General features: G+C 46.3%; 1 protein-coding gene, 1 long non-coding RNA gene and 1 pseudogene across 2 annotated transcripts; 2 read left to right on the top strand and 1 right to left on the bottom strand.

The window, feature by feature from the left end:
* Positions 1-8,596: 8,596 nt before the first annotated feature.
* Positions 8,597-89,990, bottom strand: LOC132414098 (uncharacterized). The gene is made up of 3 exons (XR_009516894.1): positions 89,891-89,990; positions 23,770-23,914; positions 8,597-8,946 (listed from the first exon to the last, which is right to left on the bottom strand). It is a non-coding gene; the product is annotated as an uncharacterized lncRNA (long non-coding RNA).
* LOC132415586 (U4 spliceosomal RNA) lies at positions 11,724-11,825 on the top strand (annotated as a pseudogene).
* On the top strand, positions 87,249-92,691 carry SOX9 (SRY-box transcription factor 9). The gene is made up of 3 exons (XM_059996404.1): positions 87,249-88,025; positions 89,016-89,269; positions 89,823-92,691. Exons 1-3 carry the CDS (start codon positions 87,595-87,597, stop codon positions 90,665-90,667), a joined length of 1,530 nt encoding a protein of 509 aa, XP_059852387.1. The 5' UTR covers positions 87,249-87,594; the 3' UTR covers positions 90,668-92,691.
* The last annotated feature ends 51,488 nt before the right edge of the window (positions 92,692-144,179 follow it).

A 144,179-nucleotide genomic window follows, 5' to 3' on the forward strand; every position in this document is an offset into this window, starting at 1 on the left:
TGTCTGCAGAAGTTACAGGCATTATGAAATGCAAGAGAGTCTCCTTGTAACACAGGAAGCCCAGTGAAACAGGGTGAAAACACTCAAACAATTAAAGTACCAATGTACCTCATGAAGACTCCCGATTCCAGAAAGCTTCCCTTACTGTCCTCCTCCCCCTTTTACCAGAGTCTCTGAAACCATTTTGCTTGGGGGAGAAAGTAGATTTTAGAAGAGTGGGAAAAATGCCGAACATCCATGGCAACTTAGAATTTTTCCACTTTCTTTACATGTTCAGTTGAGACCTTCATAAAATTATAAATGAAAGGACACATTATGAACACTTTCTTTGAAGGGAAAAAAAAAGGGTCTTGCCTGGAAGTAAAAATTTGGAGTCTATATCCTTCTTCTCTGAACACTTGGGAGATTTCTCTGCCAGCAGCAGGGCGCCTAAAAGAGCTTGTCTTTGCCTTCAGAATTCAAAAAGGTAGAACCACCCATTGTTCCCCTGATTCCCTGATTGTGGGTGAGACCTTGAGCACCAGGAGGGGACTGGAGAATCCTGGGCTCCGTGTTGGTGTCTCAGGGGGTGGAGGTCAGCGTGTATTGGCGCCTACCCTCCACCCCCCTTTCCCCCTCTCTCCTTCCCTCCCCCCCACCAGGGATTCACTCCTGTTTACTTTGGGGAGACTGCAACTTCTGTTTCCTAACGTTTAAAAGAAGTCTAAAAGCTTATAAAAAGGCTCTTAAGATTTCTTGGACACCGAATGCCTCTTACAGAACAATATTTTGATGAGTTAAGTGTAAATGAATCAGAAACCTACATATTAAATTTCCCTTGACATACACATCAGTTTAAAAAAATTAATGGAAAAAGTGCCAGGGGCTCAAAGTGTTTGGGGTTTTCTCAAACCCAAAATGCTTGAAAGTGAAGAACGGAACTGCATTTGAATCAGCCAGGTTTGCTGATTCCCTCCCCACCACAACTCGAAGAACCCTAGCTGTAATGGAGGGAGTAGCATCTCCTGACGGTGACCAAATGCCTGGAGACACGTCATAGTCCTGGTCCTTACGCCTGGGTAGCAGCAGAAGCCGGAGGCTGGGCTGACACTGGAGAGATGTCCAGCTGCTGTTCTCTGAGGGCTGACCCTAAAAGGTGCCCTTTTTTTTTCAAGACGAAGGAAACTAAATAAACAATCAGGGAAGATCATAAATCACTGACAAAGATATTTAGACTTGAAACAGCCCTCGAAAACAGAATGTGCCACAATTTGTCCCTAAAAAGATTAACTCGGTTCTGGGTCCTATAATTGTGGATTCCATGACGTATGGTAAGAAATGGCACAGGGTGAAAACTTGAGAACCAGTCGAGTTTGGGTGTTTTGTTTTGTTTTAATGCTTATTGGGGGTCCAAGAAAACACCCACCGAAACACCAACAACCCCAAATCCTGAAACCAGACTGGATCTCTAAAATCATCCTCCTCCGATTTTTTTTAACTTAGGTTTTCGTCACTTTTTTGTTTTGTGAATAGATGACCACGCTAGGGGAGCAGCTGACTAGAAAGACTGAGCCAGGTGAACGAGATTTCGACGCTGTCCTTCTGGGATCTGATCATTTGGGGGCGCGGGGCCCAGAAAGTACAATCGGGAGCAGTGGCTAACTTTCTGGTGAAACGCGCCATCTGCCCAGTGCCCCTCAAGCATGGTCGCGCTGCCGAGGCGTCAGGGGGCCTGCCTTGGGCATCTTCCTCCCCAGCAGTAACCTCAAGAGCCAGCAGGGAGGGATCATGCCCTTGAGCTCACGCCTGACAAACCCCCAAGTTACCTCTCGTTCAGCTAAAGCATGTGAAAGCTGTCTGCGAACCTCAGTGAGCTACCGCCACACAGCTGTTTTTACTGTTATTTTCAGAATTCACACCCTCCACCTCGGTCAAGTTTTTCGGCCCCCAGGGTTTCAGAGGGGGCCTGTGACGAGCTCTAGCTCAGGAGGAGTGGAGATGCAAAGGGAGAGCTCGCTTAGGATGGTCTGTGCCTTGTTCATCCGTTCTCAAAGAAGCGCTCTCTCAGAAGCTCGGCAGGGCCTTGAGAGATGGGGAGGTGATACTTAGAGGCACATACCTCTTATTTTTCTTAATTATTTTACTACTGCTACTGTATTTTATTTTTATTTTATTTTTTGGTCGCGCCTTGCTGCATGTGGGATCTTAGTTCCCCGACCAGGGATCGAACCGGGGCCCCCTGCATTGGAAGCACAGAGTCCTAACCACTGGGCCGCCAGGGAAGTCCCAAACATACCTTTTCAAGACGGGGTTTGGCCTTATTCCACTCTAAGCATGTGCTGAATACATGTTTGTTGAATGAATAAGTGAGTGAATGAGCAAAGGATAGGTCTTTCACAGGAAACTTGCATAGAGGATGGACGGATAAAAAATGGTTAGAGGCAGGCATAATGCAGATTCCCTCCACCTCAACAGATGTCCCTTCACCAGACCCAGACCCCTCCTCCACACAAAAGAGAAGGAGCAAAGAGGAAAAGCTGTCACCGCAAAGCCCATTAACAATTCCCAGGAAATAAAAATAGAATATGGGTAATACAACAAAGTCTAACCTTTTTCTCTTTTCTTTTCTTCTGCACTTAGTCTAGCTTCACTGGCTCAAACGGTGCAGCGGGCATAGGCCTCAAACCCAGCACCTTCAGACCAGAGTTTCTAGTGCAAAGCGGCTGCACAACTTCCCACCTCAAGATGGAGGCAGCAACAGCAGGCCGTGCGCAGAGACGCTGCTCCCGGACGGGATCTGGAGCAGGCCCGCGAGAACTCCGGTCAGGCCCGCGAGAACTCCGGTCCTCCCCGCGAGAGCTCCTTGCGCTTCTCGAGAGACTTCCTCCTCCTTCCCCAGGTCAAGAACCCGACCAGGGCCTGTCCGGAGAGCTGGTGTCCTAAGGTGGGAGTTCGTCCGTTTCCATTCTTTGATCGAAGAATGAAGCTTGGCTTTGCTTCTGAACCGAACTCAGTGTCATTCTACTAGCTCCAAGGACACTGGGCAGCGGGACCTTTGTTGGGGCCTGACTCGAAAGGGTAGGTAACAAAACTGTATAGCAATGAAACACCCTCCAAGGAGCAAACTAAAAGTTCCTTTGTCTTTTCTGTACACCTTCCCGGTGGCCACCAGTTCTTAAAAGCTCCTAACCCTTATCGCAGAAAATGTAAGAAAGAGGGAAAGCAATAATAGTAACAGCTTCATGGGAACCTTGCAGACCCAGAAAAATCCAGAAAAATATGGAGGTGCTGGAAGTTCTGATAAAAAGCTTGATTTCCTCTCAGTGAGATCTGGGACTGGAAAAAATATTAGCAATAGAGACTAGGACAGACATCAGAAATTACCAAGCCCAGCACATTCTCTCACTCTCCTTTCCCAGGCAAACCTCAATGTGCAGGTATAGGCAAGTGTTCCTCACCCAAAGTGATCCCTTTTCATCCTAAGTAACTGAGAGCGAATCACTCCCCCCCGGCCGGGTTTCTCTCGTTCCACCTGAAAATTCAGACTCAAGATGCTTGCCTGCCTTAGGTTTGCTCTGGTAGGTGAAGAAGCTAGAGACAAAAGTCACTGGTGTGACCGGGTGCCCCTTGATTATATGCAGATGTGGAGGCCCCTACTTTATCCACAAAAAAACCTCTGATGCCGGCTCCTGGAATTTTCTCTCAGGCCTTTACATTCAGTGTTCAGGGAGTGAAACTCCTTTTAACGCTAGTTAAGCTAGTTAAGACCCACCTCTCCCCTAGGGGGATTCCTTGCAGGTGGAAAGCTAGCAGAATAAAACAAAATGACCTTTCAAGACCTAGAAGATAAGCCTGTGAAGAGCGGCAGCCCGTCCCCATTGCTCAGCCCTCGCCTGGACCAATTGTAGCCTGGGAGCCAGATTGTCTTCTGATTTGTGTGTTTGCTCAGAATAAGAGCCACAGAAATGAGGTCTAGAGACATAGCTGGTGTTTGACTGAAGTATCTGGGGTTTGAACCTGCCTTCCCCACCCAACCCCACCCCCCCGGTCCAGGACCTGATGTGAGGTTGCACAGACTTGATCCCTTTTCCTTTGATATGGAACCTGTACCTATGCTGCGCTCTTAGCGCTAAAGAAAACAGCCCTTTTGGAATCAGATTTGCCTCCTGCCCCGGCTGCTGTTACTCTGCAAAGCACCGCTGCCACAATATTGCTGAAATTCAGGGTCGGTGTCGTGGCGGGGAATGGCAGGGGTCCTTTCTTCTTTGGGTTTGATACATGCTTCCTTCCTCTGTTCCTTGCAATCAACCGCTAGGAGAAGGAGGGAAGCAGGCAGGAGGGAGAGCGGGAGACTTCCGGAAATCTCTTTCCTCCCTTGCCTTTGCAGGTTGCCCGATAATGACCCTGGAGACTTCCACCTGCCCCCAGCGAAGGAATTGGTTACTCTCCTGGAGCCCTCCCAGGCATCGCCCCCTTGCTCACTTCCTCCTCTTCCTGTCCCCAACCTCCACCCCTCCAGCCTCCTGTGGCTTCACAGCCAAGCTCCCCATCTCAGGAAGCAGCAGATGGAACTTTGTAACAGTGAGCTTTCCACCCTTCACTCTAGGCATCACCCTCACCCCCAAACGCCCAGACTCAAGCAGTTGGTTTCCTGGAATCATTTGTGAATCTAGAAGCGTGAGGGTGGTTTTAGAGAGAGCAGGTAGCTTATTCTCTTTTCTGTTGATGAATAATATCCAGGTGTGCTAGGGGGAAAGGGCTTCTTAATGTGTATTTTAAAACTGATTTAGTATTGGTTTGTTTTTTTGTTTGTTTTTATTGGAGTATAACTGCTTTACAATGTTGTGTTAGTTTCTGCTGTACAACCAAGTGAATCAGCTATATGTAAGCATATATCCCCTCCCTCTGGGACCTCCCTCCCCCCTCCCCCCTCCCCCCTTCCCACCCATCTAGGTCATCACAGAGCACCAAGCTGAGCCCCCTGTGCTACACAGCAGGTTCTCACTAGCTATCTGTTTTACACATGATGGTGTATATATGTCAATCCCAGTCTCCCAGCTGATCCCACCCTCCCCCCACCCCAGTGTCCACACGTCTGCGTCTCTATTCCTGCCCTGCAAATAGGCTCATCTGTTTTTAATATATAGTCTATCTTGCCCTGGGGTCAAACAGTCCAAACTCCAAACTTGGGGCTTCTGCAGTTTTTTAATACAGTAGGAGGGGGGACCCCCCCACTGCCCCACTTGTCAGTTTTTCCAGCACAGGGTGATACAGCTTGTTTCCTCTTTGTCAATCTCTGCAGACTAACAGCAAAGGCTGGTGATGGCTCTGGAGTCTCAGCCGACGTGCACACCTCTACCTGCAGCCTGTGGCTGGTGGGACAGACCCCAAGCAAAAGCACTGGTATGTAGAGAAAGTTCGTTTCTTCCCTTTTGCTTATTTTATTGGAAGAATTATAATGGCCGGGAGGCAGAAACACACCTGTGATGCTTGGGGACTTCTATTAGAGTACATGCTTGCGATGTTTATGATTTTCGTGGAATCAACCCCCTGGTTGCCAATTAATTTCAGTATCACAGGTGATACCTCTAATCCTGGCCTGTTGTCTCACCAATATGTGTCATAAGGGGCCTGGGGCAAAAACTTGTAGATGGCCCAGCCTAACCACTACTTCTGCTGGAGAAAAACAACTCAAAGGGCATGTCCCACGTAGAGCAGGCCACGGGTAGAGACAGACATAATTGCAGTCACTAAATTAGCATGCACCTCTCAGCCAGAGACTAATCTAAGCCAGACCTCGTAGAATGCCAGGCCGTGAGTACATCACAATTGCAATTAAAAAGAAAAGAGAAAAATCACCCTTGCTTCCCAAACATGTATTTTTAACATGAAAGGTACTTCGTAATAATATGAGATACTAAGGCATCTGGAAGAAGCAAGAAAGGTGGTTTGGGTTAATCATCTTTGAAAGGCTAAAGGATTTGAAATGTATCTCCAGGGCCAAGCTCTGTGCATGCTCCCCTTTCTCTCTCTGACGTCAGCCACATCCGTCCCACCTCTGTTGCTACGTCTTGTTGCTGCCCAGCCACGCATGGTCCCGCTGTATCTACCGCTTCATCTGGACTCTCCTGCTGATTTCTTTACTTGGTCCACCTAGCCCTCCAATTCTGCCTGACAGGCCAGGGTCCTTGGACCCTATGAGCCTGGGCTCTTCTCTTTTTAGGTTCTCTTAATGCCTATAAGGCCCACGATTCTAGACTAGCTCCTAACGCTGACTGTTTCAAACTCACTTCCACCTGAAGGCAGACATCCAGTTAGGAATCCACAACAAATGTACTTTCTCAGTGGTAGGGTTATGAGTGACTTTGCCCCCTTACAATGAACATGCATTAAATTTGCATTCACAAATCTTGCTATTATTATTTTTTTAGTTCACTTTCAAAATCCAATATCCAAACACACCAAACTTTGCTTCTCTTGACTTTTTAAACTCTCTTCCCATCCCACAACTCTGGATTCAGTAGTGCAGTTTGTCTTCAAATGTGCCACTTGGGTTTTTTAAATCAAAGTGGATATGACAGATGCATTGTGTCTCTACAGGTCAAATCACAGTACAGTGTTGCCAAGAATCCATCTCTCTGGGTGCATGCAAGGCCTGTTTTTCAGTTTTCTTTGTGGTAGGGACGACTGCCTTGATAAAATGTAGGCCTTTTCCTGGCTAGGACCTAGTAACCCCTCCAGCCATATTACAAGGAATTTTGAAAAACTTGGCCAAACAGTGGGCTGTATCAGAATTTTACCTTTTCAAATTTCAGAATAAATAGGGTATCCATAGGACTGTGGATAACATTTGATCACACAGAGAAACACATTGTAATGGGATTTTTTTTGTGTGTTAATATAATGCTTTAATAAAGACATTTGGCACATAAATAAGACTCTCAAAGACCAAGCATCTTGAACAATGAGAGGATTAAGATCAGCCTATGTGGGATATTAGCAAAAGTGTCTTTTCTAGCTTTGGTAAAACTCTTCTATCTGTTTAGAGATAAATTCATTATTCTTAACTAAAAACCCTCCTGAAATAGACGTGGTGGAAAACATTCTGCCCCTGTTATGAGACTTTCCAAACAAGCTTAAAATTGCTCAGAAACAAAAGGCAGGAGGGAAAAGAAGGGGCCATGTCTCCAGATAATGAGGTCCCGCCTTTGTGTTTTATCTGCAAACAGCACGGTTTGAAAAGTCTGGATCCCATTTCATTGGAACTGTACGTAAATGTAGTGCCTGGAATTCTCCCAAATGAATAAATTCTTTGCCGATAATTTTTAAGTGAAGAAAGATCAACAGGATAGGGGCATAAGAGAGGGTTACAGGCTGCAGGGTGTATGTGTCTGTGCGCGTGTGCACGTGTGTGTGTACACACACATGCGCACACGTCCGGGTGGATTTGGGGTAATAAAATGTAAATGAAAGAATACAGACCCTCATCAAATGTGCCCATCGATGTGGAAATCCAGAAACATGAAGGGTGTGCATTTCTTTGCATTTAGCAGGACAGTTGGGAGAGTTGTGGACACAGTATTTTTCTTTCTCTTTTTGATGTGCCATGCTGAATTCTGTATCTCTTTCTTGGAAAACTCCAGTAGATTTATTTCCTCTGAAAGAGCTCCTGCTGACTATTTGCTCATGTTAATTCCTACTCAGTTTTCCTATCCCATCCTGAGGACAGCAGCATGACAAACCTCCCTTCCTTGCATTGGCTTCACATCTTCTCTCTCTGTTTCTATAGGCTGGGTTTTCTCCCCTGGATGGTGGCCAAAATGACACCAATTTAGGGCTGGTAAGAGAATGCACTGTGGACCATTTCCCTCTTTAATTTTCCTCCATTTTGTAAGGTCTTCGTTTTTTTAATTAATTTTTATTGGAATATTGGGTTACTTCAATAAATTTATTTATTTTATTTTTGGCTACGTTGGGTCTTGGTTGTTGCGGCGAGCGGAGGCTTCTCTTCGTTGCTGTGCGCGGGTTCTCATTGCGGTGGCTTCTCTTGTTGCAGAGCACGGGCTCTAGGCAGGCAGGCTTCAGTAGTTGTGGCTCGCAGGCTCTAGAGCACAGGCTCAGTAGTTGTGATGCACAGGCTTAGTTGCTCTGCGGCATGTGGGATCTTCCAGGACCAGGGCTCGAACCCGAGTCCCCTGCATTGGCAGGTGGATTCTTAACCACTGAGCCACCAGGGAAGCCCTGGAGTATAGTTGATTTACCATGTTATGTTAGTTTCTGCTGTACAGCAAGGTGAATTAGTTATACATATACATATATCCACTCTTTTTTACATTCTTTTCCCATACAGGTCATTACAGAGTACTGAGTAGAGTTCCCTGTGCTGTACAGTAGATTCTTATTAGTTATCTATTTTATATATAATGGTGTGTATATGTAAACCCCCATCTCCCAATGTATCCCTCCACCATCCCCCTTTTCCCCCTTGGTAACCATAAGTTTGTTTTCTACATCTGTGACTGACTCTATTTCTGTTTTGTAAATAAGTTCATTTACTTATGAACTTTTTTTAGATTCCACATATAAGCGATATCATATGATATTTGTCTTTGTCTGACTTAACTTCACTCAGTATGACAATGTCTACGTCCATCCACGTCGCTGCAAATGGCATTATTTCATTCTTTTTTACGGCTGAGGTCTTGCTGAGCACCGTCTGCAACTTCTATAGCGATGGAGAGAACAAAAAGCTATGGGAGCCCCACATTTACACTCACGATCTCAGGATCAGATCGAGGTTACCGAAGGAGGAACTGAGTAATTTGTTTATGTAAATCTCTCCACCAAGTCTTGAAAAGTTCTGAAATGAACACACCTCTTATGGGGGCTTAAGGTTCATATTTCGCTTTTTTGTTTCAAAAATACAGGGAAAGGAGAAGGCCATTGAGTCTCCTCCTCCTTTGACCACTGGAAGAAAGGTAGAGAAAAAGAAAAAAAAAGTTAAAGAGAGGACACACATCCCTCCTCTTTCCTTGCCCTCTCCCCATCCATGGGCAAAATCTAATAAAGATGATTAAATTACATGTCTTTTCCTCCCATTGAAATCCACTGCATACTATTCAAATATTAGAACTCAGGAAATAAGGCAGGACAAGATTCCTCATGAAACCTTAGAAGGCAGCATAGGGGTCTGAGCTGGAGGTCTGCCTGGCCGGGCGGCTCTAATTAAGAAATCACCCTGCTGAGCAGAACTTAATCTAAATAAAATATAAAAAGGAATTCAGTGAAAACCATTACCTCCTCCCAACACACCTCAGGTCCAGAGCTTCCACCCGCTTGGGTCCTAAGAACTTTCTCTCCCAGTACCGGGGAGTTCGGTGTTGTTTTATGTGCCCACGATACAATCAAGTATAAAGACAGCTCTTGGGCTTCCCTGGTGGCGCAGTGGTTGAGAATCTGCCTGCCAATGCAGGGGACACGGGTTCGAGCCCTGGTCTGGGAAGATCCCACATGCCGCGGAGCGACTGGGCCCGTGAGCCACAACTACTGAGCCTGCGCGTCTGGAGCCTGTGCTCCGCAACAAGAGAGGCCGTGACAGTGAGAGGCCCGCGCACCGCGATGAAGAGTGGCCCCCCCTCACCGCAACTAGAGAAAGCCCTCGCACAGAAACGAAGACCCAACACAGCCAAAAATAAATAAATAAATAAATAATTAAAAAAAAAAAAAGACAGCTCTTGAAGAGGGAGCTGAGTCTTGTGCCAGCCTCTTGCCGGTTGGCCAGACCTTCTCAGGGCCAGAGGCAGATGTAGTCGATGTTATTTTGGTTTGGAGGGGGATAGAGGATGAGATTTGATCAAGGATTGATAAAACCGCTGGACATTCTAGCCCACTCGTCCAGCTTTAACACAGTGAACTGGGAATTCGCAGTCCCTCTGTAGGTGGCTGGGTTTTGCTGGCCTATATGTCAGCAAATAGATGGATCAGCCACTTGAGAGCAACTGGATTTTGTTCAGTATCCTTGTTCCAGTTAGTTCTTTAAACTGTATTGAGTCAGCCTCAGACCTCTTCTCCATCCAGGCCCTGGGTTATCCCTCTGATAGTGGTCGACATTGTTTAGCCTCATTTCCACCTACACTGCATAGAAACCTATGTTGTGTTCTTGCTGTTGACTCCTGTAAATGTATTGTTCTCTTTACATGTCTCTGCCTTTGCATGGGCTGCCATGTCTGCCCACAATAGTGATTCTTAAACTGTTAAAAACCTGTTGAAAGAGATGGACCCTCTCCCTAGGGAGAGAAAAAGCACATAAGCATATAAACTTTCCCATTGGATGGTCAGTCTAATTATTTAGGCAATTCTCCTCCCTTTCCTTGCTTCATACTTTACACGGTCCTTATAGTATATAAGGAGAGAGGAAAAAATGGAAATAGAACTGTGAAAAGGTTGAAAAAAATGGAGAAGAGGAAAGAAAAAAGAACAGAGGAAAGAGAGGTGATCAGAAAACCCAAGCCAGAAGCAGAGAAATGATTTCAAAAGAAAATGTCTGTTTTTCCCATCTCTAGTCATAAAGATTTTGACAAGGAGCTTGGCATTTATCGAAAAGGAAAACAAGAAAAACAGCAGTCATCTTCCTAAGGGCCCAACACTGTTGGAATTCAATTACCTAATTCTGTACAAGGTTTGCAGGGAGAGATTGCCTCTCTCGTCTGAAATCTCAAGGCATCAGGACCACTGTTTTCTCAACAGCCCATGCCACACCACTATCAGAGGTCAGGCATAAAGAACAGAGGATCTGAGGGAAAGTCTGGATACTATGCTTAGAAAACTTATTTTTAAATGACTGTAGATTCTCATTCCGTATCTTACTGGTTGCTTATCTTAGCAGTTGTCAACTTTTCATTACTTTTGTAGACATTATATAATATCTTCTTCCCCTTCCCCAGTCACCAGCTGTTACCCAGTCTCATCCCAGAATGGGATGGGGGTTGGGTCAGCTCCAGCTGAATAACTTTCATGCTGACATTTGAAAGCACCAATTCCCAGCTATGGAACAAACCTAAATGTTCTACAATTATTGTAGAACCAAATCGATCTCAAGAAAGAAATCTGTGTCTCATTCTCAGTGGCACGTAAGCATGATTCATAGGAATGTAAGCTGATACAAACTTTCTGTAGGATAATGTGTCTCCAGTTTTTAGCATTCGTTGTAATAAATAAACAAGGCAAAGATTTCAAAGAAAAAGCAGTGACTGTTAACCACCAAAATGATCTCATTCACGTTTGTTATAGAAATATTTTAATAATTATTAATACCTAATATTTAATACTAAATGTGCCTTCAAACAGCATCAGAACTCAGTAAGTGGTGTTTAGATCTCAATATAAGACTGTGCTTGGCTGCAAAAAAGATGGATAAAATCCTGTGTTTGCCCTAAAAAAAGAAAAAGAAATCTAAAATTCAAAACAAGTTGTTAGAATTTGTTAGTTACCTTAAGCTTAGATGTTCTTATCTGTAAAATGGGGACAATAATAGGGTTATTTTGAAGGTGTAAAAGCCTCAGTCTCCTGCAAGGTTGATCAGCTTTAACACTATTGACATTTCAGGTGGGATAATTTTTTGTTGTGAGGGCCTGTCCTGTGCATCGTAGGATGTTTAGCAGTATCCTAGCTTCTACCGGCTAGATGCCAGCAGCAAACCACCTACGTGCCACCACACCTCCATTGTCACAATCAAAAATGTCTCCAGCTTTGCGCAGTGGTAGTATCGTAGCCAGTGAGGTTTATCCGAGGCGCGATTATTGCTAATTGAAAAATGTCTCCAAACATTTCCAAATGTCCCCAAGGGGCCAAAATACCCCTGGTTGAGAACCGCTATTCTAGTGCTTGGCATGTAGTGATTGTTCCATAAATATTAGATGTTATTATTTATTTATTTATTGGCTGTGCCTCGCGGCATGTGGGATCCTAGCTCCCCCACCAGGGATCAAACCCACACCCCCTGAGTGGAAGTGCAGCAACTTAACCACTGGACTTCCAGGGAAGTCCCCAGATGTTATTTTTATTATCGTTAAAATTATTACTAACAGCAGCATCACCCTGCTGTGATGACAGCTCCTTTCTCTCACTGAATTTTTTTTAAATAATACTGCATTTCTGCATCCTTTCAAGAGAAGGAGCTGAAAAAGGGCAAAAGGTCCCTAATTTGACAGCAGTCCGACAGGAAACCTACAATCCCCTGAGATGTCTCCTTTCCTGGAAGGAAAAAGGGCCGCCCTTTTGTTCAGCTCTAGAAATTAGGTACGTTTCTCAGGCTCAGAGTTCGTGAGATGCTACAGGTTCTCCCATTGGCATACACTTTCCAGCTGTAGGCACTGCTGGTGTGGTTGGCTCCTGAAGCTGCTTTTGGAGGTTTCCAAGGGCACCACCACCTGAGAAAGGAAGGAAAGAGGTGCCGAGAAGGAGGAGTCTGCGACAGGACTTCCTCCCTTTGCTGCTTTTAGTGGTTTTGTGCTTGTTTGAGTTTACAAGTGTGTTCTTTTGCCCAAATTGTTCTTGCGTCTTCTAACAGTGTTTGCTTTAGGTGTTTTGATACTGCGCTGTTTTGAAGGTACTAATGTTTTTCATGGCATGTCTTGTGTTAAGTGTACAAACTGAGAGGTAAGTGCTGGTGACTGACAGTGTTCCTCCAAGTCTTTAACAAAATAACTGCTAACAGTAGAGAAAAGTGAAAAGAGTTCTAGGGGTCTGGGAGTGGCAAGCTGAAAATACGAAATTTCTCTCCACCTGTTAGTTGTATCTTTGGAATATGTGCACATGCTACTTTCTACGCTAAAATGTTTTTTCACTGGTTTCAAAATGTGTAAGTGGACTCTCCATGTTGGGCCCTGTATATCCGGTGGCTTTTCCTACACCCCTTTTGAAAGTATGCGTGATGCACTTGCAAAGGAAAGATCACAACCTTGCAATCTGATAGACCTACACAAAAATTTGTTTTCGTAAAGAAAACTGTCAGCCTAGCAAGCACTCAGATCCTACATTTGTTGCTTTTTTATTCTTCCCCTTCCTTACCGCAAAGCCTGGCTCTTCCCATCATGATAAGTGAGGCTTTTTCTAGTTCCCATTCCCACCACCCACCACCATGCCAACTTCCTCACACCCTGTACATTCTGCACAAACCTGGACATTTCCGCTTCCTGGAGGCCTGTCTCTCTGTGACCTTGAAGTTCTTCAGACGCAGTCTTGAAATCAAACAACCTATGAGGGTTTCCCTGATGAATTATCCTCTGTGACAGCCTCTCCTCCGGTACCTACCTTGTCCACACAAAGAAATGGTTTTAAAAAAATTCACTTTAGGGACTTCCCTGGTGGTCCAGTGGTAAAGAGCCCACGCGCCCTGGAGCCCGCACACCACAACTAGACAGAGAAAACCTGCACGCCACAACTAGAGGGAAGCCTGATCACTGCAATGAAGAGCCCGCGTGTCGCTACAAAAGATCCCACATGCCTCAGCGAAGATCCCATGTGCCGCAGCTAAGACCTGAGGCAGCCACAAAAATAAACAATAAATCTTTTTTAAAAATTCACTTTAGAGCCAAGCTTTCTTCCCTCTTATTTTAAATTTTTATAATTTTAAAGTCTAAGGATGGCTAGAAACAAGTGATGTCTGTTTAAATTTGCATGGCACAAATCACATATTTCCTGAGAAATAACAGACTCCATATTTATGTTTTTCAATAAAAATATAAACAGGAGCTACTTATAATCTCTTCTAATGGCCTAATTATCATTTCCTTGCGGGTAAGAAATGTCTATTTTCCATTCTGTTTTCCTCTTAGTATTTAACTCAAAGGTTTGGACATTTCAGACCTTCAAAAAATATATGTTGAATGAACCTAAGAATGAATGAGTGATTTGCATTTGTAAAATTCATTTCCGTGAGCTTTAGGTGATCTGCATACTTGGGCAAAGTGCTCATGCTTAGGAGACCTTGTCGGTATCAGGCTTGTGCAGTCTGTTCGTTGTCTTGCAGTTATTGGCTAGTTCGAGGCATGGTCGTCGAGTCTCCCTTGTTTATACTTGACCTCATCCGTGTCCTTCAAAGCCCCAAGCATAGAGTTTTGCCTGTAGTAGTTACTTGAGAAATGTTGTGGAATGAATGTCATTTGCAGCATAATACAGAGAGTATAAGCAAAAGAATTTGGAGAAAAGATAATCGGTTAAAGTAAATAACAGCCAACTTGTCCCCCACATATGTATGTTAGATTAAATGTTCCTAGAGGGAGGGAAAACCATCTGATGAAGAATGATGGGCAAGTTTGAGGATCAGGGGACCAGGACCGAGACTGGCTCTGTAAACACTGTCCCCCTTCCTTACTTTCCACAGTGCTGGGTCGATGTCTTCTGGAGTAAGAACTGGAGTGTGATTTTTTTTTCTAGATGTTTGTGTTTTTATTAACTCCTGTCCTCCAGGCCAGGGGAAGGTCTGCCTATTATGAGGAGGCTATGGCCTTCTGGGTTGTTAAGAACTTAATTAAAAATCATAACTTGTATTAATAATGAATGTGGGCGGTGGATTTTTTCACTCATAGATGCTATCAGTACTTTCAAAATGGAGACAAGCCAGCAGCCACCACAATTAGAAGTGGCAGCGTCTACTGAGGGCAGAGTGTGCTGATTGATAGAAGAAATAAATAGTGGGAACTGGGATCATGACGCAGACCTAGTGATCAGTCGAAACTGGAATTATGACTTTGTCCAGACTCAGTCAAATACCAAGGACTCTGAGCCCTTTTGCGGCACTCACATCTAACTAGGAGGTTTGAAAGCAACCCTTAGCACTTGTACGCTGGACGTTCCAGGAGCAGGAGTTCACGTGAAATGTTGTTTCGGGAACCTTCTGAATGCACTCTTGCTAGTCTCATGCAAGTTGCTTGTGACGTCTTGAAGTCAGTGCGAATCAACTGGAGACCACGCTTAACAGTCTATCTTCAGACCAGTTAAAGACACAAGTGGTCCTCCAGTCAACAGAGCCCATCCAGGTAGGACAGAAAGACCCCAGCTTTGGAGTGGGGCATCTGTTACTCTACTCGATGAAAGAGCAGTGAGAATACATCACCTGTATCTGAACAGAGCTCAGTTACAAATATGTGAGCAATGACTCTGAAAAATCTTCCAGTGGACCTCTCGACTTCGGGTATGATCAATTTTTCCGGAAAGAGTGAAACAAAGCAGCAATTGGAGAGACAAGTACTCAAGAGAAAAGTTCTTCTATTCGTGAGATTTAACGTAAAGAAAGATACAGCACAGAAGGTAGTCCAGGCTGATCTTGTCTGGTGGCTACAGTCAAGCCGGCACTTAACCTGGCATCTGTAAAGCAGGTCCAGTAATACCTACCACATGGCGTTGCTGTAATGGTCAAATGACATAATGTACTCAGTGTGATGGGTCACGTACCTGGTGTACAGAGAGCATTTAAAATGCTTGACCCGACAAGACACCCAGCTTCAGACCTACACTCAGACGCAACCCCCACAACTGGCTCTAATGAAACAGCACTAACCAAGAGGGCCAAGCCTGCAGAAAGACAAGGGGGACGTCCTTGCAAAGCCAGTCTCCAGCCCATGGAAGGTGATGAACTAAATCTTTGCCACGTGCGCCTAAGTGACGGGGGCAGGGATGTTCCCAGCAGGACTTTTAAATAACTGTGATGTGCCCACGGCACAATTCCCGGGCCTGAAGTTGCTTCCTTTCCTTATAATAACTGTCCACTAGGTAGCTTGTGGCCAGTGGGCCAAGAAACAGAAGGCAGTTGGTGTCAGCCTCCCGAGATGCCAAGTGGAGAAGTTTTTCTCAGGTTTCTGGGTGGGTTTTTAAGCCAACACCCTTGAAAGGAAGCAGAGCCTGCATGCCACAGGCATCTGGGACACAAGGACCTACACAGTATTTTTGAAAAGTTCAGTATCGCTTGCCGACGATAAAGGGGCATTCACTGCGGGCACAGGCACTCCACAGGGTGGGTGGGGTCGGAGCTGCCAGGCGGTCCTCGGACCGAGTGTGCAGCCAGTTTTCCTTTTCCACCATCTCTAGAGTTGAGTATGTGCCAAGACGGTTGAAAGCTTTCGGAGACGCCCATAGACACAGATAGCGAGCCCCCCACTCCCCCAGCCCGTCTTTTCCGTGGAACTTAGCAGCAGCTACCAGGGGCGTCATCACAGAGCATTCATTTTTTCCCTTGCCTGGTTTCCCACATTCTGTGACCACCTTGGAGCGTGCCAGGGAAAATATTGAGAGCCTAGGTAAACGAAGGGGAACCCAACATTCACCAGTCTGGCCTTAAAATAGCCGGCGGAACGCCCCCATCCCAGCGGGTACACAGGCGGTGACTGTTAACTAGTGTGTTGAGCGCGCCCGCCCGCCTGCCCCACCAGCTTGCCCCAGTCCCCGTGAAAGCCTGCGTCAGAGAGCGGACAGAGGCGTAGGCTTTGCTGCCGCATCCTCTCGGCCCACGCCCACTCCCACCCCAAGACTTCGGTGAATATTAATGAAAACGAAGTGACCTGATCGATGCAAAGCGGCGCGCGCCCCTGGGCTGGGTGGGGACCTTAGTGAAAGGTAGCTCTGCGGTGGGGTGGAGGCTTCGACAGAGCACTGGGGCAGAGCCAAGAGCGTTCTTAGAGGAGAGTGGAAGCTTGGGGAGTTGTAGGACACTCCCCAGGGCTGGGCACCCCAGGCAGAAAGAAAAACGCCTCCATCCTGACCATTGGAGACCCTGGGCCGTAGCTCTAGAACTTGCTACCGGGTCGTAAGGCTGTGTATTCCTGATGGAGTGTGTGCAGTGCGGAGGGGGCCCACCAGGAAGAAATGTACATAGAGAGTAGAAAGACGGGGAGAAGGTAATCTGGGGTGGGGAGAAGGAAGACTGTCTAGTATATGCTGCATCAGCATAATATTTTCTAAGCGCTCTATGTGTTAAAGTTGCCAGATTTAGCAAATAAAAAATGCAAGATAGCAAGCTAACTTTGAATTTCAGATCAACAACAGTTACATTTTTTAGTACCCTTTTTTTGTTTTTTTTTTTTTTTTTTGTGGTACGCGGGCCTCTCACCACTGTGGCCTCTTCCGTTGCGGAGCACAGGCTCCGGATGCGCAGGCTCAGCGGCCGTGGCTCACGGGCCCAGCCGCTCCACGGCATGTGGGATCTTCCCGGACCGGGGCGTGAACCTGTGTCCCCCGCATCGGCAGGCGGACTCTCAACCACTGCGCCACCAGGGAAGCCCAACAGTTACATTTTTTAGGATAAGTATGTCCCCTGAAATGTTTGCATTTACTTATATTTTTTTTAATTATTTTTTTATCAGAAATTTAACTAAATTTGAGTTTTAGATAAACAGTAATTTTTGGTATAAATATGTCTCGCGCAACATTTGAGACGTAATTATACCCCAAAACTTGGTGTTTGCCTGGAACTCAAATGTAACCGTGTTCTGTGTTTTATCAGCAACCCTCTTGCCATCCAGGTCTTGCCCCCTCAACCGGAATGAAAAGCCTCAAGGGCAGAGACTGTTTCTGCCAGGTTCTCCCTACAAAACCTAATGTTGCCCATTCCACGTGCTGCTTTGCCACAGAATGCAGCGCAGAAGGCGTAATCACTGGGATAAGAGTGTGCACTTTGCAGTCTCACTACCCTGCCTTCACCTATACGAGTCACGTGATCTTGGGCAAGTAACTTAACCACTGTTTCCTGGACTTTCTCCTCCTGCTAAATGGGAAAAACTGTTAGCTGCCTGCCTCAGAGAGGCAGTATAAGGACACAGTACAGGCAAAGCATTTGCCTTTACTCTATCCTAGGCTCATGGAAAGGACGCAATAAATAAATGTTAGCTATTATTATCACTATTATTATTATTATTGGATACTTTATAAACAAGGGGGTGTGATAGAAAGAAACAAGCTCATGGCCATTAGAGACCTCCCTAAGCTGACCACTGGGCTTCTTCCACCAGCTTTGTGACCTTGAGAGAGACTTCATCTTTCTGAGTGTCTTTTCCTTGGGGTTCCAAGCTTCCTTCCAATTCTAAAATCTCACAACTTAAATAGATTGAATGGATGAGAACCAAATGGAATAAAAACCGTGTCAGTGGAAATGTGTAAGGGAGTTAAAGCAGAAGTGCAGCGGAGGATGTTTCAGTAGACGAATAAAACAGGTTGCTCCAGGGCTTCCCTGGTGGCACGGTGGTTGAGAGTCCACCTGCCGTTGCAGGGGACGCGGGTTCGTGCCCCGGTCCGGGAAGATCCCACATGCCGCGGAGCGGCTGGGCTCGTGAGCCATGGCCGCTGAGCCTGCGTGTCCAGAGCCTGTGCTCCGCAACGGGAGAGGCCACAGCAGTGACAGGCCCGCGTACCACAAAAAAAAAAAAAGGCTGCTCCAAAACGCAGGCCTCCGGTCTTCTCAATGCTCTGATCTTACGAAGCCTGGGTTTTAGAGACTAGACAAAACTGACGTGAGACCAGAGTGTTTCTACCTCAACTTGGATTTGCACCAACAGGAGCCTAAGGAAGGCTAAGTGGGAGAATCTTCCCAGTTGTCAGCCAATTTGGTTGCAGTAAATAAATTCACGGCATCCCGGGGCCGACACATCAGAGGCCACAGTCCCCGCCATCCACGAAGACCTTTGGGACCTAGAGTTAGTGTTTGGTTATTTGCAACATTTCCAGATAATTTTAAATCTCACTACTGACCTTTATAGCTGTTTCTCACCACCTCTGGGAGATTATCATTTAGCCACAAAGAAAATATTTGTCCCTCTCATGTTATTCTGAGGAAAGAGTATGGACGCCAAGAAGCCAAGGATAGGCAGACACCCTCCCAGCAATGGTTTCCTCCCACGTGGCTCTTTCCTGTACCAGCTGATGGAAACAGATGAAGGACCAGAGGGTCCATCAGTAATTCTACCAACGATATGGACTCACTTCATGTTGGATTCAGAAGCCTTTGGGGAATGATGCAGTAGAGACACAGTTCCCTACTCCAGAATATTCACATTACACCTGGAAGGCAAAGTCATTCTTCAATGAGGCAATGACTTAAGAGGCTGAGCATAACCACATACACATGCAAATAAATATGAGGCAGGTGGAGTTCATTCGTGCTGCAGTGACAGAGAAGGGGCCACATGGGCCTGACCAAGATGTGAGCTTTCAATGGCTACATGGAGAGCTGGGGAAGAAGGCAAGAATCTTGCACGAATAAATAATGTTCTATGCAAAGATAGGAAGGTTTCAAGGACATGACAGAAAATGAGCATGAAGGGGAGCCTGATTAAGGAACTAGGTGGGTGATAGATGAAGTCTCCACCAGGCAGGCTGCACTCTAGACTCATTAAATCAACCCACAAACCAGACTGCACCGAAATAATTGGATTGCTTAACGTTTTTTCCTATTGTACTATGATTTAAGAAGATTTGCAAAAACATTGAACGGTCCACCAATTTAAAAACATTTCCTCCACCAACCTGAAATTCCACGCACTGAATCATTTTGATTATACATTCCTAGGGGAGTATAAGTTTGTTCACTGTCTTTGGAAGGCAATTTTGGCAATAGCTTGAGAAATTGCAAATCACGTTCTCTTTAAGTAGTAAATTCAACTTTCAGGAGTTTATCCTGCAGGAATACTTGAACATGAGCCAGGTTATTTACGCTGGCGTTGTTTATGAGATCAAAATATTGAAGCAACCTAAATGCCCATCACAAGGGGACTAGTTAAATCTGTTATGCTATTAATATATTCATAGAATAAATGCAAATTAATAATGAATGTGGAAACTTTCAATACTGATATAGAAGAATCTCTAAAATGTATTGTTTTTAAAAAAAGGTAAGGCACAGGAAAGCCTGTAAAATATGGTGCCACGCTGTTAAAAATTAAAGGAGGTAGAGTATAACGCCCTCCCCGGTGAGTATGGGTTGAATTTAATGCCATTATTCCACCAAGTCATAGTACAGAAGGGAGAAGGAGTTGAGACTACAGGGTTGAGACTTAGCAAACACTACCTCAGCCAGGCGATCAGGTTCATACCATTGGTGGTAAGTCATGTGGATACCATGAACCTTTGATATGATGAAGAGATGAGCACTTCATCTCTTTGGTCATCCTCCCCCAAACCCATAACCCTGGCAAACCACGAGAAAAATATTAGCCCAACTCAAATTGAGGAATGTTCTACAAAATCTTTGACCAGCCCTCTTCAAAACTGTCAAGGTCATCAAAAGAAGATAAGTCTGAGAAACTATCACAGACTAGAGGAAGCTGAGGAGACACGACACTTAAAGGCAAGGTGGTACCCTGGATGAGATCCCAGAGCGGAGAAGGGCCAATAGGATGAAACTAGTAAAATCTGATTAGCTATGGTTTTAGTTATTGATAACGTACCGACATTGGTTCCTTAGCTGTGACAAATGTACCACAGGAATATAAGATGTTAACAACGGGAAACTGCGTGGTGGCATATATAGGAACTCTGTAATAGCTTTGCAACTTTAAATTTTCTAAAATAAAACGCATAAAAATTAAAAGGGGGTAGAGATTATACAATGGCTCACATGCACATAAAACATTTGTGGAAGAACCGGCCATAAGCTGATAATTTCAGCTGCCTCCAAAGAAGGATCTGAGTTATTGGAGGGGAAGGTTTCACTACATGCACTTTTATATTTTGAATTATGAATCATGCAAATTTATTACCATTTAAAAAATAATAAAATTTGCATTTTACAAAAATAAAACGGAATTTTTAATCCAAGTTATTTCTAAAAGACATGTTAGTTTTGAGATACACTTTTTTTAGTAACCCATCAAATCAAACTTCATAACCCATCAAATCATCCCCCAAATAATTAATTTGAATTAATTTATCATATTAATAAGTTGGATGGTCCCAAATTACAGGTCTTCAAGGACATTGGTATCGGGTATATGCAAGTGTTGAGGGGAAAGAAAGCCTTCGGTAAAGCCTCGGGTAATTGCCTAAGAAGATTCTGAGCACCCATGGGAAAAGATGAAGGTACCTGGTACCAAAGGGATGGTGGGAAATAGAAAAGATGGTCAGAGAGGGTGACTGGATGCCACAAAGACTAACTTTGCTGACATGAAACACACATGAGATCAGCTCTCCTTCTGCTTCCCAATAGACTAGATCTTATATCATCCCAGTTATAAAACGAGTCTTTCTCTGCTCTGACCCGTAAGCAAGAAAAATGTACTGAACTGTTGGACTTCTGAAGGGCACTCCGGACCATATGAGAGCTGACTCTGGGGGCATTCCTTCCTGCCCTGACCCATCACCCTTCTGTTTCAGCTACTACCTGGCAAAAACCAACAGGGAGGACAATGAAGTGAATTCAAACTTGACTCCAGGAAGAAAAAACGAGCCCTTTGGGCAGAGCCACAAGCCCGAGAGAAAGGAAGGACACAGGATTAACAGGTCACTGAGCCGGCCAGCCGGGGGCCAGGAGCCAGAAGGACACCCACCAAGAGAGGCAGGAAAACGGTTAATAACTCAAGGTGACAAGTTAAGCCAGCGACTCGGGGGCTCCAGTTTGCCTGATTGCGAAGTCAAAACAGAACTGTCGGAAACTGGAAGGTGCTGTCACTTTTACTGTATTTTTCCACACTTTTTTTTTTTTTTTTTTTTTAATTTGGAAATGTTCACGGGGAGCCAGAAAACGCAGGCTGGAGAACTCCCGGGGTCTGAGAGGGAGAAACTGTGTCCCTGCATGGCTCTCAGTCTAATTCAGATCAGCAGCTCCCCAAGGGCATCCACCGCCAGGGCAGCTAGGTTACCTAACCCTGCCACCGCCCCCCGCCCCGTGGAAACATCCTCACCTCCTCTCATTCTCACTGCCCTTTGATGCCAGCAGTGTGTGACCCCTGCCAAACGACACGAACAGCATCCTCCCCCCACCAGCCCCACCAGCCGTCTCGCTACTAAACAAGGAGCAGGTGGAGAGAGGTGAGTGGCACCCCCAAAGTGGGCACAAGGGAAACCCACGGCCGAGCGGCAGAGGAGAATTAAGATACTCTGTGCTTATCCCAGCTGATACGGAAGCAAGGACCCTGCCCCACAATGCTAACACGCGAACAGCCAGCCCGTGGAAATTCATGAAGAGCAAATGGTGAACGCAGGATGTTTGACATGATCTTGTGCCCCGTTTCTGGGAGAGTGTAGGAAATTAGCACACACTGTGACAGACGTCCAGGGACGTTTACTTGCCCCTTGGATCTTAGGACCCTTGGCCTCTTGTTCTGAACTTCTAGGCAGAAGTAGTTACTAAGCACTTACTTTCTAAGTATTCTCATCATGATCGAACATTTAAGTAACAGTTTCTACATCCGAGGGCATGTCTACATCAAAGATTAACCTTGTAGATTATTTTAAGTCCTCATAGAACTGAAAACTTGACATTAAGGATAAACATGCTTGTCACCCCCCCTTACACACACACACACACACGTACACACACCTCTCCTCTCCTCCAGCAAACCTTACACTTGCTTCTGAGGTCTCCCCAAAGGGCATGGGATCTGCTATCCCCAAAACAGCTGCTTTCCAAACGGCTCAGCCGGTGAAATGTTTCCCTATAATTTGGCCAAAGCCATATCGCCCAGGTCTCGGGTGCCTTCGTGATGGCTCGGGGCTAATGCCTGGTGGGTCATCCATTGCAGACCTTATGCACCCTGCCCCCTGACCTATCTCATGGAATAGTGCAGAAACACAATTCCCCTATTGTGCTCTGACTTGGGGATTGAGGAAAGGGGGTACACTCACGCACACAAAACTTCCCTCGAAAAGATTAGTGCGATTATTAGCCAACAGTGATGGCTATAAGCCAATCTGCTCACAAATCCTCCCGAGCACCAGGTCGTCTCAGAGTCCCTTAAAGCCCCAGACACAAGACTATGTGTTCTGCATTTTGCCATGACTGGGCCAGTGCTTAATGCCACCCTCACCCACAAGACTAATAAGCAGAGGAAAAAAGCAGTGAATAATGCATGTGTCTGAGCCCTGGGTCCCCATGCCCCCGTAAGTCTGTAAGAGGCAGATGTCCGGGGCCAGACCTCACTGACAACGGCTTTGCCCAATGTCGTTTGGGCAAAATGCTTATTAGAATGCTGCTGTAGATTACAGTTTGTAGTTAATGTTCAATGATGCACCTTTTTTTTTTTTTTTTTTTTTGGCCAAAGGGCATGTGGGATCTTAGTTCCCCGACCAGGAATGAACCCGAGCCCCCCCCCACACTGGAAGCGCAGAGTCTTAACCACTGGACCGCCAAGGAAGTCCCCTCCCCCTTGCATCTTATGTGAATAACGATCATTGACCCCTGTGCTACCACTCTGCTGGCTGTTCTAGCTTCCCATCAGGAGTTATGGGTATGTCTTGGAAAGGAAATTAAATTGATCCAAAACTTGGTACACACGTACTTATACTGCAGACATACTTCAAACCGTAATCTCCGAGAAAACAAGGTCTTTAATGTTAGCCTACCCAATATATTGATTATATAGGTGACGACGGGAGACCTACAAAGAAGGAAAGTTGGAGGATGGAAAGAGTGGTGGTATATTTACCTAATACCAATTAACTGATTAACTGAATTTAAGTTACTGATAAATGAAATGAGACATTGAAAGAATTCGCCAAGTGAGTCCAGACTGCTGGTCCAATAACTCTGTGAATATTCTACCCAAGAGAGTACATATGTGAGCAAATAAATATAGAGGTGACCCTTACCTGCAGTTCAGGGACGATTCAATCATTCCTTTATTCTTCAAACAGTTAGTGATTCCCGACTCCATTAGGCAGGTTACTCGTAGAGCAGCCATGTTAAAAATCCTGTTATTTCCAGAGAAATCAGTACCATTTGGAAAACACAGTCCTGGGAAAGAAAGCCTCAAGTTGAGCAAAGAAGAGGACATTTGCTACGCAATGGCAAATGGGGAAAGATTTCAAGCATCTGTGTTTCATTGTTGAGAAGACCTGCACGTATCTATGAAATACATTTATAAAGAAGTATAACCCCGTTCCTACGAATTTATACCACGTCTTTGCAGCATTCGGCCTCATTGCTCATGCAGCAGGCTATCAGAAAAGCCTCCACTGAAAGATCTAGAGCCTGCACCTGAATTACCAAGTCACAATGACTCAGTATTCTCCGGTGTGATTGTTTTATACTCATATGCACACACCTGACCAACAAGCAGTATGTCACTGTTTGTATATAACTTTTATAGTGTGTGTTCTGATACACACCCACACACACCCACACCCACACACACACACACACACGGTCTTTCCCATATGGGAAGTCTAAGGTCTTAGTTAAACTCCAGAAAGCCTTCTTTTGTAATTATTGGAATACAGCTGAGATCCCAGATGAACCAGTTTCACAAAATGGAGGTTAAAAAGAATTAAGAACACTAAACGGGTCATTTGGAAAGTACCTAAAATCCTGAGGCTAAATGGATAAACATAAAAGAGCCTAATCTTATAGAATGTATACACTGAACCACTCTTCGGTACTGTTCACTAATGACAAGACAGATGCGAAGACACAGCTGCTAAAACAGTTTTCTCCTTAGGATGCCTGGAACTGAGCACCTGATGCTATCACACTGTCCGTAAGCAAGACGGGCATTTTCGAGGCTTTGTTAAGCAAATATTTGAGACATGCCCATCATATTCAGTTGGGCCTCTGCCCACACACAAACACAGCCACAAACCCATCCAAACTTTATACTCCTCTCTGAAAAACTGATATCATTTCGTTCTGTTTTTTGTTTTGGGGTTTTTTTTTTTGCGGTACGCGGGCCTCTCACTGTTGTGACCTCTCCCGTTGTGGAGCACAGGTTCTGGACGCGCAGGCTCAGCGGCCACGGCTCACGGGCCCAGCCGCTCCGCGGCATGTGGGATCTTCCCGGACCGGGGCATGAAACCGTGTCCCCTGCATCGGCAGGCGGACTCTCAACCACTGCGCCACCAGGGAAGCCCTCGTTCTGTTTTATTACTAGATTATGTTCCCTGTGATGGTGATTGTGATCCAGGAAAAGGAGAACAAATAGCAGAGACTCCAATGAGGCACAGAGTTACTTGTCAACCCTGAGGTCTGGCCTATAGGGGCCCAGCTCACGAGCACCTGCATGTGGATGAACTTTCCAGACAAGGGCACTCCCTGGGTACCAACTCATGGGAGGAAACTGGATCCACAGCTCGTGCCCATTGCTCACTGGTGCCTGAGCTACATACCTTTGAAACCAGACAAGGCCAAGTGTTCCCGTGTTCACTTCTGGTGAATCTTGCAAATTGAAAGCAGAGGAGAATTACAGAGGAGGTGAGAGTAGGAGGTAGAGGCCCAGCCAGGACTCGGGGCAAGAAAGCTTGTTGTCAGGAGTAGGATCCTTTATAGCTCTGTCCACACACCCCTTGCTGATTATCCCCCCAAATCAAAGGACCCCACCCTGCTCATTCGTACGCATCAACGCAATTCCTTTGCAGAGTTTGGCCTGCTTCTCCTGCAGCAGGCAGCCAGACAGGACTCAGCTGGGAGACTGCAATCACCACCAGTACCTAAACCATGGCAAAAGGAGGGAAATAAAAATCACCATCAAATCATCTGTCCAAGTAGAGGGAAAATAAGTCAGATGGGACTGACAAACAGCTTTTTACTCCAGGCAGCTTACTCACCTGGATCTGGCATGAGGATTGACAAAGTCAGGTCAGAATCCAAAATCCACGTGAGCAAAATCCAAGGGGATCTACTCTGCCATGCTTTCCTCTGTCCCTCCGTCCTCAGGCGAGGGTTAGCTGACCGAGGACACGGCCCCGATAAATTCAGCCAGGTTGTAGAAGGAGAGCCAGGGGTCCCGCCTAATCCTGCCTCTCCTCAGTTTTGAGCTGAAAGCCCCGGCGCTGGTGTGCAGAATGCCTGCTCCCGACACTGAATGAGCCCACGGAATACCTCGATCTGATCTTTTATAGTGCTTTGTTTATTACCTGTGTGCCCTTATTTCATAAGGGAACAGAGAGAGAGAGAGAGAGAGAGCTCGCAGGAATGATGAAGATGACTATTCGCAGCAATCCAAAGACAGCGTTTCTTAAGCTTCATTCATAGCAGCAAATGTGGCCAAACAACCTAGCAATTGTTCTCTCAAATGTCACCTTTCTGTATGGGCCACTGTGCCGATAAAACTCGCCTCTCTCGTTTTTGTTTTGTTTTGTTTTGTTTTTTTCTTTTTGCTCCCCTGGTGTCCCCCCACCCCCGACAAAATGGCTGTGTTATCCTCCAAATATCTCCACCGAAATTGAACCGACAAGAAAAGCTTTTCTTCTTCTCCCAGCCGCCACCACCCCCCTCCCCGTCCGTTTTTTCTTTCTTCTTCACGCAGCTTGAACAATTTGGCTCTGTTCTGGGTGCATTCCTGCGGCCCATTCTCTTTCAGTCCCCTGTGCAGGACCGGGGACGGTGGACCTGGAGAACACAGGCACACATTCAGCCCCAGGACGGTGCTTGCAGGGGGTGGGCAGTGGGAGGGAGAAAAGTGAACCAAATATACCTAGGATGGTTGCACCGCCAACTTAATACCTGGGCAGAGAGACAAAGGCTCTTTAGAAAAAGCCGGGGCTGCGGGGTAACCCACTCCCCCTCCCTCCAGGAGTTCAAAAGATAACAGGAGTTGAAAATAAAGCCCTCACATAATTAAAGTTTTCCAAGTCATTTCAGGAGCTATTACAAATGATGACAGAGAACTCACTGCTGGCGCTTTTGGGTGAACAGTCTCTTCTCAATATGTGATGAGAGCTTTTCTCTCTTTGCGCGTGTGTGTGTGTGCATGTGAGTGTATACACACACATACGAGCGTCCATCCCTGAGTTACGTGACCAGAGCCCTTTCCCACCTCACGTAAGCAAAGGTGTCACCACGGCTCGGAAAGTCCCTGATTTGAAGGGAATCTACAGAATGCCGAAGCCTGTATTATTCTTAACAAAGGGTAGGTGGGCACTTTATAATTTCTATTCATGTGTTTCTGGATCCATTTCTGCTCAGGATCCAGAATTTGCACTTGCCCGTGGAAGAGGGTGGAAGTCTCAGGAATATGTTCTGAGGGTAAAGGAAGGGGGTAAGTGAAATCTAAACAAATCACAAGGAGTTTAGAGGACCCCTCCTCTAAATGGAGCCGGTCCCCTGCCCATGATAGTCAGACTTCAAAGGCCAACTTGGAGACAACGCCTCACTGTCCTTAGCTCCGCGGCCTTACCCAAAGTTCTTCATTAAGAGAATGAATTTTTAGCCAGAGGTCTGGAGAGCAAAGTGAAAAAGCCAGGCCTGGAACGTAACTGGGAAATAGTGGGACAAATATGCCCTTGAACGTCAAACACGATTTTTCTATCTCGTGATTCAAAAACATTAGTCAGCCATAAAAAAGAATGCAATAATGCCATTTGCAGCAACATGGATGGACCTAGAGGTGATCATACTAAGTGAAGTAAGTCAGACAGAGAAATACAAGTACCATATGATATCACTTACATGTGGAATCTAGAAAAGATGATACAAATGAACTTATTTACAAAACAGAAACAGACTCACAGACATAGAAAACAAACTTATGGTTCCCAGGAGTTTGGGATTGACATATACACGCTACTATATATAAAATAGATAATCAACCAGGACCTACTGTATAGCACAGGGAACTCTACTCAATATTCTATAATAACCTATATGGGAAAGGAATCTGAAAAAGAATGGATACATGTCTATGTATAACTGAACCACTATGCTGTACACCTGAAACTAACATAACATTGTAAGTCAATTATACCCCAATATAACATAAAAATTTAATTAAAAATTTGTTTAAAACACATACTTAGAAAATGGCTCTAAATCATGGCTCTATTTATTTGCTTTTTCAAGAAGACTGTAAACTCCAGGAGAACAGGGACCGTAGCACTGAATCCCCAGCATCTAGCACATACAAGCACTCAATATAACTCTTTCTGAATGCTGAAAAATTCCAGATTCACAAGGAAGAGAAAAACAAACTTGCAGTCACGTGTGGGAGCCAGCTCGTACCCACTCACGGGTGCAGACTGTTAAATCTACAAGGGTTTTGCAAGTCGGTTGTTAAACGCAGCCCCTATTAAAAGTTAAATTCTACGAACTTACAATTCAATAAATTATATCTTAATGAAAGGTAAATAAGCATATCACTTCCTTACTGTTTTGTAATGTTTCACTGTTGACCATGCCCTTGACGTTATTTCTATCTCTTGTGTCCATATAGTGGAAATACTGTCTGATGGCTGATGACTGCATATCTCTCCCCGACTCTGTGTTCAACGATGTCACTTTTTTAGCTGAGTTAGCCATAGCGGGAACTTGAACACCATGAAAATCTAAAAATGCTACGAAACAGCGTTCGGTTTACGGTTTTACAGTTGTCTAGACTTGACCGATGAAGAAAATGTTAATAATGCAGATTAAACATGAAAGTATATCACGTCTTTAGTTGTTCCCTTGTGAGTGGCCAACGGATATGCATCAAGGAAACATTCTTCCAGGATTCAAAAACCACTCTCTGATCCCGTGAAGAAATCACATCCTCAGCAAGGAAGTGAGGTTCCAACGAATGTCTTCCTTCTTTCATCTTAATTCCTTAACAAAAATGAAAATATCCACCAGTGCTCATGTTGGAATTACACTCCTTCGTCAACTGCAGATGTCAGTGAGATGTTTTTCAGGAGTCGATTAGCCATATGGAATTTACGACGAAGGGTATTGCAGATTTTATAATTATTTTCAAATCATATGCTACACTTTTATATCAGTGAGATTTATAATCAGCGTATGTGTGTATAAACATGAATACATTTTCTTCAGAGAGCTGGTGGTTAAATAGTTATCAGCACGTGGCTATCCAATAGCATAACTACATGTAAGGAAAGGGGGTAATTTTAATGACTTAAAGGATGATAATTAGAAGTATATGAATATGTGTGCATCTTTGCATATATGTCACTTAACTTTGGTTTAATGGAGGCGGATCACAAAACAGTAAAAGAAAACTCTTGCTAGAAAAATGACACAGTACGAGCTATTTCTACCTGCCCTACTCTTTCGTTGAGGCCACCAAGAACAAAGCTCTCATCAAAGGACAGGCAAAGCAGGCAAGAGCCCACTCTTAATATTTTCATGCCTCTGGGTAGTGTTTTATAGTTTCCAAAAGGACTTTTGCACAACCTATATCCTATATCCAACCTATGGGAGCCTCATAAGGGCTTTGTGAAAAAAGGCAAGACAGAGAGTATTCTCACCTAACAGATGAGTGTATCAGGGCTCCAAAGGCTTATGTAGTTCGCCTACTGTCACGTGACTGTGGGTGGCTACGGTGAGACTAAAACACAGGTCTTCTGATGCCCAGCCTTGTGTTTCTCAAGGGAGGATCAAAATACCCACTTTGGATTAGCTCTTCTGCAAAGCTACATCACTCTTGAACGTGAGTTTAAATGAGGAGGCAGTGGGAAAAGAAGGCACTTGGGAATCTGAAAAATCCTGCTGTCAACTCAGCCACACTTCCTGACTGTATTTCCTTGGGCAAGGAACCTAGATGTCAGAGTCCAGGTTTGTATCTCTAGGCCCACATACAGCCCCTGCTCCCCAGGTAGGCAGCCACCTGGCCAGAGACTCAAACTCAGCAGACAGATAGCTGCAGAGTCCAGGTCCAAACCTCCGTTCCCTGGTTTTCACGCATTCTATTTTTTAGAATCACAGAAACTTTTTTTTATTTTTTCAAGCAAAATCCTATCCGAAATAGCAAAGTATAATTCAGACCAAAAGGCACATTTCTGTGGGGATAGTGGGAGGGGGATGGCTATATTTATGGTTATAACAGCTGTCTGCTCACGGGGACCCTTAGAGCATCAAAAAAGAACCCTAGTCTCGTTGAAGAGCTTTTAAAAAAAAAAAAAATCCACATTAACAATTAATGAGGGCAGTGTTTGTTGTGTCTGTGTGTGCTTCTCTGTGTGTCTCTGTATGTGTGAGTGCTGTGTGTATGTGTATCGGCGGGGACAGAGGATTCCATACTCTTCCCTGTAGGTCTCCTGAAGCTTAGCTACATACCTTGAAATCTGCTGCCACTGGCAACAAAAGGCCAAAATGAAAAAGTGAGGGCCTCTCAGTAGAACTAGGTAGAAAAAAGCGAAAAAGTAAAACTCCAGTCACACATCATACTATAGAAGAGCACAGCAGGTGAATCTATAATCATAATGATGGCTAAGAGTGCTTGTGAAGTGGCCGGCACTGCTCTGAACACTTCAAATGTCTTATCATTTTAAATGTTTGACAGCATCCCTTCGAGACAAGTGCTCTCGTCGTCCCGGCTTTGTAGATGGAGACATTCATGCTTTGAGCAGCTAACATCCTCAAGCTTTCACTGCTTATAAGCAGTGGAGCTGAGATCGGGGCTGGCTTCCCGGGCATGCAACCTGTGCAGTCGCCCAGGGGGACTCCAAGGGCCCCTGCTTGGGGTTTAATGCTCTGCAGATGCTGTCTTAAAATCCTTAATAATTTTATCTTTGAATCTGTGTTCTGTAAGTCAAGTCGGATGGAGCATTTCCTGGCGGCTTGGGGCCTCTGCTCTCGTGTGGTCTAGCCTCCTGCTGCCTGTTGGCCGCCTGGGATGGGTTCTCGGCCACCTGCTTCCCACCTCTGATGCTCCACGATCTCCTTGTCTTCCTCTTTGCCGGCCCTGCTCCTGCCCACTGCCCACCACGTGGGGCGCGCCTGGGTCCTGCAGACAAGGAAAAGTACCCGTATGGCACAAGCGCTCAGAGGGGCAGAGGCAGGTACACAAGGAGAGCTGAGCCGTTCCCATCTAGGGGGAAGGAGGGGGTCTTCTTGGACTCCCCCGATCCAGATTCTAATCATATCCTGGAAAGGAGGTTGCGTGTCCACGGTGGGTCTGGGCTGTGGGCCTGTGACTTCCCTGCCCCCGGCCAGGGCCTTGCATTTTCATTTCGCAGTTGGCCCCATGCGCTATGCAGCTGGCCCTGCTAAGATTCAAACCCAAGAGATGGAGCTATTGATCACTGTGCAGATATCTCCCTCTTCTATCCGTGAGGGTCAGCATCTGTTTCTTATTCCCTCAGCTGTTCAGCTGGCATTAATAGCCGCCTCTTTGCCAGCGCCCTTGTATGGAAAAAGGGGAACGTGTGGGACTGGCAACCAAAGGGCCCTGCCTGGGTTTGCCCTCTGCTCATCCCATAGGATGAGGGACTTTCCATTCTCCTGCAGCAATCGATGCCCACATGTATCCTCTGAAGGTTCCATTGACCATTATTTCAAGACCACTAACAAGGATAAGGTTTCCCCCAGAGGATAAAGGGCAAGGTTCCCCGGGCTTGTGAAATAGCCTATAATGTTAAGAGTTACTCCAGTGAAAGAAAAAGCACAGGCAAGGAGTCAGCAGCAGTCCTTAGAGGTACCCCCTCCCCCCTCCACCAGCACCCCAGCTTCCTAGAATCATGAGAGATGTGCTAGTCTTCCCTTGGGATGACCAGCATTTAAATTCCCAAAGGGCAGGAGCTCTGCCTGTCTGGCTTGCCGCTGGCACAGGACAGGGCCTTGCAGATTGGAGGTGCTTCCTCAGTATCCAGGGAACCAATCCTGCTGGTGGATCTAATCCAGGTGCAGAGACCCTATGGATTAACTCTGTCGCTGGCATGTGTCTCCTCTTTAGCACTAGATTTTTGGAATTAGGACTGAGGAGGAAAATCCCCGTCCTCTCCCGGCCCATACTTGCTTCCCCTTGTATCAGTCTCCGCGGTACCCAATAGCCAGCAGGCCGGGGCCCCTTGGATCCCAAACAAGGCCAAACAGGTGTGAGAGATTAGCTCCCTGGACGAGCCTCTGTCCAACAAAACAATGTCAAATTTCCCCCCTAATAAGGTCCAGAGCTGTAAGCAATTCCCCTTGTTATTAAGCAGGAAAGAAAACACAGCCCGGCTCCTTCCCAATTAGCTCAGAGGACCCTCCGATGAGCCGAATCTAAACCAGAGACCTGCCATGATCTGGCTTCCAGTGCAGACAGGGCCTGCCTTCCCCAGCGAATGGAAACTCACTGGCCCAGGTTCCCAGCCATCTTGGCACGAGGGTGCAGACAGCCCCCCAAGCCCCCACCCCAATATCGTGGGCTGTCTCTGCCTCTGATTCAAACCATCTTTGCAGCTCCCTGCCAGATCCCTTACTTTGATTTTCCATATGGAGGTTCGGTCTCCTTTGCCAGGTTAGTGTTTATAGGGGATGGGCTTTTTGACAGTTTCGCTGTCAGTGAGAGAGGGGATGGGACCCCTCCCCTCAACATGAATCACTTTCTTGTCCTCCAAAAAAGGGGAAAAGATCAACATCCTGGAGCAGTAACAACAAAGTAGAAACCCCAGACGTATCTAGCAACGGGGATGTCTCATCTTTCCTTCTCTTCCTCCATCCCCCGCTGCAAACTAGTAGGTCGTGGAGTGGAAGACAGACAGCCTCCAAAGTGCTTCCAAAGGTGGTCCACAGCTCTGTTCCTTCGTGTTTACACGTGGGGTTAGAGAAACTCAAGCCACTGAGGTCATCCGATCCTTTCCCCAACCCCATCTGAGACAGTGGCTGGAGGGAAGCTCTTTCCATCTTGAGCATCGTAACTGAATAGGGGAGGTTTAAACAGGTTTCATAATAAGCCTTGAGTTAAGAGTATGATTGCCAGGCACTGTCCTAAGGCTTTAAAGCATTGCTTCATTTCATTCTCACAAGAACCTTACGAATGTCCCTCATTTTAAGGTAACCGAGTGTTTAAAAAGTTGTTTGTCCAAAGCACATGTCTAGCCACTGGTAGAACTAGCAAATGAACCAGAGTCCAAATCCAGAACTGCCGTCAGCTTGAGTGCTATTTGCCGAATATTCCTAATCTCTCCTCAGCTCCCCCTTCTGGGCACCAGGTGGGGTTACATTTCCTGAGCTCTGAGATCAGATGGGGCCTCATGACCAGTCCCGGCCAATGAGTTGTGAAAATAGATAATGTGGATCACTTCCAGGCTGAGCCCATGTGCATCTCCGCAGAATGCACTGTATCCTCTGCCACCCTCCCTGGCAATGTTCCAGAAGGTTCTGTCAGCCTGGGTCCCACAATAAGGGTACAAAGACAAGGGAGCGGCTTCTGGTGATAGATACGTAGTATGAATAAGAAATAAACGTTAATTGTTTTAATCCATTAAGGTTTGGGGATTATTACTATGAAAGCAAGGAAGGTGGTTAGTTTTGGAGGGGGAGAGGGAACAGGATGTGGGAAGGGATTTCTGGGGTGCCTGTCTAAGCTCCATTTCCTAACTTGAGTGCTGGTTAGAAGGATGTTTTATAATAATATGATAAATATTTGTTTCATGTGGGTCTCTGTATCAGTGTTTTTATTTTACACTACGAGGTTAAAAAATGTCTGAGGGTTGTTTGTTACCACATCCTAACAGCCCTGACTGATACAATGCAGCCAGCCCTGACTGAATCACCATCATGGTCCCCGTTATAAAGTGCTTTCTTATGTCTCAGTGGTCCCCCTTCTGCTTGATGTCAAGAAATTTCTATTTTATGAAATGAGAACTGAAACCTTTGTTGTTGTTTTTTTGTTTTTTCCGGTAAGTCAACGTTTTTCAATGAAAAGGACAAAGTTAGAAACATAAAATTAAACATGGAATGGATTAGCTGGGGCAGAAAGCCTTTAAAGTTCTCATCCATAATTTCCTTAGGGATTATGGCTGCATTCCAAGAGGCAAGACATGATCGGCTCTGAAATAGAGAACGCGAAATGTGGACATCACCCAAAGCTTCTCTCTGGCTCCACTTTTCTCTGCTCTAGCGCCCTCAACATGGCTTCTGTGGTTACTTTAATCTCTAGAGCATGATATTCTCATTAAATGTACACATACAGGGAGGCAAATGAAATAGCTTCATGGGACATTTAGGCAGGAGGGTTCACCCAACGGAGAGGAAGGTCCATTTGGTCTGTCCCTGTCGGCAAATGCCTGGGAGATATTCAGAGGACTCTTCTCACTCACCTAGAGCTACACCAGGGTACAAGGGCAGAGGGAAACGTTAATGCCTTTCCCCTGCCATGACCCTAGCTCAAGAAGTGAAGGCAGGCTCTTGCAACATCTCGGAACTTGGAAGGCAGGGAGTCACTACACATGGTGCCAAAGCAACTCCCCACACCCCAACCCATGTAGCATAGAGAAGCAGGATGCGTTCTTGTGGAAGGTCACTGTGGTGTTCTGTAATCCACCCCCTTCTATGCATTGCTCCCCACCCCTCCCTGCTGGAATTTAAAGCCATCACTGCATGGGCAAATGACAAGAACTACCAGCTTAAAAAAATAAAGACTCCTTTTTAAATTGTGTCTTTGTTTTGTTTCATTTATTTAGTCACTTATCTACTAATGTGCAAGAGCACTCTGCGGGTTCAGCTGTATTTTAGAACTCTTGCCCACTTGAAAGCCAATCCCCAAACCAAACCTCAGATTCTTCCCACCCACCTGCAGGCAGACTGCTGGGTTTTCACTCCAGATTCAACCCTTCGAGGGCCCTCTGTCAGCACTGGGAGGCTGTTGACCGACAACTGTTTCCCAAGCTCGGCTTTTGCTGATCTAACCTCATTAAGCCAATGCAAGAAGTCAATGAGATTGATTTATCCCTTACAATAAAACCAGGCTATTACTCACTGGGGCAACCTGGCACATGATCTGGTCCCTTCTGTAAGAGGTAGCAAACCAGCAACATGATAAACCGCCTGCTACGTGGGGAGAGAAGAATTGCCAGTCTGTGGTTGTCACACCGTCAATGAATTTTCATTACAGTCTGGGGCAACGCTAAACTTCAAGGTCCTGTAATTATAATCCATTGATTTTTTATTGTCACCTGCTAAAAGCAAACGCATAGAACATGATTACTTTAACACCAAGGTCCAGTTGGGTGTGAGCCCTCCCGCTGTAAATTACAGGTGGCAGCAGATAGATTCATGAGGTAAGGCAGTTATGCCCTCCCTCCCTCCCCCATACCCGGAAACGTGCCTGAGAGAAACCCGCACCAGGGATGAATCATTCACAAAGGGATCAAAACTGGCCACTTTTGCCAGGCACAGGAGTCTGAACTTTCTCTCTCATCGCACTTCTCTCTTTCTACCTATTATGTTAGGTATTTGCAAGATATTACAACATACAGGTAAAAAGTGCAGACCCAGTAGGCAAAATTGTTGTGTTTGAATGCCGACTCCCTCTTATTCTTAGTTGTATGACCTTGAGCAACTGTGCTTCAGTTTCCTGCTCTGCTAAACGGGAATGGTAGTAAGAGTTACCACCTACCTCACAGTGTTATTATGAGAACCAAGTAAGTTAATTCATGCCAAGCAATTAGAAGGATACCCTAAACAAATACCGTATGCTAACACATATATATGGAATCTAAAAAAAAAAAAAATTCTGAAGAACCTAGGGGCAGGACAGGAATAAAGACGCAGATGTAGAGAATGGACTTGAGCGCACGGGGAGGGGGAAGGGGAAGCTGGGACGAAGTGAGAGAGTGGCATGGACATATACACACTAACAAATGTAAAATAGGTAGCTAGTGGGAAGCAGCCACTTAACACAGGGAGATCAGCTCGGTGCTTTATGACCACCTAGAGGAGTGGGATAGGGAGGGTGAGAGGGAGATGCAAGAGGGAGGAGATATGGGGATATATGTATACGTATAGCTGATTCACTTTGTTATAAAGCAGAAAGTAACACACCATTGTAAAGCAATTATACGCCAATAAAGATGTTTAAAAAAAAAAAAGAAGGATACCTGCACAGAGAAAGCATTCAATGCATGTCACATATTATTATTACCACACAAATGAAAGGGTGGCTGTCATTCTTTGCCTTTTAGACTATAAGTTATTTGTTAGTAGAACCCTTGTTTTAGACATCTTTTTATATATTTAGATAGTCTGAACTGGATAAAGGCAAATCGTAGACTTTAGCCATCATTACACCCCATGGACCCAGTGATGGGTCTGGTACATAGTGTTTAATTACAATGCGTATGAAGCCTGGCACGTTATAAGTATCACAAATTCTTACTGAGCAGACAAATGAATGTTCAAAAATGACTTTTATTCACTTTTCCTTTAAGTGGTCATGTGCTCTGTTTCATAGATTGTGTTGATGAACAAGCAGAGACTTAGGGAGGAGTGTTCTCCCTGATCAGGAGGCAGGGAAGAACAAGATGTGGAATTGAGAACAGAAGAAATTTCCTGTTCACGTAAAAAGAGACTATATCCCCCCACACCCCGCTCCAGTTATGTATCTTTTGTTGCATGTTTTTGACTCTGGGGACCACAATTAAGAGGGGCCTCAGCAAACCACTGTGTTTTAAGGGAGGTGATGAGGATGTTGAAGATTCTGGAACACACGTGGTATGTGGTGCCTTAGAAGAGGAGGCTCCTGGAGAAGCAGGAGAACGATGCTCAGGGTGCTGCGGAATCGGGAACCATGTTCTCTGTCACCTTCCAGATGCAACGGTTGCTACGTTCTGTGATCCTGCTTCCAAACATTTTTTTAATTGAAGTATAAGTTGATTCACAACGTTGTGTTAGTTTCAGGTGTAGAGCAAAGCGATTCAGTTATGTATTGTATGTTATACTCTTTTTATATATATATTATAATATATATATTCTTTCTCAGATTCTTTTTCACTGTAGATTATTACAAGACATTGAATATAGTTCCCTGTGCCTCCACATATTTCTTGAATTCAACACTGCCTCGGCCCCAGCTCCCAGCTGCTCTTGGTTGTCATCCTGCTAATGCCGTACATTCCTCACTTTTACAGCTCCTCCCCTCAGCAGCCTGAGGTTCAGACCTCTCGGCACGGCACTCAGGGTCCTCAGCAGCCTGAGGTTCAGACCTCTCGGCACGGCACTCAAGGTCCACATCAGCCTCACTCCAGCCCACCTTTCCAGAGTTATCCATTCCTTCGCACCCCTGCTCTGTTTCAGGCATGCTCTGCAATGGACGATTCTGGTTTGGGGAAGGGCGATTATGTTTTCCTTCCTCCCCAGTGGATTCTTCTGCCACTTTTTCAGGTTAATGAAATCTGACCCAATCTCTCAAGGCTCATTTCTGAGGTCACATCACCCGCAAAGTCTTCTCCCACCTTCCCTGGCAGAACTAAGTACGCTTCCACCTGTGTCCCCCCAGGAACTTTGTGCATTGTACCCTGTAACCATGTCCATCGCTCCACTCTGAACCCCTTAAAGACAAATCCTGGGATTTACCCAGCTTGACATCCCATGAGCCTAGCAGCATGCCTGGCACATGATAGGTACTGAACAAGTAGGGAATAAATAAAAATTGGAGGTAATTTCCCATTTACTGAGAGAGAGATGTTTTAATTATGAGAATAAGCCCCCAAATAAGCTATGCTAGGTGGGTATAGAGACCTATGATTCCCATACAAGGATGCTATGGAAGAGATTTCCATACGAAGGAGACGGTTGAACCAGAGGGCCTTTAGGAAATTTATCAATTTAGACCTGAGAATCAAGGACACTATGGAATTTGCAACTTCAGCTCCAGACCTTTAGCCACTTCACTGGAAAGAGACATACAGAAGTCTTGGTCCTGGGACTTTGCTATCCCACAGGAGCTTCTCTAGGAAATGGACGCTTTTCACCTGTGGGAAATGAAATAAATACGAAAGGTTTAAACTCTAGAGCAAAACAGAAGGATTGTCCAGCCATGCTTATAACCTGGAGTATCTAAGACCTTTCTCCAAAGAGATCCAAAGCAATGAGTTTGCTTCTTACGTATATATTTTTTTAAATGCCTTTATACCCTGTGTTCTCATAACCGAAAGAGGTAGAAAACAGGAGGGGGGCAACACATGGCCTTCCAGATGTGTCAGAGTTGTGATAAGTCATGTTTAAACTTTACCTAAAGTGAAATAAAGTGTCAACAGAAACTGGTGCCCAAACTCTCTGATCAGATCAGGCAAACAACCAATAGAAAAAAATCAATCAAATGTGAAAGGCGGCTTAAAGGGGTGAGAACGCTTAACTCTGTGATTCCCATAGGAGCCAGGTCTGTTTCACATGTTTTCTGCCAGCTGCTGCCTCTCCTCGTAGCCATGAAATAGCCAGAAGTACACCAGAGGCTGTTGTTCTGTGAGCTGGCTTGGTCACAAGCAGTGTAAGAACTCGGCAGCACCGGCTGAGGATGCAAGAAGGATGCTGGGAACTGTGGGCTCAAGACAGTTGGAGCAAATCAGCCCCAGGGCCAAGGCTTTGGGAAGGGAGGTGACCAAAACTCCAAAGAGGAATAGAAAATGTGACCTCGATCTGGAATACAGTACAGACTCAAGGAGATTGGTTCTTGTGGGTGGGACCGAGGAACAAAAGTTTCCAAGTTGATGTGACAGAATGAGAGCAGTGTGTTTCCATGTGGTCCATCCAGTTGGAAACAGACTGCATTTCCCCAGGGGTAAGGGATCAGCAGGGACCAGACAGGGTCTCCAGGCCCCAGAGAAGTGGGCTAATGTTTAGGACAGGGTTTCCATTGCAAGGAGGAAAGTAAAGTGTTAAGCCAGGAATTGGGGGAGCAAAGGTCCAATAAATATGGTGACATAAATGGGTTTGGTGAACAGGAAGGTGTTTGGGTGACACCGCCCACAATGAACCTGATTCCAGACCCCCCAGAGCAGGTGGGACTCCTGATGTACACCCAGTCTCATGAAGATTGGCTCAGGAAGCTCTGGTGGTTTGGGTTGGATAAAGCTAGAAATGGGCAAGGATTTGACATGGCGGCCGGCTCACAAGCTTCCCCACTCAGACGACTGACACCCTCCCCCCTGCCCTCTAATATTTTAACTTTTTATTTTATATTGGAGTACAGTTGATTAACAGTGTTGTGTTCGTTTCAGGTGTACAACTAAGTGATTCAGTTGTAGACATGTATCCATTCTTTTTCAAATGCGCTAAGACTGCAACAGAGGATAGGAAGCTGCACAAACCAACCAAAATCTGATTCAAATAACAGCACTCAAGGTAGAAGAGAAATCGGTACGAACTCTCTGGAAAGTAACCTGGTGACCCATACTGAGATCTTAAAAGATGTGTATTTGCTTTAACTAAGTAGCCACAATTCTAAGGTCTTATTCTCAGGGGGAAAATGCGCTAGCGACAGCAGGAGAAAAGTAGGTGAAACGAGAGAGTTGGAAGGGACAACAGTTTGAATGTTTATCACTATTATATTAGAAACTTTACGTGGATCATCTCATTTCATCCTCACAAAATCTACAGGATTAGGGCAACAATGCTCATTGTAGCCTTGTTTATAATCGTGAAAAATTGAAAACAGCCTTCTTGTATAACTGCTGAGAGTAACATTATGCTGTGGCCACGTAATGCTTTACCACCAGACCCTTAAAACTGTTTATAAAAAATTCTGTACTGACAGGAGACAGTGCTCAGAGCATAATGTTAACAGAAGTATACAGAACTGTATATGCAATAGGATTACCAAAGCACTTCTATTTTCCTTGTTTATATGTGTGTGTGTATGATATAGTTACATATTCACGTATCCACGTGTGTATCTGAAAGGCAACAGTGTTACAAGTGGGTGATGGGATCATCAGTTGTATTTATTTGCTTCTTCACATTTCCGATGTTTCCCCCAGTTTTTACAATGAGCGTAATTACTTTAATTATAAGATAGTCAAAATATTTCACGGAAATAGCTTATTTATCATACGCTTTTCATGCAGATCTCTGAACACATATTACTCCTCTGCTAGAATACTGTCAGTAAAGGAATTCAAGTGGCCATATTTGTCTAACAAGGACAAATTACAGACAACTGGAAAACATCTAAAATACGTCCGTAACTGCTGTGCTGCTGTAAGTCTCAGAAAATACTTCACATGTTCTCACAACAAGCAAGGTGTATGACCCCAACACCAGCAAATATATAGTCAATGTATTTCTAGCCTGAAAAGAGTGTGACCTGCTAACATTCTTTACTGATGTTGAGAATACTTTGGGCTGTCTTAGAAAACGATTAGAACCATGTATGTTATTACCATGTTTTAAAAAAATCAAAATGGTAAGTTATAGTTTACCATATGTTTTATTAATCGATGACAGTCCTAACATCATAATCGTAAACTAAAGAGTGTTATAAACATCTAAGAACACACAGTAGGTAGGGGAAACTGATAGAGCAGAGCTTTTTAAAATTTTATTTATTTATTATTTATGTTTGGCTGTGTTCGGTCTTCGTTGCTGCACGTGGGCTTCCTCTAGTTGCGGCAAGCGGGGGCTACTCTTTGTTGCGGTGCGTGGGCTTCTCATTGCGGTGACTTCTCTTGTTGCGGAGCACGGGCTCTAGGCACGCAGGCTTCAGTAGTTGTGGCTCGTGGGCTCGGTAGTTGAGGCTCGCAGGCTCTAGAGCGCAGGCTCAGTAGTTGTGGCGCATGGGCTTAGTTGCTCCGCGGCATGTGGGATCTTCCCAGACCAGGAATCAAACCCGTGCCCCCGGCATTGGCAGGCGGATTCTTAACCACTATGCTACCAGGGAAGCCCTAGAGCAGAGCTTTTGAAGGGTGGTTTTCTTTCTCTAAAACAACGCCATAAAAGATGGGGGGAGGTCTGGAGAGATAAAAACGGACTTTGATTCATCACCAAGAACCCCAGTCCTAGTCTTTTTCTAGGGAATTCGGGGGTGTGGGAGAGACAGGCTCTTGAACTTCATTAGACTTTCCATTCCCTAATCGGGAAGGTGCTGCCTTCCTTCCCTCTGCTGAGGTCAAAGCCAGAAAGCAGTCCACCTCATCTATAGCCTGTAACTCTACATCAGAGAGGGCTGGAGAATGCTAAGAAGGCACCCAGGATGGCAAATCATATTTAATTCCAGGAGACTCAGCTGGTTTGTAGTTTACCAGCTCTAAACCATAGATATTCCCAGTCAGTCCAAATGAGATATTTTTCCATTACATTCAAGAGTTTAGAGTTAGGCAAATGTGGTGATGTTATCTCGCGGACTCCATCCTATTAAATATTCAGGTGTGTTTCCAAGGAAGATTATAGAATATCTTGCTCAGAATTCTAGCATCGATAAAGTCGCTATTAAGAGTAGGTAACTGCCTATACACTGCAATTTCAAGAGAGGTATAAGAGGCCCGTAATCAAAAATGTTTTCTTCCTTTGGGGATTATCACATCTAGGACTCCACCACTGGAAAGTGGGCTAAGCTGTACTTTTTCTTCAAGAACTCCATTTCCAAAGGCTAATAGAGTTGCGAGCGAGAGCAGGATGGGTGGCTGACAGTCGTGCGTGAGATAACCAATTAGATTGTGTTCTCCCGTAGATGTAGGGGTCCAAATTAGCCAGAATACTGCTCAGAGTAGAGGAAGAAGGGTCCATAAGAAAAGAAGGCATGGGGAGGGATAAATTAGGAGGCTGGGATGAACACACACACTACTTTGTATAAACTAGATAACCAACAAGGACCTACCGCAGAGCATAGGGCACTATACTCAATATTATGTAATAACCTATAAGGGAAAAGAATCTGAATAAGAATGTGTGTGTGTGTGTGTGTGTGTGTGTGTGTGTGAGTGTATAACTGACTCGCTGTGCTGTACACCTGAAACTTACACAATATTGAAAGCAACTATACTTCAATAAAAAAAAATTTTTTAAACATTAAAAAAAGCAAAGAAGTCACCAAAAATGGTGCAAATGATGGAGGGAAGTGTAGACAGACTGAACAGCAGTGTTGAAAATTGCATAAGTCATAGTCTCGCCTTGGATGGCCCCTGGGTTGGTGCTTCAAAGCAGAGGCATGGATGAAACGGTCATTAGTGGGGCCCTCATTTCCAGAGTTTCCTCATCCAGTTATCGTATCATAGCCATTGTTTCCTATCGTATCCTTGGGGAGCCTCTCAGTGGCCTCCTTCCTACCTCCCACTCGTGCATGGACAGAAGACTCACCAGAAAAGGGGAGGCAGACATATTTTGAAGCACTTTTGATCAAGGAGGAGTTTCCCTTCACTCCACAGCCAGCCAGTCTTGTCAGCCTTAAGCAAAACCGAATATGGTATAAATGATTGAATTTGAGTCTTCCCACCAGACAACAGGAAGGCTTTAGTCCATCCACCACCAGCAGCCTGCTGCTCTGGCACCTGGAATCAGTGAACCACAACTCCTCAATTATAGCACATTTGGGACCAGATAATTCTGTGTTGTGGGATGTTTAGTAGCATCCCTGGCCTCTATTCACTAGGTGCCAGTAGCACCCATCGCCCCCTTTGACAACCAAACATATCTATGAATATTGCAAATGTCCCCAGATGAAAATTGTCCCCAGATGAGAACCCCTGCACTAAATGGACAGAAATCTTCATCCTCAGTGAAAGGAGGGTAGGTAAGTACAATCCCATTCTATTCTATCTTATATGCCAAAGCCCCTCGTTGAACTTTCAGCATGACTTTAAACCCAGGGGTAACAGAAATGGATGTTCTTTCTTGGTCTGTGCAGAAGCTTCAACAATAACATGACATTTCCCAGGCTTGGGAGAGGCCTTCCCGAGAAGCCCACTGGCCATATGTTCAAAAGCCATCAGGTTCTCTGCATCTTTGATCCTAACTAGGAGATCTGAGTAGTGTCTATAATCAAGGTATCTATATCTTAGTCTGACAGCCTGATAGTGTGGGCAGTTACCTTCTTCTTAAGGGACATCCCATGGAAGAATAACCAAAAACATCTCCATGGTTTCCATAGTGTGTTGCCACTGTGATCCCTGGCTGGGTTTGAGAAGATGTAAAGGATAGTGCAAGAACTCTCCATCTTGTCCTTGTACCACTTTCCAGATGGCTCATCTGGTGTTAGAACACACCTATGTCTAATTCCGCAAACTCGATGAGGTATCTTGAAGTTAGAGACCATAAAAGTCAAATCTGGAAACAACATAAGAGACCAGCAACCCACCCCTCATTTTATAGCGAGTTGCAGACAGTCATGAGCTACTTAAAGACACGGTACAATGGGCTAGTCACAGCTTCAGATGGACTGATCAGGTTCACGGCAATAAAGAAAAAAAAAGTGTCAGAGCAAACAGAAGCCTCAAACTAATGATAGTCAATCCTGCTTGGTTAGGTTCTAGTTCCCTGAAGTATAACAACAATACTCTCAAACCTATTTTTTAAAATATTTTCATCTTAATGGGCATCATCAGAAAATCTACAAACAACAAATGCTGGAGAGGATGTGGAGAAAAGGGAACCCTCTTGCCCTGTTGGTGGGAATGTAAATTGATACAGCCACTATGGAGAACAGTATGGAGGGTCCTTAAAAAACTCAAAACAGAATTACCATACGACCCAGCAATCCCACTACTGGGCATATACCCAGAGAAAACCATAATTCAAAAAGACACATGCACCCCAATGTTCATTGCAGCACTATTTACAACAGCCAGGTCATGGAAGCAACCTAAATGCCCATTGACAGACGAATGGATAAAGAAGATGTGGTACATATACACAATGGAATATTACTCAGCCATAAAAAGGAACAAAATTGCATCATTTGTAGAGACGTGGATGGACCTAGAGACTGTCATACAGAGTGAAGTCAGAAAGAGAAAAACAAATACCGTATATTAATGCATATGTGTGGAACCTAGAAAAACGGTACAGATGAACCGGTTTGCAAGGCAGAAACAGAGACACAGATGTAGAGGACAAATGTATGGACACCAAGGGGGGAAAGCGGGGCAGAGGGGGTGGTGGTGGGTTGAATTGGGAGATTAGGATTGACGTGTATACACTGATATGTATAAAATAGATAACTAATAAGAACCTGCTGTATAAAAATAAATAAAATAAAATTCAAGTAAAAAAATTTTCACCTTAAAAAACCCATATCCCATAGGTCAGTTTTTGAAACTCCAAATATTTAGAAGGGCAAGCCTTCAGTCACTCTAAAAGCACTAGGCAGACGGATGGCACAAGGGGAGGCAACGGGTTGATTGTCTGGGAGCCAATCAGTCCTCCCTGCTTCCCTGATCCTTTCCCCCTCCCCACACCATCCCCTGCTGTCATTTATCAAGACTGGCCTGATCCTGTGGAATTCCTCTCATTCTTCGTCAGGGCTTTGACCTCGTCCAACCAAACAAGCAAGGTACATGCTGGGCGAGCGCTAACACTGGGGCACAGGGTGATGAAGAGGAAACAATCGATGCTCGAGGACTTTCCCACACTTGGGGGGATCAGTTTTATCGGCGTTTGGACACTGGGTGTCAAGCCTGGTCAGATGGAAGCCGAAGGTTCTGTGGGGGAGGGAGGCTGAGAGAAGGCCACTGCTGTGGCTTCAGTCATAGGACAGCTTCCTGGAAGTAGCTGGCTCTAGCGGCCAGCTCATTCAGAAGGGACCGCCTCTCACACTCCGCCTGCGGAGATGCTGTGGGTCCCTCATTCCCTCTAAAATGTGAAAAAGACCCCAAAGGTCCCAACAGACCCTCTCTACCTCGGAAAGCCACAAGGAAATATGGATTGGTTCCAGAAAAAGGCAAATGCCAAGGGTACTGGGTCCTGCCCTTCATAAGTAAATCAGGACTGTTCATGTATCCATCTTCTCTCAATTAACCAAGAGCTGATTAACCCAATGGTGTGTTGTCCAAATCTGCATTTCCTCTGTCTTTGGTTGCTCTCTGGGATAGTGATGATTATTCCTCTCATCAGAGGTGAGCAGAAGAGGAAACGCAAGCTGGTCAGGCTGCTCCCCGGTAGCACATTTGAGCAGAGAAGGAGGATGAAGCTGCTACCTTAACAAAGACCCTAAGCTCCTCCATCTATTCTTCCCACTTTCTTATGGGCACCAGGCTGTTCTATCCCTCTGGGCTTCGAGTCATGTTGCTTCCTCTTCCCCCAGCCCCTTGACACCCACTGAGCTCCCACCCTTCTATCAGCACTTAGTGATGTGTCTCCCTGATGTGTCCTAGTTAAGGTACCTCTCCCTCAGCTTTGTTCCCACTTTGCCAGGGAAAAAAAAGTGGCTATAATGCTCTATTGTACACACTTACTAATATCTGCGTTCCCTTGGAGACAGATTCTTCTTTACCTAATGCATCTTCATATCCCCAGACCCTAGCACGGTGAGTAGCATAGACTAGATGCCCCGTAATTATCTGATGAGCGTATGCATCTGTATATTTATATTGTTAAGAGTCTTTCAATTCCTTACAGTTCCAGAAACCTGAGCCGTAAGTGGGCGTGAGTGCTTCTCTAGACCAATATGCTGATTGTGCTACATGAAAATGATATTGGTGCGGTCCTTCAGATGTTCTGTCAGTTTCCTCTCCACCTAAGACCTGGCTGCAGCTCAGCCCAACTGCTATAGAGTCTCTAGTACCTGCGTGGCCGGACAAGAGGCACTAGCACTGCCACGCGCAGCTCTGGGTGCTGCAATCTCCTTCGTCTCACACCAACCACACTCTCTTCCCCAAGCAACAGGACTGCACAGACAAGAGAGAGGACCTAGGAAATCTGAAGTCCCAGGGACTCCCATGTCTGCAGGACCCAAAGACTTCATATTAAATCAGCCTCTTCCTGATACCAAGTATCCCTACAGGTGACTGGCGCACCCTCTGGTAATCTGAAAGAGTCCTACGTACCTGTGTGAGGTAGTCCACTACTGTTTCTCAGCTCCAAAACTCCTGTACATCACTTAGGGTGCTAAGGGGTACTCTGCAAATGTTTTTTCACTGCTGCTGGCTGCTTCTTGAGAGGTTCTGGCAATAGGGGACACTAGAGGGAGACTGAAAACAGGACAAAGAAGAATGCACCCCCATTTCCTTTTTACTTGCCGTTCTTGCCAATGCTGCCTAGCAGCAGTGTTTTCTCTGTCCCCATGGCAACAGCTGGGCGTGGCCTCCATCTCCCAGAGCCAGCCCCAAGTGCTTTCTCAGAGGTACAAGTCCCCACAAGGCAACAGTACTCCTTCCTCAGAGATCTGAATTCCAGCTCCATAGGTCGCTTCCTCCAAGCTTTGCAGATGCCATCAGCAACCAGACAGAACCTCCCCCTCAGACCTTTAGGCTCTACCTTCTCAGGGCCCTTCCTCTGATTTCTTAGGATCCATAGACTTAATCTCTTCCCATATTCCCCCAGCCTTTGGCAGGGAGCCTCTTCCATCAGGTACTGTGTTACCTCTCTGTTCCTACTTCACTTTTTCAGTCCTCCAACACCTATATAACCAGTCCCCTATATTAAATTCCCTCTGTTGAAATACCTAATATGCTTTCTGTTTTTCTGCCCATACCCTCAACTAATACAATATCCAAGGGTTCTTTCTGCTTGTCACCTAGGGAAAATCTGAGAATCCGATTCTTTGCTCAAAATGATAGCAGAGTCGAAGAGAAGAAAAAATTTTTACTATACATTTGATACTAGTTGTCTGAATAACCTTCAACAAGTCACATAATCTTCTTGAGGCTCTAGCCTTCAGACCATAAATGGGGGCAAATAATCTTAGCCTCTTGCTTTGTCCTAGGAATGCAGTGAGAACTACAGGGAGTCTATGTGAAAGAGCTTTAAGGTCTATGTTAGAAAGGCATCATTGTCTGTGCAAAACGACTTTGAATATCAACAGGCTGTAAAGACGCTTCCTAGTTTTGATCTCAGTAGGCTCTCCTAGACAGCTCCTCCCACCTACATCAACCACATAGGAAATAGTCCAGGTTTGCTGCTTTGTGAAAGACTCACCTTGACAGAAAGAGGTTGAAATCTCTTGTTCCTTTGTTGATAAGATCATAATCACCCATTTTCAAAATAAGATTTATTCTGGATGTTGCAATGACAGGTTGACCCTTTTCTGTGCTGAGAGAAGTAAATATTGGGAGATGTGGGTTTTGAGGAAAGGATAGGAAGCAGAAGGGAGGGGAGAAGTGGGATGAGGATGAGAGAATGTATTTCTTTCATGTTTGGAGTCATGCCAAGGTGTCATATTCCTGTGAAGAATGGTTAGATCTGGAAAAAACTTGAGGGATTAGTGGAAAGCGGGGGAGGGGGAAAGAGGCAGCACCATCAGTTCCCTAAAATTGGCCCAAACATGTTTCCTCATTATTCTGCCAACTGGTTTTGCAATAAATTGGAGGAAATTTGGCAAGATATTCAACCAGGGCATGGACAGTGTATTGGGACCAAAATAAACAACCATGAAGAAGTTGGCAGTTTCTCATTGGATATTTCAGAAGTGAGCTATGAGACACCAATCTGTGAGTTACTTCTTATAAGTTTACCTAATGAAAATTAAAATTAGGCCACAGATATCAAGTTTTGCCCTTAACCCTTGAGAAACAAACAGTAAATAGGAAATACATTTAGGAAACACACAAAGAATTAGATAAAAATAGAATTAGATCAAATATTTAAGATAATTCAGATACAGTCAGCACATTGAACTAAAGAGATTTAGTCCAGAAACTCCACAATATAGAAACTCTTCAGGCTTTCTTGTAACTGGGGATTTTTTTTTCTAGAAAGGGATATCCCTGAGATCCAGCTATTGCTATATTTCCTTGACTGAGTATCTATGAATGAACAGAGGTTAACAATTTGTGTACCATTAGCCCTTTTGGAAATTTGTTGATGGCTTTTTCTAAGAATTGTATGTTTAAATACGTAACTTGAAATATATATGATTATAAAAAATAAATTATATTGAAATGCAGTTATCCAAATATTTAGAAAACAAATTTGTGATATGTGGTATATACACTTCTTTATTAACAAGATAAACAGGATCTGACTCTGGGACTACTAATGATTTCTTGCTAATGTAAATCAGGTAATACCATACCCTTACTAAAAATTCTCATTGTTCTCTTTTGTCTACATTATATTCTAGGTGTTTAGCATCACATTTATGCACAACAGGAAGTAGATGACACATTTGAAAAAGGACAAGTTAAGAAGGCTTTATCTACACAGTGACCATTTACAAAGGTGTGCATATAGGAGAATCACAAGGGACAGTGCAGAAACCTAGGGTTTACCATTTCTAGACCCAAAAAGATAAGGAGAAGCAGCAGTTACCTGATCTTTCAAGGACAAGCTGAGTTGACCAGGTTTAGAGGGCCAATGACTTTCCATTGGGATAAGCATCTATCCCAAGATGGAGGATGGAGGATGCCAATGGAGCAAAAACTCTGACCTCACTCTGCTCCCTTTTCCCAATCTCCTGCCAAGGCTCTCCAAGGGGGGAATCCAACCAGAAGCCAGAGGGCAAAGGAACCCACTGATATCTTTCCAAGAGCAAGGAGGGCAAGGGTGGAAAGTGATGTTGGGGGACAAATGGAAGAAATCAGCACAGTATTGAAGACGTTTCAAGCTCTGGTCCAAACTGTTCCTCCTTCCTTCTCTACCCCTCACTCACAGATACCCTCCATGATGGACATTCCAAACTTCCCAAATATGCCAAGTTCTCTAAGTAGTCCTTATTTTAACACATTAACCTCCTTATTTTAACCATTAACCTCTTTCTCCGGTCAAATTCCTGGTTGAGTTCTTACTAAGTCTTCAGGATCAAGATGAAAGGTCACCTCCTCTTGGAAACCTCCAATATTCCAAGGCAATTTTAGCCAATGCTGCCAGAATATTGCATCACTTCAACATTTCCAAAAGTACTTCCCTGAGAACGTGAACCCTGGAAGGTGTTATTAGGTGGAATGTGAAATACCAGTTTACAGGGGATGATACTTCACTGCAGCAGTTACCAAATTCCTTTAGACTCAAGACAGAATATTCCCAGAAGGAGGGGACTAATGTATCTGAAGAATGATCCAGATAGCAGTGGAAGTGAGAAGCAAAAACAAAAATATGTTAATTACAGGTGCTATATCAACACACAAAGAACAAGTTTCTTCCTCAGGATCATAACCCTGTCCTCAGAGGATAGATGCCGAGGAATACATATATTTGAAACAAACGAAAACAAACAGTCACATGTAACTTTAATCAGAGCAGGAAATTTAGGCTGACTGGTTTCCAAGGAGTAAAAAAGTCCCAGACCGGATGGGACAGAAGCAGGAAGCCAGAGAAATGAGGACAAAACGTATTGGTCACGAGCTATTCTATGGTGATATTTTCGTTTTCTAAGAATTATTTTTGGAGACTCAACTAATTCGTGTTATTCATATATATTTTTAAAATTTTGGGGCTTCCCTAGTGGCAGAGTGGTTAAAAATCCGCCTGCCAATGCAGGGGACATGGGTTCAAGCCTTGGTTCGGGAAGATCCCACATGCTGCAGAGCAACTAAGCCCATGCACCACAACTACTGAGCCTATTCTCTAGAGCCTGCGAGCCACAACTACTGAACCCGCATGCCGCAACTACTGAAGCCCGCGCACCTAGAGCCCGTGCTCCGCAACAAGAGAAGCCACCACAATGAGAAGCCTGCGCACCACAACGAAGAGTAGCCCCCACTCGACGCAACTAGAGACAGCCTGCGCAGCAGCAAAGACCCAACGCAGCCAAAAATAAATATATAAAGAAATTAATTTAAAAGAAAATTTTTTGAAGTATAGTTGATTTACAATGCTGTGTTAATTTCTTCTGTACAGCAAAGTGACTCAGTTTTATATATATATATATATATATATATATATATGTGCGTGTGTGTGTGTGTATATATATATATATATATATCTCACTATTTTCTTTTTCATATTCTTTTCCATTATGGTTTATCATGGGATATTGAATATCCTTTCCTGTGCTATACAGTAGGACCTTGTTATTTATTATTCATATGTTTAAATTTTTTCTTCTGATAAAAATCTACTTTAAAAATAGTGATATTTTGAAAAATTTTAGACTGTCTTGGTTTTGAAGAAAGATGGAAAAAGTCTCCTCACCCTCCCCAACTCCTCCAAGGAAGAGGGCACATCATCGCCACGGGCTGTGACCACCCCAGCCGCCGCCAAGAGGAAGGCAGAGTGTAAGCAGTAGAATGTAGGAGGCTCTTAATTTTGCTGTCTCCATCACAAGCTTCTAATTTCTTGTCCCTCGTCAATTGAGAGGGGGCGTGCTTGTGACGGTCCCTAGCTCTGATTCTCTTGCTCCACAGAAATGCCCAACCCCAGGCAGCAGTGGTACCCGAACCATCTCAGTCCCTTGTTGACACTATTTTTCATACATTTCCTTGTCCTTGAGGAATCACCCAATGACAGCTGGACTAGGAATGTGCATGATAACCTGTGGAGGTTTTCTTCAGCTCCTTCGGGGGATGGTATGGGTACTGCACTTTCAGAGCTGGATTGTCAGGGGAAAGTGTTAAATCAGGGGTGATTTTCAGGAAGTGTGTCTCTGCAGCAACCTGGAAGCATGATGTACAGACCTGTCACACACAGTTAGGATCTCCATCAGTGGCTGGTCTGGTGTTGGCAAGTTCCTGAGAGGGACCCCTGTGACCCCCTTGCTAAACTACAGAAGTAAATCTCTTCCAAATGCAGTTCCTTACATTTGGCTATTAAGGCCCAAGCAGTCCAGATGGCTGGGTTAATTGAAATGAAAACCATTTTTCTTGGGACAAACTCATAGTTGCAAGTCGAGCAGACCCAGCAGACTTGACCTCTTTTCTACTCAAGCTCATAAAGAGGCAACAGATCTTCAGAGGGCTGAGCAGGCGTGCATTTCCTTGTTCATAAGAGAAGATGAGCCAGAGGTAATGGGCAGTAATGAAAATTCTCCGGAAGCATTGGGAACTTGGATCATTCCGTTCCTGGAGCAGGTCCTGACTTCTCTCCACCTGGAACTTTCTATCTGCGAAGCACACCTAGCAAACACGACTTCTGAGCTTGGGCAGTGATGTGGGTAGAGGGGGACCCCAACAAGGCTGAGCCTTGCTCTCCGCCTGGTCATTATTCACCTCAGCTGGTCCCAGTACCCCTTGCTTTCTTTCCCTGCCCATTTATGCATTCCCACCTCATCACACTCACGTACAAGGAGCTATACAACTTCTAGAACTGGGTGTTTAGGATCCTTCATCAATGTTTTATTCATGGAAATGGTGAAACAGTCTATGCCTGGAAACTTCCAATACATCAACCTCAAGTGTGGACTGTGTGTGTGTGCACACACGTGAGTGTACACATGCTTTCCAAATTGCTTTATTCTTTTTTTTTCTTTTTTTCTTTTTTTCTTTTGGCTGTGCCACTCGGTTTGTGGGATCTTAGCTCCCCGACCAGGGATCGAACCCGGGCCTGTGTCAGTGAAAGCGCTGAGTCTTATCCACTGGACTGCCAGGGAATTCCCCCAAACTGCTTTATTCTTATGTAATGGCTACTAGAGCTACAAAAAGTGCAATCAACTTCCTGTCCACTACTTTACCTTTTACTTGGGGCCCAAAAAGATATAAAGACTGAATCTCACCCATGTTTATTTTTCTTCTGAATTGGTAAGGCACAGCGTATCCGTGGAATGCTTTTGGCTGCAAACACCCCACTAAAAGTGGTTCAAATGGTAAGGACACATCAAAAGACATGGGGCAGGTTGTCTCCAGGAGGGGTCAATTCAGCGGCTCAATAAATGGTCTCTTTCAGAGTGTCTTGGCTTTCCCTAATAATTGCAACTTATAGCAGCTTCAGGCATTACTTCCTACCTGACAACAGTCAAAGCAAAAAGGAAAGACCTATTTTGATGAATCTTGTTGTGCAGTATTTTCCCAGAGCATCTAACAGATTCCTATCATCTTTCAGATGCCCACCTCTAAGCCAATCACTAGCAAAGGGAAATTTAGGAATCTCATGATTGGCTAAGATCAATCAAGTTGTCTCCCTTGAAAACCTCCTCGTCCACCCTCCCTGACACATTGCTTCCCTAAAGCTCAACCAAATCAGGGTTCTGTCGGGAAGACATAGCAGGGATTGGGGCCTGAGCTGTTGTCGTAACCAACAGATGCCCAGTTATAATATTTCTTTCATTGCTCAAATCTGTCTATTTGAACACAAACTATATAAACTTTCTTAACTCAATAACAGATGACATAGTTATCTGTAATTGGAACAGAAATCAACTATCTATATAACAGGTATGTGGAAGTCTTTTATTATAACTTAAAGTGAAGTTGCAGCAAATTTTCCAATTATTTCTAACTTTTTTGTTTATTTATCATATCTAGAGTATTAAAATCCTACCATTCTTACCAAGCTGATCTTTACCGCAAGGATCACTCTTTCTGGGGGTGTGGGGGCGTGAGACTGAATTGCCAACCAAAGATTTAAATAGGTACCATCATGTGGCTAGGGGTCCAATCACCTTTCTTCACCTCAGTTTTTACCGTTGATATCTGGCCAAGAAACCAGGCATTGCTGAGTTTGAAATGAATATAACTAAGCTCAACTTACCGTGTAGTAAAATGTTCTGTGTGTATGCATATCTGTCAACATATGGGGAGCGAGTGTATGTGAGGATGTGTCGTGTACGAGTCTTCAGCTTCCCGAGTTGACAACACAGGTTCGCAGTATGGCTTGGCGATATGGCTCTTGGTTCAAATAGAGCTGCACCATGTTAGTCCCCTGAGGACAGCCATCCGCGGTGCCCCTCAGCTCAAGAATAGTTTAGATATTTTCCCAGGGACCAGGCAATGTGTGTAGTCAACAGTGTGTAGCCTTATTCTGACGCTGGAATCAAAACCAACTTCACAGAACAGGGGAAAGCAAATATATTTAGAGAAAACACTCCATCAAAGAAGGTTTCATGCCAACTGCAAACACATTTGTGAAGTGAATGGATGTCAGCTCTCATACTCCTTAGTCCCTTATAGAACTGGCTCTTTCGGTGTCCTCCCCTTCCTAGCCCCTAGTGATTGTATGCTGACTCCCAGAGAGCCCGAGCTTCTTTTCCAAATAGGCTATTATATGCAACTGGTATCTCCACCTTCCTTCCTCCAAGCTTAACCATCCTGCGTCTTGTTCCAAGGTGACCCCGCTTGAGGGGATGTGAGTTACCCCCAAAGGTGAAATGAAACAATGATGTGTGTTCATGGCCGGTGACGGCCTTGAGAGGACACTTCTGCAGTGGGGCAGCTGACAGTTCACTCCTGAAAGGGACAACTCTCCCAGAAGTTTGGAGGCATCTCAGCTTGGGAGATAGGGAGTTCTGTCTGGGACAGAGAAGATCAGACCCAGGTGACGGCCTCTGACTCAGTTGAGGGTTTCTAGCCAGCTCTGATCATGAGGATGGAGGTTTGGTCACAGGACGGTCTTGGGGCCACATCTCTCCACTTTTAAAATAGACAAGTGATCTGGCCTCAGAACCTGAAATGCAAAGGCTCAGAGTAAATCCCAGACTCTGCAATTCACTCTTCCCCACAGGCCAAACAAGAACTAATTTTAAACAAACCACCATGACCGAGCCTGGGGGAAAGGCCAGGTTCACAAAGCAATGGAGCCGGCAAAACTGCATGCCCCACCCAGATTGTTTACTTCTCCTGAGCCTTTCAGGGACGGAACACAGGGCTGGGGTTTAGGATGCCGTCCATCCTACCCCGAAATTCCCTTTTCAGGTTCAGATTAGGAAATCCTTCCCCACACCAGTCTCCACTGAGCCAGAGGCTCCTGCCTGCATCCCTTTTGGTTGCTTTCGTTAAGAACTCAAGTCTGGATTCCTATAATAGGTAAGCCAGGAAAAGCTTCCTGCTAAACATCGTTTACATACATGTTTAAGTCATGGGTTTTTATGTCAGTCAGTGTTTCAGAGAAACAGAAGGAATAGGACATTTTATATATATATATAAAATATATATTCACCATATATTATTATATAATAATTTATTATATAATGTACAAATATTAGATTATTTTTATTATATATTATTTTTATTATATGTTATTATATGTTAATGTTTATATCTATTTCATATACATACTTTATACACACATATTTAAATGTATGTTTTATATATTATATATAAATATATAAATTTAAAGATATATAATTTTATAATTATATATACATATGTACATATTATATGTATATACAAAATACATATATATACATATATAGAAATACATACCTTTATATATATATTTCTTCATATGTATATGAAGGAATTTGTTTCAGGGATTGGCTCATGTAATTATGGGGACTAGAAAGCCCCAAATTCATAGGGCAGAGAGGCCAGCAAACTGGAAACTCAGTTGTGGACTGATTCTGCATTCTAGAAGCAGAATTTCTTCTTCTCTGGGAAACAGCTTTTGCTCCCAAGTCCTTCAACAGCCTGAATGAGGTCCACCCACATTATTGAGGTAATCTCATTTCCTTAAAGCCAACAGGTTTTGAGTGTTAACCACACCTACACAATACCTTCTCAGCAATATTTAGATGAATGTTTGATTACATAGCCAGGTGCTCTAGCTTCACCAAGTTGACACCTAGAATTAACTATCACAGCTCTGACGGCTTTGCTGGCATCTGAACGTCTATGAAGTTCTTGTATCGTAAGAAGCTTTGGGGTTATTCAAACCTCTTGGCTATGGAAAGCCAAAGATTTTGTGGACCTGGGATTCACGGCTGCAACTTTACCCCAAGCCAGGCAGTGCCACCCCTGAAATGGGGGTCTCACTGTCTCAATCAAGTCATAATGAAATTATGAAATTATTTCATAGTAAGTTACATGCTTATTATGTGTTAGGCAATTTGCTAAGTAGTTTAACAGCATCATTTGACTAAAGTTATTTCACTGAAATGAATCCTCACATTATTCCTTTGCAGATGAGGCAAATTCAGAGCTCAGAAAGGTTAAGACACTTGTCTGAGGTCACACAGTGCTTTCAGTGGAGGATCAATATTTTTTTCTTAATAGCTCTTTATTGGAGTATGATTGCTTCACAATACTGTGTTAGTTTCTGTTGTACAACAAAGTGAATCAGCCATATGTGTACATATATCCCCATATCCCCTCCCTCTCGAGCCTCCCTCCCACCCTCCCTATCCCACCCCTCTAGGTGGTCACAGAGCACCGAGCTGATCTCCCTGTGCTATGCTACTGCTTCCCACTAGCTATCTAGTTTACTTTCGGTAGTGTATTTATGTCGACACTACTCTCACTTCGCCCCAGCTTCCCCCTCCCACCCCCCTCCCCATATCCTCAAGTCCATTCTCTATGTCTGCCTCTTTATTCCTGCCCTGCCACTAAGTTCATCAGTACCATTTTTTTTTACAATGGAATATTACTCAGCCATAAAAAGAAACGAAATTGGGTTATTTGCAGTGAGGTGGGTGGACCTAGAGTTTGTCATACAGAGTGAGGTAAGTCAGAAAGAGAAAAACAAATACCGTATGCTGACACATATATATGGGGGATCAAGGTTTGAACAGGACTGTTCTAACTCCTGCATCTCACATGCCCCGGAGAGCAGGATCTCCAAGACCAGAACTGGATGGATTAGGGATTTCTTCTTTCCTCCTTCCCTTCTGCCCACCCCTCTTTCCCTGCTTTCTTCCCATCTACCTTCCTACAATTGTCTTAAATGTCTACTCTGGGCATAGCCCTTCTCGTGGAAATTTGCAGCTGTCTGGTGGGTGTTGGGGGGGGACAAAAGGGAGGGGTGGGCAGAGCTGAGATGCTGAGAGTTTTCAACCAACAGCTCATCAGAGTAAAGCAGGAAGAGACGTTTTGAGTTGCAAAACGTGTTTTTGCCAAAACTTAAAATTTGGCTCTGAACAGAGCTAAAACGTTGCCTCGGGCCAAAGATGCCCTGGGAGCATCTACCTTCATTCACAGTCCACTCACCCAGATCACAGTGTGATGTCAACTTCCTCCCGGTCCCAGGCCAGAAGAGGCCAAAATATACTGCCCAACTCAATCTCTGTCTTCTTCTAGATCTTCACGGAAGAAGAGTCCACACCCAGGCTAACCTATCTGCCTGCCCAGTAAAGTACGTATAAGACTGTCTTTGCAGCTTTTCTCCTCACCAAGCCTTAGGCAGGACTTACACATTCCGTGCATGAGCCCTACTGTCTGGTGCGACGCTCAAAATCAGAGACCTGAAAACACTGCCCCTGGGAAAGAATAATGGAAACAGAGTCCGCAGCAATCAACCAAGAACGGTTTTATTTCACACACGTCGGGCAGTTTCTGCCACAACATTTTCCTCCGACTGAATCAACACAAATGAAAACGGGCTGATGCTCTGATCCACCAGAGACTGCAGAACAAAACCACGAAAAGGAGGCTGCCTGATGCTAGCTTAATTCAGAAGAACAAAAAAAACAGGGAATCACTCAGCAGACCTCAAATCGCCAGTCAGAAGAACATGCCCACGGAGCCCATAGTTCTGTGGACCATCTACCCCATCTATTCCCTCTTGCCACAGCAAGTAGATTAAAATAACTCACAAAGCCTTGCCTTGGTGAGTGACATTTTCGTTCTTAACATTGTTGCCCCTGTTGATCTTGTGTTCTTTTTTCATATAAAGTCAAATGCACAGTAGGAAGAATTTATTTTACAAAATAACTACAGCACTTCTACCATGTGAGGCTTGCATTTTGTCTCCCTCCTTCGTGTCACTCAACTTCCTACTCAAATGCCACTTTCTCAGAGAGATCGTTCCTGGTCACCCTCTCTAAAATGACACCCTCTACCACCCAACACTCCAAACCCTCTAGTTCTGCTTTATTTCTCTTCCTGGCATCATATCATATATGTGTGTGTTTCCTCATGATCTAGCTCCCCCGCTAGAATGTAAGCTCTATGAGCACTGAGTCATTAATTAATTTAATCACAGCTGTGTTTCCAGCGTCCTGAACAGTATTCAGCACACAAGAGATACGAGGGGCTAGATCAATATTTGTTGAATGAATATGGATCATTCCCTTAAAAGACCATGCTGAGAATAAGCAGTCTTAGAGCTTGATAGTTGAAATTCTCTTGTTGGAGAGCAACCCTGAAAATTCTCACCTTTGGCAACTCATAGCTTCAAATCCCACGGGTTATGATTAGGCTAATGCTAGGGAGTATCTGACTTAGCTGCTTAGAAAGCCCGCCGTGGAAGCTTTCTGTGTGTCATGTGGACACAACTGCCCTTGAAGAAGCATCCAGTTGAAATTTAGAGATCAACAGTTGAAAATCAGATTGCCCAAGTCCAACTCCTGGATTTGGCATTTCCTAGACGAGTCACCTTGGGATGTGTATTTTTAACATCTCCATGTTCTTAGTTTCCTTGTATGTAAAACAGGAATGAAGATACTTCATAGGGTTTTATGCAAGGAGAAATAAACAAGTACATGTAAGTTACATTTCCTACACATAGGGAACACTCAATAGGTACTAGTTATTGTTCATTTTGTTATTTGAAAAATTAATAAAAACACTATGCCGGGCTTCCCTGGTGGCGCAGTGGTTGAGAGTCCGCCTGCCGATGCAGGGGACACGGGTTCGTGTCCCGGTCCGGGAAGATCCCACATGTCGTGGAGTGGCTGGGCCCGTGAGCCATGGCCGCTGAGCCTGCGCGTCCGGAGCCTGTGCTCCGCAACGGGAGAGGCCACGGCAGTGAGAGGCCCACGTACCGCAAAAAAAAAAAAAAAAAAAAAAAACTAGTGTAGAAAGAAGGTTAGATGCAGTTTGTCTCATGGTGCAGTGATGTTTACAGAACATGCATAACTCTCAGAGGAAATGTGATTCAAGAGAAGAACAGAGTCCATACAACAGTAGGACCAACATTCATGTTTTGGCAAATTTAGGGGTTCCCTGAGGTCTTTGGACAAAATCCTCATTGACAATGAGACCGCTGGTTCTCAGAACTAATCTTCAGACTTAGTTGCGTTCATGGGCTTCTACCTGGTATATCTATAGGCTAGTCCATACACATTGTACAAAGAAAGGTCTTCTAGATATACCCATAAAGACCAAATTCTACCATGACATCAAAATGCATTGGTGAATGGCAGGCCAATGACACTATACTCCAAGACTGTGGACAAGATGAGAATAGTATTGGGCGGGGGGGGACTTTGGGAGGAGCCCCAAGTCATCAGATGCCCACGTTCCCCATACACATGTAAGGAAAATGGCTAAAAGGGTTCATTTCTACCCTACGTCATGATATGCTGTAGATGCTATCATGTTGTGTGGATAAACCAACCCTGCTCTCTAACCACACCCAACTGCTCCACCGAATGGTCGAGAAGTCAAAGACAGCCACATACGGACAGGGCATGAAGAAGTCTGAATGTCTCCCCAGTTCTGCCCCATAAGGCTGTCTAAGTAGGATGGTGGCACACGAGCCCAATCAAATCCTTTCTTTCAGGAAGTACAGCTGTCAGGCAAACAAAGAGAAGACTAGTCTCTGAAGTCCAGTTCTATGTGAGGGTTGACGTACCTCACAGTTCTGGGTCTACTAAGATCCAGGCAGACACCCTGATGGAAGAGAGAGCATCTCTTTCTGCCGTGAACACACACCAACTCTTGTAATTCATCCCGCTTGCTGCAGGTAACCTGTCAGGGGTCTCGCAGAGATGGACACAGAGCCTCACGCATCATCTCCAAATGGCTTAATACACTTCAGTAACCATACAGCTCTCAAAGTGAAGGACAAAAAAGGCTGAAATACCAAGAACAAATACATCTGTCGTCATGTCCTTCCAAACAGATTACTGGTTTTTAAGAAGTTAATGTAAAGATACCTACCGTGATATTCGTCATGCCTCCTCCACCTTTTCAATCATTTCTCCATTGTGTTTGTAAGAGAACTGGAGCTCAGAGTTATAAAGTAAATTTGTTGCTGTACAAAACTGCAACTCCATAGGTTTGCTTAGTCTCATTATATTGCTCTCACCCTAAGTTAACCATGACTTTTAACACAGATGAGATTTAGGTCTTGAAATACATTGAAACTTGGAAAATAAAATGGAAGAGAAATCCGTAATTACGATCCATCTTTTAGTGACCACCTTTCAAACATACCACTGGGGCTGTGAAACCATCTGACAAAATTAAAGGCAGCACAACATATTCCACCATTTTTATTCCTTCCCCCTCTTCCTTTGGCCAGAACGTGGTGGTAGGTTGTCATGAACTGTCCCTTCAAACGTGGATGTCAAAATGTTCACATTTCAGGTCCTAGGTGTCCTGGTTAAACAGCTGGGAGTGGAATTTGACTCTCATGGAAAGAGTTTGAGACACGATTTAGTCACTGACCTCCAGTGTTTGCTCTGACTTCTTACATGCCAGTTCGAAGTGGAGCTGTGAAGTTTCCCAAGCTCCGTTCAGGTGACGAAGGTCCACCCTGCAAACAGCAGTCCTTTACCTTCTGAGACCTGACCCCTGTGAAGCAGCAAGGAGGGAATTTTCTGGCTCTGCTTCCTGGCACAGTCATGAGCCAGGATCCTTTATCCTGATTAGTGGACCTTCACAACTGAGCCTCAAGAAATTTGTAGTGAGTGATCTGAGTGAATTGGACAATTGGATCAGAAAAAGCATGCAGCATACCTCTCTTTCTGCCTCTACACTGACCTGCAGTCTCTGGAGTGGACCAAGCAAAGAGGAGCTGGTGAGACTGACTTCAGGGAAGACCAAAGTCAAGAAGAGAGGTCAGCAGACTTGACCCACTTCAAGTCTAATGCACCCAATTTATTAAATGCTCATAAATCTGTCACTTAACTGTATATTCTGCCGTGGTGGTGATGGAGAACCCGTTTAGAGATGTAAGTGCCAGTAGGAGATGAAGAAACATTTCTAGTTTGTTGTTAAGTACTGACGTGCCATGGTTCTGTTCAGCCTTCTCCTTCCTGATGTGCAGGAGTTGTAACTGTGGTGAAATATCGCTCAGGGTCTCACATCAGTATCTGCACCCAAATGGCTTCAGCTGTACATTCTCCAAAACACAGCATCAAGGCTAACAGTCAATGGGCTGAAAGTCCTAAAACTCAGCACCTGTCTTTTTAGTGTCCCATAAATGAAAAAAAGGGGGAAGCACAGGCCTGGACTGAGAGTCTGGAAGGGAGCATGTGTTCTCATGGGGTTAGGGCAGGGCTGCCCCATCCGCTGTGGTAGCTGAACTCCTAAAAGAGGAAGATGGTATCACCCTTAGGACTAATCCCTGGAGTATTGAACCACATCGTGAAAAAAAATTCCATTGTTCTCACTATCTGAGTGAGGGCTGGGGAGGGAAGGGAATCTAGGTCTGCAGCATGGGACGTGCTTGATACATCAAGCATCCTCGTTCTAAAATGTAAATCGGATCATATAGGTCTCCAGCTGCGTAGCCTTCATTTGTTTTGGATAAATTCCAAAGTCCTTAACACTGCATCTAAGACCTTTTCTGATCTGACATCAGCCTATTTTTCCAGATTTATCTCTCACTGCAGCCCTCACCCCCAATAACTCTCTACATTTGATCCACCCTGGTTCCCAGAATCTGCCAGCTTTTCTCTTGATATCTGGGTCTTGCCCATGCTTTTCCCTCTGTCTGGAACTTATTTGCCCCACCTTCTCTTTCTCTGGCTAACATCTACTGGACTAGAAAACACAGGGCAGAAACACATAGTACCAGCTCTCAGCTGAGTTTTTACGTTATATTCATACTTCGTTTCTCTGAAAGCTCCCAGAACTAAAGAATGTGCAAAGCCACAAATCAAGCAAGGCCATATAGGAAATACTTTTTAAGCAATAAATGTTAACTACAGTTTACAAGTACCTGTACAAGCTCGTTAAAAACATGAACATCAATTACTCAAATTTTAAGGTGCATTTGTCAAAACTGATCCATATGGAATTGGTAGGTCATCCTTTTTGAAGTCAGATATACGTGGCTTTGCGGTTCAGCTCTGTCACTTATTAGCAGTATGACCTCGGAAAATTATCTACCCCCTTTAGGCTCCGTCTTCTCATCTGCAAAGTGGGGATGACTTTAGCACCTGCCTGATAGAGTTGTGGAGGCTCAAGTGACATAATAAGGATAAAGTGCTTAGTGCTGTTTCCCAGGTGCAGTGAACTGAATGTTCGTATCTCCCCAAATTCGTATGTTGAAATCCTAACTCCCAATGTGGTGGTATTTGGAAGTGGGGCCTTGGGGAGGTGATTAGGTCATCAGGGCAGAGCCCTCACGAATGGGATTAATGCCTTGATAAAGGAGACCCTAGAGAGACCCCTCACCCTTCCCATCATGGGAGGACACAGACGAAAGCTATGAGGAAACCAGCCCTCACCACTGAATCTACCAGTCCCTTGATCTTGGATTTCCAGCTTCCAGAACTGTGAGAAATAAATTTCCGAGAAATAAATAACCTCATAAGCCACCCAGTCTACGGTATTTTTGTTTTCGTAGCCTGAGCAGACTAAGACACCAGGCATGCAGTAGCATTCAACCAACTTAATGACAACAGTCACCATCATCAACGTCACCACCCTCATCCCCATCAGAATGTTAAAATAGCCCTGCCGCATCTCTCTGTGGCAGCTCCTCGTGCTGTAAAACTCGAGTTGGTACCATTTTGCAGCTACCGAAACCATGTGGGGCGTAAACCTAGCCTAGATCGCTCCAAAGACCTCCACCCACCACCTTCACATTTGGAAGAAGGAAACTGCAGGAGTCTTCCCCCGTGGTTATCCCCAGGAGGGGGGAAATCCCTAGGACATTCTGGAGGGTCTAGCCAACCACCGAATTAAAGAGGGAAGCAGCCCCCTTTTGCAATCCCTAAAAAGCACGTTGCCCTTTCCTAAGGCTATCCTCATTCCTTCGTCCAACCTGACGGAGGCAGGGCAGATATCACTCTTATAATTTTAAATGAGGAAACTGAGTCCCTTAAGGCAAGCTGCCCAAGCTCACAGGAGTAAACTCTCCCCCATCCCCATCCCCACTGCCCACACGCCCAGGGCAGCAGCCCCTAAACTCAATATCCTCTGCCCTTCTCAGAGGCGCCACCGTGCTCCTTTCCACAGTTTAACTTTCCTGCCCCTGACAATGGCCGTCTGTGAGCGGCCCTCAGCGCCTGGAATTCGAAATTGTTTTTCTTCCCTCCCTTCCTAAGGACCAGATTGTTCCTAAGCTGCGGGCTGCCTGGCCAGTGCAGGCCTGACAGGCTGGCACTAGAGTTGCATGGAGGACACGGATTTGTTTTTTCAGGATTGCTCATGAGCGATGGAGTGCTGGCCTTGGCTTCCTCGTGAGAGGTGCAAGGCAGCTAGGCATGTATTTGCAGGGAAGTAAACTTCAAGAATAAACAGAAAACACACACACTCCACATCCTGCCAGCCAAGCCCCGGCCTCCTAGTCCTGACAGGTGATCCATTCTGACTTCCTTAGAGACACACACCCAGCCGACTGCACGCCTTGAAGCATGGCGGGCGGGAAGGAGGACAAACTTGGATTCTCCACTTTCCAGCAGGGTGGGCTTGAAAAAGTTACTCACTCTCTACACCAGAGGCTCCACATTTGAAAGCTAGTCAGCATTCTGTTGTTTCCTCCAACATACCAGAGTCTTCCCCACCCCAGGGCCTTTGAATGTACTCTTGTCTCTGCCTGCGATGCTCTCCCCACGTCCCCCGACTCTCATGAGTGGCATCCCTAATCCTTCAGGCTTCAGCTTAAACACCATCTTCTCAAAGAGCCTTTCCCCAGCCACCCTGCCTGAAGGAGGCCATCCTCCACCCAACCCACACCAATTATCGCCTATCTTGGGCATTCATTGGTTTTCTTCAAGTATTTGTCACAATATCGAATACCCTTTATTTGCTTTGTCTTCCTGTTCAAACGTGAAGCTCCTTGGGAGCTGCTTTCTGCTGTGCCAGCACAGTACCTGGAATGTGATGAGGACTCAATCAATATCTGTTTAAATCATAATAAATGTCCTTGCTTTGTCCAGGCTTAATTAGTTCAAGGGAAAGATCAATAACAGCCGCCAGAACCCAGCATCCTTGATCCTGTGGGCAACTTTATCTTCAGCTGAACTCGTGTGAATGATAAATAACAGTGGCAGAAAGATGTGTAGCCCAAAAGGCCAAGGAGACTAATGATCTTGTTGCCAGAAAAGACATCACAAACTCTTTTGTTGTGTGTTCTGTAATTTGGATACTACACCAATTGTATAACATGTTTCCCACATCTGCTTGGGAATCCTCTCTACCTGCTTAAGTATGGAAGTGTGTTTATAAAAATATCTATCAATAAATCATCGAGGAATTTAACAGAAGGCTGGATGAAAAAATATTATCAGTGACAAGCTAATACATGGGAATTTACAATTAAGTTCTATTTATATGATACAGATTTGTCAAGTGCCTGAGGTTATAAATAAATGAATGATGCAGTTCTACACTCAATAGCTAATAAACTTGCTATATATATATATATATATATATATATATATATATACACTTATATATATATAAGTGTATAAGTATACTTATAAGTATATAAGTATATATACTTATATAAGTATATATATGTGTAAGTATATATATAAGTATATATACTTATATATATATAAGTATATATATAAGTATACTTATATAAGTATACTTATATATATATAAGTATATATATAAGTATACTTATATAAGTATACTTATATATATATAAGTATATATATAAGTATACTTATATAAGTATACAAATGAATGATGCAGTTCTACACTCAATAGCTAATAAACTTGCTATATAGGTATATATACTTATATATATATAAGTATATAAGTATACTTATAAGTATACTTGTATATATATGTAAGTATATAAGTATACTTATATATATGTAAGTATATATATATATACACTTATGAAACTATTCTAGGAGCCTATTTAAAAAGCATAAAATAGTATAATGAAACTATTTAGTTAAATGCTTTGAGTTAGAATTAGGAAAAAATGAAAAGAAAAGAGTTTTGGCTAAAGTCTTGAAAAGAGTGATTGAATAGGGATTGGCACAGGAAAAGTATAAAGTTTTAGAACCGGAAGAAGGATTTGTTTTATTAGTAAATAGAATCCCCTTATTACAAGTGGGTTTTTTTAAATTTTTTTATTGGAGTATAGGTGCTTTACAATATTGTGTTAGTTTATACTGTACAGCAAAGTGAATCAGCTATACGTATACATATGTCCCCTCTTTTCTGGATGTCCTTCTCATTTAGGTCACCACAGACTTCCCTGTGCTATACAGTAGGTTCTCATTAGTACAAGTGTTTTTTAAGTGAAATATATTTGACGTATAACATTGTGTAAATTTAAGAGGTACAACACGTTGATTTGATATATTTATATATTGTAATATGACTGCTATTTTAGCAGTAGCACCTCGATCAGGTCACATGATTATCATTTCTTTTTTTATGTTGGGAATAATTAAGACCTAGTCTCTTAAGCAAGTCTGATGCTTATAATACAATACTGTCATCTATACTCATTATACTGTGCGTTACAACTCCAGGACTTATTTATCTACTGGTTGCAAGTTGGTAACCTTAAAAAAAACATCTCTCCTATCCCCCCACCTCCCAGCCCTTGGTAACCACCGCTTTCCTCTGTTTTTACAAATCTGGCTTCTTTAGATTAAACATATAAGTGATATCAAACAGGGTTTGTCCTCTGTCTGACTTATCTCACTTAGCATAATGTCTTCAAGTTCTAACCGTGTTGCAACAAATGGCAGGGTTTCCTTATTTCTTATGGCTGAATAATATTCCACTGTTCAGCCACACACACACACACACACACACACACACACACACACACACACACACGTATGTGTACATACATCTCACATCTCCTTTATCTGTTCATTCATTGAATTGATGGGTGAGGGCACTGAGATTGTTTCCCTCTCTTGGCTATTATGAATAATGCTGCAGATGTCCTTTCAATGTCCTGTTTTCATCTCCTTTGGGAGAACCCCTTATTTACAAGTGTAGAAAATGGGGCTCGGTGGGATTTTCCCCCTACCTGGTTCCTGTAGCAGAGAAGGATCAGGAAGCACGGAGCCCAGGTGCCCAGTCTTTCCACTACATCATTCTGGCCACTTTAGGAGGAGGTGGGGCAAAACCTCGGCTCAGGCACCAAACTGAGCGAGCAGGATATGGCCGTGGCCATAGCAACAGGGCTAGGCTAGGAATGGAGAGACGTGACAGGAAAGGTTTGGAGGTGAACTGGGGGATGGCCAGTGGCTGCTTTCCTCATAGAACATCCTTATTCTGGGCATGTTGACTTGCTAAGTGGCTCCTGAGTCATCCTTCTTGAGGCTAGGAACCAACTCAAACAGAGGAGCTCATACATCACGCCTTTCACCTTGAGCATCGTGGGTACCCACCAAATATTTGTTGATTTGCTTTGACCATGATGCTAGACCTATAAGCGTGCCACGGGAGTGTCTGCATGTGCCATGACCATAGAGTGTCCTATTTATCTTGGGAAGGTTCAGAGCAGGAGAAAATAAGTCACCTCGTTACTGATAGCAGGCATTGATCCTATTGAATCAAAATGCTCTCGTTGACTTGAAACGAGAAACAGGTGAGCTGGAAGAGTGTGGCAGAGAATGGAAATGTAGCAGGAAGGTACCACGTTCACCCTCCCTCTGCTGATTACAACTACACCCAAGCAGGGCCCCATGGGTGTGGTCCCCTTTCTCTAGCTGAAGAAAGAAACTCCCCAGAGAACCGTGGATTCCAGCTCCACTTTTTAATACCTGTAAAATTTGGGGCATGACGTTCGCCCCTTTGAGCCACAGTCCCCTCATTTGCTAACACAGGTAAAGCACTCAGCATGATGCATGGCAAAGAGCAGGTGTCCAGGAAATATAAGTTCTCCTTTCCCTCCGGGGGGAGAGGGCGGGCTGCACAGAGAAAGAGAACAAACTTGCGTGGTCTGGTGGCAGAAGGATGGGAGCTTGGGGAAGAGAGAATACTGAGGAATTCTCAAATCGTGAGGCAAGCCTTGAACCTTCCAGAGAAAAGGAAGGAATAGAGACATGGTATGAAACAAAGAGAAAGGTTCCGAATACGTGGATTCAAAGTCCACTTTAAGGCAAGAGCATCTTGGGCAAGTCTGATTCACTCTTTGGAACTCAGCTTCTCAAGTAAAAATAAGGAAGCTTTAATATTAATCTCTGAGGGTCCTTAGAGCTCTATGGTTCAAAGGTTTTAAACACTAAGATGGCAAAAAGCAAGGGCCTGGGCAAGAGAAATCTCCTCCCTGGTTGTCCTCTCCATCACAGAGCAGAAGCTAAGTAGACAAAGAAACACATCAGGACTGTCTCAGGATAGAAACCAAAAGATGAAGGTGAGATACACTCGCTGTTTTCAGCCCAGAGGGTCTCCACTTCCCCTGAGTTCCAGTTACTTTTGGGGGCAGTTGCATGGGAGGATTGCTAAAGGGAACACTCTAATCTATTTCAAAGGGCTGTAAGATTGGTCAAGTAGGTAAGAAAAATCCATGAAAACCGTCTGCGGCTTTAAGCATCCTTGACTGTAGAGTGAGCCCCAGTCCTGAGTGTTTATCTCTTGGCTGCCCTTCCAGGGTGAAGGGAGTAATGATAAGAGGATGAAGGAGAGATTCAAAGTGGAAATCCATCCTCCCATACTGCCGTCTCAGCTGCATCCTGACCCCTGTTAGTAATGTGGCCTGAGGCTCGCTTCAAGTTGATTCAGTCCCCTGAAACGCAAACACCCTCAAGGTAGGCCAGAGCCGTCAGTCATCACCGACTGAGAACCTCCCACTTCCCAGGTTGGAAAATCAAAGGACGTATGTGTTCTTTGGTCTGGGGAGGCTGACATTGCTACTCCCGTCCGAAGTATTTGGATCTGTAGAAGCTGGGTGTATCAGTTTCCTTCGGCTGCTGTAATGAAGTACCACAAACTGGGTGGATTAAAACAACAGAAATGTATTGTCTCGCAGTTCAGGAGGCTAGAAGTCCAAAGTCATTGTCTGAGCAGGGCCATGGTCCCTCCGAATGCACTAGGAAAGGGTATGCTCCATGTCATTCTCCCAGCCTCTGTAGCCTCTGGTGTTCCGTGGCTGACAGATGCATCAATCCAATCCTCTGCTTTCCCTCCCTGTATCTTCCTTTTGTATATATATGTCTGTGTCCGAATTTTCCCTTTTTAAAAGGACACCAGTCCTATAGGATCTCAGGCCCACCCTACTCCAGTGTGATGTCATCTTAACTAATTACATCTGCAATGACCCTATTTCCAAATAAGGCCAGATTCTGAGGTACCAGGGCTTAGGGCTTCAACATCTTTTAGGAGGACCCAATTCAACCCATAACACTAGACTTCTCTAACTTACGAACAAGAGGCCAAGATTTGAAAGTAACATTCCCCAAAGATTAAAGACCATGAGCATCTATTCTTTGCGCCCAATTCTCTATCTTACGATCAAGAGGCCAAGATTTGAAAGTAACATTCCCCAAAGATTAAAGACCGTGAGCATCTATTCTTTGCGCCCAATACTCCTTCATGAGAAATGATATATTAAAATGGACACCAATGCAGGCATCTCCAATGGGTAACTGGCCCGTAATCTCTCTCCTTTCACCCAACCCACATCTTAAACCTCCATGAGCTTCCAGACACTCATAATGCACTTCAGTTACAGAGTAATACACCCCTCAAATGATCCCGTGCCAAAGCTGTTTATGTGACACTAAGGAGCCTTGACGTAGCTGCATGCAAGTAGAAATTAACATTTTATTCTCTTCAGCAAAGGAAGGCTTCCTGGGGGAAGCGGTCACAGAAGGCTGAGCACAGAAACAGGCATCTAGGAAAAGACACGTATGTGAATGAGGCCCAACGCTGAAAAAGTTTCATATCAAATCGTTACCCGTTTCCCCCAATCCCCACAAAGAAACATTCAAGCTAGAATAGTTTCAGGGGGATAAAAAGCACGCAAAACAACAATTTCATTCACTTCTGCCTGGCTTCAGGTACAGAAAGTTTCAGGGGAGGGTCATAACAAAAAGGCTCCCTTTCTCGGTGTCTTCTAACATATTATTTCTACATGAGTACTATCAGGCTAGTTACCCAAAGACCGATGCAGAACAAGAAGCCGATCACATTTCCCAATCTTATTTGCAAACAAGCGTTCATTTCCTGCTTATCAAGGCATCGTGCGGGCACTTTGTCTGTTCAAATCATTGTCTTAAGCCAGTGATGCAAACCACTGGGCAAGGCTGGCCCCAGCCAGAGCCCGGACGCTCAATGTCATTGAGCTCAAGGAGCAGATAATTAGTATTGAAAGGTGTGATTGCAGCCCACTCAGCCAGGTAATCAGCCCCTGATTTCTCTTCAAGATTCTAGACCAATTGGAAATCTTAGCCCAAGAGGAGGCTGGAGGGAATTATCCTGGAAGTGTAGTATCCCTTTTCAAATATAAACACTGGACAATTATCCCAGCCAGTTAGCCCTTCCTTGCTCGGCACACGGCATCCCAGGCGGTGAGCGGAGGGGACCATGCTCTTCCCAAGCAGGTCTGCCTCCTGGCCCCAGCTCCCATAGCCCCTCCCAAGACTGTCACAACCTTGGGGTTGTCTCTGGAGACTGAGTCTCTTCATCCTGCTGCTTGTTTTGCAAACATTCGGCTGCTTCATGGGGACCTGCCCCGACCTGAGGCCCGAACTCCCTCTTGGCTGGGATGGGGAAGGCTTCTTGAGAAGGGCTGATCTCTTTTCCCGCTCAGATCCAATGGCTTGGAAGTGAGAGACTGGACTGCGTGGTTCTGCTGTTCCTTCAAGGGCGGAATCCCACTTCTCCGTTCTCCGACGCCAGCAGCCAACTTTGACAGAAAACTTGGTTACATATTTCAGTGGGCGTCGGCATGAAAACAAAACATCTAAGCAATGAGTTAAAGCCTCAAAAGAGAGCTCTAGTCTCCTTTCTGACATAGGTGGGCCCTCCCCCGTGGACAGGGACGCCATCTGACAAGGAAGATACATACGGAAACGCAGTTGCCTCTCTATCAAAGGATGCTTTCTCCATCCCTTTACAGGGCTTTGCTTTAACCAAACTCACAATGGCCAACATAGTTAGCAAAATAAACATGACCGTCCATAAAATACCGACTCTTCCCGGCTCTGATGGAGGCGGTGCAGCCAGCTACCTGCCCCCAGACTCAGAGGGAGGGCCCAGCATATAAACAAAGTTTGCATGCAAGACTCCATGTATTGTCAACATATCATGTTCAGGTTCCTGCCAACCTCACAGCAGGCACATAACTCAACATTATGTAATGCGGAGAACAGCAAGGTTCTGGGAAAAGAGGCTTTTTGTTCCTTAGAACCTATCTACCCACTCGGGCAGATGTCTTCTGAATCAGGCCAAGCAAGTCTCAGGAGCTGAGCCCCCAGAAAAGGTGCTCAGAGCCCCAGGTCACTGCTGTTCTTTCTTGCCTCTAGCAAATGCTGAGATCACAGTTTGTATTGCCTTCTGCCCAAAGCTCATCTTGCTTCCAGTGCACCCTATTTCCCCCTACATTCTATTATGAAAATCTCAACTATCCAGGAAATTGGAGAGAATCACCCGGTAACGACCCATGAGGCATATTTGTAAGTTATTGCCCTTCTCCTGCATGGCTCTTGTATTCCTACCCTCTTCTCCAAGCCACCTTTTTCAAGAGACTTGTCATGGGAAACCTACAACACGGGAAATCAGTACTCCATGGTTCTTCAAGGTGATCTCCAGGGCATCCTCTTTCAGAAGGGAGAAGAGCCCGGGTTACCGTTATACACAGGTCTGGTTTTTGATCTCAACCCTTCCACTTACCAGCTACGTGAACCTGGATGTGTTAGTGTACTGCTCTGAGCCTCAGTTTGCCTTCAATTTATGATGAGCAGAGAGCTCACCCAATGAACCCATGCTGAGCGTTTATTAGACTCCAGGAAGCCTTCCACGTGACATCCGCTAGCTCAAACGCTCAAGTGGCCTCGTGAGAGGGGCCCTAGTCTTGCCTCCCGTTGTAGAGAATCAGGCTGGACATCCAGGTCCTCTACCTTGTGGCGCCCTTGTAAAAGGAGCCATCGTGAGCATGGCATATCTAGTACAAAGTTCTTACTCACTGTGGCTTTTCAATGAATAATTCAAGGATTAGTATTAGCAGCAGTAGTCTTTTTAGAAAGGGTCCCCAATCAGCACCCAGTTATAGATGAGAACATAGCCAACAATAAGTGCTTCTCATTGCCCTGGATTCCTATACTCCATTCTTTTAACAATCGAGGCCATTACTATTGCTGGAGCACGAGGGATGCTACCCGCCAAACCCAGGGTCCCCTGGAGAGCTGTTTTCTGTCTAGCGGGCAAAGACCTTTCTGCAAAGAACTGCTTTGAGTGCTCAGATTTTAAATTCAGAAAACCGGACAGTACGGTCGTGATAGGAACCAGAGAATGTTAAAACGGCATAGTTGGGTAAGGCCATGCTGTATCAGACAAATAGAATTCAGACACCAGCACTTGTTAAGATATATCTTTTATTGGCTGGATCACCTTTTTTTCTTTTTTTAAGTGATGGAAATTTATCAACTCTAAACTCTGTCCATATGCCCTACTGTAAACATGGCTATTTACATTGTGGAAATATTTCCAGACAGACTCATCCCTCATCTGTTCAGCCCAGAGATATTTTCCGTGGTGGCTGCCATACAACTATGAAACCCTGAGAGTTCTGGGGCTCATGCCCCACAGATGATTAGCTCTTCTCTGATTCTTAAGCAAATGGATTGCCATCTTTCAGGCCAAAAAGCTCTTGACAGTTTCCAACTTCCCTCCTTCTAAGCTCCTTCACACACAACTCTAACCAGATTCCTCCGTAAGGGAGCACGTTAGAGATTGCCACGGTCAGTCTTCTGGCCTTGGGAAAGGCAAAAGAAGAGTGAGTGCGTGCTAACTTTTGATGAAGAACTGCCTTTGAGTGAGAGATGCACCCGAAGCCCAGAGATGCGGTATAGCTTTTCTAAAGTCACAGGGCCAGTCAATCAAACAAAAAACAAAAAAAAAAAAAGAGAGAGAATTTATGAGTTCTAAATCCAGGGTACTGCTGTGCATTAGAAAAGGAATAACGCCCGTTTGCATAAGTCCAGAGACTCGAGAACTGAAACAAATCCTTGGAGAACAAGCGTTTTGGAAACAATTGAAAGCACGCTAATGACATTTGTCTTTCTCAAAGAGTGCAGTTTCAGATGCACCAGGATAGGACACTGTTGATGAATCTGATACATTTTGCATCAGATGAAAAAGAAGGGGCATCTTCTGAGTCTTTGCCATTAGTAGTTGAAGAAGAAAAGTTAGAGTTTGGCTAAGAGATGCCCAGCCCAGGAGAGAGACAAAGGTCCACAGAACAGATGGACATGTTCAGAAGGAAAGGGACCACCAACCGATCAAACCGTGAAACTCTCCCCAAAGAAGAGTCACAAGCAACTCCAGAGCTGTGTCTACAACCATACAAATGTTCTTGCTAAAATCTAAAGAGAAGGAGAAGGAGTGAGGCGGGGAGGAGGGATGAAATGATGTAGCAGCGGCCATCAGGAGCCTACACGCATTTATGAGAATTATATTTAAGAACTTGCTTCGGGAAGGACTCTCCTGACAAGTCCTGTGGGCACATCAATCCTTCCTTGGGCCGTGGAAGTTCACCGCCAGCAGCTGACCTGGCCTCGTAGAGAAACGATCAAGGATGGGCAAGAGAAAGTGATGTTTTAGGTGGGCTGGCAGAACAACTCTGTGGACTGCTGTGTTTTTTAACATACTCACAGAACTACGTGAAGCCAAATGTTCTTCAGGCCAGGCCAGACGTTCTTACCCCACCTTGGGGGTCTGCCAGTTTTTGCTGGCTCTCTCTCCACTGTCAAGCCTTCTTGTGAAATGACTGGTACTTCCTGCTTCCCGTCGCACCCCAGACCCAGACACGCTACCTCTCCTGGGTAGCCGCCCTATGGTTTTAGGAAAGGGAGCCAAGGGGCTCTTGAGGACATAGGAGCCCTGTTCAGATGAGAACAAAAAAGAACAAGGTCATTTCCCCTGTTGCTTCCGAGTTTTCTTCTACCTTTTTCTGCTTTGCCTCATCTCTGACCATGGTCGCTTCTCCCTGGCTCCAATTCAGCGTCACATTCCTGCTTCTTTGTGTCCCAGCCTCCCGGCTACAAGGCCACGAGATGTTCAGAGAGCTCTGGCTCCAAGAAATTCTCATCTCCATAGACCTGTCTACCCACCTCCCACCTGCCTCAGAGAAACAGCCAACATTCCTTCAGTCACACAGAGAAAGGGTGTGACTTGGATTACTCAATGAAGCCTCCAGCCAGCGTCTTATGCCCCCAAAACAACAGCGTTGTATTTTTCTTGGACTTCCTTCGTTTTATTTGGTTTCTCCTTTGATTAGCAGGAAGAACTCCTCTCCCTTCCCCTCCTTTTTTTTTTTTTTTTTAATCCACCAGCCTAGTTCTTCCGTTCTTCCAGTAGGATCCCAACCCCCAACCTCAATAAGGTGAAACCCTGGATCATGAACTTGAGTGATGTCAGTGAGCTTGAGAAACGCCATCCGTTTCTCCCAGGCTGTCTCGCACACGGGAATCATCTCTTGGGAGCCTACAGGCCATCTCCCATCTGTTTGTTTTGCATGCTAATCCCAGGACGCTGGGTGAGGTGTTAGTCAGACTGACCTTTCCCATTTTCTGAGTCAGTGATCTTAGATCACTAAGTCAGGCTCTAAGTGTTGAAAATGAAAATCAATGTGTGGGCCCCGCCAGAGGGAGCCGGGAAGGTGGCAACAAAGGGGTGAGAGGGGAAGGTGACATGTTGGTTTTGGTTGAGACAAACAGACACAACCCTCTATCTGCGATCAAATCCATCCTCATCAAAAAGGATTCTGAGCGTTTGGGATGAGGCTCATATTACAAAGAGTCTTACAAGGACTTGACCCCCTCTAGACACGCATTGCCTCTGAAAGGGCTAGTATCCGTCGGAAGTCTCGAGAGAGCTTCCATCCATCCCCAAACGACCCAGTCTCCTGGTATTCACGGAATTTTCTGTTTAGTTGTCTTCTGAGTTGGGAGGTTGGTTGGGCTGCAAGAGATATTTAGGGAGTATCTTCCCTCTCACCAGGCGAGGGCATTTAGGGCACCCACCAATTCCACCCCAAGCTTCTCTGTCAAACAAACAGATCTAATGGAATAACAATGCGCATCGTGCCAGGTGCTTGTTTGAATCGGCTTTTTAAATCCAGCTCTTATCTCAGGGGTCAAAGTCCCTAGTAAGCCTGAGGCAATGCTGCTTAAATATCTATGGAAACTCAGACAAGGCAGCTTCTCATTTCTAAGAGGAGAAAACAGGCTCCTTGAGAAGCAAAGTGTTTCTCAAAAGGCAACACAACATATTTACAGGAACACAGAGGTCACGTTTTTGGTCTGAGCGACCCTGGATTTTGGATTATTAACGGAAAGGTATATAGAGGTTGCACTGTGTTGGCAGAAGTTAGTTTTTAGGTTTAACCAAACGTGCCGACCATCCTCTCAAGCTCTGTTGCATTAGAACCTTCAGAACTCTCCTATCTCCCAAATCGTCAGTGAAAGATTTTTTCTCCTACCTAACCAATTCCAGCACACACTCTGGACTTCCTTTCACTTAAACATATCAAGCATGGCAGGTGCAATTCCCTTCAACAGATATTTGTTGAGCACCAATTACCTTCAAGGCATTTGCTCAAATCAGATAAAAAATGCTAAACCCGCTTGTGAAGCAAACCATCCCTTATCACACTCTCTCTCTGTTTCCAAAATTCAGCACCTCACTCCTTTCTTTTTTTTTTTTTTCTACCATCCTGTTCTCAAGAAGTGACACCTTGATTATAAAAAGAAAGAAATTATCCCTATTTTCTTTTCTCGGAGAACGCGCGTACACAGACACATAGCCACGCACGCACATCTGTATAAAATAATTATTTGTCAGTAAGATCTCCCCAGACGTCATGGATGAAAATACACTAGGCCCGGCTAAGCTGCGAGTATGCTTTTTTTTTTTTAAGGCTCCAGGAAAAGAAAAAGAGAAAAGGCAAAACCCAACAGGACCCTAAAGGAGTCAGATCCCTTTCTATATTGTCAGGTAATTGTTAGCAGAGATCGGCTGTAATAACAAGCCATTTTAAAGGAATGCCAGTTCAACTCACTCCTGCTCAAAGAAGATGCAGAGTCTGCCTTTGTTCCTAACCTGGGCAGTTTTGAGAAAATAACAATACCTTCTTTTAGAAACTGTGGGGAATCTGAAAGGTAGGGCTTCTGCTCTCCCAGATAAGGGCTGGCAAGAGCGGTGAGTGCTACCAAGGGGAGGCTGGTGTCAGCTCTTGCTGGGGGGTGTCAGCTCTTGCTGGGGTGTCAGCTCTTGCTGGGGGGCAGCCAGGAGCCCCTGGAGGAGAGGGCCATCCTCCTGGAAGGCAGAGAGGTTTGGGGCGGGGCTCGAGGGGTGGGGGGCGGCGGGGTGAGGGTTGTGGCAGGAAGAGAGCGTCTTGCTTTCAGAAACTTAAAAAAGGATCTCAACTCCTCGGTGTGGACCGGCCAGCCGAGGCCTCCACAGTGGCAGAAACACCAGTCTCTTCGGAAACGGCTCCCTGCTGACGGTATGTTTGCAGTCTGGGACAGTTTTACACCACTGGTTCCTTCCAAGAGTCTGAGGTTTAGGGTTTGGGTGAGCTTGAGGGTTAGCCTTTTTTTTTTCCTTCCCCCTCTACCTTTTTATTCACAGTTTCCAATACACAAAGCACTTTATACCATCCATGGAAACCCCTGTGACCACAGACTAGAAAAAGACTATGACGAGCGTCCAACACACGCGGGGAAGGCAGAGGGCAGTGTCCAGTTATGTGGCATGGATGTGTTGCTTTTTTAAAATAAATCAGGTCCCCAAAGTGGCATTTCTTTGCGAAAGGCTGGACGGGCAAGGGCTTCAGCTAAGAGAGCAGCACAGCCTGACGTGATGGATCAAGAAATGAAGCTGCCCTGAGTTGGTCCATTTGGGTAGTTGTGTAGCGCAAGCCAGGCCTGTCTTAGACATTCGTGAAATGTTTGTGGAGTGAATGTGCGATGCTTTTTTTAAAGGGCTCTGTGTCATTGTTAGAATGTACTGGATGCTTCCCAGACGCAGGAGTCCTAACGTTTGAATTTGTCATTGTTCTCATCCCCACTAGACTCCCTGGCTCCCCTGAGAAGTATCTGAGGTCAGGAAACATCAATAAAATGTGCTACTAGGGACTTCTCTGGTGGTCCAGCGGTTAAGGGGGTCGGGGTTCGATCCCTGGTCAGGGAACTAGATCCCACCTGCTGCAACTAAGACCCGGCACAGCCATATGAATAAATAAATAGATAAATAAATACATAAACTGTGCTACTAAAATAACTGATCTTTGTTCTTCTCTGGAGGTCTTCTGTCCCTTTCTGTATACTCTCTGGAGATAGTCCTGTGCAATCACCTTTACCCACCTTTCCTTTTTTCCAACCAATTATACCGGAATGATTGCCAGAAATGAAGACTGAGCCCAGTTGAATTCTAATCTGTCTCCTCCATAGAGAAACCACTAGAGAATGGTGGAAAGGACATCATCGGGGAAGCTGAGCTCAAGTCTCCGCAGCCTCTGCCCACCCCCCTCTTTGGACCATCCGCTTCCTCTTTCCTTAAACCAGCATCACAACCCTCTCCCCACATGCTGTACACCAACAAGTCTCAAACATCAATCTGTACAAATGAAATGTCTTCTCCTACAGACCAAGTTTGAACCAGAGGATTCTGATCTTGATTCCTGCCCCAAAGAATGCGCTCTTCTCTTACACTGTGTTTCTCCAGGGTCTGGGCAGGAGGGGAGAATGGCTATAAGGCAAACAGCGAGTACCGATGGGAAGTGAGATCACCAGGTTACTGAATCAGCCGTGACTTACGGAAAACGCAAGACAGCCATTTGAGAGTCAGAAATCCCAGCAGCCCCTCTCCCCTTCCAAGCCTTTCCCTTCCACTGACAGCCTTGTTTGGGAACTTTTGTCCCCAAATCTGGGTTGTTGCTTCATAAAACACAGAGTCCAAAGGATATAAGGCAAGGCCAAGAAAGAAACAAGGCTATGGGTAAAATTTCCCCCACTGGAGAAGAGAGATGACAATGCCTAGCCCATCTGGTCTTCTGAGTTTTTACACAATAATCACCCGAGCACTGGTGGCTATTGTTTTCCTGTTTCACTGTTGCTGTTAGTGTGGGTTTTTAGCCCTTTACCCTGAGAGCTGTAAAAGTTTGGACAAGTGACTTAACCATTCTAAACCTTATCTTTCTCATCTGTTAAATGGGGGAAAGGAAGAAGTACCATCAAAGGTTTTCTTGGGGGGATACAGGTGACATATCCAGGTAAAGCCCTTAGCAGATTGCCAAGCACATGGTAAGGGCTCTGCCAACACTTCCTCTTATTAATAAATGACCCCATGGAGCAAAAAGGGACAGGGTGATGACACAGGGTCCTGCCTTCCAGAATGCTGAGGACTTCTCCAGGATTCGGGGGACAGTGACCTCCCATTTCTGCTATGTTGAGTAAAATGATTTTGAAAACCTGAACAAGCCTCGATCAAGATGTAAGAAAGCTGCCACCCAAACCCAGAGAAGAAAGAAATCCCAGCACACGTCACAGTGCAATGATGGCTGTGCAACGACGTCAGCCGAGGCGCCACTTCTGCAAACCCAGAGAGGTTCTCCTGAGAAGGAAATGAAGAGGAGGAAAGACACGTCAGATGTGCATGGTTCAAGTCACACTTTGTTCTCTGCTCCTCTGAGACAAAGGTGGCCAAACCCTGATTAGGGGAGAAGGGAGGAGATAAGATCAGAGACACATTTCACAAAAGGGTAGAGCACCCCCCCCCCGCCCCCCGTCTCTCGGCGTGACCCAGAAAAGAGCCAGAGCCCAAGGAGATCTCCGGGGAAACAGTGAGAACGTGGGGGAGTGACGGCAGCGTGTGGCCTTCTGCGTGTGTGGGACGCGCCAGGGGAGGCGGATGCGACCCTGGCAACACGGGATCCAGGGACCTGCCTCTCCCCTTAACTGCGTGACCTTGAGCAAGCCACACGCTCTTTTCAGGGCTTCTGTTTCTGAACACGAAAGAGCAGGGAGCATAATTTCTTCCCCTCACAGCGTCCTAAACATGTCCAGGGAATAAAGCTGATGAGTGGATGTAAGGGCACTTCAAAAGCAGAAGCAGGAAGCAGCCGGAAGGAGTATTCTCATCAGCGGTGAAGTTATTTTTCAGTAATAGATGAGAAGGCACAAGGGCCGATTCTTTAGAGTGATGCGCGTGTGCGCGTGTGTGCGCGTGTGTGCGCGTGTACACGTGCGCGTGGGAGAAAAAGAGAGAGGGCATAGAGTGTGAACCCCCAGGATTCCTGCCCCGGAGCGAGTGATTCCGCAGCGTGTGAATGGGCGTTCGGAGGGAACCGTGTAGAGCTACGATGGGTGACCCGGGTAGCTGCTGGTTTTGTGGGGCGGAGTGATGGAAATGGACACAGTGCACTGAGTAGGGAGAATACAGGCTCTAAACAGACTGGAGGCTTCTCTTCCCCAAGCCGGGAGCCCCACATTTCCTACCCGGGGTGGCCGCCCACTGGCTGGAAGAGAATGCCCATCCTCGACCCCGCACTGCATCACCCCACCCGTATGGTACCAAGTTTCACCCAGGAAGAGCAAAGAGCCGTGACACTTTGACACTTAATAGCTAAATAAATACATGTTGAAATTAACTCCTCCCACCCCGCCCCACCCCACCCTCAAGCCAGTACAATAGTTCGCAAAGCTCCGGTTTCTCTCTGCAATGAGGGGCAGGGGTGGAGATGGGTGATTTTGTTTTTCAAGTGCCTTTGGTCGGAGAGGATGTAGGGTGCTAGGTCCAGACATTCCTGCAAGAGTCCCCCAAGTCCCTGGACATCGTACATCCACGTTACACACACTTTCATTCTCTCTTTCCCTTTAAATCCCCCCCGCCCCCAAAGAGGAGTAGGGGAGGGATTTGTGCTTCTGGGGCTCCTGGGACTGATTAGCCTGCAGATTTCAGGTAGCTCCAGCCACATGTGCAGCCCACATGACACCCCTAATTCCATACCCACAGCCCTCCTTCTCCAAACAAACAGCAGCGCCCTTGGCAGAGGAAAGAAAATGCCTTTCTTAGGGGAGCTGCAGAGGAAAGCCAGGTCATAACTGTCTACTCTGCTCCGGACCACCCCCCTTCCCCACTCTCCCCGCCCACCATTCATTCGACAGGCAGCCACACCGGGCACCGCGGCTCATCCATGAAAGGACTGTACCTCACGCTTAGAAAAGCAAAGCAAGAAAACCAGGAAGAAAAAAATATTTATTATCCTTGTATATTTGGGTAGCAAGGTCTGGGGGTTTTAGAGGTTCTGATATGTTAATAATGATTTCAGTTTGTGGTTTGTTTTCTCAGAACCTGTAAATCCAGGCCAGAAATGTACAAAGATTGTAATCTAAAAGCTTTACATCCATCACTCCAAAAATTCTCCAAAGGCATGTCTCCAACACTCTTTCCTATAGGAGGAAGTCAGAGGGTAGGAAACTTAAAAGAGGATTCCAGAACAAGGACATACTTCCTTGTGAGTGGCATAGGCAGCCGTCTACGGGACACATTTTGGAGGGGAGCCATAAAGATATCTCATCCGACCAGCCAAGGTGTCTCACCACGTGACTAGCAGAAATCTACCATTAGATATTCATTGCTGTGGCTAAATTTTGGTCATTCATTCTCTAAATGAATCTTTATTCGGCAGAGTCTTTGTGGCATATAGACTGGGGATACAAAGAGAATAACACTCTGTACTTGTCCTCAAGGAGATCACAGTTTAACGGTGAGCATATCCGCACAAAGGACAAATGACAACACAAAGAGGCATGAACAAAATGTTATAAAAACAGAGAGATAGGAGCAAGTATCCATTCCTGGGGAGACCTCAAGTCTTCACAGAGGGGTTAGATCTGTGAAGACCTTGGATCTCTATCTCCTGTAAACGTCTGGCTACCTCTGAGACTGAGAATATACTAAGTATATAGTCATTTACTCCATAGTCTGAATAAGACTCACATCTTTCCCAAGAGAACAGTAGATGAGGGCAGCTTTTATCCGAGAGAGACACCCTTCCCTGCAAAGGGAGAGGTGTGCTGCCAGCAAGGGTTGTAAGGAAGGCTCCCCAGCCCATGAGAAAGGAAACTCTCGAAGATGAGGTCTAAACCAGTACATAAATCCAGGAAGGCTGGGCCGCTTCAATACGTGAGTCATTGAGAAACAACCAAAGAAACATGGGAAACACCTGAGGAATTAGGACTACTCTCAGGAATGAGGAAATGAAGGCAAATCAATAATTCTTTCTAAGGAAATTCCAAGGAAGCTTTGCTTGGGATTTCTTAGAATCAAAAGAGAACCTGGTCTTTCCTCTGAACCCATTCTTAAGTCTCAAAAGCAGCCTCACCGTCACTTCCTGGTTTGTTTGACTGAAAATCAAAGTGCCCTTGGCAAACGTGGGCTGGCGAAGCCTGGGGACAAAGGAAGGGGTCGGTGACCGTTCTTGCCATCCTCTGCCTAACCTGTCCGGTCCTCTTGACTGATACTAACCCAAGACTTGGCCAAAGCAGGTCTCAGGCCTTGCTGAGCTGAGGAAGGGAGCTTGGAGGCAAACACCTCCACCAATATCACTCTGAAACCCTGCTTTCCTCAGATCTAAGCTCCTGGAGGAGACTCAGAATCAAGAGAGCCTCCTCCGTGCCAGGAAAATAAAAAGCAATTAGTGAGTTTTGCTTTAGGCAGAATCGAAAGGGGAAAAAGAAATCTTGGAGCCTCCCAAAACCCCACCTTCCTGGGCCTCTCCGGAACCACAACATTCAGCCCACTCAGCGTTTGGCCAATGCCACCCTCTCCTCCCTCAGAAGATTTCTTTGCTCCTGGAAAATCATCTGGAAACTGTCATCACCACTGTGCTGGTTGGCAGATGTCCTCCAAAGAGAGAGTGAAGCGTATATCCCACACTACAAGGCGTTTCTGGGCTTGGACCAAGAAAGGGGGGGGCGGGGAAAATGACGGCTGCGGCACAGGGCAGAACGGCATCAGTGGGGACAGAAGGAGAGAGGTGAGCTCTGGGGGCAAGAGGGAGGAGATGGAAAGGGGTCGGACACTGAGCCAGGAGCTCAGGACCACTTCTCCCTCAGCACTTTGATGGAGCCGCGAGGATGGGAAGTAGCTCTCTGCGACCCACGCATTCTTTCAGGGCAGGAAGAGGGGAAATCATGGCAGAGGCAGGGAGAGCAGATCTCAGAACATCGTGAGCCCAGAGGACAAAGCAGGGGATGGGTGGAATTCAGAGGCTGAATTCTGATGGAAAGCAGAACGGGAGACGACAGCAGTCTTGTCCCCTTTGGATGTTCAGGCACATAGCCCGCCCACCAAGCAATGTCCACTGAACTGATTTATGTGGGAGCTGAGGATGACTAAGGTTGGGCTCTCTGGGACAGAGATGACAAGGGAAAGAATGACAGGAAAGGGTATGGGAATGGAGAGAGCAAGATGTCCCCACTACGCTGTACTTCCTCCACCCAGAACTGTACTCCACTATCTGGGGTCCTGGAGACAACACTCAGACCTATGGGGCCCGTTCCCGCACAGCCGTCCGGGGTGACCCACACCTTGGAAATCTGCAAGCACCAGAGGCACCTGGTTTGCTGCCCATGATACCTCATGCGTTTAGGACAGTTGAGGTTCAAACAACAGCTGGATTCGGGGCTCCTTCACGGGCCAGGCCTCTGGTGGAGGAGCAGACCCTGGAGGCAGGGGGTGAAAGCCAGGATAGGGCATGTGAGCCAAGACTACCCACCCTACCTTCCTTTCCTACTGGAGATAGAACCCTCCTTCCATCAGACACCACTTTTCCGAGGACAGCCTCCCAACCTGTGAGACGTCGCCACTGCTCCCAGAAAGGGAGTATTGAAGGAAAAGATGCCTCCGTTTAGGCTGTCTTAGACTACCTGTCCCTTTTGAAGAATAATAAATGCCCTGAGGTCCGAATCTCTAGTGACCCTACCCTTAAATTATACGGAGAACTGCTATTTGTCTCTGCGTGGCGCGTGGCTATGACGGCAGGTGAGAAGCCGGCAGTTTTGTGAGCTTTAGGGGCACCGGGGAGGGAAGTCGTTTCTGCCACCACTCCTGCCTCGTCCAGGCTGTTGGGCCTTCTCTCATGTTTCCTCCCACCAGGAAACTGGGGGAGCAGCAGGTTCCAGCCCAAGAACTCAGTGAGACATAAGCAATCTGCTCTTTCCCATTGGAAGTACACCCGTGTTGTCCCAAAGATGGAGACACGGACACTGTGAGAGTTTTCTGGGTCTTAACGATGTAAAGGCGAGGATACAAAAAACAACCACGACAGCAACAACACAACAAAAACCCTGTTCTCATCTATGCCAGGCCAAATCTCACGCTCGTCAAAAAGGGCGGGCGGCGGGGGTGGGGGGGGCATTTAAGAGTTTACTTACTCCTTTTACATCAGTGAAAGGGCCTTGGGAGAAAAATGTCACGGAGAGAAGAAAAAAAAAGAAAAAGGAAAAGAAAAGAAAACCTGCTTTCTCAAAATGCCTCATCTGCCTATTGGAAGCTGGGAGAGAACCAGAGACACCCCTTGCTTCTCCCTTGAAGCAACCCCGGGAGGGAATCAGGTCATCATGCTGCCTGTCCTTCCTGCAGGATTGCGGAAAGCGACGCGGACTAAGAAATTAATTTGAAATAAACAATGACAAGGCAGGAAGCCCAGCGGGTCCCCCGGGTTCCCTGTGGCCCCCACCTGGAGAACCCCCAAGGCTGTATAACCAGGCTCTCGGTCCGCCTACCCGCTACAGTTTTTGCGACGTCACAGCTCTGAGAACCCTCCGCCTTAAGACTTCACTCCGGGGAAACTCGAAAGTTGGGGGCTGACCTCATGGCCTTGGCCTTCCCGGGGCCCTCGGGGCAGAACGCGCTACCGCTGCCGCCTGAGCTCCGACCGGAGGGCAGGCGACCCAGCTGCGCTCTCTGCCCTTGAGCCTCGCCCACGCCGCTCCGAAGCGGGGCCCAAGTCTCGGCAGGGAGGATGCCCGGCTCGGCCCTGAGAACGTAGAGGTGCCAGAAACCCGGGAGATGCGTTCTGCCCCAGGGATAGAAAAGGACTGCGAGAAAGACACAAGATAATTTGTCTTTCATTCTGACAGTTATCTGCGTGATTGTTCAATAATAGCATTTCTTCCTTTTGTAGTTGGATGGAAACATTTCGCAGATTCATAAAGATCCGAAATAATCGCCCACCCCTGAGGACATCTTAGAGGAAGCAGCTGTTAGAGTCCCCTCAGGCTGAGATTAAGTCCTCGCTCTAGAACCCGCCGTCCCTTTGGGGAATCGGCACAAAAGTCCTGAGAATCTCAGCTCTTTTCTGTCGGTTCCTTCCCTGGGACCGAACACACCCTGAACCGAAAGGGGTCCCGAGGGGAGGCAGGTGGGAATCTGATCTACAGAGGAAACTCCTGGGGGCTGAAGTGAGCGCCCTGACCCTGTGGAGCCGTCGGCAACCGAGGCACCGCTGCGTCGAGCGCTTATTTTATTTGTATTTTTAAAACATCAAGGCAAAAGCACCTTCAGCTGAAAATGCCTGAGAGATTTTTAAAAGAGGAAAATTGTGGAGGGACAAGAAAAAAAACACTTGGCCCAGGAAATTTCCTGCAGGCCGTTCTAGGGATGCATGCGTGGAAGCAATCCGAATGATGCGTGGCTCCCTTGTACCTTGACTAAAAACAGATATTTTCGAAAAAGTAAGGTTTAAAAAAAAAAGCGCACACTCCCTTTGGAAGCCAAGTCCCTTTGGGACTGGGACTGAGACTTCCCCACTCCGACCCCTCCATTCCCCCTCGGATACCCGGCCAGCCCTGGACTAGCTCATCCAGTCTCTTGCTTTGGCTAGGGTCCGCGCCCCCGGCCCGGCCGGGTCACAGGGGCGCACACTGACGGTTCGTGCCTCCTTCACCCGACACCTCCTCCCGTCCACCTCACCCCCTTTTCTCTTCGAAAACAGAGAGGGGAAGAAAACTGAAATGCCCCTCTCGGCCTGCAGTTTTAGGGGCGCTGAAATTATATAGTCTTGGGTGACACTGGTCGGTTAATCTCCCAGAGTAGGGCGCCCGTTTGGGGAGAAATTTACATGGAGAAACATACAGTCACATGCGTTTATGGAACGTGTTGCTGGGAGGTCTGGAGGCCTGCGATGTCCAAAGATCACATTTATTTGGCCGGTCAACAGATATTTATTGCGTACCTAACGAAGCGACCTGGGACTTTCCTCTGCTGTCTTGCTGTTGCCGTCCGGCCCAACGCTTGTCCTGGGACAAGCTTACCTGCCGCTCCTTTTCAAAGAGAACTGGTGTCCGGCGCAAAGAGCGACAGGCAAACAGGCTCCACGCCCAGTGAAAAGTGCTAATTACCGAGGAGCGGCTGGCAGCGGAGGGAGGGCCAGGGACCTAAGTGTTCCGCCAGGGACTGGGGTCTTTGACCTCAAGGGAACCAGGCCAGGGGAACTGGCACAGAGAAGGGGCATCCCTCGTCCTGAGCACTTATGTAGAAAACGTTGCCCGGGGCTGAGATCTTTGGGAGATGCTGCCGCTCTCACCCCGACCAATTTCTTCCAGGACTTGCCTCCCTGCAGAAAACGGATTTAGACACAGTGCCCACTTTTGCTAAGGAATTTTGTAGAGGGAGGTCGTGGTCCTTAATTCCCCAGGCAAAGGGAACCCCATCCGCTCACACCGTCCACCCCCATCCGAGACGGAACCCCCCCAAGACCCCCGGCGTTTGCGCCAGCCCCCCCCCCCCCACCCCCCGAGCCAGGGAAACTTGCTCAGCGCCAGCACCCCTGGGCTCCTGCCTGGGCTCCCGCGTAGGCGCGGAGGGAGATTGGCCGCCCGGGCTGGGGAAATTGAGCCCGGCGCCGGCCCCCGACGCCGAGAAGTAGAGAAGCGGTGGTGGTGGTGGTGGTGGTGGTGGTGGGGGGGGGGGGTATCCCAGACCTCGGTTTCCCGAGGTTTCCCTTAGGATCCGCTCGCACCTCCAAGGCTCCGCTCCCGGCGGCAGACCTCGCGGCGCTGGCTGCGGAGCGGGACCCAAGCGCGCGACTCGGGATCCGTGGAGTGCGGTCCATCGCCTGCCCCTTTTCTTGATCTGCGTCCTTTTCCTCCCTCAGCCCCACTAGACTGTTTAGCTCCCAGGCAGAGCGCTCTGGCTGAAACTGGGCCGACAGCCTCAGTTTCCCGATCTGTAAGCGGAACATTGTGGCACGGGTTTCTTTCCCTCGGGTTCTCTCTGACTCAGGTGCTCCGGTCGGGGACTGCGAGCGTTCTTCCCTGGGCAGGTTAGGGAGGTCAAGGGCGACGCAGAAGAGCCCCGGCAGAGAGGTGGAGGAGTGTTGGCACCCGACCGCTTGCAGAAAGGCAGGATCGCCCCCACTGGCTAATGGACGGTGCTCACGGGTCAGAATTGGCCTGGTCCCGGCACGCCGAGCAGAGGGCGACGCTTGGCACCTGGGAGCCCAGGGTCATTGTGGTCTCGGTGTCCCCGTTCTGTGCAGAACAGAAACGTCAGGCATCCCGAACGCTTTTTTTTTTTTTTTTTTTTTTTGCCCCGTGCCCTAGACACACACCTCCCAGTTCCCCTAACTGGGATGCCCAGAGGTGGATCCGCACGGGAGGGGATATCGAGTAGGAATTTCTGCCGAGATAAATCTCAGCAGCAACACGCAGTCCTGACTGAATGGAACACACCACCCCCTCTCCACCACCGTCTAAGTTTTCCGCAGTTTCTGTGTCAGACAGTTTCTGGGCTTTTGGCGCCCCCTCTGGATACAGCTAAAAACTGCAGTCCGTTTTTAAAGTCAACTGATTGTTTACCACAGGTTTTCAAAAAGATACAAAAATGCTGGCATCAAACGAACAGAAAAGGGATACACCGCGGTAACTTATGATTTAAAATGCGATATATTACGTATCTCCTATTACGTAATTGTACTAAGAATATATTATGTGTACGTATTTATCTTGACAAATATTTAGTGAAATCCTCCAAAATATCTTAAAGTCACAGTCGTCTTCACTGCCTTTATGCCAGTAAACATGGGAATTACAATAAAATGCGACTAAATACAGATGGCCTGGTTAAAACTTCTGCCCGAAGTTCTGGCCTCTGAGTCCCCTCCTGGGTCAGGTGTCTGCGAAGGCACAGTTATACGAACAACTGTCCCTCCCTAGGATACAGAAATCAGTCCATACTAACCGGGATTTTTTTCTCCTAAGAAAGGACGAAGCTGTTCTTATACTTTCCGAGCGTATTCACGGAGCCATGAATACAAGGCTATTGTATGATGTCTCTCAAACGGGTAAACAAGCTACAGGGTACTAAAGACATCCACTTGTGAGTTACATTCGTTTAAAAAGTAAATATTGTTTAACAGGTTTGTAGCTGACTACCTTCTGAAGAGTTCCATTTCCTGTAACAAATGTTGACTTCTTCAGAAAGACTTTTTTAAAACGAGATTTTAAAAAATTCTTCAAGGAAAACATTCTTTGAAATCTTGCAAGAGTGTCCGCAATTTGCAAATTAGAAATAAGAAGTCTTTGATATGATGCGGGCCGATGGACACTAACAATAATTTAATTCGGAGGCGAACATTGGCGAGAGCCAGAAAGGGGTGGGGGGAACATTTAAAACTGCATTTTCCACAGTTGTGCGTTTATTTGTGATTCTGGAGACATGTAACCCGCAGGCGACTAAGATTTTTCTTCTCTCCCAGAACAGAGAGCCAACCAAGCTCTAAGCAGTTCGTGTAAACACGAAGGTTGTGCTCAAATCACACGTGAAATACATCAGAGACACCCCCAGCCCCCTCCCCAGAACTCCGGAACGTCTGCAAGTCCTAAAGGACCCGACTAAAGTCAGGACGACAGGCGCTTCACCGCTCCAGGTGTTTTGTAAAAAAAAAAAAAAAAAAAAAAGGGCGAAAGCGGCACGACTCCACCAAAGTGAAGTGTTTTGTCTGCAGTGGTGCCCATTGGTTTGGCCTTTTCAAACCAAGGGACTGGCCTCAGCCTCGCGGCCCAGGACAGCCACATTCGCAAAGTTCGACTTCTCAAAGCCAGAGCAGTATGCAAACTCTTTCCAGGGGCAACTCTGCTGACGTTCTGATTCGACCAGAAGTGAAAAGCAGAACCTCCGAGCAGTCGCCCTGTCACGGAGGAGGGTCGGCGGGGTGGGGGGCTGGGGAGGGGACGGCTGGAGAAGGACTTGTCAGAGTTCAAGGTCGGTGAGGCGCGCGGGACGGCTCCCGCGAGCGCGGGGCTGCGGCGTCGCTGCGGCCGCCAGCCTGAGCGGGGACCTCGCTGTGGTTTTCATTGATTCCCTTTGCAGGAGCGCAGCCGAATCCCGACCAGCCGCACCAGCCCCGGCGAACCAGAGCATGTTAAATCTATTTATATGGATTATTACCGAGGAACGGCGGGCGTTGAGTCACTAAAACTTTTGCTTCGCAATACAATTTCTAAGCGCTTTCGGCGGAGGCCGGCTCCAGGCGCGGAAACTGGGCTATGATTTAAGTCAGGAGCGACAGCTTTTCGAATATGGCAAACTCCGACTAAGTCCCCGGGACCGCGGAGAAAACAACGAACAGAAATGCTTGGGGGTGGGGAGAGATCCTAGTCTACACACACACACACACACACACACACACACACACACACACACACACGGGCGCGCAAAGATTCGCGCGGAGACGGCACCGAATTCTGACATTACCAGAGCACGGCAAACTTACACACTTGGACGTCCCGGGTCCCCCGCTTTCCCCGCAGCACCCCACCCCCCCAACCCCCCACCGGCGGACCAGCGGCTGCGCTCCCCTCCCCGCTCCGCCCCTCCCCTCTCAACACCCTGCCCAGCGCCACAATCCTCCTCCCCCCCGAAGTGGATCCAATCAGCTGCCTGCCAAGCCCTGAAACCTGAAATGCCGTGCTGTGATTGGCTGACGTCTCTAAGGTGAGGGGGTGTATTTATTAAAGAGCCGCTGGGCTGGGAGTTGGAGAGCGGAGTGCGGAGCTTGAAACTGACTGGGAACTTGAGTGGCGCCGCGACTTGCCAGTTTCACTCCAGGAACTTTTCTTTGCAGGAGGAGGAGAGAAGGGGTGCAGTCGCCCCCCGCTTTTTGCTTTCTTCCCCCCCTCCTCTCCAATTCGCCTTCCCCCACTTGGAGCGGGCAGCTGCGGGCTGGCCCCCGCGCGCCTTCCTAAAAGCTCGCCGCTGCGGCCGAGTGACGCGCCAGGCTCCCCGGGAGCCGCTCGCCCCGCGTCCGGGCAGCCGAGGGGAGAGTAGCCCGCGCCTCGAGCCCCCGAGCCGCCGCGGCTTCTCGCCTTTCCCGGCCACCCGCCCCCTGTCCCGGGCCTGCGTATGAATCTCCTGGACCCCTTCATGAAGATGACCGACGAGCAGGAGAAGGGCCTGTCCGGTGCCCCCAGCCCCTCCATGTCCGAGGACTCGGCGGGCTCGCCCTGCCCTTCGGGCTCCGGCTCCGACACCGAGAACACGCGGCCCCAGGAGAACACGTTCCCCAAGGGCGAGCCGGACCTGAAGAAGGAGAGCGAAGAAGACAAGTTCCCCGTGTGCATCCGCGAGGCCGTCAGCCAGGTGCTCAAGGGCTACGACTGGACGCTGGTACCCATGCCGGTGCGCGTCAACGGCTCGAGCAAGAACAAGCCGCACGTCAAGCGGCCCATGAACGCCTTCATGGTGTGGGCGCAGGCGGCGCGCAGGAAGCTCGCCGACCAGTACCCACACCTGCACAACGCCGAGCTCAGCAAGACGCTGGGCAAACTCTGGAGGTAGGGCGGGCGCGGCAGGGTGGGTTCCGCGGCGGCGACGGGGGGCGCTGGCCGGGACCGTCTCTCCGCGCCCCGCCTCCCAGCAGGAGGGAGTTGCCGGTCCCGGAGCAGGCGGGGTGGGGCGGGGGGGAGGCGAGGGGGAGGAATGGGGACGAGGTGTAACTTGGCTCAGAGTTTGACAAAGTTCTTGGATTGCTCTTGGGGGAAAGGGGGAGGGGGTAGGTGGAGCGGGGAGGGGCGGCGGGGCGCGGGGGGCGGAAGATGGCCAGAGGAGGGGAGAACACCAGCAGGAGACTCGGTGGGAGAGGGCTGCCGGCCGGATCTCCCGCCGCAGTGAAGTTCAATCCCAAGGAATTGAAATCCGCCTCCCCCTCCCTCGAACTGCGCTCCCCCGTGAAGCCCTTCGCCCACGGAGATGGGATGCAGGGTGGGGGGAGAAGCCGAGGCTAGAGGGCCCCGTGGCAGGAAGGAGGGGCGAGAAGGGAGGCTGCTGGAAATAGGTGGGTGCAGTGTGTGTGAGTGCGGTGGCGGGGGTGGGGGTGGGCAGGAGGAGCTCCTTGCAGATTAAGTGGTTTTTCAGAAAGTTTTTAAAGGGTGTTGCGGACGGAAGGGGGGGCGGGTATAACTCCAGTAGCAAAGGCCCGGAGAGCGGGAGCCGCGGGAAGCTATTTTCATCTCCAGGGTTTCCAAACTAGGAGAGAAGGGGAGAGGGCGGGGCGGGGAGGGTCCCCTCAGGTCGGTCTAGAAGAACGGAGATTTTTGTTTATTTCTTTTCTTTTACTTTTTTTTTTAAAGAAAAGTTTCGAGTTGCGGTAGTGGTTGGAGAGCAGGGAGGAGGAAGGAAGGGGGGCTGTGTTCGAAGAAGCCGAGGGGTGGGGGTCACCTCCTCCTCCCGCCGACCTGACAGCTCAGCCGGTTTCACGGAGCCCCCCTCCCTCTCTCTCTTTCTCTCTCTCTTTTTGTCTGCTACCCCCCCCACCCCGCCCCCAGACTGCTGAATGAGAGCGAGAAGCGGCCCTTCGTGGAGGAGGCGGAGCGGCTGCGCGTGCAGCACAAGAAGGACCACCCGGATTACAAGTACCAGCCGCGGCGGAGGAAGTCGGTGAAGAACGGCCAGGCGGAGGCCGAGGAGGCCACAGAGCAGACGCACATCTCCCCCAACGCCATCTTCAAGGCGCTGCAGGCCGACTCGCCGCACTCCTCCTCCGGCATGAGCGAGGTCCACTCCCCCGGCGAGCACTCCGGTGAGTCTCCTCCCGGCCCCCACCCCGGCCTGGCCACCGCGCCCCTTCTGGCACACCCCCGGGCCCCCAGCCACCTAGTGGGCTCTGCTTAGGGACCTGGCGCTCCCTGGGGAGGGAAACACACTAACCCCTGCGCCAAGTCCCTGAAAACACACACACACACACACACACACACACACACACACACCCCAACCTAATCCCTGCACCCTAACAGTAATTTCTATTGCGGGGTAAAATGCCTTTACAGCCTTACAGGGCTTCTCCCTTTTTCTCTTTGCTCCCCCAGCCTAAAAGCACACACAGGGCTCTTGTACAAGTAGCAATTTGGTCTTCCGGACCCTCCGGGCCTCAGACCCTCCCCTGATAAAAGGAGACTGCCGAGTGTGTACCGGCGAGTTAATCATTCAGCGATTTCTGTCGGGCGCAGCGCGCCTCCCCCGCGGATACGGGACCCTTTAGCGGGGGGGGGGGGTGTCCCAGGAGGGTTCCTGAGACTAAAGCCTCCGTACAGCCCTGGTTGATTGCCCTGTGTTTCTTCCTCTATCGTCCTCAGGGCAATCGCAGGGTCCACCGACGCCACCCACCACCCCCAAAACCGACGTGCAGCCGGGCAAGGCTGACCTGAAGCGAGAGGGGCGCCCACTGCCAGAGGGGGGCAGACAGCCCCCCATCGACTTCCGCGACGTGGACATCGGCGAGCTGAGCAGCGACGTCATCTCCAACATCGAGACCTTCGACGTGAATGAGTTCGACCAGTACCTGCCGCCCAATGGCCACCCGGGGGTGCCGGCCACGCACGGCCAGGTCACCTACACGGGCAGCTACGGCATCAGCAGCACAGCTGCCACCCCGGCGGGCGCTAGCCACGTGTGGATGTCCAAGCAGCAGGCGCCGCCGCCGCCCCCGCAGGCGCCCCCGCCGGCCCCGCCGGCGGCCCCGCAGCCGCCCGCGCAGGCGCCCCCCCAGCCGTCCGCGCAGGCGCCCCCGCAGCCGCCCGCGCAGGCGCACACGCTGACCACGCTGAGCAGCGAGCCGGGCCAGGCCCAGCGAACGCACATCAAGACGGAGCAGCTGAGTCCCAGCCACTACAGCGAGCAGCAGCAGCACTCGCCTCAGCAGATCGCCTACAGCCCCTTCAGCCTCCCGCACTACAGCCCGTCCTACCCGCCCATCACCCGCTCGCAGTACGACTACACTGACCACCAGAACTCCGGCTCCTACTACAGCCATGCGGCGGGCCAGGGCTCCGGCCTCTACTCCACCTTCACCTACATGAACCCGGCGCAGCGGCCCATGTACACCCCCATCGCCGACACCTCCGGGGTCCCTTCCATCCCGCAGACCCACAGCCCCCAGCACTGGGAACAGCCCGTCTACACACAGCTCACCAGACCTTGAGGAACGCTTAGAGAGCGACGATGGCCGCCATGATCGTAAAAAGAACCCAAGAAATAACGCAACCAACCAGAATTTCCTTTGGACATTTTTTTTTTTTCTTACCTTTAAAGACATGTACGCTGAAGGCAAGTCGAACTCAGATTACAAGACAGAAACATTGACTATCCAAACGCATTACCACCTTGTTGTGAATCAGTGGCCAGGCCACTCTTGGCTAGACGGACCAGCAGAACCGACGGGAAACTGGACTGGAAACCTTCAAAGCAAGCGTGGAGGGTGATGGAGATTCGTGTGACCAGTTGGCTCAGTCTCTCTGCCTGTTTGGACTTTGTAATTATTTTTTAGCAGTAATTAAAGAAAAAAGTCCTCTGTGAGGAATATTCTCTATTTTAAATATTTTTAGTATGTACTGTGTATGATTCATTACCATTTTGAGGGGATTTATACATATTTTTAGATAAAAAAAATTAAATGCTCTTATTTTTCCAACAGCTAAACTACTTAGTCGAACAGCGTGCCCTAGCTTTTCTTGCAACCAGAGTATTTTTGTACAGATTTGCTTTCTCTTACAGACAAACAGACAAAAAAAAAAAGTGTGTGTGTTGTATTAACCTACAGAAGCCACAGATTTGTGTTACGTGATCAGTTTGGGGGGTTAGCTTTGCTTAATTCCTCAGGCTTTCTGATTCAAGGAGGAGTTGCCTTAGAAAAATCAAGGCCTTACTTTGCAAATACGGAAGTAAACAATAGTCTAGAGACGATTTGGTAAGCATTTGGTAAGCTTTATCATATATATGTTTTCTAAACGAGAAAAACACCTTAAAGCCTTAAAACCACGCTGCTGGAAAATCCTTGTGCCCTCTTCTAGTGCATTTACCCTCCTGTGTTTGCTCGCTCACCGCAACCTTAAGAAAGAAGCAAAAAGCAAGCAAAGGAGACGAAATCTGTTTGGGGAATGTTTCAGCAGCCAATACTGTGCCCCAGCACACTGCCCCCTGGTTGCCTGCCCGGGCCCCATGTGGAACACAGATGCTAGAATCCTCTCACTTACACTGTCACCTGTGCCTCTCTGAAAACCAGCAGTTAACTTCAAGACATTCCATGTGCTAAGATTATTTATTTTGTAAGGAGAGGTTTTAATTAAAAACAACAAAAAAATCTTCCTCTTTTTTTTTTTAATTTTTTAAATTTACCTTCTTTAAAATAGGTTGTTGGAGCCGCGTCCTCAAAGGGTATGGTCATCTGTTGTTAAATTATGTCCTTAACTGTAACCAGTTTTTTTTATTTATCTCTTTAATCTTTTTTTTTATTAAAAACAAGTTTCTTTGGATTCCTTGTCCTAGATTTGTATAAATGCCTTTTTGTCTGTCCTTTTTTTTTTTCCTCTTTGTTGTTTTGTTGAAAACAAACTGGAAACTTGTTTCTCTTTTTGTACAAATGAGAGTTTGCAGATGTAGTGTATCACTGAGTCATTTGCAGTGTTTTCTGCCACAGATCTTTGGGCTGCCTAAACTGTGTGTGTGCGCGTGTGCGTGTGTGCGTGTTGTGACTCAATGTGTCAAAAGCGTGTGTCATCGATGTTCCCCTTCGTTTTCTCTTGGAGAGGGGGAGGAGCGGGGAGGGGGGTCAGCCCACTGACAGACCTTAATTCTTAATTCTGTGGCTGGGGAGTGAGGATTGCTTTTTAAAAAAGACAGCAAACTTTTTTTTTTATTTAAAAAAAGATATATTAACAGTTTTAGAAGTCAGTAGAGTAAAATCTTAAAGCACTCTTATAATATGGCATCTTTCCATTTCTGTATAAAAGCAGATCTTTTTTTAAAAAAAATATTCCTGTAACTTAAGAAACCTGGCATTTAAATCATATTTTGTCTTTAGGTAAGGTTTGGTTTGTGTTTGTGTTTTGTTTGTTTTGCTTGTTTTCCCCCCCAAACCTTTTGTTTTCTCTGTGAAACTTACCTTTCCTTTTTCTCATCCTTTCTTTTTTTTGTATATTATTGTTTACAATAAATATACATTGCATTAAAAAGACAATGGCCTGTGGACTTACTCATCTGGTTCTCCTGTTAAAAGGATGGTTTGAAGAATTGGGGCACCAAAGGGACCATGACATCCCAATCATTGTGATGTTCTTTATTTTGTATGCGCACTTTTGACAATCCTAAAACCTGCTCTGAAGAAAAGACTGTGTCCCCAAAACTCAAAGCAGAAAAATCTTGAAAAGTGCCACCCCCTTAGGTCACATAGAGAATTACATGGCCGTAGCTGCCATTCTGGCAAAGATGTTTGTTGTGGTTTTAACACCCTCATGCTTCAGGGCAAAAGCTGCTCGCTTGAAGAAGTCAGAGGGGGAATATTAGCCCTGAAATCAGTAGCTTGTCAGAAGACAGAATGCCAAAGGGGGTTAGAGCAAACCTTCTGTGATTATGAACACATAGTAAAGAAACGGGGTGTCCATTGAAAAGGCAAAGGAAGCCAAAGTAAAACTGTCTGAAGGAGACCAGGGGGAAATCTGTCCCATTAAGTCTCCTTTATCTGCAGACACAACGACATGAGATTCCCTTCTTTTTCTGTTCCCTCCAGTTTAACTCATTCTGAGAAGATGCAAAGCCATCGTAGAAGTAGTAAGACCTAATCCTATTTTCCTTGGCCTCAGTTACATGGGAGTTTCCAGGATCAGAGAATCGTTCAGGTCATTTTTCATTAAACAGATGAAATCACTCCTTCCCTCCCACCCCCAACACTGAGACACCCCACCTCCCCCTGACACACACACACCCCAAGCTGATTGGGGAAGTGATTTTAAGGGGGTGAGTCTGCATTCTCATCTCAGGCTGGTTTCACTACTGGGCCCACGTCTCTGACAGTCTTAACCAGCGTCCAAACTTGGTTATTACGTCACATTGTCTGTTTTTGCTTATGGGATTCCTGGCTTGTGTCCCACGCGAGGATCATGGCAACCAGGAACATGGTAGTTATCGAATCGAGGCAACATTATACTCTCCTCCTTTGCAAATTCCTTCAACAAACACTGATTGAGGGCCTGTGACCTGCGGGGTGCTGTGCAAATCCCTCCCTGCCCACCCCCCCTCACCCAGACGGCAGACTGTTCCTTGTTTGTGCCGTAGTATCCCTTCACTCAGGCCCAGAGTCTATCCTCCATGGGTACAAAATCTCTATTTTTCCCCCTTGCCAAAACTCACAGCGTCCTTTTTAAAAGTCTCCGTACTGTTCATTAGTTCTCGTACACCCTTATGTGCCCTAAGCCTGTTGTCAATTAAAATCAACATATTCCATCCCATCACGACCACCCCTTTCCCCAAACCTCTACCGTTTGTCAGATTGCTCTCTCTTCTCCTAGAAATGTGCTCTTTTCCTCAGTGTGTGAACTTTGGCAGACTTTCTTAGAGCCAGAATGTTCTGCTGAGACATAAACTTGCTAGGTGACCTAGGGCAAGTCTCTTACTTTCCTGTTCCTCGGTTTCCCTTTTTGTTAAGAACGTTTATAATCCCTCCCTCATGAAACAGGGTTGTTTTTAGAGCAGTTTTTAGCAGGGAGCGGCCTGGGAATTGACTGCATCAGAATTGACGGGTCTCTACAGGATTCCTCCTACGTTAGAACAAGAAGGAAAGGGCAGAAAGGTTTTCACAAGCTCCCCAGGTGGGTCTGATACACAGGAAAACACAACAGACACTGGAGTGCAGAGCATGCCTCTGAATCTGCTCACCCCCATCCGCCGGATCTGGTCAAAGCCCAAGATCACCAGATTATAAAATACGTTAGAGGAATTTTTATTCTAAATCCAGAAATGCAGAGCTTATCACCTTGACAACAAGATCTTGATTGGAAACAGCAGAGTCCTCCAGACCAGAAAAAGCTTGTATGCAGATCCAGGGTTATTTGTTTATTTGTACTCAAAATAAAAGCTCTCTCTCTCTTAACTATTTTTACAAAAAGCGAATTTTTTAGCAAAATGGGATAAACAAAAGGGAACTGAAAAAACTCATTTACAATCAGTCTTTTGCACTATTATTAAAATGGAACTTATGGATTAGTTTGAGCTGTGTGTTTGACTTTCTCACCTCAACGCCATCCCATCCCTCCCCTTCCCCTGATTTCCCAAATGAACATTTCTGAGGCACCACGGTGGCACTTTTTAAATTAAATGAATGGATGAACTATTGCTATACCAGAGATGGATTTCCTATGATGCTAAAGAAGTTTAAGCTTGCACAGGCTCCTTTGAAGGCCCTGTACTTAAACTTATATTTTTAAAATTTATATTCTTTTCTTAAAGAGCTCACCCCTCAAAAAAAAAAAAAAGCTTCAGGCCCCACAAAACCTAGGTCTGCCCCTGACTACAGCTGTTGGGCAGCAAACCATGACATCAGAGGCTGCAGACAAGATGCTTTTCTTTCTGTTCTCAGCAGTGCCCAATACACAGTAGGTGATTAATAAATACCAACCTTTTATCATATCCACGGACCTGATGGCAATGCCACAGAACAGGTTATTGGGAACCTATACCATAGCATTCTACCTCTTGACCTTACACGATTTTCTTATCCCTCTGAGACTCAAATGATTCTCATTTCTCGAATGATACTGTCTCGTGGGCATAATAGAGATTAAATGAAATAAAGCCCACAAGAAATGTTAATTACCTGTCCTCGCTCATTCTTTCACTTCCCTCTTCCTACTCATTTCTCTTTTTTCCTTTCTTACACCACCTTTCCCCTGTGTTTTCTTAGGATCTCCCATTGCTTCTTGCAGCTGAAAAAAAAGTTTGCTGGGCCCTGACTGGGCTACTCTTTTTCCATCACTCACAGACTAGGCCTGACTCTGGATATCTGAAGAAGAATCATTTTTAGACCAATACAACATGGGACAGGCAATGTCATATGTGCATTTATTTAAAACAACCAGGCAAAATGTGAGGCAATATGAACATTCCCTTGTAGTTTACTGCTAGATACGTTTCTTGAAATTTCAGGACTTTATGCTGAACTTAATCCAGTTACCGTAATTTCATGCTGCCGTATTCCACTTTAGGAAGATGTATACTCCTCATTCTTCTCCTAAACATTTTTGGAACATCTCCTGTGGGTCAGGATTCAGCAGTGAACAAGATAGAGATAACCCATGCCCTCATGGGGTTTCCATTTTGGAGTGAAGAAGACAGGCGAAAACAAATAGTACTCCTTGATATTTTCTTGTTCACGTGCTATGAAAAAAAATGCAACTCATTAGGGCCATTTGGGAGGTTACTGTAGCCATCCAGGTGAAAGATGATGGTGGCCTGGTCTAGAATGGCGGAGGGTCAAGGTAGATGATGGATTTAGGAATAACTTTGGTGGGACCTTCATGAACTCGCTTTTTCTCTCCTGATCTCCATCCATTTTTCACTGACATGAAATTTACTCTGACCCAATTTACATAGAGGGGACCCACTCTATCTTAGCCATTCCCTCCTGCCCACCAAGAATAATCTTGTACTAGTCTCTCTACTTCTTGATAAAATACAGATTCATGTATCTCACAATCTTCTTTTTCACCAGAGACATCAAGAGAAGGATCCAGTCCCTGGAATCCAAGAGGGTCTCCTGATCTCCAGAGACTTGGTTACGGCACCCCACAGGTTTATGGAATCAGAAATTTGGAAGGTGTGATGAGACGTCTTTTAGTTTGGTTGGACTCTCATTGCAAAATTCCTTTATCAGCATCTCAGTTGTTGAATGACTCCTCAGTGTTTCCTAGAAGGCTTGCATTGATTGACAGTTCACTTGTCCTATCAGGGAGATTTTTGATGCTGGAAAATCTGATCTCTGCAGTTTCCATCCCATTGTCCAAGGTGACCCACCTCTACACCAACATGATATGAGTCTTGTCTTTCTTCCAAATGACACACCTTCAACTATTTGTACAGTTTTCAAGTTTTCTTTTAGTTTTTTTTTTTTTGACCGTGTTAGAATTTCCAATACATTTTACATTATGATATGGTTCCCAAGCCCTTTCATATCTTGCCATTTTTCTTTGCGTGTACTTCACTTACCCAAATTTCTCTCAATTTAGCATGCCCAGAATTACTTCCAGGACTCCAGATATGGTTTGACTAATATGGAATACAAACAGATTCACCCCTTTTGTCATCGGAAATTGTGCTTCTATTAATTTAAATTGTATTTGTTGTTGTAGTAGCCAAATCACCAGGAAGTCCTCACCAATCCTGTCATTGTGCAACTGAGTTTTTGAACTCAGTTACCAAGATTTACATTTACCTCTCTCTTGACGGGAGAGTGACATACACAGATTCAACCGAAGGAAAAAGAGGAAAAGGGACTGACATCATGGACCCCTACTTTGCCAGGCACTGTGACATGTTTTATATACATGATCTCTTTTAATCCATTTAATAACCCTTAGAGACAGGTGTTATTATTACAGTTATATTAAGTAGGAAACTGAGGTTCAGAGAGATTAAGCAATGAACCTAAGGTCACGTAACTAGTGAACATTATAGACAGTTAGCATGGACTCCCCCACCCCACAGCCTGTCTCCCCTGCCCCCCAACCTAGTCCTGTTTTCAAAAGAGAATTTGAAATAGAGTTTTTAATGGAGAAAGGAGAATAAATTCTTTTGTTGTAGATTATGTCACAGGGAATATCTTTAAAGCAAAATCTGACCTACGACACACATCCCCACAGCCATAGTTCAAAACCTTCCAATGGCTACCTATTCGCTTGGAATAAAATCCAAATCCCTTATCATAGGCTATCATGTCCTACTCCAGGGGTTTGCAAATTATAGCCCACAGACCAAATTCGGCCCACCACCTACCGTCGCAAATAATGGTTTATCAGAACATAGTCACACCCATTAACTTACATACTATGAACGCGACTTTCATGCTATAATAGCAGAATAAGTAGTTGCAACAGAGGTCTTGGCCGGCATGGCTTAAAATATTCACTAGATGATCTTTACAGAAAAGCTTCGCTGACCCTTTTTCTACAGAGTCCAGCCCTTGCCTATTTCTGTGACCTCGTCTCTTACCATCATCCTCCTTATTCCCTATGTTGCCACCCTTCTGCTTTCTTTCTCGTTCTCGAATCTGCCAAGTTCTTTGCCACTTAAGGGCCTGTGCACTTGCTACTTCCTCAGCCTAAAAGCACCCTTTCATCAGAATTTTTGGTTGTTTCCTTCCCATTTTTCAGATCTCACCTCAAACATCACCTCTGCCAAGAGACCTTACCTGACCGTCCCAGATCAAAGAGCCCACACAGCTATCGCCCCAGTCGCTCACTCATTTTTCTGTATATTTTTGTAACACCATCACTTCCTGGAATGATCTTCGCCGTTTACGTTCCTCTCCTCTGACTAAGGCTTTGAACTTTGCTTTGTAACCAACTTACCTCTAGTACCTAGAAAAGTGTCTGATGCATAACAGGGGCTCAGAAATTGTTTACTGATGAATTCATTAAGATTTCAAGTCGTTTTTATTGCCCAAGATTCTGAGGTAGGAATTGAGAATTAGGGGTTCAAAGGCCAAAAGTCATCGATTACTCTGTAATTAAATCATAAATTTAGTGAACATTGGATGAGCATTCGCTACGTGCCAGATAGGATTTGGGGACTCCACAAGGAATAAGAGAAGGAACTCACAGGAAAAGGATGGAGGTAAAGTAATTAAACCAACAGTAGTGTTGAGTGTTAAGTTAGAGGTGTGCCCAGAATCCTATACAAACACAGAAGCTGGAAGCAGAGGGAGCCTTCTGGAGGAGGAGGTCGATTAGCTGAGGGGAGACATTTCAGACACAGAGAGGGGACTTTCTGAAGCAAGAAAATGGAGATTGGAAACAGATTTGCACTTGGGGACAGCTACAAGTTGGTTTGGTGTGACTAGGACTGGATGTGGGTAGGTAAATGGCAGAGAAGTAGTTGAGAGATAAGCAAGGGTAGAGTCATAGGGAACTTTAGGAGGCTTTTAACCAGGGTGGGCACAAGAGCAGTTGTGTGCTTTAAAAAGTTGGGGTGGCATCATTCCAGCCCAGACTTTTTTTTTTTTTTTTTTTTTTTGCGCGGTACGCGGGCCTCTCACTGTTGTGGCCTCTCCCGTTGCGGAGCACAGGCTCCGGACGCGCGGGCTCAGTGACTGTGGCTCACGGGCCCAGCCGCTCCACGGCACGTGGGATCTTCCCGGACTGGGGCACGAACCCGTGTCCCCTGCATCGGCAGGCGGACTCTCAACCACTGCGCCACCAGGGAAGCCCCCAGCCCAGACTTTTGACTTTGCTGTCAAAATCCAAGAACAGGGAGACCACTTAGGAGTCTCTTGTTCAGTCTACTGGGGAAGAGTGAAAGCCTGAGCTGAGATCAAGGCAGTGGCACTAAAAATAGAGAGAGGATGACGGCTCTGAAGAGACTCAAGGGGTTGAGGTGGAAGGGTGTGAAAACTGGTGGGATATAGACACAGAGGATGAAGTGCTCTGTGCTCTGTGCTCTGTGCTCTGTCTTCAGCGTCAAGGTGAGAGGTGGTACCATTTAACCAACATTGGAATATAGGAACATGCTCTGAGATGCTCAGTGGGTACTTGGACAGACATGCCAGCTATAATATTGAGCAAACACAGCACGTGTATTGTGATCAACACGCAGCTGTATTTTTGCCTTTACTGCCTCTTTAGACTTTATTCCAGAGCTGGGATCTTCCCTTGGCCCTGAGTGATCCTTGAGGGTGGCACTGGGAATGGGGGCCATAAGAACGGGACTTTTCCCAACATTCTCAGAAAATCAAAAGTCCTCTGGTTATTTAGTGAAACAATAAATAGTCTTGCTTCAGTCCGTGAAATGTCCCATCCCGGGGAATACCTCAACGGCTTAATATTAAATCTTCTCCCTCCTCAACTCATGACTGTTTCAGGATGGAAAGCTGGAGTGGGGAAGAGGGATGGCCCTACCCTTCTCTGTACATCCCGTCTGCTGTGTTCTGTCTGCCCAACAGATTCGAAGGGGATTGGACAGGTAGGGGAGACGAGGAAAGGGAAGGGAAGGGGACTTGTATCTGGATGGCATCACACTCTTGGGTCCTCGTAGATGGTTAAAGCTGGTATCCCTGGTGGGCCAGGCTCTTGATCAGAGCCGGTTCTTTTTCTCCTGGGGCACTTTTAGGATTCCTTATTCATGCAGTTGTCTTAACTCAGAAAGATACACTGCTATTCAAACTGGTAGTTTTCAACCCTTACCCCACTTCTGAGAATACCTCCGGCCTCGTCCAGCAGTGAGGTCTCCTTGCCCCTGCAGGAGACTCTGCTACGCCGGACCTAAGGTGCCCCCGTGCTTTGCTCTCTCTCCCAGAGAAGCACGTTAGGTAAGTGGAAACACACCACTCAGCCAGGAGAAGTCAGCACCTCTCACATCTCACCCAAGTTACCTAGACTCTTGAGTCAGGCGCCATTTCTCTGTGTTCCCCACCTATAAAAAGTCATTCCAAAGCTTTACGAGCAACCTCTTTAAAGGTCCCTTTGCTAAACTTAGGGTTAGTGAATACCACCACCCCACCTCTCCATCGAAGACAAGATGAATATCCATTGCATGGCGTCCACTCTCCAAAAACCAGCCTTCACAGATTTTCTTCTCCCTTTCTGATCCACACCTCCCTTATTTTCTAGAGGCAATTTTTTTTAAATGACATACTATGAAATGCATAGCTCTTAAGCGTATAACTCAATAATTTTTGATAAACGAATACCTCTGAACAGCAACCACCCGATCCAATTATAGGACATAACCATCACCCCAGCAAGTTCTCTCATTCCCTCTTAATCCCCATCTCCCATAGACAACCACTGGTCTGATTTCTAACACCACACATTAGATTTACCTGTTCTTGAACTTCATACAAATGGAATCATATAATATGTACCCATTTATATCTGGCTTCTTTTGCTCAACAGAATTTCTATGAAATTCGTCAATGCTTTTGCGTGCATTCAGTTCATTCTTTTCTCTTGCTGAGTAGTATTCCATTGTATGAATAAACAACTGTGTGTTTATCCATTTTCCTCGTGATGGACATTTGGATTTCTTTTTTTTTTTTAGTTTGAACTCTTGTGAATAAAACTAATATAAATGTCTCTTGGGAAAACACCTAGAAATGTTATTGCTGGGTCATAGAATAGATAAATGCTCAGCTTTGTAAGAAACTTCAAAACCATTTTCCAAAGTGCGTAAATCATTTTACACTCCCACAAGCAACTCAAGAGTAGTCCAGTTCCTCTATATCAATACCAACATTTGTTGTCAGATTTTAAAATGTTGACACCTGTTTCTGCAAGTGTGAAATGGCATCTCATGCTTTTAATGTGCATTTCCAATGACCTCTCTTCCTCCAAGACCTGTGTAACTCCCTTGCACGTTGTTTTGCATTACAGAATTCATATGACATCAGATCTGACGACCTCCTACTCTTTTGGAACCCAGATGTTTATTTCCTTTCACTGGATGGGAAGGGTTTGAATATCCATTTTTCTTATGGCTTTTCATTTTTGCAGCTGCCTCGGCACTGTATGAATCCGGCTAGAGCCATACAGGGCATGCCAAGCACTGTGAGGGAGCCGACTGTGCTGGCTTTCCAGGTCCATCTGGAGATTAATAGGGCTGGGAATCCAGGAGCATCTAATGGGGGGCTCTTAGCTCCTTTACAGGCAGCTTGGGAGGGTGGAGGAGGTCAGGATAAGGGAGGGAAATGTGAAAACCCAAATAAACGTCTGAACTTCTAGGTGGTGCTTATTCAAGTTACGCCCAATTCTCCGACCTGTGGGGAGCTAACCCACATCTATGCAGATAAGGGACCTTACAGAAAGACGGTGTTTGTGGGGCTTTCATACTTTATAGCTTAAAGCCCCTAGAAAGGGTGAGATTTGCTCCTATTCTGAGTGTCCCATGTCTCCGTAAATTCAGCAAACAAGAGTCACTTCTTTTCTAGGGTCCCCCAAAACAGAGATAGGGCAAGGAGTCTGGAGCCTCATTTTCCCTTAAGCCCGAGACCCCTGAATCCCAGAACGGTCATGTCTTAGTCCCCATCTGCCCAGTCAACAGATCTGCTTCTCTCCAGAACCAATTTTGAAAGTCCCTGAAATTTCTGAAGCCGTCACTGAACATGAACACACATCTGACCTCTGAGTTGATTTCATCACCCAGCTGGCCCCTGTCTGAACCCCTGCCTCCATGGAGAATTCTTGAAATCCATCCTATTCTCCACCTGCAGCTGTTTTCTGGGATTTGAAAAAAAAAAATGATACAGCATTTTTAAGTCTCCCCAGTGTCCCTGCTCCTTGATTTCCTATTCCCACCAAGACTCTTTCCACTCCAATTTTCAACTGTGTCATCTGGTCATTTTGATTCAATCATAGTGCGAGTGGTTAAATCTTTTTTTTTTTTTAATTTATTATTACTTTTTGGCTGCGTTGGGTCTTCATTGCTGCGCGCGGGCTCTCTCTAGTTGCGGCGAGCGGGGGCTACTCATTGCGGTGCCTTCTCTTGTTGTGGAGCATGGACTCTCAGCACACGGGCTTCAGTAGTTGTGACATGCGGGCTCCGTAGCTGTAGCTCGCGGCCTCTAGAGCACAGGCTCAGTAGTCGTGGCACACGGACTTAGTTGCTCCGTGGCATGTGGGATCTTCCTGGACCAGGGCTTGAACCCAGGTTCCCTGCATTGGCAGGCAGATTCTTAACCACTGCGTCACCAGGGAAGTCCCAGTTAACTCTTGAAACCAAGCCTGCACCTCATGCCAGACAGCAAAATTAAGATGGCAGGAAAGTAACTTGAGCCAACAGAGTATCCGAAATCAGCCATGAGCAGTAGCAGATCCATGAACATGAGGCCAAATGAAATTCAGCTGTCCAGCTAGGGGCCGGCACCCGTAGCTATTAATCAAACCAGTCCTCATGGGCACAAAGTATAGAAAGAACTGTCTTGCTCTGGTCTACCCAGCCACATTGCTCAAGAGGTCATAATCATCAAGACAGCAAATGTTTCTCATTTACCACCTGACAGGCTCAATGCTAGAAGCCAGTGGTACAGAGGGACCTCACACCTAGTAGGGAGAGATCCCCGTTCAACAAGGATATTTAATAAATTATGGAGAGTTCTGTTCCTGGATTAAATTTAGTCCAGGGAGTTCAGTGAAAAAAAAAAATAGAGCTTAGAGTCAGGAGTTCCCTAGTTTCTAAATGTCTTCGTCTGAATGCATATTGCTTTTAAATACCAAATGAAAAATGCAAGATTCTTTCATCCATAAATAACTTGATTACCAGAAAAATAAAATCAATATCCTGGTTTGTAGAGCCATCTTCCATTTGATGGGCGTTTAGATTATCCTATGGGGCCACGTGGTCACACGTACCCTCCGTGTTATACTTTATTACAACTTTAGCGATTTAACGGAAACTCTAATTCCCGTTCATGACTGAAGGTGGAGTGGCAAATTCCTCGCCTTCCCAGAAGCTCCGTCTGGTCTCGTATGAGAGCTACATCCTTCCCCCACGTTGCCACATTTTCCCCTCTTGATTTCTGCCCAGCCCAAAAGACCCTCTGGAGATGCAGCCCAATAGCTTTTGACAGGGAGCCAGTGATTATGACTAAATGTCGTTTCTGCTTATTCAGTGTACCATCCTGGTCAATCGTGGACAAAAATGACATGGTGTGCCAACTTGCTGTCAACTTGATGTGCCAAGACACTGACAAAATACAGGTTTCAACAAAGTTGGGGGATTTATATGATGTGGAAGAAGGAAGAGCCACCCTGCACAGTTAACTACCAGCCTCAGTGAGGGGGCTTCTTTGCACATCTTCTCCTGATACATTAAAAGGTAATTCCATCTGTCTTGCAGTCTGGCTTGGAGAGTAAGGAGGGGAGGAAGGGCATAGGGTCGACGTGATGACCTGCGGGGTGGGCAACAGCTAAGCTGAGGACATTATTTTGGGTGATACCCGCCCCGCCTGGGAGCAGAATCTTGACAGACTGCAAGCCCCTCAGGCGAGGACCCACCCCACAAGCTGCTGTGGTCCTGCCACAGCTGTTTCCGTTTTTTATGACGATTTTCTCCGCGTTTCATTTTTCCAGGCCAAAAAGAAGCTCAGGGGGGCCCATCTGTTTCTCTCTTGTGCTTTTCCCTGTTCCCAGAAGCAAAGCAGACGCAGGCACGTGTGCACACACACTCCACACCAGGCACCACAAACTCCTCTCAGGACAACAAAGAACGGAACCACCAGTGAACACTCTCCACCCTGATGACATTCCAGGCACCTGTGAGGAGAGGCGTCCCTGGGAGAGGAGGTGGTGTCCTCAGAAAACTTTAAAGGAAGGGTGTCTGCTGACAGCAGCCTCAGATGCAGGAGCAAACCTTCCCCTGAAAACAACCGCTTTTCTTCCTAGGAGAACTTGCAGGTTTTTGTCTTGATTTTACTTTAACTTTTCTACTAAAAACAAAAACAGAAAAACGAACAAAAACGGGCCTAATGGTTTCAGCCCGCAGTGAAAATTCACTCAAATTCCAGAAAGCCTAAGAGAAATTATGCCATCAGGTTTAGGAAAAGTTAGAAACGAGTTGAAAGACCAACTTGCCCCTCAAGAGAGAAAGGATTAGTGTCATCCCTGAAAAGGGCCCTGAAAGAGCTGGGCGATGTCTCTAAGGCCCCAGGGACAAAGCTAGGGCTTTGAGGTTGCCGTCACACTGAAATACCCAAACCGGACTTTTTATGATTATTTTTCCTTCACTCTGTGGCAGGAGGATATCTCCATGTTCTCCACCTAGAAGAGCTGTTGCCTCTCATGCCGAAGTTGGTAGAATTCCCTCCTTGCTTCTGCTGTCATCGGAGTTTTCTGGAACACGAACTTTCTTATGTTTCTGGATCGTTCAAGAACCTCCAGCACTGGATCCTCAGAACAATGTCAGCCACGTAAACCTTTCGATTCTTTTAAGCCCTGCCCCTCCTCCTTCCCCAACGGATCCGCCTCCAGTCATGTCTCTCGATAATCTGTCCTCCACCCCCATCACAGTGCTGGGTCATTCATCCTTGTACATCGGGGTTTCTCAGCCTCAGCACTATGGACGTTTTGGGGGTGTGGGGGAATGTCCCGTGTATTATAGCGTGTTTAGCAGCATCCCTGGCCTCTACCCACTCAGTTGCAGTAACATCACTCCCCAGCTGTGACAACACTTAATAGTCACTAGGTATTGCCAAATGTCCCCTGGGGCAGGGGAACAGTTGCCTTGGTCTACAGCCATTGCTGCCGGTCGATGTTCTTGTGATTCTTGGTCTAGAGCATACTCCTACTACCTCCCCTCCTTATTTAAATCTTTGAAGACTTGAGTCATGTCCTCTGAAGACCTTGAGTGAGTCACTGCTGAGCTGGTGTATCCTATGCCTTTTCCATGCTACCTCGATAACACACAGGTATTTACCTGCATTTTACATTTGCTTTGTCATTGCTTCCCAACTGTTTTATGTGGGTTTGTTTATTTTTTACAGCAATGGTTTTCAAGCTTATAGATGACTAGAGTTGTGCCTTACATTTTTTCTTTTTGGAATCCCCTGTAGCACTTAGCAATTAATACAGTGTTGCATTGATCACAGAGTACATGGCACATATTAAGCCCTCGATAAATATCGGTGAAAGGAAAGAAGGAAGGAAGGGATAAAGGAAAGAAAGAAGGAGGGAGGGAGGAAGGAGGGAGGGAAGGAAGGAAGGAAGGAAGGGGAGAGGTGAGGGAGAAAAAATATTTAGTATCTTCTTGTAGAAGGAGAGAATGAATGGTATTTCTATTTTTTTTTTTTTTTTTTTTTTTTTTTTTTTTGCGGTACGCGGGCCTCTCACTGCTGTGGCCTCTCCCGTTGCGGAGCACAGGCTCCGGACGCGCAGCCTCAGCGGCCATGGCTCATGGGCCCAGCCGCTCCGTGGCATGTGGGATCTTCCAGGACCGGGACACGAACCCACGTCCCCTGCCTCGGCAGGCGGACTCTCAACCACTGCGCCACTAGGGAAGCCCTGAATGGTATTTCTTATCTTACCTTTGCCAAGGTCTTCCTTTGTCCCCTTACTAGTAACTGCTCTTACCAAATCGCTGAAATCATCCTCAGAAAGCTGAGGTCTGGGTAGCCCTGACTTCGGGCTTGGATGCAAACAGGACCCTGCTTTCCGACAACTTCTGATTTGAAACTTCCCCAAATGCAACCATCATAAACCAAGAGTGACAGCACGTGTAGTTCTGTTTTGTTTCTCCATCGCTGAGTGTACTTAGGAGCTCCTGCTGCAAGTATGGTCCAGACCTTGGGTCTCCTCAGCACAAACTCAGAAGAACCTCCAGATGGTCTATGAAGGCGGATCAGCGGTGAAGATAAGGAAGGCATGAAAACACCTGAAACCGAGCAACCGAAATGGACAACCACTGACCACACTCTTACAAGACCCGTGCATGTGGATTCGAGTTAGGGCGAGGTCTATCCAAGCTTGAAGTGGGACTGAAAGGAGAAACTGAGCTGGAGAGTAGAAGACAGAGTCACCTCATTGATGACTCCTAAGTTGCCACCCTGGAGGTTGCAGATAGGAAAACGGAAGCAAACAAGCACAAACCCAAGAAGTGTTAGCCTGGGTCTTCTGAGAAGCAGATGCTGAGATGGGATGATGTGCAAGGACGTTATTAGAGGACATGCCTCTCTGAAGGAACATGGGTGGGGGGGTGGGGAGCTGGATGAGCTGGGAGAGCTCTCAGACCACCAGGCAAGTCTGACTCCACAGGAAGCAGAGGTGAAAGCATCCTTGGCGGCTGGGCGAGGCCGTATGGGAATTATCCAGCCAGAGTCGGCCTTCACAGGAACGCTGGGTTTCCCAGGAGCAGGTCTCCCTCAGCATGGCATCCTTGCTGGGCTCAGCCCTTGGCCAGAAGCAGCCTGAGCGAGGCATGGCTTCGGCAGCAACATGGGGCTGGGTTTCAGAGAGCAGCTGCTGAAGCCTTTGTACAACTGCACTCCCTGTAGGCGGAGGTGCATTCTCACGGGAGACAGGCAAGGGGGACATTCAGCTGAATTAAAGGAGATTGTGTGCATCGTTGGTGAAGAAAGGGATGGTACTGACTCAGCCCACAAGCTCAGGAATGCTTAAAAACTATGGTCAGAGTCATTGCCTTTTCTCACCTGCTCTCTGAGTGCAAGTAACCACTCCTCACACGGTGAGCTACTCTGCTGTATGCAGAGTAAAGATCCTTCATTTTCTTTACTGCTGTGACATTAAAATTTTTCTTTTTAACTATAAAAATGCCCTGCTTGTTGTGAATAATTAACAAATTGCAGATGTGTAGAAATAAGGCGTGGAAGGGCCCACACTCTCCAGCTTCCAGTGGAAACCTCTGTTAACCACTGCGCGTGCCCTTCCATTGCACGTGTGTCCGGTAAGTGCAAGAATGAAAGCAGGGCAGCGTGATTTACTGGACTTCCATCTCTCTAGCACTTTGTGCTGAACACCTGTCGTTTTTGATCCTCCTGATGACCCCAGGAGGTAGGAGGGCTCATTAGCCCCACATCCCAGGTATTTGGATGAGAAGGCAGCAGTCAGAGGAACCAATGAAACACTGAGAAGCGGGTAGGCTGAGAGTTAAACTAGGGCCAGAAAACAAGGAGCTGACAGCAGAGAACCACTGACCAGATTCCTGTTATGACTCTGAGCTTCTGGGCAGAGAACCTGCAGCTCATACCAATGCGGATCCTGTTCCTGTCTCCCAAAGATTATGCTAGAATTTCTCTCTCAACAAGATATCTTATATGAACTCTGTGAAAGGTTTCCCCACTCTCCCTGGGAGACAGATTGGGTGTCTTCCTTCCATGAGTGTCAAGACTGCATTTTGACCCAAGATTCAAGGGGGAAAAAAATGATCTGTCCATCCATCTACTCATAATAACTTGCCTGTCCTACCTTTCAGTTGTTAGAATAAAATACCGTATCAGGGAAAAAAGTTGATTCCTGAAAATGCTGCAGAGTTCTCAACCCGGTAGCATACAAACAGACTATTCTATAACCTCCAAATCTTACACTACCCTCAACTGGTTGTACATGCTTTTGAACAAGCAGGCGCTACCCCAGAAGGAAAGAAAATAATACCACCAGGGATGCTAAACTTGCACCATGTTTACATTTGATCATCTCTATTTACAGTGAGATCTGCCCACTGGGCTTTGTTTTCTACCTAAGGGATGATTACCCTGAGTTGCCGGGGCTGTGAGTTCCTCATCGCCCCCAGTGGTCTCAAGTCATAAATTCCAAGTCGCTATTAACGTGGCCAGACAGACTTTTAAGACTCCTATAGACAGCAGACAATTAACCATCTCCCATCAGCTGGAAAATCAGCTCAACGGTTATTCAAGTTCATGTCCAAACTATTTTACATTAAGGAAGGCTTAGTAAGGTTCCTCCAGTTTCAGAACTAGAATCCCTCTGAAGCTATGGAGACAGGAAGAAGTCCAAAATGGGAGCCAGCCATGAGGAGGAAGAGGGTTATGCAAAGTCCTATGTGCACGTGGGTTGTAAGTCAATTACCATAGTCACTAGTTGCTTTCTTTTTTACCCAAATCACTTTATTGGAGTAGTTGTGCTAATAAGTCCTACAAGATAGCAGCATATACATGTTTTTTCTAGTTTGCTCTGTCACTGGAAATTTATGTGCAAGTGTGTACTTACTTGGGGCAATTTGTAAAATGGCCAAATGGAGGTGCTTGACAGTGGCTGGGGCACCAGCATGGATCACAGATCATTCCTGCAGTGAGGCAGAAGGAAACATTGGCGCACAGAGCAAGTCTCCCACCTTCAGTATTGGGGCGCTGGCCACCAACTCAGAAGGGAGGTGCCATAATCAAGCATCACCAGGAGGGATGCTGAGAGCAGATTCCTGTGTTGTCCCAGGGAACGTCGCGGGCAGGACTGATTACTGCTTGGACGACCTCATGAGTGAAGATGGCAGGGAACTAACACAAATAAGACAAACAAGTAAGCCTTCCGTCATGTGGACCCAATTTCCATTGTTGACTTGATTTCTCACGAGTCTCCTTTTCAACCGTTCTATGCTCCATGAATGACCGAGTCCCCTCCCCAATGCCTTTCCCCATTGCTGTATATGCAAATTCTATCTGGAGTTCAAGAACCATCTCTAATGTTACCTCCTTCACAAAGCCTTCTGTTAGCCCTCCTTTATCCCATTTTATGGCAATTACGGCTTGAGGGGGTACTCTTGCCTAAGGAGCGGTCATTTTAAAACAATTCTGACTATACCAATCTCCTATGTTAAAATATCTCAAAGGCTCTCCTTGTTTACAGAATAAAGTCTGATCTCTTTTATCAAACCTGGAAAGCTCTTTGTGACCTGGCCTCTCTCTATTCTGAGCAGCTTTATCTCTGCCTCTCCTGGCTTTGTTTGCTTTGCCCTTTAAGCGAAAGAAATACCATACTACTTGTCACTCCTTGCCATGTCTCATAACTGTGGCTGGACCTGAACGGGTTCTCTTAGCTGATCTCTTGACCCCTTCACTTGGGTAACTCCTACTCATCCTCTAAGCCCTAACTGTGAGCCACCTCCTTCAGGGAGCTTCCCCTCCCCTGAGCTGGGTCAGTTTGTCCTCTGTACTCTCAGAGCATCTTAACACCCCCTCTTTTCTAGCATTTACCACACATTGTATTGCAATGATCTGTTGCCATACATGTTCTTCCCATGGGATTGAAACTTCTGTGAAGATGATGTCAATGTTTTATCTGCAATCCAATACCTACAGAGCATTTTTTTTTTTTTTTTTTTGTCTGTCACTGCTGTGAATGTAATTGGGGCAACATAAAACTTTGGTGGAATGTTTTATGTCCTAATCACTCTGATTCCCATTCCTTTGACAGAGTCACAAGGAAAACAAAGCTCCAAGAGGCGTCAGGGTTCTTGCCCACCTGGTACCTATCCTTTTATCTGGTTCCCCCTGGCATTATTGGGGTTGTTGATAGAAACTGTCTTAGTCAGTTTGGGCTGCTGTAATAGAATATCATAGACTGGGTGACTTATAAACAACAGAAATTTATTTCTCATAGTACTTGAGGCTGGAAAGTCCAAGATCATGGTAGAGGACCATCTTCTTGTCTTCTTGCTGTGACCTCATAAGGCAGGAAGGGGCTAGAGAGCTCTTGGGGGGGGTGGTTGGAGGAGGAGGGGGCTCCTTTATAAGGGCACTAATCCCCTTCAGGAGGGCTCCACCCTCATGATCTAATTACCTCCCAAAAGCCCCCACCTCCTGATACCATCACATGGAGGTTAGGATTTTAACATATGAATTTTGCAGGGAAACAAACGTCAGTCTATTCAGAAATATATCTCAACTTCCATGTACCCAGGCCAAGGAAATCTTATTATGAGATGACTTCATTAGTGACACATCATTACTTTAACCATATTCAAAACTTAGGTGTGTCAAAAATTAGAAAGTTTTTAAAAAAAAACCTAAAATAATAATTTAAAAAAATCCACACTGAAATTTCCTCTCATTAAGAAGGAATTTCAACACTCTAAAAACTAGAAAGTAACGTGAGGTTGCAATGATTTCCATTCCCAAGCCTGGAAATAACAACGTTAACAGTGATATCTAACAATTCAAAGATCTATGAAGGAAAAATAAAATATTACTAAGTCTTGAAATTCTAGTAGAGTGCAGTCTGGGCCTTGAACTTGTACCTTTTATGGGAAATCTATTTGAATGCAGATTATAACTTCCTACCTGGGGTTACTGATCTGTTTTGCAGCTAAATCAAATAAGAAAGTCTTTTCCAAAGTGGAGCCTGGGCAGGGTTTGAATTTGTCATCCATCTCTTGTGCCTCATTCTCTAGGTCTTTCTTGGTGGTGGCTGCTCTAATGGCCATCTCTCCTCCTGCCCGCAGCCCAGCCTTTCAGGAACAAAAGAAGTGGGGCATGTTGCATGACAAGAGTGTGAGGAAATGAAGAGCAGCATCTGGGGAGGATGAAGAAAAGCAAAACAAGTGTAAAGTCTGGAAACAGTTAGACCAGAGCTGTCTTCCTGTCTGCAAACGGGAATCAGTTATTATTTATGCTGTTGTTCAGCTAGATTTTATCTGAATCTGTATCACCGCCTGGTGAATTGATAACAATGTTTCTAGGGGAAAAATACATTCTGAATTCCAAACAAGGTTGTAAATGAAAGTTTGGAAAATAGTCTGTTCTTACACTGAAAATTACATTATTTTTAGTCACAAACCTTAAGATTGGAGTCAATATTTTTAGGTGCTTTCTCAAAACTCTTAATTCTTCCTGAGCTTGTCATTAACCCAAAGGTCTCTGTTTATGCCCACAAAAAGCGATCCCAATTGATGGTTAAAACTAACCTTTCCAGGACTTTACTTTCGACCTCGTTGAATTTCATGTGGCTTATTTGGACCCATTCCTGCTAACTCTCAGATCATTCTGAGTTTTGATTGGTGAAGCTATCAACATTAGTTATGCCTTTCAATTATCGATCACAAACATGTCGCAAGCATTTCTTTTAAGGCTTCATCTAATTTTTCTTGATTAAAATGTGGAACGGGACTGAGGCAAAGTAGAATCCAAGTGATCCTCCTCTGGAAATTTTCTGTCATGTTAACTCCCATTCAGTGTTGGACAACTGAAATACGTTTACGAGAAATGGCCATCTTGAGCACAAGAACAAATTGGTTTTATATCTGTTTCAAGTCCATTTTTTTATATTATTTTATTTTTTAATTGAAGTATAGTTGAGTTACAATTTTGTGTTAGTTTCTGATATACAGCAAAGTGATTCAGATATATATATCTAAATTTATATAGCTATTAAAAATTATAGGGCTTCCCTGGTGGCGCAGTGGTTGAGAGTCCGCCTGCCAATGCAGGGGACACGGGTTCGTGCCCCGGTCCGGGAAGATCCCACGTGCCGTGGAGCGGCTGGGCCCGTGAGCCATGGCCGCTGAGCCTGCGCGTCCGGAGCCTGTGCTCCGCAACGGGAGAGGCCACAACAATGAGAGGCCCACGTACCGCAAAAAAAAAAAAATATATATATATATATATATATATATAATTTTTATATATTTATATGTTTTATATAAATTATAGATATATAGATAGATAGAGATATGTATATATAAGATTCAAGTCCATTTGTTAATGTCATCCTGTCTTGGGTACCACTCAGTTATGATGCTAGAGCTTCATGAGTCAAGACCAGAGAGTTGATTGGTCCTTCCATCACACCCTCTAATAAAGAGCTCACAAAAAGTATATTTTAAATTACCACCTCTTTGCTTTACATCTAGTGAAAATATCTATTTTGAAATATTAAATTACAGTATAAGAAATCAAATATTGATATTTCTCGAAACTGAGCCTCAGTTTTTTTAAAAGTGTGAGAAATGCTGCTAAAGTACCCAGGACTCATCCTCCAAGCCAGTGGATAAGCCATGCGCTCATTACTGAGACGCCCTATTTCTTCTCTGCAGGGACACTGTGGGGCAAAGCTAAGCCACTCAAAATTACTTTTAGATGCAGTCCTTTCAACTCTGGCAATCAAATCTTGTTCTGGGGAGGAAAGAACACTTTATACCTTGAGACACATTGTAGATAAGCCTTCTAGAACTTGCAGCAATTGCAGTAAAATGAGTTAGTTGGGCTCCTCAGCTACCCTACTAGATACAATGTGACCAAACAGGGACAGTCCCTTCCCAAGGGCACTATGTGCTCCTGGGCTGTGCAGTCCCACGGTGGTGGTAGTGGTGGGGGACAGCAGGGGAGGGGTGAGGATGGGACTGTCAACATAATCAGACATCTACCAGCCTAAGGGGCCACCTGGGTTATTTTCTAAAGGGACATGGAGGCCACTGAGTGGGAGAACTAAGTAGAGGAGAGAGGAAGGATGCTGATACCTGACACTTATGGTCCTTACAGTGTGCCAGTGGTGTTCCAAGCATCTTCCCTAATGGGAAGAGACATTAGGGTACCAATTATACCTATAAGGATACTGGGGCCGCCAAGACTTAAGTCACAGTGCCAAAGTCAGACGGCTGGTAAAAAGCAGAGATGGGATTTGAGCCCAGGTGTTCTGGCTCCAAACCCTCCCCTTGAATCCTACAGCCTCCTAGCGTGCAAGTGAGGGAAGCAAGACTGAACAGCTGCACGGGGCTACATTTTAAGCCCTTCTTCAGGGTAGCACTGATGAGAAAGCGACAACAGAACAGCTTGCTCTGAAATAGACGTCCAGGTGCTTAAATCAAGTCCAAGCGCCTTTTGTCTCCATCCTTTCCCCTGGACCCCGCTCCCACCCCAAACCTTGGTATCTTCTGCCCCACCTGCTCCCACGGCAGCTTCTCCCCAATATCACCAATCCCCAGGAGGTTGGCAGTCTTGAGGACCTATTTGTTTTTTAATTAAACTACGCACACTCACACTTCCTTCTTGATCATATTGTGAGAGGTGGGAGGGAGAACAGGGTCTGGGGAGGTGTTGAAAAACATTTCTTCCACCTCAGAGGACGCTTTCTATCCCACTAGGAGTGCTGGCCCCCAGGGGATATTCTACTGGGTGAGGGATGGATGGGGGCTTCCCACTGTGAGAAGGAGGAGAGGGGGAGGAGAAAAGGGGGGAGGGGAAGGAGGAATTGGAGGGGGAGAAGGAGGGGCAGGAGGGAGAAGAGGAGGGAGAGGGGGAGGGGGAGGGGGAAGAGGAGGGGAGGGGGAGGGGGAGGGGAGGGGGAGCGGGGGAGAGGCTGCCTCCTCAAAGGAAGACCCTTTTCCCATGGAAATGCACTGGGGCTGGTGCCATTAGCATCCCTATGCATAATAAGGGTTGGCCTATTGTCATGCAAATTAATTCAGATGACAACACTCTCTCCTGGACAACACGAGCCCCAGCACGAGGAAGTTTCTCACACTGCTCGGCCAATGCTAACCGGTGGCCTCTACACCATCTTTCATTAATTATTTTCCCCCCCTTCGCTCCTGCAAGGTTTGTTTTCAGCTACAACCCCCTTTACCTCCCAGCTGCGGCTGCCTGCTTCTCATTCTGGAGCCAGCGAAACATCCCCACAAACAAAATAACATGTAAGAACAATAAATAAAAACGAGAGGAAGATCCACATTTCAGATCAATCCTGGAGAAGAAGGGTTTGACTAAACAGAGAGGTGGAGGTCTTGCCAGGTATCCGCAGAGCACAGGTTCCTCTTATTTTTTTCCCCCCTCTTCCATTGTGGTGAGCTTATCTAAGCAGTATCTCTTTTCCCCAGTGAGCCCTGTTCTGCTGTTGGTCATTCAGGGCCTGATAAGATGGATTCTTTGGGTTTCACTATAGAGGGGCTGACTCATCCTTGCCATTGTTTGGCCTGCCAACCTCTTTCTCCAGGCCACTGACCAAGTATTTCCCACTTGTCCACATCAGCAGACTTCAGCTTGGGCACTGCCACAGACTGAGACCAGTTCTTGCCCTGAAAGGAGTTCACTGTCAAAACAAAGAGTAAACACCCGTGGCTTCTTCAGATGATGCCAGGAGAGAACAGAGTGAAAGCAGGGCTACGGTGTATTCACGCTGCCCGCCTGGGCTCTGCAGCCTCCTTCTACCTCCTGATCCCCCACACAGTTCCAGACTTGTTGTCCCCAACCCTCTGCTGGCCGGAGGATCTATCCCTGCAGCCTTGAGTTCAGAGCTGGTCTTCTCTCTCACCTCTGGGACTCTGCCTTCTTGTTCTGTACACAGCATAAGAGACTAGTTCCATCCCAAGTCCTGTCTCTTTTCAAGCTGCATGATCTCAGGCAGTTACTTATCTTCTGTGGGCCTCAGTTTAACTCCCTAAAAGATGGGGATAACAGCTGTACTCACCTCGTAGGGCTGATATGGTGATTAAACACATAATCCACGCAGAGCACTGAAAACAATGCCAAGCACATGGGAAGCACTCTGTATAAGGGTCAGCTACTGTCATTAATTACTTTTCCCAGACTTTACTTTTTGTTGGCTTATCTGGCTACCTCTCCCCTTTCTAATTCAGCTGAGTTCGCTCTTCTACCTTTTGCTTGCAGCTCTCCAGGCAACTCTGTCCTGGTTTCTTCTGCTGTCCAAGATGTTTTGTGACAATAAAATTCATAGTGACATGCAGCATTGCTGACACAGAAAGTGTGTGACCCAAGGACTACCCTTGTCCCCTGAAAGTCCAGACATTTCCACCCTATACCTGAGTAGACAGGGTGAGGAAGGACAGGGGAGAGTGGGACATTCTGGAAATCAACTTTAGCTTAAACATTATCTGAACAATAGACAGGCTTTGTAGCTAGATGCAAATTATATGCAAATGATATGCAAATCTGCATGTAAATACTTGGGGCCTGGGGAGAAAATCCTTGCAGAGACAGTCCCATTCTCTTCTCCTCTACTTCCCAAGCTGCGTTTTGTTTCCTGATTGGTTAGTCTGGAATTCATTATGAAGATTCAAAGGTGCATATGGTTCTCCAAAGCAGTTTTTTTACCTGCTGGTCGGGGGTCCGAGGCTGAAGAGACCTTGGGAAGCAGCTAGTACTGAAGGGAGATCTCTGTCCACTCCAACACGAGCCATGAGAAAGAGGAAACATCCACGTTATGGACCACAAGCCGAGGCAACTGCCAACCTCTCAGGGGCCTCCAGCAGGTCTGGGGAGGGTTACTTTCCCAGGGCCACCGGGCTGCCCCTTCCTGAAATATGGTCACCAAAACCACTCTCACCTGGGCTTCCCTGGTGGCGCAGTGGTTGAGAGTCCGCCTGCCGATGCAGGGGACACGGGTTCGTGCCCCGGTCCGGGAAGATCCCACATGCCATGGAGCGGCTGGGCCCGTGAGCCATGGCCGCTGAGCCTGCGCGTCCAGAGCCTGTGCTCCGCAACGGGAGAGGCCGCAACAGTGAGAGGCCTGTGTACCGCAAAAAAAAAAAAAAAAACGCTCTCACCTGATGCTCACTCTACTGGCGGCTGGTTCCCACTATTCATTTCTTTAACCGGATTTGACAGGAAGCACAAACCAGTTTAGTTGGGGGTGGGGACAGACAGTGGGACGGGAAAGAAAGAAACCAGGACTACGTTATTCATTCATTCAACAAATTTTATTAGGTGCCTCCCCAGCCATTACACAGAGGATGTCACCTAAGTTCTCAGAAGTAGACATTCCGCCCATGGGAAAACTCGGGCTTACAGAGCATCCCTGGCTCCAAGTTTCTCATCAGTACAGTTTCTGGGAGAAAACCATATAACTAGACTGTGGTCACTGTAAATTCATGATTCCCTAACCTCAACTGGGCCCTCAAAATGGCCAGAAATTATGTATGTTTCTTTAGTCAGCTCACTTTCCAAGTCTAGGGAATGGCTGTGTCTGATCTCCACCTTCCTCAAGGCTCCGGTTTCCCTTCTGGGCCATCATTCCAGAGCAATAATCATGCCTCATACTTCAGAGAAAGCAGAAGTCATTCCACTGAGTTTACAGATAAACCCACACCTGACCTGTCCTCTCCTCCCCTAGGGCTCAGAGGAGGACACAGCCCTTCTCCTCCAAAGACCAGTTGCTCCGGATTCTCCCCAAGGACCCTGCTCTCTCAGTAAGACCTCTCTCTGGGACACCTTCAAATTCCCCTTCACTTCGTTTGCTGGCTCTTCAGCCTTCAAACAAGTCAATAAATCCATTAAATGGATGACTTCCATCACGTGCTCGGAATAGTGCCTGTTACGTAGCAAGCATGTCTAAGAATTTGCCCTAATTATTCTACAAAAAGCAGGTCCAGCTCACTAGTATCAGAGACGTGCATCTAAAACAATGAGATCCTTTTTGTTTTTTGTCCAAGAGTAGCACGGTCTACTAGAACTTTCTGTGATGATGGAAATGCTCTCTATCTGTGCTGCGTAATATGGCAGCCGCCAGAGCCGCGTGTGGCTGCTAAACATTTGAAGTGTAGATGGTGCAACTGAGGAGCTGAACTTTTTATCTTACTTCATCTTAATTAACTGGAAACAGCCACACGTGGCTAGCAGCTACTGTATTTGATAGCATGGGTCGCAATATCTGGCAAAAATGTAAAGAGGTGACATTATCCGGAGTGTGTGGGAGATGGGCACCCCCATACATGGTCACTGGGCCGTGTCAATAATGACAGCCTTCACAGGGCAACATGGCAGGGTCTGGCATTCGAAATGTGCCTGCTTCAAGTTCTCAGGATCTAGACTAAAACGAGCGCGTGTGCCCAACATAAGGGTGGGGAATTGACAGTTTGCAAAGGTGTGTGCTGGTCTCTAGATTTCCAGAAGCGCAAATCATGCTGTCCTATACATCCTTGCTCCTCTGTAAGCTGAAGATAATCATCATACCCAGGGGTGTTGAGAGGCTAGGAGCTAATTTACCTAGGAGCCTAACAGGGGTTCTAGTACAAAGTAGATGCTTAATAAATGGTGACTATTATTAGTTAATAGAAATAATAACTGATTACAGAAGTGACATCGATAGGGTCAGTATTGGGATTATAGCCTTGTGACCCCATTTCGAAAGCCTCCCAGTTGCAGGGGTGAGCAAAATTCAGGGGGTCCCGCCAGCTGGGTGGAAGCAGCCCCCTGGGAAGAAGACGTGTTGGAGGAGCATCAACTGTGGACGGGCACGCAGCTCAAACTCGACAGTCAGCACAGTATTGGGGCCAAGGGGGCAGAGCGGTGGGTCTCACCCTGAGCCCCTGTTTGCCTTCAGGGGACATCTGGAAATGTCCGGAAACATTTTTGATTATCACGACTGGGAGAGGGTGTGTGTTGCTGGCATCTAGTAAGTAGAGGCCAGGGAGTCTGGCTTCCCACCTTCTTTCCATCCCGCCTAGAATCTCTGGTGGAAATAGACAGAGTTTGGAAGACCACCAGACTTGGTCTACAGGCTTGCCTCCTTTGGTGGGCATAAACAACCTGGACTGTCTTGGTGGGGGTCTCCCAGCTTTGAGAATTCCTCTGGCTTCAATGGGTCCGAGAATGGACTTCAACTCGGTTGTCCTTCCCTCTCCCCCATGGACGCAATCGCCACAGTGGGAACTTAGATTCTGGCATTCTTTCCAAAAGCCATTCCCTTACCAAATGTCACTTTTCCCAAGGCCAACCTTCCACTGTCTCCCTCTTCCTTCTCCTTCCCCTCCGCCCGCCACCATTTCACAGGTGCGGGGGGATGCATGAGATGCCTGCATCTCTTGCCTCCTTCTAGCTCTGCCAGGAGGATGTAGAGTCCCATGAAGACCTAACACAAAGGGGAAGAAAGCAACCATGGAATCTAGACCACTTCTTCCCCATCTCAGATTTCCAATGGTCGCTTTGCCGGCTTTCTCGGACTACCCGAGCCTGTTGAACAGCGCCCATTTTCAGCGATGCTCCTTTGCACCATCAACAAAGACAAATGGTTGGATCCACTGGCCGCCTTCCATGTGACTTCATTTGCAAAGTCCAAGGGAAAGGACTGGGCATCACATCCCATCCCCTTAACAATGTGGGGATGGGCAGGGAAGGCTCACCGGGCAGAGCAAGGGAAGACAGCCCTGACGGCAGCTCTCCCATCAGATGCCTCCTGCTTTGGATTGGGCAGCTCCCACAATACCTCTCACCACGCCTGCCAATCGCCCCGGCAGGGGAGTCGGGGGTAGTTGGTGGGGGAGAGAAAAGCAAAGGCACGGTTCAAGCTGCCTGCCCCGGGCCCGTCATTCCCTGTCTGTGCGCGGACTGTGCTTCTCTGCTCTCATAATTCACTTCCCCGAGGCGTCACGGTGTGAAGGGCTGAGGCATCTTCCTCATGGTTCCCCTAATCTTCCCGTGTCAAGTAACATATGCATCACTCCCTCACCCTCAACACACTTTTGGCAGATTCTCCAGCAACATCTGTTGCCCGAGGTCTGCCCCATGCAAGCTTCCCCCTCATCAAATGACAGGGCCAGTGGGCAAAGCTTGTCTCTTCCTTCCCCTTCCGCCAGCTCGCAGCTTGGGGTCCCAGGGTCCAGCACGGTAGCCGTCAAACAAGCCTGGAACTGGCCAGGAGGCGGAGGCGGTCCCAGGAGTGTACCACCAGAGACATCTTCCTTCCCATCCCCCAGTAGAATGCCGCCTGGTGACCTCCCCAACTACATCGGTAATTTGTCTTGGAGAACCGCCATACCTACAGCAAACACAGGAAGGATTAGGACACAGCATATGCCGTACGGCAACAGAAACGAGCGAAGGTCCTTCCTGAGTTTGAAGGATTACTGAGGGGGAGGAAAGGGAGAGACACAGAGTGAGAAAGATGCATGTGGAATCAGCGAAACCCCGTGTCTTTATCCAGGATTGAAAGGAAATGGATGCCTCCAAACTGGGCGTGTTGAGGTCAAATCCGATATGGGCTCTGAGTTGCAGCCGCTTTAAAGCCCGTTGGTGACAGATGTGGACTTTCGCCAAGTCAACCACAAAATAGGATCAAAGGAAGTTGAGAAACAACAACAACTGGGACTCCCCAGCTAAAGTTTTTTGCTGCCCTTGGAATGTTAGCCCCGTGGACCTGGTCAGGAAGCGGAAGAGAGCCTGCGGACTACATTCAAATGAGTTGGGAAAATACAAAGATCCAGAAACCAGGCTGGTGCCTCGAAGGATGTGGGGTGTTCTCCATTGCAGCAAAGAAGCAGGGAACACCACCCAGGGTGAGGAGGGACACCTAGAGCCAGCACTGCTACTTGGAGAGGAAATCTCACCTGCATTCAAGAAAAACAACTGTTGGGTCATAATGAATGCATTTTAAAGGTGAAAGGGACAGGAAAGTGAACTGGGCTTCAGCTTACCGGCTTTGAGGTCGTACTCTAGTTCAAATCCAGGTTTCGCCACTTCATAGCTGTGTGACCCTGGGAAAGTCACTTACCTCCCCTCGTTTCATTTTCTCATCTATAAATAGGGTTGATGGTAGTACCATCAACGATCAAAAGCACTGTGCCTGCGTTTGCAATCCTAGACTCAAAGGGTATCACGTGACAGTAATTTGAAAATGAAAATTGGGTTGTACAAGCACGTGTGAATTTCGAAGAACTCATTCTTCACATCTAAAGCCAGGCTCAGCCACCCATCCAGTGAAGGTTGAAGGCAACTAAAATAACAAAAATAATTGCCTTGAGAAGAAAACCATACCTCAGAAAGGGTTAACACATTTGCAAGGACTTCCTCGTTGTGGCTCTGTTCTAACTTGTTCTTTAGCCAACCAGGATAGTTAGAAACATCAACCACTGTTTAATTATCTGGCTGCCCTTACCGCCAGTGGAATATCACGCCTTGTGTCCCCCTGTCTTCCAAAGGGCCTCCTCCCTATTCTCACATAATCTAAAGATCTGAAATTCTCAGGTCCTTTCAGCCCAGCTCCATGGGATCAATTCCCCAGGTGTCAGGCTTAGTTATGCTGGAACCCTGTGGGAAAGGGGATACGCTTTCATTGCTAACTCTGGGGCAAAGTCTCTTTAGGCAAGACATCCATCCTATTCACCAACAAATGTTCCCAGCTGTGGGAAAAAGAGTAGGGACTTTCCACATCACCCACCGGCTATTCCTCTCTGCAGAGAAGCTGGTACCTCGCCTAAGAGCACCTCCAGGCAGGGCCAGCTGAATGCACCCCAGGCTAATAATTGCAGATTTGGGGGGCACATCCCATACAGACTCTGACTCTACAACTTAACAGAGGCCTTTTGGTGGGGAAACGGGGGAGACTATGTTTGAATGGAAATTTATCATCTTAGAAAAAATTAGAATTTAATTGAATGAATAGTGTTCTGGTTTTTAGATCTATTCAAAGAAAGCAATGGAAGACGTCTGTGACAGGCGTGGCAAATAAGTTTCATCACATCTCGGCAACCAACCCTGATGGTTTGGTAATAGACTCTGGAAGTGCTCTATTAAGATGGATTGTGAAACCATAAGCCAGCATTAAGTTGGCTCTGATTGATTAGCAATGTCTGCCGTGTGTGTGGGAGGAAGTGGCCAGTGACCAGTTAGCAATGTCTGTCCTGAGGGGTGGCCTCGGATATGCACCTCAGATAATACAAAATAAAATTCCTAGTTTTTAAATATGACCATTCCAAGGAATATTTGAAAAGTTTCTTAAAATTCCTGGGCCTTCATTTCCATTTTTGTAGACTCTAAAAAGGAGAGGAGAAGAATTAATTTTTTCTTTTCATGTTTGAGTGAACTGGTGTCTAAGGTCAATTTTTATCTATACATGTGAAAGCAGATATGAAAACCCTCCTATCCAAATACCAGGTCCAGTCCTAGACAGGTTTGTAAAAGTTGATTTCTACATCTGTAACAGTTTTCATTTTTTGCCTCCCTATAATAATTTTTTTTTAAAACCCACATTTGTTTATTTATTTATTTTTGGCTGTGTTGGGTCTTCATCTCTGTGCGAGGGCTTTCTCTAGTTGCAGTGAGCGGGGATCACTCTTCATCGCGGTGCGCGGGCCTCTCACTATCGCAGCCTCTTTCGTTGCTGGAGCACAGGCTCCAGATGCACAGGCTCAGTAGTTGTGGCTCACGGGCCTAGCTGCTCCGCGGCATGTGGGATCTTCCCAGAGCAGGGCTCGAAACCGTGTCCCCTGCATTAGCAGGCAGATTCTCAACCACTGCGCCACCAGGGAAGCCCTCCCTATAATAATTTATCGATAAGCTTGACTATTCAGCCACCTACCCCATTGTGGGCATTCTTGCATCGCCACGTGAGAATCTGAAATATTATCAATGACTGAGGTGCAGGACCTCACTGGGAAAGCAGGTATATTCACAGCAGGCGATGTTAAAGATATGGCTGGGGAATTAAAAAAACAAAATAAACAAATAAAAAATATTAGTTTACGCTGGCTGAAATAGATCAAAATACCTCTCTCTATGTCCCGGATAATCCCTCTCTCTGTCTCTGTCTCTGTCTCTGTCTCTGTCTGTCTGTCAATCTGTCTCTCTCTCTTCTCTCCCGCTCTGTCTTTCCATCTCTCTCTGTCTCTCTCTCATCTTTGGAAGTCTCCTTTTCAATCTATAAGAGACGTACCAGAGGAAAGGAGGAAAACATAACCCTAACCTATAGTCTAGGGTTCCCTCTACAAGGAAGTAAGGAAGAAGAGAAGGATTCCAGAAACATAAAGGAGCCCAGAATTTGGAACTAAATGTGGATCACATTGGCTTTAGCTGAAAATAATTGTTCGTCCTGATCTATATCTTAAGATTGGCTTTTGTCGTCCTGATAAAAGGGACAGATATCTCTAGTGCTATTAATTTCTTCCTTCTTCTTGCCTTGAATGCAGATGTAATGCCTGGAGCTGCAGAAGCTGTTTTGTGACCATGTGACAATGTCAATGAGGGTGAAAGGCCAAGCTAGGGAAGTGTAGAAGGAAGTGTAGAAGGAAGCATGGATTTGGGGGTCATTACTGAGTGCTGAACCAGCCCTGTGCTACCATCCTCCAGACTTCCTTGTGAGATAAGTAGATGCCTTTACTGTTGAAACCGTCCTTATTAAAGTTTTATTATGGCAGCTTGAAGTATTTCTATACAACTATTTACCTCAGTACTATAATTTGGTATTTTTTTAGGCATTGGACCAATACTGATTTCTACAACTGCCTTACATTGGACCTCAAAAAAAAAAAAAAAAGAATGCTAAAGATATAAATCTAAATTGTCAAGGGGTCACAGAGAAAAAATGAGTCATGCCAGCTAGCATAAATGGGGGTGTGGGAATTAGGGGATGGGGGTCTATAAGGAGAGGAAGGACAGAATTTCAATCTGATTGAGTTTTCTAACATATTCTAAATGATGAGAACACAGTCTAGGCCATCTGCCAATGCTTCCTAAATAGAGCATTTCCCAAAGCTGTGCCCTAGGTGTCAACACCTTTGAGACGTGAGTCAGAGAGAGAGCCATCTGTACACACAACCTCCACCCACCTTCAGCTTATCCGTAAGCAGAGCATGGTTGAGTCAGCTCCCAGCACCTGTGTTAATAACTTGGCGGGCACACAGCCTGCCTTTCTCTCTGTACAACTCACAAGAACAACCCAGCAAACGTCTATGGCTTTAGAAGTCAGTGTGCAGAGCTCATGGGCAGTACCATTCTGTGCCCTCTTCCTTTCTAACAGAGCCTGGAAACAGTCACTGAAGCAGTCAGAAAGGGCTCAACATGAGCTAACAGTCTCTTTCCAAACAGCTAGATATTACTCACTTGCCTTGAGAAGATCAGCAAAGAATGCAAATGGCATCTCCTCATCTCCTGATTTAGCCAATTAAAACCAGATGTGGACCATCCCGCATCCTCTTTTCCTGTGGGCTCTCAGAAACAACTAACAGGCGGGAGGGGTAGGATTGAAAAGTGAAGGGAACATTTCTTGAGCCTCTGCTCTGTGCCTGGCACTGTGCTGGTGGGTACCTTCCTATGCATTATCTTATTTAATCCTCATAAGAATTCCAGAAGCTAGGGGATACTGTCCGCATTTTATGGATAAGGAAGTAAGGCTTGGAGAGAACTGGTGATTTGTCTGAGGCCCACAGCTATGGGTGTACAGCAGAGATCATGAGCCTTCACCAACATTTCTACATTTCCCAATCTTCTTGGCAGTTGTGTTGATCATGTTACTGAGTTCTGGACAGAAGCAAGGCACACCCCCTCTCAGCTGGATGACTGAACCATCTTGCACATTCTTGCACCTATGAGTGGAAGCAAAAGATTCCAAGATGGCCGATCCACTAGATAAAAGGAAGCAGGATCTTTGAGTCACCACTTGGAGGAGAGACGGCCATCATTCTGGATCCTGCAAACAGATATTCTTAAGTTAGTTACTAAACCACGATCTATCCTACTTTGTCTTGTACGAAGGTCCCATTTCAAAGAGGGTCTGATACAATACTCTATGGAGACGTGGAGGAATCTTTGAAGAAATGGACACAAACATTAAACAGGTCTGTGGTGTCCAGTACAACAACCGAGCAAGTGAAATGACCCCAAAATGAGTCAGAAGGATTGCATGTGGACAGATGTATTATGTTCTCTCTAGAATATATGTGTGTCTGCTTTCCCCCTCATCTTACATGCACACAGACATAATTAAATCCAGAAAATACATGTTGAAGCTAATCCCTTGCCTCAAGTCGGGATTGAACGTGGTGTAATAGCCCTCGGTAAATTCCTTTCAAGGTTCATGTCTCAGTTTCTTCCTTTCTTCAATGGAATAAAGCCCATGGGTCTCCTTCTGGAGTGTTCTTAAGGTATACAAAAACCGCAAAGCAGACACTTGGTAAAAAGGAAAGAAGGAATCCAGGACGTTATCAGTAGAAATGACTTAAAGAACCACATGCATGTACAATTTCTTACTCAGGTACATAGTCCAGGCAGGGTTAAACTCTGAGAAACCAAACTAGTGATTATCCCAAGGAGATCAACTTTTTTTAAGAAGCTGTCAAAGAAAAGTAGGTGGAGAGATGGATTAGTGGACTGGAAAGGCGCTAGAAGCTGCTGGTGAAAAGCAACAAAGATTTCAAGGAGAGGATTTTGAATCCTTAGACCTCCTTCTCATTATATAGCATCTTCCATGGTATGTGACTGTTGATAAATATTCATTGAAGGGGGAATGGACCTAATGTAATGCAAATCACATGCAAAGCAACATGTAAATTGGAACCATTATATGAAGTCAATAGGTGAGGTACTATGCATATTAAAAGTACAGGACAAGAGCTCCGAAAGCCCCTGAAGAGGCCCGTAATACTAGCAGGGGACCTTCCACCCCCAAAGGAATCTGATGGTCAAAGAGGGAGCCTTGCTATCAAAGAATGTCACCAAGCATGAAGTAGGGACGGTGAGGCCAGGAAAGAGGGAAACAGGGATGGGGACAGCCTCCTGCCCTGCTCTCCCCATCCCTTTCAAAGCTGTATTGAAAACAAGTTCCCCTTCATCGCCTTCCCATACCGATCAGACCTGATACTGACTGATTGGTTAAATCCACTTAGTGACAGGGAGGCCTTCTGATCTGCTCGTCCATTCGCCACGCTATTCAGGATGGCTCCGGCAAGCCTTCCAACAAAGGAGCCGGGGACCCTGAGACAGCCCGTGAGGCTGGTCACTTTGAACCCGCTGGCACCACAGGCAAGACTTTTACAAGCTTTTACATCCCCCCGAAAACCCTCTTCCTGTGAGCGGCGTGCGCTCGCGCATGCGCATCTGGCACAGATTTGCTCGCCTCTGCAGAAAGGCCTCAGGTACAAAGACGGGCCCAGAGGCTCTCAGATACAGGCTTTTCCACCTAAGTCCTTAGGGAGTTGCAGGAGTTTGACCATCGTGAATGATCTGAGCCAGGGAAGGTCACAGGCTGTTTCTGATTGGAGCCCTCCGCCGTGTTTGCTTTCTGTGCCCCCGTGGACCTCCTGACAGGACTGGGGGACATGGAAATAAGTCAGGGGTGACCCTTCTGCTGACCCATAGCCTCGCCAGCCAACTCCTGATTGCAACCTTCTGGCTTCAGTAACAGCCTTTAATGCGGGCATCTGGCTCCACTGAGGCCAGAGCTGCTGCAGAGCTGGTGGCAGTAACCACGGCCAGGCTCGGAAGCCCTGCGCCTTCTCTCCACATGTGAGACAAGCCAAGGTCGGTGGGATGGGGGGCACCATACATCGGGAGGAGCAAAGGCAAAGGAAGACGGGAGAAACTTCTGAATTCAGCAGATACTCTCCCATTGGCTACTGTGCACTCTTCAGTCTTCATCATGATGCTGGTACCCAAGCTCGGCCTGCTGGTGTTCAAGTCAATGGATGCAAACCTCATAAGACCGCCTGAACAATTGCCGTACAAGTCCCGCCTTCGAATCCCTGCCTCTCTGACATTAGGTCGCAGAAGCCCTTCTCACGATTCCCTGATGATATAATAAAACACAAATGCAGATGCTGACGCCGCTTTACACACCCACAGCGCACACGCCGTTTATAAGGGCCCCCCCCGACCCTGCGCTCACACACACACCTCTGCGTGTGGCACAGTCAGGGCAGCCCTGTACACCAGGCACACGTGGCTTTTTCAACAAGGATCTTATGTTGAACAATCGACATGAAAGGGTCAAAGCAACCTCCCCGTTATTTGCAACCTTACGTGTGGGACTTTCTCCCGACACAGACAGGACATCTAATAGCCTCTGAAATTGATAACTCCTCCCATCCCATTGTCTCCTTTTACAGATGATAGATCTGTAAGAAAGAAGAAGTGACCTGATCAGAGTTAGTCACACTGATGAGTCATGAGGACAGCAGGGCTGGAATCCCAGGGACTGGACTCCCGGCCCAGTGCCCTTCACCACCACACGCATTCCCAGATGGCTGGCCAGTGTCTAGTACCTCCAGCCACTGCTTCCACAAGCCTTCCCCATCAGAGTCCCCTCTCTCCTACACAGGACTCTTGCAAGAGTATTTACAGCAGCTAGATCCTAAATAAATAGCAGTGATGACCCAAAGAGAGGTCCAAGTAGGAAGCAGGGGTGAAAGGCAGTAATCCAGGCTGGACCTCCACTGGCCAAGAGCCCAGGTCTGTCTGAGAGCCAGGTGCCACCCCCTCCCCCAGCTTCACAAATCCAAATCCAAACATATCCTATCTTTTGGAAAACTTGCTTTTCAACTCCAAGGTCTTTTGAGGCTCAAGGAGTTCAAAGACATAGAGCATAAAAAGATGGAAGTTGCTGGAAGGAAGTCAGCGCTGATAAGCAGTTCTTTACAGGGTGTAAACCCAGCTCTTCCCTCTCTCTGGGGAACCAGCAGGATTGCCTTTCCAGTCCATTCTGTGGCTCAGCCCCTCCCAGCCCAGCACAGAATATCAGGCTCCCCACGGAAGAAAACTGGCTGCTTGAGGCCCCCGCTGCTTATACACATGGTAAACCCACTCGGTCAAAGTGACACGGGCTTAACACGTCACCTGCTTTCATTTTTCTTTCCTTTTGTAGTAGTGGTGGTGAGTATTTTTTTGTTTAATTTACTTCTTTTGAAAATTTCAAAATGAAGCCCGTATCACATTATTTAAAAAGTAACTGGCTAATCAATCTCAGGGTTCCCTTTCAATGATGGGCATCGTGTTAAGCCTAAATGCTCTTTTTTTTTTTTTTTTTTTTTAGTTTTTTAAATTAAAGTATAGTTGATTTACAATGATTCAAGTGTACAATTCAGTTTCATATATATATATATTCTTTTTCAGATCCTTTTCCATTCTAGGTTATTACAAGGTATTGAATATAGTTCCCCGTGCTATACAGCAGGTCCTTGTTGTTTATCTATTTTATATATAGTAGTGGGTATCTGTTAATCCCAAATTCCCAATTTATCCCTCCCCTCCCTCTCCCTGGTAACCATAAGTTGGTTTTCTATGTCTGTGAGTCTGTTTCTGTTTTGTAAACATATTCATTTGTATTTTTTTTTTTTTTTTTTTTAGATTCTACATGTAAACCATGTCCTATGATATTTGCCTTTCTCCATTTGACTTACTTCACTTAGTATGGTCATCTCTAGGTCCACTAAATGTTCTTTCAAATGCATGCTTTGCTTTTAAAAAGTGGGCCCTTTTCTGTACGTTTGTGTGGAAGCATTATTTAATAAAAGCCTGAGACTCACATTCAGGAGGGCCTTCAGAGGAACTCCTTTCCCAGAGTTCATGACCTTCAGTTACCAAGTCTCCACAGGATTAAGGGTTTCTAAGGCATCATCTCCTTTTTGAAAGGAACTTTTAACCTTTTCAGTCCTGGGTAGTTTATTAGAAAAGGACCCCTCCTTGAACCCCAAATTGGAAGACTGAGTGGCTGAACACGAGGCTAGGGTAGTTTTCCAACTGCAAGCTCCCCAAGTCATCCATCCATCCATCCATCCATCCAGTCAATCAACAAACATGGTGGGCAGATAAACATAACCCCTGTCTTCAGAGAGCTACAACATAGGGAAACACAATAACCAAGGACCAAAATTGATGGAGCTTAGTTGCCAAAGAAGGGAAGGGTACAAGTTGAAGCTGAGAGTCAGGCAAAGGCTCATTCATCAAGGCCAGGAGGCCCCAGAGCCCATCATAAGGATTTTGGTGCTCAGCCTAGAACAGTGGGAGGCCCCGTGTCCTGCTTCCTCCTTTCTCCTGCCCTCATGCTCTCTTACAGAGAAGACACACCCTTCTGCTTTGCATTAAAATTTTACTTCCATCCACACTAAAAGTCTCTCCCCCAAACCAAAGAGCATTTTTCATGTGATGCCACCCACAAGAGCCCCAGACACCACAGGCCCTGCATGAAGATGACAGAGAGCGGGGTCAGAGTCAGAAGATCAGTGTTGAGAAGGCTCAGAAGAGTGGAGGTTCCCAGACTTGACCAGAATTTCAACCCAGATGGAGAGCAAGTGTAAAGGTGATCCAATTGTAAGTTGGCCAGACTCTCCTGTTCTCTTTGGAAACGTGTCAAGATGGCGCAATAGTAGTGTTTAGAAGCCGCGATGGGTCACTGACCATCCCATCGTGGGTCTAGCGCATGCTCACTCGGGCACCGCCAACCATTCCCTGCAAGTTCTGACACAGGCAGCAGGCTGCTGCCCTATGGAAAAGTGGTTTTGCTAAGGGTCACCCTTCCCAGTTCCACAGTTGGACAGGAGGCAAAAAAAGCTGCAGTGTAATTAGCAAAATGATGGGAAAATATGTAAGCAATTCAAGTACCATTACCTTCCCTCTAAGTGAACACATGGAGAGCATTCAGTGCATGGGTGAAGGGGAAAGGCAACTATCTGACCCCATTGGACAATTTTGCAAAGATCTTTCGGAAATCTTTAGATTGTGGCAACAGTTCAGTTTAAAATCTTCTTTAAGAATCCAGTTCAGAAAACTGGTTGTCACCTATTCCTAAATAGGATGAAACTGTCATCAATTTTATCTTTTCCTGCTGGTCTTCAGAATGCAGGAGCTGCTTAGAATGGTTTTAAAGTCAGGCTGGTGGCCGGACTCTGAGTCTCCAAACCTTTCCTCTGCGAGTAGCAGAGACCCTGCGCCTAGAAATAGATGTTCTTATTTTTACACATTGTCTGAATTATAGTCTTCTAAGGTATAGGAAGACTTGACTTTGTCTAGTAAGTGGTTTCATTGGCTGGGAATCAAAAAGAAAAGGGGACTGGACTTACTTACAAAACAGAAACAGACTCACAGACATAGAAAACAAACTTACGGTTACCAACGAGGAAACGGGGGCGGGGCAGGGATAAATTAGGAGTTTGGGATTAACAGATACAAACTACTATATATAAAATAGATAAACAACAAGGACTGACTGTATAGCACAGTGAACTATATTCAATATCTTGTAATAACCTATAAAGGAAAAGAATCTGAAAAAGAATATACATATATATGTATACACACACATATATATAACTGAATCACTTTGTTATGCACCAGAAACTAACACAACACACAACACTGTAAATCAACTATACTTCAGTTTTTTTAAAAAGAGGGAGGAGAAAAATAGGAAACAAGTCAAGTCAACTCTCGATCAGTCCCTGACGTTTGGGGTTGAGATCGTCCATCGTTTTCTTAGAGGAGAAAGGATATTATATAAAACTTTCCCAAGGTCTGGAGTGACTTCTCAGTAGGAACAACGGCCAGGAAACGGAAGAGAGTCCAAGATGCGCCACCAGCCAATGAAAGACAGCATCGTCATTTTTTGCACTATTTTTCTCTAAAGAAATACTTTTTTCCCTTCACTCTATGTCCTAGTTAGTGATGCTGCCGGTCATCGAGATGATCAAGCCAGAAAACCAGGCGCCATCTTACATCTTTTTCTTTATTTCACTTCCCAAAGCTAAAAGTCCTGTCAATTTCACATCCTAAAATTTCCTGTCATCTCTCCCCATACCATCACCACCTAATTTGGGCCGTCCTTATTCTCATCAAGATATTTGTATAGTTTGCCCCAAATGTTGCCATGGCTGGATCCCTCACTTCATCCAGCTCTCTGCCCCAATGCCATCTGCTCGGAAAGCACTTCTCTGGCCACTCGGTCTCAACGGTGACTCCCCATCACTTTTTATCCTTACTTCAGTTTTCTTAACAGACCCTACTCCCACCTTTCATCGTATGACACATACATACGTATATACATATGTTTCACATAGTTACATATCACATATTTATATATCATATATTTAGTTGTATATGTGTCATATATTTCTTGTTGGCTTTTCCTTCCAAGAAATAATCTTGTTTCATTCAGTGCTGTATCCCAGGACCTGGAATGATGCCTGGTGCACCAAAGGAGCTCTATCAGTATTTGCTTAAGGAATGAAGAACCAGGCTCCCTGCTTCCACTCTCATGTATCCTCCATATCGGTGAGACTTCCTTTCTGAAACACAGATGTGACCACATTATTTGACGGCTGCAAATGCTTCCATGCCATCCTGTTGCCAGCATGTCACCATGGCAACCACAGTAGCTGTGGCCTGGAGCCACCCCTTCTACAGCCTCATTTCCCATGCCCACCTCCAACTCCCCAGGCCTTGCCCACCCAACATACCAGCCATGTGCAATGACTACGGGGTCCCCAAACATGCCATGCTCTTTCTGCCCTCAACACCTTCATGGGGGACTGGCCTTTGACTCCCTTTGACTGCTGGGCAAACTCTGAAAAGCCATCCCTCATCCCCTGCTGTATCCTGCACAATACTCCTATCACAGGTCACAGAACCTTGCAGGGAGTAGAGTGTGCACGTGTGTCTTTGTCTGTACCCTTCCTTGGTCTAGGAGCAGAGGCCATATCATAATCATGTTTTGGTAGACCACTTTTCTAGCATTGGAAAACTTCTTTCATGTTGGTGTCTCTTGTGGAATAGGACCAAGCTTTTGAAAGAGAAGAAGAAAAACTCTTTCAGTCTCTCAACTCTGCTTTTTTACATGCTTCCCCCGAGATTTCTTTTATATTCAGAAAAAAAAATAGAGAGAGAAATCACAAAGAAGAAAAGAAAGGAAAAATAAAGAGAGTAGTGAGAGGTGAAATTTTCAGCCAAGTGAGAGTAAAAAAGTAACGGGCTTTTGCATTGCATTGATTACATAACTGAAGCCTGAACTCAGATGACAGAGAACTTGGCAAAATGACCGTCCCCACCATGAAGAGCTGCTGACCAGGTCCAGTGAGTGAAGATGGCGAGAAGCCAAAATGGACTGGACATCGCTTTGGGCTTTGACTTTTCTTTCTCTGGAGTGACGGGAAGACTGAGCTGGGAGATGAGGGTGCCTCAGATCCAGCCCAGGCAATACTGCCCCTGCTACCAAACCTGTGCAGGCAAACCCGTCACAAACCCGACCCGGCCTGCTTCCTCCGGCTCCGCTCCTCTCCTCCCCACTTCCCAGCCTTCCTGTTAAAGGATTCTGTCCATCCCAAGACCAGTTTCCTCTTCTTTGCTCTGTTTCCTTTCATGAGCTCACACTGAGTGCAGGGGGGCAGCTGGGAATACTGACCATCAGTGAACGTGTAGGCACGTGGGCACTTGAGTCACCCTTGTTACCTCTGCTTCCACCACCCAAAGGAGTGAAAACGATATACATAAAATAAAACATAAAAATACACTTCACTTCAGTGAAAGGGAAAGTGCACTAAAGCTTTAAAGGAGAAAAGAGCCTGGATTGGAACCCAGTGGCCGTGGGCTGTTCCCTTGAAGGAGGATAAACTTGAGGGCCGTCTTCAGCTCCAGTCTCTGGTAAAGCAAGAGGAGTTGGGTGGGAGGGGTTCTTGGGGTTGAGGCTCCCCCCCCCAAGAAGAGGGACCCTGGGGGTGATTGTGCCAATTTGACTCGAGCATATTCCCTGTTCCGTGCATTTGAGCGGGTAACTCTATCTTCGAAACTTGAATGTAAAGATCTCTGGTTTGACCCCTGTTGCCAGGTCTCCTAGAAAAGTCTGGAAATGGGGCAGGTGGTATCCCTAAGCCTCCAGAAAATATTTTGGCAGGACAGCCTCACCCAGGAGGGACATCCATTCTTTCATCCACAAAATATAGTCACTGTTGTAAGCTCTGATATATGGTGAAACACACCCTCCTACACACAATTCTTGCCCTCTAGGAACTTATTTTCATTTGTGGGGAAAAGAGAATAACAAAATTTTTTTTTTTTTTTTTTTTTTTTTTTGCGGTACGCGGGCCTCTCACTGTTGTGGCCTCTTCTGTTGCGGAGCACAGGCTCCGGATGCGCAGGCTCAGCGGCCATGGCTCACGGGCCCAGCCGCTCCACGGCACGTGGGATCTTCCCGGACCGGGGCACAAACCCGTGTCCCCTGCATCGGCAGGCGGACTCCCAACCACTGCGCCACCAGGGAAGCCCAACAAAATTTTTTAAAAAAAGAAATAGTTCAACTACGTGGCATGCCAGGTAGTGAGGGCTAAGGAGGAAAAGTAAATAGAGGGAGGGTGTGTGAAGTGCTGGGAGATCGATTGACTTGGGTGCAAGAGGGCTGCCCCAGGGAGTTGCCACGTGAGGGACCACATGAGGGACGGTGCAAACCTGTAAAGCGAAGGTTTGGGGGATAATTAAGCTTCCTGGGTGTCTCACATTCTGTCCCACCCTGAGGCATGAGGAGCAAATAAAAATAAGAAGGGAGGAGGAGAACCGGAAACCACATCACCCACTGTACTTGTTGCCATCTGGTGGACCCTGGAAATCATCAGTGCATTTGGTTACTGTGTTTACACAGCCGGCAGGACACACACTGCTTGCTCAGGGCTCCCCAGAGCGGCCGGAATGGTCCCCGCTTCCCCGGATTCCTGAGGCCCCCGCATCCGGGCGCCGGGGCTCCACCACTCACAGGGTTTTAAAATCCCCTTGGGTTGTCCAAAGACAGGGGCCTCCAGGAACTCCCCAGACCAGGTTCAGATCTTTATCTGGACCAAGTCCTGCGCCTGGGGGTCAAGTTGGGGAGGAGGGCTTTGGAAGTCGTTTGCTCAACCAAGAAGGGAGACAAGGCTGGGCTGAGCAGGCCGCTGGGCTGAGGATAGGAAATGAATGAACCATGTGACATCTCCCTGCCGCGCCTGACCCATGGGAAAGCACCCTGGATGTTGGCTCTCGTTAATAACAATCACGGTCACAGCTCTGTCTCAGGTATGTGAAGTATGCACCTACACCCTGAGGAAGTTACATGCAAGGTTTTTTTTTCCCATGACCTTCTATTTTTGACCGATTTTAGACCAAAGACACTGAGGTTTAGAATGTTCCATACCACTCAAAAGCTGGCACAGATAATAAGTGGTGGCCAGAATTTGAACTCAACATCTCCAGTCTTAAAACGGGCTCCCAGTCTCTATGCCTTAGGCTCTACCTACATTTAAGGGATGAAATCGAGGCAATACCTCCTGGTCTCACGACAAGCCTGACTCTTCTCTTCCTACTTCAGAATGGGGAAGAGGGGCTTCCCTGGTGGCGCAGTGGTTGAGAGTCCGCCCGCCGATGCAGGGGACGCGGGTTCGTGCCCCGGTCCGGGAGGATCCCACATGCCGCGGAGCGGCTGGGCCCGTGAGCCATGGCCGCTGAGCCTGCGCGTCCGGAGCCTGTGCTCCGCAACGGGAGAGGCCACAACAGTGAGAGGCTCGCGTACCGCAAAAAAAAAAAAAAAAAAAGAATTGGGAAGAGGACAGTTTATACACTGAAAAATCAAGGAAGGGCGATACCCATGTACCTCAATAACTTCTAGTACTTCTTTTCCAAGAGGCTCTATTTCTTTCAACTGCCAGGAATGGTACTTAGGATGCTGTGAAGAACAAGCAGGTGGTTTAGAGTTGAAACAAGTATAAGGTCCATCAGAGGAAGTGCCCAGTCAGGCCTGAATCTTGTGCACACGGTGGCCTCTGTGAGCCTTGACGGTCACGGCCTGATCTGCCCAATGTCTCGGATGAAATATTGGTAGCAATTCTGGGACTTGCTTATCATTTCAGTGGCACCGAAAAGCCACCGTAAGAAAGGCTCCAACAATCTGTGGCTTCTGTATAAAAGTAGGCAGACAAGAAGCCAGGGAAGTGAGAGGCCCTGTTTGAAGTCACTCACCAAGTTCACAAAGAGCCTGAAGCCGGGGAGGACCTGGCTAACTCCGGGCATCACAGGCCATCGGGCTGGACACGCAGGAACCGGACCGTCTTTTAACCCTTGGGTTAAATCATCAGGCCAGCAAAGGAGAGCTGCATTTAGAAGAAGAAATATGTTCCAGCGCACCCTAACCCTTTCCCACCACCTGTCACCCCAAACCCCCAGACTCAGCGCTGCTGCATCCAAGACACATCCAAAGAGACCTTTGAGGCCAGGCTGGGCCCGTTCACCCACACGAAAAGGAAAAGGTAAACACGTTCCTCCCAAGGGCTGCCGAGGCGGCAGGTGGACCAGCCTGGGCCAAGCCGGGCAGGAGCAGGGCATCGTTGGCATTATTGACAAACTGGGTGTGTTCCTAGACCCGAGAGTGACGGATAGATGCTCCCGAGAGAGTGCAGGAGAGAAAAGAACTTCTAGAATCTCTCCTCCAGCCTCAGCTCCCCAGGTAGGACCCCAGGCTGTTTCACTTCCCTCCCTCCCCGCTTTCCTGCCGTTGCTCAGAGAGCTGGGCCTTCCTTCAGGCTGGCTGTTGAACGGGGCCAGTAGAGAATTTTCAGCCGGGGACTCATGTGTTCTAATCCTATTAAATATGCACCGGCTTCCAAACTCAGCTTTTAAAAGCTTGCTCTCCCCCCCTCCCTCTCCCCCCCTTCGCCTTACTTAGTCCGACTTTGCTCCCTTCCAGCCTGAAAAGCCATTGCTCAGTTGTTGGCAGGGGTCCCACCGGCATTTTTGCAAGGATTTGGGCTGTGATTCAGCTACCTGCAGCTGTTCCCCGGTTACCACCCACGTAAAAGAATTTCTGATATTAAAACTGGTGACAAACTTCCTCCCCCCTCTTCCCCAAACACATTAGTTTGACTGGCATCCTCAGTCTAAGTGGCCAAGTTCACTCTCGCTTGGTTCCCCATGTTCTCTTGATGATACATTTAATTCCACCCAGCCACCGCCCCACCCCTGCCATGCCTTATACACACGTCCCCTCACCCTGAAGGATGCCCGCTAATAAAGACCATTGAGATACCATTGCCGGGGGGATATTTTAAAAGCAATCTACTAAATCTCTCGAGAACTAAATTTTGTTCTCTCTTTAGTTATCAAATGAAATCCTCTTCCTGCCATTGCAAGAAATCTTCCTAACTTCTCCCCCAATGTGGAATGTCATCCAGTGGGAGTGGGGAGAGGTAGGGCAAAGAGAGAGTTGAAGATTCAAGTTCAGAGAGTTCCATGGAGCCTCTCAGAGCTAATGCTGGGGACCTCCTGCTTCTCTCCGACAGCACAGAGATGCCGGGGGTTCCTTTGGACCAGATGGCGTTGTCTCCACCAGGGCACACTGAGAGGGTATCACCAAAGCTGGGCACAGGTCTGAGCTTCCTAGCTCTGGCTACTTCCCTTTGCGCATGTGCTGGGGTTGGGAGAGACGGGGGTCGAGGGACATGCAAACAGTGCAGATGGCCCCATCCTCCTCTGGCAGAAGTCCCATCTCACCCCGGGCTCGTCAAAGGAGGAAGAGATTGGAGACCGGCACAGCACTTACAAAAACACCAGCATTTAGCATTCTAGGTACCTACCTTGAGAGCAGACACTCCAAGGCGGGCTTTTGAGCCCTGATTACACTGGAGCCCCTGGATGGATGCCGAGAACCTGGGTTTTCTCTGAGTTTCTCCATTCTGCTTGGCAGACACTCTGCGGGGAACAACAGAAGGGTCCCACCCATCTCATCACCCCGAGGCCGTGTCCCCTTGCTTCTGGGCAGTAGCCAGTAATGTGATCCTTCAAGGCCGTGCCAAACCCCCCTGTTGGGAATTCAGCCAATCTTGGGGCTCTTCAGGGAAGAAAAATTCCTTTCCCTGACCTCTGCAGGTGATCAGATTGAGGTCCCTGCAGCTTGAAATTTGATTTGATCTTTGATCTCTGCTTGCACAGCTGCGATGGTTATTATGCATCATAAAGGGTCCCAGCGCCCTTTCTCACTCACCTGCCCTCGGTAGCGAGTGCTTGGGGCCAGGTATCTGTGCGCTGGGGTCGAATATTACTTCTCTGCTTTTCTCATACTGCACTGCCCCCAGTTCAGTCCTACTTTCTCATTCCCCTCATTCCCAGGACTTAACCCCAAATTCCAAGACCCTGGACATTTTCAAGTCCTTCTAAATGAGAGCATGTGGTTTCAGGAAAAAAAAAACCACTGTGTGTTACGAGCCAAATATTTAAACAGGGTCATAGTCCTAGAAGAACACGACATGTGTCTCAACAAGTTCTTAGAGGACAGTGGTCCTCCAAATGAGTTTCCCTGGATTTAGTCTCTACTCTGTCACGGTGAGGTCATCCCCTTCAAAGTGACATATTTAAGGTTGCAAGTTTGATGGAGCTCATCAGACCTATATTCTTTTTTTATTAGTGGTAAGAGACATAGTAAGAGTGATATTCATTGAAAGCTGACTGTGTTTTAGACATTATGCTAATGACTTTACCTTCATGGACACTTCTAAGCCTCAGAAACTCTATGAAGAATATAATTTATTCTCTCAGTTCACAGATGAGGAAACCAAAGCTTGGAGGGGGTTAAGCAGCTGGTTTAAAATTATACAGGCAGTGAGTAGAGTTGGGATGCCCTCATGGGCCTGCGTGATCCTGAACTCAAGTTCTGAACCAAATTCATAGACTGTCCACCTTTGGAAATAAGGTGATCAAGAGAACCTTGATATCTTGTCTACGCTGTTCCCCCAAGAAAACCAATTCAATATTTATTTTGTGGCTACCTTGATTTTAATCTAAAAGCAAGATCAGAATAACATATTTCACCCTTTATCTTTTGAAATTAATTAGGAGTTTGGGATTAACATATACGCACTACTATCCATAAACTAGATAACCAATAAGGGCCTACTGTAGAGCACAGGGAACTCTACTCAATATTTTGTAATAACCTATAAAGGAAAATAATCTGAAAAAGAACATATATATATGTATATATAATTGAATCACTTTGCTGTATACCTGAAACTAACACATCATAAATCAACTATACTTCAATTTAAAAAAATAAAAATTAAATTAAATTAAAATTGTATTCAACAGCTTACAAGAATAATAAGAGGATTAAGTCCATCTTTTAAAAGAAACATCCAAATGGGTATAATTTACCTTCATCCTAATATTTAATTCCTGGGTCCCCATGTGGATCTTACCTTTGAGCCTAGACTTGATAAGAATATTTCTCTAGCTAGCTTTTTTTTTTTTTTTTTTAGTCCCTATTAAGTGCCCGGCATCAAAGCGTTGCAGTTGCTTTAAAGCTACGACTATCTTCCATGACTTCAAGGAACGGGCTCGTTCCTGTGCGTGCTCACCACTCCCTCTGTGGTGGTTTTGTTTTCCCCCCGTTCAGCTGCTTTTTTTTCCACGAGGAAGAAGCATAGAGAAATCTGCTGTGTTTTGTCCCTTTGCCTACTGCACGAGCCCTGAAAGACCGTCTTCCCATTTACAAGTTGTCTCCCAGCATCTAGCTCTAGCCATCTTCTTTCCTTTTATTGTTTATTGGGTGGATGTCTGTGCTAAGTTTTCCCCACCTCTGATGGAGAACTTCAATAGACCTTCACTTACTAAAATATGATTGTATTCATTACTCTTGGCATCTGGCAACCCTTACAACTGAATTGTGACAAAGAACTGAGTTACAAAATTTCAACTTATGCAAGTAACTACATCCTTAAAAGGGAGGTGACCGTGACCTTTCCACTCAAAAGCATTTTCTCAAATTTTCATATAAACTTACAGGAAGTTAGAAATAGTATAGATAACATCTATATAGTTGGTCCCTAGACTCAATAATCGTTCATAAGTTTGCCGTATTTGTTTTGTCTCTGTGTGTGTAAATTTTGATTTTTGGTTTTTGTTTTGTTTCTGGACCACTTGAGGATAAGTAGCAGACTTCAGGGCACGTCACCTCTCAAAAGCCTAGAATGTTGGCATCCTCCTAGGTAACCATGTAGCACTGATGCACCTCAGAAAAACTCACAGTTGTTACCCATCATTATCTGCTACCCAGACCATGTTAAAATTCCCCAGCTGTCTTACAAATGTGTTTTAGAGCTGTTTGAGCTTTTGTTTCTGCTTTTCACTCTGAATTAGAAGTAAGATGACAACTCTCTTGGTTTGGCTTTATGTGTCCCATCCTCGGGAAAGTCTGGGAAATGTCCCTCCTGATTCCATCCTAGGTGAGCTGGAGACGGTCAGTCCCCCTCACCAGGAGCCAATCAAATGTCCTGCATTGCACTGGATTATTATACCTACTTCGCATTTAATCTCTTTTAATCACATGTGTCACCAGACTGAACCCAGAAAGTTCAAGTTTTTCAGTTCAGTATCTAAAGAAGGCTTCTTATACCCAGGGCGAGTCTGGTTTGGGGTGATGGTGGTCTGTCCACAGAGAACTGGCACAGACAACCAACAGATCTAGTCTTACCAGTGAAAACCCTCGCAAATGAAAACTGTTGACTGTCACCCCCAAAATGGTGTTTTTCTTTTGTTGTGCTTTGTTGTCTAGGGTCTGATTTGTTATTACGTTTCAGAAGCATTTACAGGTGAGTTGATGGATGGAATCATTGGCAGAGGCAACATCAACAGGTGAATGACCTGTTCAGATGCTGGACCTGGTCATTGGCCGCTAATGCTGAGATATCTGAGTGGTCCTGAAACTCTTGCTCGTGAGACTGCATCGAGGAGGAATCAAAGGGTGGCTATCAGAGAGCCTGCTCCTCTCGTACACCATACACTTTGACAGCACGTTCAAGAGGTTCCTGTCTACAAAGCCCTCCATGAAGAAATGCAGGAACCAAGGTGACACCCAGTCTCAAGGTCCAACTCTGCATACAGTTGAACAGTACCACCTTGATCAGAGCATCTCTCTTCTCCGAGGCTCTGTTTCCTTATCTGCAAAGCGGTGAGCTGCTCTAGCCACCTTCTTCTTGGCTGGCCTCACTTCAGGCTCTCCCAGGAAGGAACGCCTGGGGCTCTGAGCACTTCCTCAGAATATAGTTAGAATTTCCTCAATCATCTCCAGGAAGTCACCTGTCTCACGCACACCTGATAAATCAGTGGAAGGTCAGGAGACTGGCTGTGAGCAGGCTTCGAGGGTCTGCTATGCCCTCTTCCTGCCCCAGAAGAGTAGTACAAATGATACACCTGCCCTCAACCCTCAAGAACAGCCCTACCTCATCCACTCTTTTAGCCCCTTCTGTGCTTCCCATGGATTGGGAAGACCTCACTTCACTTCATCCAATATCTTTATGAAACGGTGGGAAGTTCAAGTAAGAGTTAAGATATCGGCCCTAAATTAGCTGAGTGCTCTGAGCTCTAAACCTGTCCATTGGCTGCCTCCCTCGCATCCCCAGCTCGATGTCCAAGAAGCATCTCATTCTCAACTTTCATTATGTCTTCAGCACAACTCTTAATGCCCTTTAAACCACTCCTCCCCTAATTTTCCCCAAAGCATAAAACCCATGAAGGTTTTACCCAGTTGCTCAAGACAGAAACTTAGGAGTCATTCTTGATGCTTACACCCCAAATCCAATCCATGCACCAATCAGGTGAGCTTGACCTTCAAAATACAGCTGAGATGTTCCTTCCCATCAGCCCCACTGTTGTCCCTCTAATTAAAACTGCCACTGCCTCTTGCCTGAGCTACTGCAAGCATCGTCTGGATTTCCAGCTTCACTTTGCCCTCCTACTGTCTAATCACTGCTCAACAACCAACGAATAATCTTTTCAAAACCATCAATCAGACCAGATCTCTCCCTTATTTGAAATCTACAAAGAGCTTCCCACCACATTTATGATAAGTTCTCAACACCTCGCCTTGGCCCTTCCCCTTTCTCTGTTCACCTGGGCCATCTCACCTCACTCCACTTTCTCCCTTCCCGGCTGCAGCCAGTTACAAAAGGCATCTCGCGGTCCCTAAACACATCAGCTCCATTAGACCATTTACCCCTGCTGTGCTTGTTCACCGGGGCTGCACTTCTTTTAAATGCCACCTTTGCCACCTACAGGCCACCTACCTGCCACCCCACGCCCACTATCCCTGCCCCACTTCTCTCTGCCCTCCTGCCCCACATCATATTATGTGTCCTATGCACTTGCTATATGTCTGCACACTGCGCCCTGTGACAACAGGTGCTTGGCTTGCTTTGTTCAACACCGAATCCCCGGTGCCGAGAACACTTCCTGTCTCGAGTAGGCACTCAATAAATCTTTATTGAATTCATGAATGAATGGAACATCATTATTCCGATTAAGACAAACGAGGATGCAGGGCATAAGCAAAAATACCTTCTGTACTTTGCCATTTTGTGTCACTGCCTTTCATTCACTTAAAAATAAGATTTAACCGTTATGGAGTCTTACCAAACCGGTCCCCAGCGCATTTCTGTCACGGTAGAACGTCACTGTTCATTGTCTTCCTGGCCCTTCTTACAACTTGTAATTATTTTATTCGTCACTACCCCCTTTTCGTCTGTCTCATCCATTTTAGGATGTAATATCATGAGGGCAGGAACCTTTCCATACTTGTTCCAGGCCGTATCCCCAGCACCGAGCTGTTGGCCCGGCACACAGGAGGTGCTCAATACACGTGTGTTGAACAGATAATTAAATAAGAAAGTAATCAGAGCTGGAAACCTCATTAAAAGAGATCGTGAGCTATTCAAGAAAAATAAGCAGGTTTTTTCTTCTTTACTCCCCACTAAGAGCCTAACACAGTGCTTTGCACTTAGTAGGAGTTCAGTAAACATATTTATTGAGTGGAATTTCACTGAACACGCCAAGTTTCAGAGGCTCCAAGCCCTAATTAGAAAAACTCTTCTGGAGAGGGTAAAGGCTTGGAGGAGGAGGTGTCAGGAGACCCAGGTTCCCAGCTTGGCAGGATACAGACAAAGGGTTCAATGGACTCATTTGCATTTGTTTTGCATAAATATGCAAAAGCTGAGTGGCTGAGATGGTGTCTCTAAGTATGTCAAATGGCAACTGACTGTGGTCTCAAATAGGATATTCAGGATCTTACAAACCGGCAGGAGGTTCCCACCCCCAAAAGAAGGCGCTCCGTCCGTGCTGGTTATGGGGAGACACCCCGAATCTGGCTGAGCAAATGTCACCTGACTGGGTCCTCCCCATGCCCTGGCCACTGCCAGCCACTTCCCCATGCTCAGCCCCGGCCGAGACCTTGGCGAGCCTGTCTAAGGTGTGGTAACTTCCAACAGGGCGCCGTTGACGGAGCTTAAAACAAACCTCCCTGTTCACACAACACTCCGGTAGATGGAAAGAGCCAAGTTGGGCTGTGGACTCGGTACTGGCTAAGGCTCCCAGTGCAGGAGAGAAGTTTCTAACAGAAAACAGTACCTGAAAAAAAAATCATCTTTTCTGGAGCCAACACAGAGTGCTGGGAAGGCTCAGAGAGACCATGGGATTTTTTTTCTTCCCAGTTAATCCAGTTGCCCTGATTTGCATGGGATTTGCATAAACAGCACATTGTGTTCAAGCAGCCCTCACTTCAAGGGCCAAGATTAAGGCGAGGATTTGTCCCACCCACAGTAGTTTTGTTCGACTTCCACAGTTGAGAAGCTCAGGGATACCTAAAATAGCTCTTTATCTACTGACAGAGGTGAAAAGGATACAAATGGTGATGGAGAATCGGAGGGGCCTGGACCCAGGGGATGGAGCGCTCTGTCTTCTCTCCCAGGAGGGGAGGTTGAACGATATGAATTTTAAAGTTGCTTCTAGTTCTGGAATTCTGTCAGTCTCTGCAGGGCGCCAGGCACCAAAGGGCTGGCCTCACCAAAGCCTGGGATGACCCTGGGAGCGAGATGTACTGCGGCCAGAACCAGGTTGAGCTAATATTTGTGGAAGGCTTTTCTGTGACAGCCACTGTCATGTGGGAGAAGGGAGGAGATGTAACGGGAGTGGACAAGGGGAGGGATGGGCAAGACGGAATGTGGAATTCTTCCCCCGCCCCAGCACCGTCGCCCTGCAGGCCGTGAAACTGGGAGAAGCCCTCTAAAAGGCTCTCATTTACAAACCTCTCTCAACTCCCGGCCATCAAGCTGTACCTGGTCCTTGAATAAGAAACAAGAACTCAGAAGCCCTTGTTGAGTTACATCTCCCAATGTCAGCTTGACTCGGGGTACTTCCATGTGGCCCTTCCCACCCACAGTTGGCTCTCCCAGTGCCAATGGGGTCTTTGGAATTCCCTGTGTTTTCGGCTTGGAGGAAGTTGCTTTGGCCCGAGCTCTCTCAAGCCCACACCCAGATGGCCCAAACTTAGCTTCTGCATTGTGTTAAGAAAGATTCTGGAGCGCACTAGGCTACCCCAGGTAAAATGAACAGAAGTAATAACCTTCCAAGAGCAGATCGGGCAAACCTGCAGGACACTCACGAAGAGGGATGGGGGAACAATGTCCAAGGTCCCTGTTTCTTTCTCCCCCAACTTCCGCCATATGTGCAGAGTACTAGTTGCTGAGTACTACTTGTGCAACTGAGCACCTGCTACACGCAGCTTCTAGGAAAGCCCTGCCCTGAAAAGGGGAGAGAGGAGGGCAGTGAAAGGGTAAGGATTGGGGCCCTAAGATCTTCCTGACTTGGCTTCATTAAGCACCACTCACTTTATCTTCATAAAATCATGTAGGTCATCTCTCTTCTCCGGAGCATCACGGCCAAGGGGAAGGAAAACTCGACAGGAGTAAAATGAACAAGCAAAACCAGAACACTGGTGTCTAGTCTTAACCCGAAGGCTCGAAAGTTATGGAACTTCCTCAAGGCATTTTAATTCTCTAGGGGTTTTGTTTATCCATCTTCTTTATAAAATGGAGATTTTAAAAGTCTGCCATACTTATCCTCCCGAGGCAGTTGAGAATCACAAAAGGAATCACACAGGTACTGATGGGGACAGACAGGTGTCAAGTACTGTTAGTCCCGGGCTACCCTAACCCATGCCCAGAAAAACAGACATCCCTAAAGTTTTTTCCAACTTGTCCACAGATACAGAGTTATTCTGATCATCCTGAATTTGATTTTTCTCCTAAACATTTTATGATCAATTTCATTTGATTTCCTTTTTTTCTTTCCTGGAGGATATTGGAAGAAGGGAACTAGCGATTCCTGAAGTTTTTCTATCCACATGCAGCTTCTTTGACCGCCATTAGGATATACACGCCTAGCCCATGTGAACAATGATTCATTATGACCTTATGGCTTAAGAAAACCCTTTGTGATTCGGTGACTCTAAAATAAAGAGGATTTTCCCAAAAGGAGGAGGGTGTTTGGTTTTCTACGGTCTTAGGGTGCCCAGGAACCAAACTTACCATTTAAAGACGTGGCACAGAAAGGCCAGTTCCCATTTTTGATGCTGACCTCCTATCAACCTTAGATGCCGGTGGATTACCTAGCCCAACTTTAAACAGTTTCTAATAACATTAATTATCCTGCTTCACTTCTCTGGCTCTCTTTTTTAAGGTAGCCAGGAGGCTCCAAAGATTAAACTTGAGGAAAATTTCCCAATGCCTTTAGGCTGGTTTCCCATTTAAAACCCCACTTTCCTCTGAAGTCCTTGGCTCTCCATGGCAGATGAACAATATATTTTAGGCCCCCTTCGGCTTGCACCTGAGACCAATGTGCCCCAGCTATTTATTTACAGAAGGTTGGGATGCTCTTCTTTCCACCATGAAATGTTGCCAAAGTCCAGAGACTACTGATACGGGGAGCGGAAAAAAACAAAAAACAAAAAAACCCATATTGTTGCAATCCCCTCCTCCCCCTTGGTCATTAATTGTATCCTGCTGGGAGCCCTCCTGTGCACCCTGGGTGAGCATGTGTCAAACACATTTCCCTCTTCCCAGCACTTGAGGCCAAGGGTATGTTAGCCTCTTAGTTTTGAAACCTCCACTTTGAGACAGAAGGAAAATCAGACCAGAGGAAGGAGGGAGAGGAAAAGATTACAGCGGTACAGCGGGCTGGGGTCAGGCTCTGGGCTAGAGCCTGCAGGTCCCTTTGCCTCTTTGGACAGAGGAAGGGGGCCGGTCAGCTCTTCTGCAGGGGCTGGGCAGGCAGAAGGGACCCACTGTGGTGACCGGCAGTGAAGAGGCTACAGACTCAGTTGGGGATCTCCTTCAATGATGGAGCAGCTAATCCTCTCTTCACTCGTTCTGACCAGCCCCCCCCACCCCCACCCAAACACTACCGCTTCCCCTCCCAGCTGTTTTGAATTCTTCTGGCAGAGCAAAGTAGAAAAATCCTTCCTGGTTATTGATTTCCCCCAGGGGGCCACAAGGTACATCGCCAAGGGACCAGGAAC

This window comes from Delphinus delphis, chromosome 19 (genome assembly GCF_949987515.2).
Source record: "Delphinus delphis chromosome 19, mDelDel1.2, whole genome shotgun sequence".
Lineage (NCBI taxonomy): Eukaryota > Metazoa > Chordata > Mammalia > Artiodactyla > Delphinidae > Delphinus > Delphinus delphis.

Excerpts from the sequence above, each read along its gene's own strand:
- SOX9 (XM_059996404.1), top strand. The coding sequence starts at position 87,595 with ATGAATCTCCTGGACCCCTTCATGAAGATGACCGACGAGCAGGAGAAG. Across the intron at positions 88,026-89,015 it reads ACGCTGGGCAAACTCTGGAG|ACTGCTGAATGAGAGCGAGA; the intron begins GTAGGGCGGGCG and ends CCCCGCCCCCAG. Across the intron at positions 89,270-89,822 it reads CTCCCCCGGCGAGCACTCCG|GGCAATCGCAGGGTCCACCG; the intron begins GTGAGTCTCCTC and ends TATCGTCCTCAG.